We start from the raw sequence: 140,457 nt of genomic DNA on the forward strand, positions 1-140,457 counted from the left end.
AGAACCCATAACAGACACACAGCCTTAGTTACGGGCCCTACTGTACAGGCAACAGGGTGTCAGAGGTGGCATCCAGCCTCCCCGATAACAGATTCCCAGGCATGGCTGAGCCGGTATCAATTGCTTTAGTGCACCTGTGGACCAAGAGCACCTGTCCGTTCAAGTCGGACAGATCCCCCTTTGCTGCTGAGTTGGCAGAGGCGGTGGCTGGAGGAGCTTGAGTCACCCAGAATATAGCTCCACCATGTCCCCCCCTAGCCCGACTTGCAGGCACTGCCCTGCACCCAAGTGCACTCTCCGCCCCACGCCAAAGTACAAGGACACGCAGGTTTGAAGTATAAAAAGGGATTTTATTCACGTTTATGTACAAATTTACAAAGCCAAAAACTGGAGAAATACAAACGGCTGGAAACCCGAGCTACCTTCCCTTCTGTAGGAAGAAAGTGACTTTTACCTGATTCTGAGCCAAAGAAGGGGGGTGAGGGGGAGGCGCTTAACAGGGACAAAAGCTACTTTCGCTGAAATCAGGGGACTGATGGGGAGCGAAAGGAGGTGGGGCCTAGAACAGGGTAGAACTAGAGAGCAAACAACAATGCTTTTCTGCGAGTGGCTCCTGACACATGGCCTTCCACCACCTCTCAGCTGGTCCGCAAATATGTCCAAGGGCAGACCAAAGGTCCAGGCAATGCGGACTTGTTTAGTCTCTGCACTAGGGCCTGCACAGACAGCCCTGGAATCGAGTGAAGGGCTCGTCTGGGCCACTGGCTGGCTCTGACGGAGGAAGTGCACGCGCAGGTTCCTACTCGGCACGGGACAAAGCTGCTGCACCTTCGGGCCAGAGATGCTGGGAATGGCAATGCCAGGAGGCGTCCGAGAGAGCGAGGTCTGAAAGCCAAGGAAAAGCCGCCTTCTCCTTAAAGCGCAAGGGGAAGGGCAGGGTTCTGAGCTAGGCTCAGCTCCACCAGCCAGGCCAAGCGTGGTGTGGGGGGCAGGTCCACCTGGTGCAGTCACTGCCAGAGCCCAACCCCAAAACGGACGATTATGCCCAGCACACCCCCGCTGTGCCAGGAGGAACCGAACAGCGAGCACAAAGCCCGTCAAGGCCGCCCATTACCTAACAAGCCTTTCACATCCCGGCTCCCACCCTGTGAGGTCCCAGTCTAGGGGATCGCTGCATCAGCCCATTCAACTGAAACCGGATGCCCCAAACAGTTACAATTTATTAACAGTTGTATCTGTAAGAGGCCCTAAACTGTACATGTGGTAAAAAAAAAACAAAAGAAAAAAAAAAAAACCAACAGTGCCGATGCCTCATGTGCTTGAAGTGGTTTTCCTCCGCTTCAGCCGTGCTCGCCAGTCTTCCGGCAGGGCCTCGAAATTGGCGTTCCTCTCCGCCATGCCACTGTGGGGACAAAGGGCACCTCAGAGCCTCCGGGCACAGCTTGTGCAGCCCACCCTCAGGGGCCTGATCTTCCCCTGGCAGGGGGTGGGGTGGGCTCTGCGCAGAGGGGATGTGCACACAATACAAAGTTCACAGAGCTGCCTCTGACGCAGAATGGCCAAAATCAACCCTCCAGAGAGCATCAGGAGTGTGTCGGCAGGACGCTGGCCATATGCCTAAGATCTCCTGGAGCCGCTAGGAGGTGCTGTGCCAGGGAGCAGTTCTGGGGGCTGGGAAGGATTCAGTCAAGCGCTGTCCCCTTGCTGCTGGGAATCCCCACCCCTCTCACTCAATGCATGACAGGTCAGGCTTCCCCAGTCCCAGATCTGATGGGAGGATCCAGCTTCCCCTCCCTTCCCCCTGCACACATACCTCTGCCCCCCTCACCGGGATGGGCAGAGGGGAGAAGTTTCTTATACACATCTTCAGAATGGGGCGTTCAGGCTCAGGCAGCCACTGGAAAGACCCCAGGGGAGGAGCGGGAGTGACCACGAAACTCAACTCATGGGAGTTTTGTAAATGCAGCAGTGGGAGGGACTTAGCCTGTACCACCCAGCTCACTTCAGGGTGGCTGCAGGCTGCAAATCCAGCAGGGTCTTCTCCCTCCTCATGCCCTCTCACCCTGCCTTCGTGCTTCCTAGGCCCCACTGCTTTACACTGAGAGCCCAAAGGTGCTGGCCAAGGACCCTGCCCAGCTTGGGGCTATGGGACAGCTGGTCCTACACACTGGAAGGGGAGCTGAGGGCTGCAGTTAAGTAGGTGACATCATGAGTCAGCCGCCACGCTGTGACAGGCGGAGAACTCCGGCTCGCCACAACGTGGGGTAAGTGGCCCAGCAAGGCAGTGCTGTCCCCGAGAGGAGGGGCCAAGGGCAGTGGGCTCTCCACTGGCCTGGCCTGGCAAAGGGGGATCTGCTAGAGGAGCTAGATTTCCAATGAACGGGGCAGTCACCCGGGTCGAGAGCACTGCTCGCGCGGGCAGGCTGATCCGAGGGGGAGTGCTTGAGGGTGCCCTGGAGATAGGTGAAGGGCACCAGGAACTGCCTCACTAAGGCATGAGCAATAACCATTCACAGCTATTGGGATAGCCACAGAAAAAGAACCACACCCATAATAACGGCAATTGAGAGGCCAGGCCAGCGAGAGGCTCTCCTGGGGACTGTGGCACAGAGAAAGGCGGCGAGGACCCCAGAGCACAGCCATGCTGCCCTGTCCCGGGGAAGCTGGCTCTGAGGGGACGAACACTCCCTCCTCAGACCTCTCTGCTGACGCTGCCACCTGGGGGGGCTGGCTGGTGCCCTGGCTGGGGGTGTAGCAGGGACTGGATTACGAGCAGGTGCAGAGGGCTCCCGAGGAGCAGGCTCCTGGCCCCTCCCGGTCACCCCCAGCCCCTCCCGCCCGGCATACCTCACTAGCTGCTGCTGCTTCCACTCCTCGATGCGCTTCTGAGAGGTGAGCTCCCGGTCCTCCTCGCTGGAGCTGGAGTTCTCTTCCTCATCCAGCTCCCGCTGGATACTCTGCCACTTCTTCACCAGCGACGGCATCTTCGCTTTCCCCTTCTTGCCCTGCGCACGAAGAAGGGGAAGGGTTGGGACCACGCAGGTGGCACTGTGGGCACAGGGGAGTGCCCATCCCCCACAGAGCCAGGGCAGGAGGGAGGAAGGCAACATGGACCCAGCCACAAGGACGGAGGCAGAGTGTGTGGGGAACAACGGCCAATGCTTGCAGGGGGGCACGTTACTCTGCTCCAGTGGCTGGCTGGGAGAGAAGGGGGAATGATCAGCGAGAGTCAGGGGCGGGCACAGGCCCTGCCACACACTACTATATTACCGTAGTGCCTGCAAATCGCAGGTCAGGGCCCTGCTGTGCTAGGAGATGGACATTTATTAGGTGTATTACAGCAGCACCCACAGTCCCAGTCAGGGACAGGGACACAGTCCCCCCTTCATGCTGGAGGAGCCCCAAGAACTCTGGGGAAGCGGTGTGTCTAGCTACCGCCAGCGAGAGAATGAGCTTCCCTCAGTCACTTCAATGCTGACCAGCAGCAGGCCCTGCTAACCCAGCGCTGGCCCCACGCAGCCCCGGGGGCCGACCTGCCGCACACTAGGGGAGCCACTGCCCAGGAACAGGGGCAAGCTGCCTGCAGCATCGGCCCTTCACTCAGGGACTCCAAGGTTCTCCACACATCAGCCAGCCTCCCTTTACAGACAGACAATCAGAGGGAAGCGACTTGTCTCCCAAGGCCACAAGGTCCTGACTCTTCTCTCACTGCCCGCACCCACCTGGCAGGCACAGCTTCCCCACAGGCCCGGCCTGCCCAGGGCAGCAGTGAGCCCACTCCTACCTTGTCCCTCCTCCCCTTGCGAGGTTTCTCAGGAGGCGGTGCTTTGGTGGTTGGGGGAGGTGGAGGTGGCGGCTGCGGCGGTGGAGGGGGAGGCGGCTGCTCCGTGGCCCCCTTGGCAGGCAGGGCTCCTCGTGCAGGGGCTGGCTGTGCCATGGTGGCTGCGAGCCCAGTGGGCACGGCACACTCCGAATAGCTCATGATGGCTGGCGTGGTCACGCCCAGGTAACTCGGTTGGAGACTCAGCCCCATGGGCTGAGGGCCTGCGGACACAGCAGAGAGATGGAGGTTGGCACATCCCTGGCAGCCCCCGCTACAGACGCTGCTCTAGCCTTGGGGAGGCCACTCCGGGGCTGGTACTCACTGGCTGCCATGACGGGCTGACTGTAGAGAACAGGACAGCTGCCGATGGTCGCTGCTCGCTGCATCAGCCCCGTGCTCATCTCACCGGCTTTCCTCTTCTGCGGTTTAGTGGTGAGGGCGGCGGAGGCGCTGCCTTCGGAGTTACTCTGCAGGCAGAGGGGGCGGGCAGTCAGGGGGCTGGACTGACTCCTGACCAGAGACCACATCTCCACAGCCCCTCTGCTGAGCCAGCCAAACCCAGTGTCCCTCGGACAGGGGCTCTCTCTGGCAAGAGGATGTGCCCACTTGAGACAGCCCCAGGCAGTGCTGAGCCTAGGCCTGGGTGACCCAGTGATGGGCGGGTCCCACCACTCTGTTGGCTGCCGCACTGACCTGGCTTGGGGGCCGCACTGCCCCCCATCACCCTGATGCAGCTGGCACCCACTGCCCCCTCCAAATTCCTAGCCACCGGCAGCTCCTGCAGAGTTAGGTCCTGCTTCAACTGCTGCCCCCACCCAGCCCTCCTGTCCCTTGCACGGCCACTCCCGAGAGCAGCCGAGTGGGCTACTAGCACAGAAGGGCCTTGGAACTTGCACGCCTTTGGTCTGCGGTTTAACATGCCCCTGCCCCAGGAGACCAATGGATTCTCTGCCTCGTGTGGGGGAAACATGTTGAACTCCTGGAAGAGGAACCATTTCACAAGGGTGAAATCTCCCCGCAGAAAATACGAGGTTTAGGCTGTTCTAGAGCAGCATGGCCTTGGGAAGGAGCCGGACAACTCACTATGGAACGCTTTGCCCCTTATCCATTGCAACTCCACTGGGCTCCCCTTCGCCGGTTCACAGCACAGAACCATGACACGCCCAATGACCTCTCTGCCCACTAAAACTTGACCTTTGCTCCCCCCAAGATCCAGGGCTGAGCAGCATCCCAGGACCAACTCCTTTCTACCGCGTCTTGGGAGGGACCTTGGCAATGGCTTTTGGAGCAGGTATATCATTCATGTCAACCTTCTCTCCCAGGACTGGGAGGGGGGGAATGCAGAGTTGCTAGGCAGCTAGCCCTTACCCATGGGGTGACAGAGGCTTGCCGCAGGAGGATACAAAGCAGAGCCACTAGGAAACACGCCCAGCCGAGCGATGCCAAGCTACCTGTCACACAGCACACCCGATCCTATGCCCGCCCCGGGCAGCAGTCACTCCCCGCCCTCACCTGGCTGCTGGTGACAGCTGGGCGGAGAAGCGGTTTCAGAGGAGCATCCTCCTCTGTTCCTGGGGCTGGTGGTTCTTCGCTTTCCTCATCCTCCATCTCCACCTCCTGGATCTCTCCGTCCTCTCCAGGAGGCGGTGGTGGCGGCGGGGGTGGCGGTGGTGACTCTGGTGGAGGTGGGGGAGGCGGAGGCACCTCCAAAGGCAGAGGGGGTTGGAGCACGGGGACAGAAGACTGAAGAAGAGTCCAAAATGGAGTGAGCGGCACAAGGGATGTGGCAGGAACTTGGCCGGAGAAGGTCTCTTTGCTGAGAGGGCCTGAGGAGACACATTGGTGCATGCCGGACAACCCACCCTGGAACTGCGCCTGCCACAACCCACCCATTCCTCTGCTCAGCTGCGCTGATCCCCTCCCCCAAGGGGTAGCCTGCTTCTTGGCAACTTCAGTGGCAGGGATGCGCAGTGCCCGTGTACGGCGCACCACGGGCTCACTGCCCAAGCTGTAGGGCAAGGGACTGCGTGCCCTGAGGCTCTTGGGAAAGCGAGTGGCAGTGCAACTCCAGCTGCCCCGGGCACAGTGCCTCCCTTCTGGGTTAACTCCATCCACAGCTCAGCCACTCTCCTCGGCTAACGGAAACCTGGTGGCGCGTCAAGCCACCGCTCACTGGCGGCAGAGGGACCCTCTTCTCTTTCTCTGGCTCACAGAAGCTTGTTCTGGCCCTATCAACCACCATCGGGACCCCTCATCACCTTGCAGACTGGCCCTCGCACCTCGTTACAGACAGCAAGGGACTGGCCAATGGTCAGACAGCAAATCCAGGGAACTGAAGCCAGGTCTTGTTAGTGGTAGTGCTCTAACCACTGCACCATCCTCGGTACCAGCAGCTCTCCACCATCTGCTAGCCACGCTCACCCTCCCTCTAGCCAGTCCACAGTGCTTCCTCCTCCCTCATCTCACAGCCCGGGGCCCCCCAGTACCTGTGGAGTTCTCCACCGTGGAGTCACCACCGGACTCAGCTTTCTCCTTCGGAGCTGGTTTGGGAACAGCTTCAGCTTTACTGTCCGGGGCCTGCCCATCCTCTTCCTCCTCGCCATCCGGAAACTCCCACTGAGACTCTCCTGTCTGCTCGTTAACATAGAAATAGCGCCTATGGTCCCTAGATCACAAGAAAGAACAGACGGCTTTACGTTCCCTCCCCTGCAGCGACACGCAGACATGGGCCTTTCCCGCGACAGCGCTGGGCTCTCACCGGGAAGCCCCTTTTCTACCGGGGCTGCCATTCACAAAGGCAACAAACAACTTTGAGGAGGGAGGCAGGAGGTCAGAGCTAGCTCACTCAAAGCTGTTTGCATTGCTGGCTCTGTGAATCCAGCCCCGAGCCCTCCCCTCCAAGAGAGAAGGGCTGGGAAAGCAGGCTAATGTTCACCGGGAGGGAGGAGGGGGGAGGGCGAGCTCTCTCTAGGAACAGGACTGTTAGGAACTGCCTCCGGAGTACAAAACAGGGAGCAGCCCAATTTAAGCAAGGCGGCTGCTCCCGCCATGGGCTGTCGAGGTCCCATGCATAATACTCTTGGTGTCAAACATACAGTGAACGCTAGAGAGAGGGAGAGGCTCTGGGAGCTGAAAAACAAAAGAGCAAACATTTCAAACAATGAACAAACAATCCAGAAAAGCCAAATAGAAAAAGAAATGTTTGGGTCTGACCTGCCAGTAGGAGACAGTAATCTTGTGCTTGGTTCCCATCCGCAGCCAGGGGGGCTCTCCTGAGGGTCAGCGCTGTTAGCCGGAGTAGAGATCCAGAGGTCCTGTAAAGTGCACAGAGCTCTCGCATGCGCGACCCCCCGAGCCCGCCCTCCTCAGCGCAGCTACACTCGGGAGAGTAAAAACCAGCTCTGTCCAATCACCGACCCAAAGCCATTCCAAACACTTTTTTAACAGGGATTTTTTTGGTCTCCAATTTGGTGGCTGGCCCAAACTCTGTGAGTGCCAGAGGTTCTCTGCCTGCCCAGCACCGCTAACTGCAGCTGCTCTCAGTCTCCGGATAGATGTCGCCAACGTCGTCAGGTGGTGATGGTCACAAATCATGTCTGAGAGGTCAAAGGTCAAAGGTGAAAAGGGGAGAAGAGTGCGTACCTGTCCCAGTGGCAGGACCAGCCTTTAGGGGTGGCGTTTATTTCATACTGTTTTAGCTGTTCGGCTGCATCTTGCAGTTTGCGTTTGAGGTAGTTTCCATTGAGAGCTCCTTCGCGCCAGTCTGCAATCCGGGTCTAGAGCCAGCAAGCGGAGAAGCTGTCACACTTCAGGGTCCATTTTGGTCAATTTCAGTCAGGATTTTAAAAATTGTAAATTTCACGATATATTGAAATCTGAAGCGTCATTTGGTGTAACTGTAGGGGTTGACCCAGCTCTGAAGGCAGCAGCGCAGAAGTAAGGGACGCATGGTATGGTATTGCCACCACTACTTCTGCACTGCTGCTGGCGGCAGCACCACCTTCAGAGCTGGGTGCCCGGCCAGCAGCCTCTGCTCTCTGGGACACCCAGCTCTGAAAGCAGCACAGGCAATATCAGGACATCCTGACAATAACCTTGTGATCCCCCTCAAAAAACCCTCTTTTGGTTCGGGACCCCCAGTTTGAGAAACGCTGGTCTCCCCCATTAAATCCATATAGTATAGAGTAGAAGTACACATAAGACCATATTTCACAGGGGGAGACAAGATTTCATGGTCTGTGATGCATTTTCATGGCCGTGAATTTGGTAGGACCCTACCTATGGATGGTGTTGGGCAAGGACACGGACCAGTCCTGTCTGGGTGGGCTGGGGGAAGGACTCAGACAATGAAGAGGGACATTGGTTAGCTGCCTGGGGCTTCCAGCACTCAGGAAATAGAAGGATGTTTGATTCCCGGGGATGCACACAGGCTTCCATTACCTCAGTCTGCAACAGCAGCATGTGGAAGTTGGACATGGATTGTCTGTTGATGCCCAGGAACTCCAGTTTACTAGTCAGGGTATTTGCCAGCTCTCCAATCTGAAACTGTCGAGAGACAGGGCACACAAGGGGTGAGGATCGGCTCACAGGTCCCAGAGGCGGACTGCCAGCGCTCACGCAGCTATGCCCCTGCTCCACTGAGTGGCTAAGTGCAGGCGGGGGAGGTAGAGAGACGGTGCCTGTGGGCTGTACAGAGTGCCTGGCTCAGAACCTGCCTCCCCCAATCCCAGCATTCTGCAAGTGGAGCCATTTCATTCTACTCAACAGGGAACAAGCCTGCCCTGTGATGAGCTAAGAAGCCTCCTCCATCTCTGACCTGGAGGAGTTACACTGGAATGGTGGGGAAAACACCACCACCACCCAGCCACTGCCTTCTCCACACCCGCTACACTGCTTGTCAGGAGCAGAGAGACGAGCAACACTCTCATACCCAAACCCAGCTCCACTGTTGTCCCCAAACCTCCAAATTCCCACTTTCACCTGGGGCCGACGCCAGAGGGCCACCCAATGGAGGGCTCCAGGGCTCCACGGCCATGCTCCAACCCCGACATGGCTCCCTCAAGAGGATGGGAGGGAATCCGGGGTCACCCTGCTTTCCCCCAGACAGAGACACAGCTGTGACCCAAACACTAGTCAATACCAAATTCTTCCTTCCCCTGCTGCCCACTCACCTTTATGTCCTGCTCCTCTTCTTCTGCTCTGGGCGCTCCCTGCGCTTTCACTTTGTCCTGGACCTCCTCTGGCTCCAGCTCTTTGTCTGATGTCTCCTCAGCTGCTTCTGCACTCGCTGCTGAGGGAGAGAAAACACAAGACCTTCCTAACTAACCGTTCCCACAGGGCAGTGCAATCGCCACCCACTGCATGGCCCCCCCATCAGTGGGCAGCCGTGGGAGGGAGTCAATTCAAAAAGCTCGGCCCTATATGGTCCTATTTTAAAAGTTCAGGTCTGGCCTGGGCTTCCCAGGCAGACTCTGGCCTCAGAAGGGACTGGGAGCAGGCAGAGATTTAATCCTTGCATTTGAAGAGGAGCAGTAGGCGGCACCCTCGTCTGTTCCTTTATCATTTGCAAAGTAGGGCTTTTTTCCCCATTAAGAATCCAGGTCCTGGCTAGGCCAGAAAACTAAGTCCATGTCTACACTACAAACTATGTCAAACTAACTTGCATCGGAACATAACCACTGTTAAATCGCGTGTGAGCGCATACTTGGCTCCTTGTGTTGGTGGTGCGCATCCTCACCAGGAGTGCTTGTACTGATTGTGTTGTTGGTGTGCGGCACTGTGGGACAGTTCCTGAAAGCCAGTTACAGTCGACGTAAGCAATGCAGTATCTACACTGATGCTGCGTTGACCTAGTCACATTGACCGTGACTCAGCACCGCTCGGAGCGGTGGTGTTACTAAATCGGCGTAGAGACGCACTGACGTCGGCGGGAGCCAAATTTAAGTAAAGACACTTCCACAGCTAGGTTGACACGAGGCAGGTTACATCGACCTAACCCTGTAGTGTAGGCCCAGTCTAAGACAGCCAGCAAGCTAGTTCACACCTATTTCACTGCAGTCACCGATTAATAGGGAATACAGGACAACTTTGCAGGAGTCATACAGAGCTGAGCTCCCGATACACATCCCACCCACAGCCCTGCTCCGGGCCCACTGCAGCCAGGCAGACAAAGCTCCCAAAATCCCTAAGGGTGCGTCGACCCAACAAGCAAACCTGTGGTGGCAGCGAGCCTCAGACTCTGGGCTGATGACTTGGGTTCATGCTACGGGGTTAAGAACAGCTGCACAGACATTCCCATAGAGGATGAAGGCCAGCCTCCGGGACCCTACCCTGTGGCCAGCTTCAGCCTCAGTGGGAATGTCTACACAGTTATTTTTAGCACCATAGTGAGAGCCCAAGTCATTGACCCGGGATGAGACTCTCAGAGCATGTTTTTTGTTGGGTAGACATACCACGTTCACCAAGCCAGAAGGCAAACCTCACGCAGCCCTTCCAGTTCATCAACAGGAGTTTAACTCCGGTGACTAATTAATGGGGAAAGGGCACTGTCGTTAAAGATTCAACCTCAACCTCCTTCCATCAGAGTGCGAGACCTGCCCGAGGAACCCTCCAGCCCAGGCAGCAAAGGCCTGCAAGAGAGCAGGGGACGCCCCCAAAGGGAGAACGAAATCTCAGTCAAATCATCTCTAATCTGTCTCTTACTCTGTGCAGTACCAGTCACAAGGCCGGATACTGGCTGGAGCTTTTGGGTGTTTGTGTAATACAGACACCAGTCACCTCTTAGGATGGCACGGCTGGAACCTGTTCTCACCCGAGGATGGCTTTACAGCACCACGCAGGCCCAACCCTCCCCACCAGCAGGGCCAGGCAGCTAGGAGAGGGGCCGCTCCCCTTAGGAAGGGAGAAGGGCTGTTTCTGGGGCTGGACAAACCCGCAGCTCAGCTATTGCACAATCTCAGTTCGCACTATGAAGCCTCCCTGGCCTGAGCTGTTCAGCAACGCTCAGGCCCCTGCAGGGTTGTTTCCATTCAGAGGAGAAATCGAGAACACCAACCAGGTCTGTGCTTTGGTGCAACCCTGTTTACCTGCAAGGAATGGACACGGAGTCCTGTTCCCTGAACACAGAGCTCACAGCTTCCTCGCTGCCCAAAGAGCATCTGTGCTCCTGTCCAGGGCCTTAGTCTCTAGGCGATGAGGTGGGTTTTTCCAGCTATGACCATCACCACTGTCAGAGCTGAGGGTCCGGGTGTGGGGATCTGGGAGTCCCCTGGACCCTCATGGAATGCGCTCTCAAGCCAAGGCAATGAGCGGAGGCCTGACAAGGCCTGCTCTAGCGCACAGTCAGCCACAAACTCTCCTCCGTCAGCCCATCTCATTCCACCATGAGCCTGAGACCCTCCTACTCCAATCCCCTCTCACCCCACTCCATGTGAAGGCCCCACAGCAGCCAATGGCTCTGCTTTCCTCCACTGCCTCATGTCCCTAGACCCAGCCAATAGGACATTTATCCCCTATTGTAGAAGATGGTCCCTAGACCCTCCAGAACAGCTCTCCGCCCTTCCATGGCTTGGGAGGCAGAGTCGGACTGACCAAGGGGTGACGGTGGGGGAGGGAGGCCCAGCCAGTCAGCGACAGAACGCACGTGCTGCTCTGCCACAGGATAGCAGGACAACCCTGGACAGGGCTCGTACTTCCCTTAGTCATTATGGTAAGGCCTAGGAACCAGCTGAGATCATGGGACCCCCGGGCTAGACACTGTACATTCACAGTAACAGACTGTCCCTGCCACAAAGACCTTGTCAGCCACATTGAGAGAATCCGTAAGGGTGCTCTGGACCTGAAGCCAAAAGTCCTTAGGGGCATGGTAGGGAATTGGTGGTCCAGTCAGTGGGGAACAAACCAGATGCCTGATCCATGGGGTGCAGCTGCCCATGACAGGTGCTGGGGGGAAGGATGACAACAATCTGTGGGGAGCCGCTGTCCATTGCTGGGGGAGGGGGGGGGAGAAGAGGAGGGGCGAGATCCACTGGCCATAGCTGTCCATGGCAGGGGCCATGGGGGCCGATCTGTGGGGTGCAGCTGCCCAGCATGCTGGGAGCTGTGAAGCCAGCGGTCTCCATGACAGAAAAGGGGCTCTGCGGAACTCAAGGCCAAATTGCCCAGGAAGAAGTTAGAATCCCAGCCAGACAGCAGGAAAGCAGCCCGCCCCATTCAGAGGTGGGACAGACAACAGATTTGAGACATATGCTGATGATCCTATAGCCCCCAGATTTTTTCCAAAGGCCTTGGACCCATCACACAGAACAGAGCCTTGAAGCACCCCACAGGACTGCTGGAGGCAGATGGGACATACCCCCAAGCACCGTCAGGAACAGATGCTTGGTGGCAAGGCCGTCCACAGCTGCCAGGCTCTGCGGTGCAGTGCGAACCCTGTATGGCTAGTGCTGATCAGAGCTCAGTGCAGACCCTTCACAACCACCCAGCTCTACGAACCGATACAGCGAAGGCAACCTCCGTCCCAAGAGCCAGTTCTGAACTGCTCCCATCACCCCGTGTGCTCCTCGAGAGCAGAGCCCAGCGCGAATACAAAATTTGTATCCACACCTGATCCGTGGGCTGCAAAAGTGGTCCACAAATATCCGCATCCGTGGATATGAAACAGTTATCTCCAGATTTTCTGGGCTCAAAGTGCCAAGAGTGCTCCTCCCTGTAGAGGACATATGCAGAGCCCCCCAAGACGACATTCATTGCTAATAACCCAAGCATTACCACTGCTGGGCTGCAGGGAGAGGAAAGAGCGCAGCCCGTGCCCTGCCTCCTCCAGACAAACCCTCGAGCTGACAACCCCTGCGATATGAAGGAGGAGCCTGTGCTGAACACTGCGACTCGGTGCACGAGGGTGCAGGTCTCCCTGCAGTCACTGGCTGGGAAGCAAGGGCCTTGGCCCAGGAGGCGTCTCTCAAATTACCTGCTTCCTTGATTTCTGGAGTCTCTCGGCCAGTCTTGCTAGAGCTGCGGCTGGTGGACTCTGGGCTGGCAACCCCAACAAAAAGCTTCCACTTCCCTTGCATGGAGGCCGGCTTGGGCGCTGTGTCAAGAGATGCTGACTGGCTCCCGTCTGAGAGCGGGCTGGAACCCGAGACACTGCCATCTCCCTCCTCCAAGGCTCGCAGCTCCGCCTGCCACAAGACCAGAGGGTGAGCACTCACAGAAGGGGAGGGGAGGAGGGCAAAGCCTTAGGCGGAGCTGCACCCTGCTGACACACAAGGAGGTGACCTCACGACAGAGGAAGGCCAGGCCAAACCTGAGTGGGGCTGCGACCCCCTGCGCCAGGTCACCATGCCCAGAGCAGGAAGCCAGGCCCAGTGGGTCACCAAAAAACAGAAAAGGTGCAGTTGGTGGGTTGCCCTGGTGAAAAGTCTAGGAACCACTAGCCTAGGTTGTCATGAGCCCCACTGGCGGATGTCACATCAGCCTGGCACAAGTGTGCCCCTGGCGAAGGGGGGTGGTAATAATGGAAACCCTGAGATTGGTCCCCCGGATTAGGGACCAATCCCTTTCCCAGAGAGACTCTTTTCAGAGCCTTCCATCCATTGGCAATTCTCTCCGACTGGGGAATTGAAAACAGTGTCAGCTAAAGAGACAGGGGCTCACGAATCACCTCCCCCCGGATTTCTACATGAAATGCTCAAGCCAATGCTGCTCCCTGGGACTCCAGTCCTGCTTCCTGCTGCAGGGGAGCACAGCACTACACTTCAAATTGAGATCAACCTAGCTACGGTGGCCGGAGGTGTGAAAACCACCTGCCCCCTAAGCGCTGTGGGTATGCCAACCTACCCCTGGGTGTAGACATGACAAGGTCAGCAGAACAACACTTCCGACAACCTAGCAACCACCGCGGGAGGGGGGAGGGGGGCGGAGAGAGTTCCTCCAGTAATGGAAAAACCCCTTCCATTGCTGTACAATGCGTCCACGCTACAGCGGCACAGCTGCAGCAGCACCGCAGGGCCTGCAGTGTAGACATGGCCATGCGGTCATTCTGCCGGAGAGAAGAGCGTCCTGTGTGGTGTCTCCCTGGACACTCTGCCCCATAGGTGATGGGAGGCAGCCCCTGAATCCCCACCCAGTCCCTGGCACAGACCACACAGGGGCTGGGTGGCGATTGCGACTAGGTTTTCTCTCGGCCCGCCTGGACTGTTAATGGCACAAGGGTTCCCTCCAACAGCAGCCCAGCAGCACCTGCCCCCTTTTCCCCCAGCTGCCACTTACCTTCTTCCTCTCCAACACCATCTCCAACTCCAGTGTGTCCTGCTCCTCCTCGCTGCTCTCCCCTGACTGCACCACGCTGCACAGACCCTCCTGGGAAGGGTCTTCCAGAGCATCCCTGCAAGGGTCCTGCTCGTCAGCAGCCACCGACGCTTCCCCCGCAGCCATCTCCTCCGCTAGCACCGGCTCCACCTCCTCCTTACAGATCACCTTCCTCCTCCAGCGCTCCTCTTCCTCCTTCACCACCTCAGGGACCAGCGGAGCCAGCAGGGACGCCGCCACCCCCTTCTTCTCCTCTTCGCTGCTCGAGAGGGCCTGGACGCCTTCATTCACCTCCTGCAGGACAGACAAGAGTCACGGGCTCTCCCCAGCTCCAGAACTGCCTCTGCCTGACAGCCCGAGGGACTCTCAGACAGCAGCAGGGGGAGGAACAAGATTCCCCTGTAGAGATCCCTGCAGCGAGGGCCTTTTCCCAGCCAGTGATTTGCAGCAATCCAGGAACGGCCAGTCTCCAGCCTCTGATACCAGCCAGTGCCAGGGGCTTAGGAGGAAGGTGCAAGAACCCTGCAGTGGACAATTCTGGAGTAATGAGCCTCTAGGGAAAGTATCTCCCTAGCCCTGTCAGTGAGAGATTCGGTACTTAACCGTTGTCACGGAGTGTGGGGGAGTCAGGGCCCTGCACTCCCCATTTCCTGCGGTTCACCGTGACTCTCAGCCAGTCAGAAAGTTTATTAGATGACAGGAACACAGTCCCAAGCAGGGCTTGTAGGTACAACCAGGTCCCTTTGGGGGGCAAGGATCATAGACCCCAGACTTAGGGTTCCCTGCCTCTTCCCAGCCAGTCCAAAACTGAAACCAAAAACCTCTCCAGCAGGCTCTCTTCCTTAGTCCAGTTTCCCGGGTAAAGGTGTTGACTTCCCCCACCCCCCTTCCTGGCTCAGGTTACAGGCTCAGGTACTGTCCCTCACCTAAAGTCATCCCCTGCTTGCCCACCCCCATGCAGACAGTTCCTACTGCATCACAACCCGCTGTATCCCACACAGCAAACACCCGAGTTATGGTCCATCCCTTCTGAGACCCTAGGAGCTGCTGGCGTCCGGGGTGCGTTGCGGGCCTGCAAGACCCAAACATCAATGGGACCTGGTGTACGGAGACTTCTTCTTAGCAAGGGACTCCTGAGTGTGGCCTGGGAGAAGGGGCTACTGGGATCATCTGGCCCTCCTCCTCTTCCTCACCCCCCACAACGTCCTCTCTAAGCTGGACAGCTGCAGCCCTTGCAGACCCTTCCCACGGATGTTTTTCCAGACTCTGATCACTCTCATCGCCTGCCTCTGACCCGTCTCCTTCATGAGGCGGGGGACCCAGAACTGAACACAGGCCTCCTGGGGAAAGCGTTGATCCAGAGGGGCACTAGAAGATGGCCAGTAGTTTTTATTCTCTTACCATGCAGCCAGATACTCTACGTGGCCCCCTAGGCACGGCACGCCCTCCCTGAACTCCTCCATAAAACAGCAAGCCTGTCCTCCTCCAAACTCCGCCTCCCACCAGGGATGTTATACAGGGGGGACAGTGCAGACGGAACACTTCCCAGCCACAAAACCAGGGGCACAGTCAGGGACTCCCCCGGGCAGCGCACTCAGAAAGAGAATACACGCTTCTCTGCATGATCAACCTGGGACACTCAGTGCCACAAACTACCTGTCAGGCCAAGAGTCTGGAAGGGTTGGAAAGAGGAGCAGGGGTTTCTCTGGAGGGCAACAACCAGCCTCCAGTTATTGGAAGACACTGTCTCTGTGGGCAGATTGGCCCATCACTGCCTCGTGCAGGGCTCCTTGCACCTTCATCAAAGCAGAGGCTCCTAGGCTTTGTCCGTCCAATCCGGCACAGCAAACCCTGAGCTCCTCCTCTCAAAGTGACTCCTTGGCCTGGCATCATCGTAGTCACCGGGGCAGCTCTCAGGGTGCGTGCAGAGCGAAGGCCGCCCACATGGCTCCCGATAGCCTCGCTGACTCGACGCAGCTCCGGCAGAGGAAGCGGGAGTCTCTCTGTGCTGCTAGCCAGGTATCACATACTGCCCACTGCTGCACTGTGCCAGCCCCACAGAGGGAATCGGCGCCCAGGTGAAGCAGAAGTTCCCAGTGCTCAGTACTGCAGGATGCACCCAGCAAGGCAGCCCTTGCTTCGGAGCCTGAACAGCCCCTCTACCCGATCCAGTTTTCATTCCCACACCCCCAGGCCCCTCCAGCAGGTGCCCATACAAGAGCAGAGAATGCCCAGCTGGCATGTTGAGCTTCCCTTCTGCAGGGGTAAGAGGAGCACCAAGTGAACACAGGACCCATCGGGGCCTTTCCTAGGCAGAATGGCACTTGGAGCACGCATCCCACCACTAGAGCAGGATTTCCACCCAGGGAGGCGGGGGTGGGGAGCCTGGCCTCAGAGACGCCCAGCTGTCCAAACTCTGGCTAGCTGAGGCTCCTCTGGGCTCTCTAGCTCCTTCCTGGCCCCTCTGTTCCCTGGGAGCCTAGGGCGAGACCAGCCTGCAGCGTGGGAGAGCGTCTCATTGAGATGTTCTGCAGGAATGAGGCAAGGGGTGACTCCCACTGACCTTCTTCACCTCTCGCTTGGGGAGGATGGTCCCACGGCTAATGCTGGCAACAGCGACCCCTTTCTCCTGAGGATAGACGTCTGCAGCCACCAGGAAACTCCCATCGACACCTGCCACAGAGCTGGGGAGGGAAAGCAGAGGCTGTGATGGGCACATACCAACAGGCCGCGCCACACTCCCATGCTCCAAAGGTGGCCGGGCCTCACCTGGGCTGATAGCGCTGCAGCCCCTGGACCTGGGTGGCGAGGTACTGTGGCAGCTCCCAGGTCACCTCGTTGGTCCGCGTGTTCCAGTAATAGTAGCAGCCAGTGTTCTCATCCCAGACCTCCTGCCAGTCTCCCATCTCCACGCCCACTGAGGGAAGAAAACCAAAGGCTGTGAGTGAGCAGGATGCCCCTAAGCCCGCCGCCCGCCGCCAGGCACCATGGCCCTCTCCACGTGCCTCAGGAGACAGAGACCCCACCGTCTGTCCCTGCACTCACCCCACGCGCCAGCCACTCACCAACAGCCCTTGGAAGACACAAACCTGTGTGTGTTGGCCACTAAGTGTTTCATTCTTGGGGCTACAGCACAACATTCATCTTCTGACATCACAGCTAGAGAGAACGCGGCTGTTTCCAGGCAATGAAAGGGACACGGGGGCTGGCGTGCTGCCAGGGATGGAGGCCCCCCCTAGCGACCCGGCTGGAATGGCTGCCTGCACGCCCTGGGGCAGACGAACCCGGCAACAGAGCTCACCTCCTGCCAACGAGCACTGGGTGTCATACTGCCACTCCGCCGGCTGGGCAGAGCCCGTCCCATTCGCCGTAGCAGAGGGATGGCTCGAGGCAGACTCCTTGGGCTCTGGGCGCGGCGGAGTCGGCGGGGGCGCGGCAGAGGCACCAGTGGATCCAGCAGGCTGGGGCAGAGCTGTAATGGCATCAATCTCCTTTGAAAGCACAAAACATTTACAAATTAATTGAAGCCCCAGATTTGGGGCAATCTGCGTACTCCCCTACACATAGAGAGCAGTCGCTACCCCAGGTGAGTCCTTCAAACTCAGCAGCCCTGGAACCCTGACCCCGCCCACCAGCTTCATCCTCCACCCCCCTGCCTTCCACCCCAGCAAAAGCACGTTTGCCCACTTTTCTCCACAAGCATGGCTCAGGTTGTCAGAAGGTGGTGACCCTGGAGCCCTGCCTGAGACCCAAGGCAGGTTTTCTACTCACTGCCAGGAAGTTTGCCAGCGTGCTGTCAATGTCTGTTGAACTGTTGCCATTTGCATCTTTGGACAGCACTGACTTCTCAGGTGCCTCTCCCTCCTCGTCATCACTGTCTGCGTATGCACCGAGCAAACATAAGCCACCTAGGCAGAGGAGAGTTACCAGTGAGAGTTTCCCTCCACCCTCGGCTGCCTGGGTTTAGAGCAGAGGACAGAGAAAATATTTCAAATGCAATCTGTGAAACAGCCATCTGCCAGGATTCACTGAGCAAACTCAGAATGCCACGCAACACACACGCAGCTGTTCTGGAGGCGCAGAAGAGAGCAGAAATTGCTCACTGGTTTTGGGCAACTGAACACCACACATACTCTGCTTCCAAGCTACAGCTCTCTTGCCAGTTCTCACCTCTCACACCATGTGCACAGGGAGAGGCAACAATCCCAACGTATGCAGGAAGCATCACTGAGCCATCGACACAGCCTGCTCCTCTGAGACGATGATCATTACTCATACTGTGGTACAACACACTGAAGACGTGGTCTCTGCCCCAAAGGGCTTACAATCTCATTTAAAACAAGACGCAACTTTGCAACCATGGAGGCTAGAAACTTGCTATCCTGAATGTGCCACGTGGATCCCACACACCCCTACCAGACCTCTGCTTTGGAGACTGAAAGGTCACCGGGAACGCCCTCCTAAGTACTTATTTGGGGCAGTCCAGAATGTGCCAGCACTGTACGATTTAAAGCTTATCAAGATGATTGTTGTGAGCAGGATTACAAATCAGGAAAGCCAGTTGCCTATCCCAGAGTTGTAGGTGTTTCAACTATTTAACTACTGACTAAATCTGAAAAGTAGCAAAACAGATTTAACGCTCCACAGGTTGCTGGAGCTCAGTGAGCTAAATCAGGCATAAGCATGGGACTGCTGTAAATGAAAAAAGCTCTCTGCCAGCAACCTTTCCACTGAGATGGAGCCATTCCCTCCAGGTGCCATCAGAGCACATGGCTCCGGATTCCAACCTGGGGTGTTTAGCTCAATGATGCGCACAAATTCCAAAAGCCGGCTCCCTGATGGGCCCTACAGGTGAGCACAGAGAGGGGGGGAAAACAATTGTATCTGCCCCTTATTTTGTTTCATAATGGTCACTAACGAGGGGCCTGAAGAGTTTCTTCCACTCGCTCTTCATGTTACAAGTCCAGGTCCCTGGAAAAACCAGCTAGACAGAAGAGTCTACGGAGGATTAGTGGGTTTGACACTTGAACCTAACTGAGGCCTGGTCTGCACAAGGATTGTATATCAGTAAAGGTTATGTCTCAGGGGTGAGAAAAATTCACACCCCTGAGACGTATCTATACTGACCTAATTCCTGGTGTAAGCGGAGTTAGGACGATGGAAGAGTTTTTCCACTGACCTAGCTATGGTGACGGGAAACCAATCTCTTCCCCCCCCTTCGCCCCAATCGCTGTAGTTAATGTCTACACTGCAGTGCCATTTTAAGCACAGACATACCCTGATTGAGGTGGGAAGGGATTTTTATTCAAGCTGCATGAGACTCTGAGTGACCATAACAAAGCCAAAGAGTTGGAATAAATATCTGGCTAAAGACTCAGCACCTCCATATCATCAATTTAGAGCTGAGGAAGATCACAATCTGCTGAGTCATCTGTGAAATCCTTCAGTGCAAACCGGAAAACAAGACCTGACATCCCTGAGCCTTCCACGGCAAAGCACAAGCAAGAGGCATTTGCTCTGAATGATCTGGTAACGCCTCCTTCACACACAAACGGACCAGGGCCCAAACACCATGTCTGCCTTTGCCAGCTGCCTTCCAACGACAACACGCTGCGCTTAGCGCGTCCGGCGCCAGACAGACACAGACTTGGCTGCTTGCCCTTAGTAACTGCAGGCTGAGCTAAAACCTAGGGAGAGCGAAGGGAGGAGAAATGCCCCACCTACCTGTTGGCTTGACAGCTGCCGGTCCAGCAGATGCAGTCATTTGGGGCGGGTTTGGAGCTGTTCTGGGAACCTCCCCAGCCACCTCGAGTTCATCTGGGCGAAGGAAGGAAAAGTGACAGTCACTTCAGTAACTCGCATCCAGGGAAGAGCCTCTGCCACCAAAGGAAGCTGGGGAGGGGAACTCCTGACTCCGGTTTCTCAGTAAGCACTGCGGGGGGGTAATACACCTCCCCCACCACAAACAGCAGCTCCATACGCTCCCCTGGGATGGTCACTGCAACTTGTCCTGGGGAGGCACCCGCAGACTCTGCTCACAGTCCTAGGGTACCACCCAGACAGCACAGCCCCAGCCCCCAAACGATTACAACCGAACCTCACATGACTCAAGTGACCGAACCAAGCACAGGGGAGGGAGGAGGAGGGTAATAAAAAAAACCAGCAGCTACGCATGGCAGCAACGGGCCGTGTGCACAACGGAGCAGCTCAGACTCACTGCCAAGTTTTCTCTTTCACAAATAAAAATCAGCTCTCTCCAAGACTCGTGGGCCGGCCAATTGCTTGTAGGCAGTAAGTCTTAAGGAGGTAAGTGGAGGCAGAGCAGGTGCACGACAGCCAGTCGTGGGAATGACCCAAAGCAGGAAAAGGGACAGCCTGTGCCCCAGGTGGAGCCAAGAAGCTGCAGGCTGTTCTGGGGGCAGACAGCACAGCAGCCTCCCCATCCTGTGCCCCTGAGCAGCTCCAGCACTACCACTGCCCAGCTGCTAATCTCTCCAAGGAAATTCCCCAGAGACCATTCTGCTCAGTCACCTGCTACACAGGAAGCCCCCAGTTTAGCTGAGACCAGACTACTGCTGGGCAGGAGCCCGGAGCCCTGAGCACCACTCCCGCCATGGAAACTCCCAGAATGCTGTGCCACTGAGTCCTGGCTCCTGCCCAAACCAGGCAGGAAGCCCAGGCCTCAAGCTCTGCACTCGGTCCCTTGCGTCACTGCGCTGAACGCGTGGAGGCCATTGGCACAGAATTCGTTTTAACAACTGTATTTTAAGATCTTTAATTTCCTCTTAAAGCTTCTTTTAGAACAGGGGTGGGCAAACTACAGCCCGTCAGCCACATTCAGCCCATCAGATCATTTAATCTGGTCCTCAGCTCCCGCTAGGGAACAGGCTTGGGGGTTTGCCCTGCTCCGGTGCTCCAGCCGGGGAGCGGGGTCTGGAACTTACCCTGCTCCGTGCGGCTCCCAGGAAGTAGCCAGCATGACCCCCGCCCCCCAGGCTCCTACGGAGTACAAGGAGGTGTGGCCAGGCAGCTCTGTGTGCTGCCCCAGCTCTGCCCTCCAAACCCCTCGGTCCTAGCCCAGAGCTCCCTGCCACAGCCTGTACTCCTCGTTTCTGGTCCCACCCCGGAGCCCACACCCCCAGCAGAGCCCTCACCCCTCCTGCACATCTATCCCCAATTTTGTGAGCATTCATGGCCCGCCATACAATTTCCATACCCCGATGTGGCCCCCAGGCCAAAAAGTTTGCCCACCCGTTTTAGAACCTGAGATTCAGGAAACTGGCAGGGTGGCCCACTGCACAGCTGGACAAGGATCTTTGCTTCCCTTCTGCCAGATACCGACAGGCATTCCAGCGAGGCACCAACTGGGCACTGAGGGAACTAGGAGCTGGGGCTGCCAATGGTGAAATTATCACATTATTAAGGCAAACAGGGCAGAAGACTGTCAGTGGACTCGGTAAGGGAAACCATGGGGTCTGTGGGGAGGGAGGCTGTGAAGTGCAAGAGAAGACATTAGCCTCCACCATGAGAATGGCAGAATGGTCTCCTGGGAACACTCAGTGGGGCTAGATACTGCTTTGCCAGTGACGAGTAGGGTCTGGCCCAGCTGTTCACATGTGTCCAATTCTCCAAGACCTGGTACATCCACTGAGAGCGACTGAGTCAATCTGTTGTTACCCAAGACTGAGCCTTCTGCTCCAAAGTAGAACATGCTGTAATTAAATCTGTGCAGGGCTGCATCCAAGGTCAGATGCCAGTAACACACCAAGCACAAAAAGGGAATAAACCCCAGAGTATAACATCATTGCTATCCTTTCCTGCACCTACCTCCACCATCTACAGACCCTTTGCTCCCAAACTATAACTGCCACTACACAACTCCAAGATGCCATGTCTGCAACAGGTGAAGAATCCAGTCACTCACAGCAGGAGCAAAGGACACAGGGGCTGAGCAACTGGAAAGAGATGAACACAACTAACCACCACAACAGCTTCCACTCCTACTTTTGAAAGGCAGAAACAGCCCACACTGATCAGACAGACATAGGCCAAACAATAAACAAAAGCATCAGAGAGCTGTGAGGACGTAAGAAAAAGCCCTGCAGGCCTGCAATCCAATAAAGAAACCCCTAAATAAATATGATGCACCAACAGGCTACCAGAGATAACCTGACCCATTAGACCAGCGGTTCTCAAACTTTTGTACTGGTGACCCCTTTCACATAGCAAGCCTCAGAGTGCAACCTCCCCCCATATAAATTTAAAACACTTTTTTATATATTTGACACCATTATAAATGCTGAAGGCAAAGTAGGCTTTGGGATGGAGGCCGACAGCTCGCAACCCCCCATGGAATAACCTCACAACCCTCTGAGGGGTCCCGACCTCCAGTTTGAGAAACTCTGCATTACTGTATGGCAGCACCCCACTATTCAGGCTGAGATCAGCAGCCCTGTGTCCATCACCCTGCCAGCCAGGGCTATGACACACACATAGACACCCACCTAATGACCCCATACCTACCGCCCTGCCAGTGACAGTTACAACACACACAGAAACCCACCAAGCAACCCCGCACCCTGCCAGCGAGGGCCACAACACACACTTAGCGAACTGCTCAGAGACCCTGCATCACAGCCAGCAAGGGCTAGAATACACACGTAGAAATCCAGCCAGCAGCTCTGTGTCCACTGCCCTGCCAGCGAGAGACAGAATGCAATATAGAAACTTGACCAACCATGGGGCAGAGACGATTAACAATCACCTTCTGGGGCCATTCCTACCAGCAGTGTAATAGACAGGAAACATTATTAGCTCTTTTGGGAGCTACGCATTTCAGTTTCAGTTAGTTTCCCCAAACCATTTTTTTTTTTTAACCATTACAGCACTGACTTAACCAAACACCCATTGCCCCCAGTGCCACGAAGCACTAAACCACACACGCCTCATGTAACCCCTGGTGCTGGCTGGATGAGATTGAATTTCCAGCATCTAAGGCCAAACTGACAGCCTGAGGGGACTTGGGGTGATCCCCACCAATCCCCATACCCTGAGCCCTGCTGGCAGGGCAGGTCCTGTCCCTCCAGGGCCAGCCACCCCTGAGTGGTCAGGACAGATACAGCATCAGGTGGGGTCCGGGCCGGGCCCACACTGCACAGCGCTGGCACCAGAGGTGGACAGGCCCTGCCGGGGAGGGGGCTGCAGGCTAGGATGGACAAAAACACCCAGGGCATCACCCCCCACCCCTCTGGGACCCCCACCCTGGCCCTACCCCCCTCGGAGAACCCATCGCAGGCCTGCCTCCCTTCCCCAGACACCCCCCGGACCCTGCCTCCCTATACACCCCCTGGCCCTCGGCCCCTCCAGGTCACCCCCCCCGCCCCTGGGCCCCTCCCCCAGACACCCCCCGACCCTGCCTCCCTATACACCCCCTGGTCCCTCTGGGATACCCCTCCTGCCCTAGGCCTCTCCCCCCAACACCCCCACCCCAGCCCTACCCCCCTCGGAGAACCCATCGCAGGCCTGCCTCCCTTCCCCAGACACCCCCCGACCCTGCCTCCCTATACACCCCCTGGTCCCTCTGGGATACCCCTCCTGCCCTAGGCCCCTCCCCCCAACACCGCCACCCCAGCCCTGCCTCCCTTACCCCCGGCCGTGCCTCGGGACCCTCTTCCGCCCCCGGGCCCCTCCCCCAGACACCCCCCGACCCTGCCTCCCTATACACCCCCCGGCCCCTCCAGGTCACCCCTGGGCCCCTCCCCCAGACACCCCCCAGCCCGCGCCCGCCGGCCAGGCCGCAGGCCCCAGGCTCCCGCAGCCGGCGCCGCCCCCGTGGCCCGCCCGCTCCCTACCGGCTTCCGAGCCCGAGCTGACGTCGGGCGGGGCCGGCCCGTCGCGGGCGGCGCGGGGCCCGGGCGGGGAGAGCTGCAGGATGGGCCGGCGGCCCGGCGCCGCGCGACCCTTCTTCCCCATGGCGCGCGGGGCGGCCTGGGCCGGGGGCGGGGCGGCGCGCGATGGCGCGCGGGGCGTGTGACGACGCGGCGGGGCGGGGCTGGGAGTGTGTGACGACACGGCAGGGCGGGGCTGGGGTGTGACGACACGGCGGGGCGGGGCTGGGAGTGTGCGGCGACAGGGCAGGGCGGGGCCGGGGTGTGACGACACGGTGGGGCGGGGCTGGGAGTGTGTGACGACACGGCGGGGCGGGGCTGGGAGTGTGTGACGACACGGCGGGGCGGGGCTGGGAGTGTGTGACGACACGGCAGGGCGGGGCTGAGGTGTGACGACACGGCGGGGCGGGGCTGGGAGTGTGCGGCGACAGGGCAGGGCGGGGCTGGGGTGTGACGACACGGAGGGGCGGGGCTTGGCCAGAGCCGGGTGGCCATTGGCGGGGGTAGGATCTGTCACTGCTCTGACCTAGAGCCTGAGGCTGCAGGGGACCTGCCCTGGCTGGGACCAGCCCTGCGCTGCCCAGGTCCTGTCCCGGTTTTACAGGGACAGTCCCGATTTTTGGGTCTTTCTCTTATATAGGCTCCTATTACCCCCCACCCCCGTCCCGATTTCTCACTCTCGCTGTCTGGGCGGCCCGGAGCCCGCACCCCGCGCTGGGGGGCTGCAGGCAGCTGCTGGTGCAGGCTGAGACGGGGGCTTTGGGCTTCTGGGACCCTGCAATACAGCCCAGGCCATTGCCCAGTTTGCTGCCGGTTGGCCCCTGGCAGGTTGGTGGGTCTCCTTGCCTCTCCCTGTGGCAGGTTAGCAGGATTCCAGTCTACTCTGCCCAGCCCTGGTGCAAGGACCCAGGCAGCGGCCGGCCTGGAAGCCAGAGCTGGAATCTGCCTTGCAGCCAGGGAGTAGGGGAAGCCGGAGGCCTAGGCAGGTGAGCTGGGCTACCTAGAGAAAAGCCCAGGGACATGAGCTGATGAAGCTAGGTACCAGCAGTCACAGATCCCCAGTCCCGTGCTCTGGTACAGCTCTGTAACAGTCCCTGGGAGGAGCCCTTCAGTGCATCAGCCCCCCTATGGTCACACTCTCTCAATGGGATAAGCCCCTTGGCTTCACTGCCTCCTGGGACTGGACCTCTAAGCCTGCAGCACCCCTGCTTCACATCCTGAGGTCCCATCAGTGAGTCCACCTGAGATGGGCACCTGAGGAAGACTTGCACACCCAAAAGGAGCAAATGGATCCCCCCCACCTTCCTTAAACCTGAGTGACTCTCAGCCAGTGCTGTAAAAGCAGAAGAGTTTATTAAATGTCTGGAACACAGCATAGAAAATCCTTATTTAACAACGGAAAGTTACAGCAAAGTCCATCTGGGCCAGTCGAGACCTCTGAGCCCGTTAGGCCCAGTTCAGGAGCATTCCTCTGCCTTGAGCAGCCCACACTTAACATCACTTGGCCCCTCCTGTAATTTGTCCTCCAGCCGGTCACACCTGGCTAGCTTCCTAAGGAGGTGGGGCTGTCCATGGTCATTTGTTGCTAGGTGCCAAATGTCCAGGCAATTGGAGTGGCTATTGTCTTCTGGGACTCTCCTTGGGCAGGGGGGCAGACAGGCAACTAAGTGTCAGGCACACCTATATCTCTGGGCTTCTGCAACAAGCATACAACCCTTTCCCACCACCTAACCATGTATCGCATAGGGGAAACTGAGGCACAATATAAAAAATATTACAAAAAATTTTCACTCTGTCACACAAACTCCCCCACTTCCTTGGTTGAAGAAGTGTTTGAGCCCAGCTGCCTAGAGAACATGAGCACCAGGGAGATGGTTTGTCTTGAAAGCAGAGTCCTTGACTCATTGTAAGTCAGTGAGGATCTTCAGCTGAGCCAGAGCTGCAAGGGGAGGTGGGAAGGAAGGGAATGCACCAGGGTAGCACAAATTAACACTGCTGGGATGGGGTGGGGTTCTCACTGGGGAACAGAGGGGTGACTGGCAGTTGGTTGAATGTCCTGCCACCGGGTCATGAAGTACACAGGACCTCAGCACTTCTGTCTTCAGGAGATGAAGCAGAGGAGTCAGACCCTGGAGTGGTGATATGAAGTGGTTACCTGCTGATCTTTATTCAGCCACTAACTGCCTGCCTGAGCTGAAGTTGGATGAATGCTTGAGGGGGCCATTTAGGGAAGTGAGGATTGGTCCTGCTTTGAGCAGGGGGTTAGACTAGATCTCCTGATGTCCCTTCCAACCCTAATAATCTGTGATTCTGTGATTCTGAATGGTGCACATTGCTGAGCAGCAAGTGACCCTGCTTAACGGACTCGAGTGATGGGAAAGTCTAGCCCCACCCCCCTTAACTTAAGTTATATAGACTAGTTCAACCGTGAGTGACCACACTGGATGCAGCCCTGAGTGGGTGAGGTTACTTGGCAGGTCAGAGTTGATGACCAGAACGGGCCCTTATCTTGCATAGAATATCAGGGTTGGAAGGGACCTCAGGAGGTCATCTAATCCAACTCCCTGCTCAAAGCAGGACCAATCCCCAACTAAATCATCCCAGGCAGGGCTTTGTCAAGCCTGACTTTAAAAACCTCTAAGGAAGATTTCACCACCACCCTCGGTAACCCATTCCAGTGCTTCACCACTCTGAGTGAAAGTTTTTCCTAATATCCAACCTAGACCTCCCCCACTGCAACTTGAGACCATTACTCCTTGTTCTGTCATCTGCTACCACTGAGAACAGCCTATCTCCATCCTCTTTTGAACTCCCTTTCAGGAAAGCAGCTATCAAATCCCGTGCCTCCCCCTCATTCTTCTCTTCTGCAGACTAAATAATCCCAGTTCTCCTCAGCCTCTCCTCATAAGTCATGTGCTCCAGCCCCCTAACCATTTTTGTTGCCCTCCATTGTACTTTCCAATTTTTCCACATCCTTCTTGTAGTGTGGGGCCCAAAACTGGACACAGTACTCCAGATAAGACCTCACCAATGTCGAATAGAGGGGAATGATCACATCCCTCAATCTGCTGGCGATGCTCCTACTTATACAGCCCCAAATGCCGTTAGCCTTCTTGGCAACAAGGGCACACTGTTGACTCTCATCCAGCTTCTCGTGCACTGTAACCCGCAGGTCCTTTACTGCAGAACTGCTGCCTAGCCACTCGGTCCCTAGTCTGTAGCAATGCATGCGATTCTTCCATCCTAAGTGCAGGACTCTGCACTTGTCCTTGTTGAACCTCATCAGCCTCATACATGTGGCTAGGAACAATACACTTGGCTTGGGAATAAATTCTCCAGCAGGGCACATGGGAGGAGGCAGATGTCAGCTCAGAACTCTCTATTTCAAATCCTTTTGTGCTACAAATCCCAGCTGCCCACAGCCTTGCTTTGGAGACTGGCATTGCCCTTGAGTTGGGCAGGCAATGAGCCATTTCTTCTGAAGCAGTGGCTGCTGCCTAGGACAGAAGAGCTGGACATGACTCGGCCGTGCCTTTAGTGCTTGCAGGGGGAAGAGTCTAGGAACTGGTGCCCCGCATTCAGCACCTGCACCATCCAATGGGGGAAATATTCCCCTTTATGGGCACCTCTGTGCCCTTGGTTTCCTCCTTCCATCTCCAGCCTCCTTTGTGCTTCTCTGCCTTATGTGATCTCACCTAGCCCCTCTGCACTTTCCAATTCCCACCTCCCCTGGGCTCACAGCTAAGAACCTCAGCAATGGACTAGCTAATGCTGACCCTTAACGTGCTGTCATCTGACTTTAGAGCACATGCTCCACTGGGACAGAGGGGCTAAGAGAGAGTTTGTTCCCCCAAGCTTCTGCCTATCTGCAGACTCAGGCAGAGACGGCAGCAACGAGACGCTGTTCACGTTTGGAAGGTTTTCTTCATGGCCATGAGGATTAGTAAATATTTTTATTGCTGCAGCGCCTACGAGTCACAGATCATGTCCACGAGGTGCTGGGTAGACAGAACAAAGGGACAATCCCTGCCCCAAGTGCTTACAATCTGAACAGAAACTGGTTTTCAAGGCAAGTTGAGATTCTGTCTCAGATTCTGAGTCTGCCTGTCAAGCAGGTTGAGTCTGCGATGCCCCCAAGTTAAGGAGTTTTCTTCTGCCGCTTAAGTGTTTATGGCTGAATGTGCAAAAGTTGTCAGCCGGCCCAAAACGCCACAGGCCAGAGCAATATCTTTGGTCGTCAGTTGTTACTCAGTCACCTGAGTGCTCGCACAGATGCCAAGCCAGTGCTCCTTGGCTGCAGCTTTGGGACACGTTCCTTTCAATGGCTTAACACAGCAATCTAAAAACTCAGGCTTGTAACAAAGTTTCATTTTATTAAAGAACATTCAAAAACACCACAATAAATAAAGATGACAAACCCTTTCATTCCCATTTATAATACAGGCTAAGAACGACAAGACCTCCCGGCCACAGGCATTCGGTAAAAACAGAAATGGAGGGAACTTGAGGTTTACGGAGTGTGGGAATTACAGCGCAATAAACTAACCCACCATCTTCTTGACTGAAAGAGGTTACATCAAAGCGATACAGAATGGGTCTCCAACGCATTAAAAATAGAAGCTTTCCGATCCCCTAACTCGGGCAGGGAATTCTGTTTTAGGACCATTATGGAAAAATAGACTTTGTATTTTAGCACCACCAGCCGCACACGGGGCAGGTGTGTGACCCCGACCTTCCCACTCACGGCGACAGCCCCATGCATAAGGCCCAGTCACTGCAGAACATTGCAAGCTCTCCCTGGGGCTGGCTCTCCAGCCCCGTCAGGTCACGCAGACTGCTAGTTCCGGCGATACAAGAGATCTCGGGTTGCTGTGTCGACCTTTTGTTGGTAGTCCTCCAGTTTGTCCTGCACCTTCTGGTACAGCTAGGAGAGAAGAGCGAGGGCAGCCATAAGAGGAGATAGAGCAGCACCGGGAACAGAATAGAACAGTCACTCCCCCCCCTCAAGTCTCCACTTCGACCATCTTTATCACACTCCCTTCCCAAGACCTGGCTCCTGCTGGTGGGAAAGCTGCTCTGCTGCACCTGCTGTCAGCTCTGCTTTAGCCACCTCCACACCTTTTCCTCCATTTCCCCTTCCCCTGGCCTCCATCACCAGAAGCGTTTCGGGACACAGATTACACAGGACACACCACGCAGGGTGGAATGACAGTACCTGTGGCTTGTGAGGAGCCACATGGGTTAGCGAATGGGGCAGCCTAGCTGCAGCCTCTGCTGAGAGGCCCTCTCAGCCCTGGAGGATGCAGAGAGCCTGTAGCAGGGTGCTAGGGCACAGTGCTCCCTCATGATTAGGGGGCTGGAGCACATGACTTATGAGGAGAGGCTGAGGGAACTGGGATTGTTTAGTCTGCAGAAGAGAAGAATTGGGGGGGCGGATTTGATAGCTGCTTTCAACTATCTGAGGGGGGGTTCCAAAGGGAATGGAGATAGGCTGTTTTCAGTGGTAGCAGATGACAGAACAAGGAGCAATGATTGAATATTAGGAAAAACATTTTCACTAGGAGGGTGGTGAAGCACTGGAATGGGTTACCTAGGGAGGTGGTGGAATATCCTTCCTTAGAGGTTTTTAAGGTCAGGCTTGACAAAGCCCTGGCTGAGATGATTTAGTTGGGGGTTGGTCCTGCTTTGAGCAGAGGGTTGGACTACATGACCTCCTGAGGTCCCTTCCAACCCTGATATTCTATGATTCTATGTAAGATAAGGGCCCGTTCTGGTCATCAACTCTGACCTGCCACGGAACCTCACCCAATCAGGGCTGCATCCAGCTTGGTCACTCACAGTTGAACTAGTCTATATAACTTAGATTAAGAAGAGATTGGAGGGGGTGGAGCGGGGGAGGGGGTGGATTTTCCCATCACTCAGTCTGTTAATCAGGATCATTTGCTGCTCAGTAATGTGCACCATTCATCCACCTTCAGTTCAGGCAGACAGTCAATCAGCGGCCTCCCACCTGTTCTCTTCCTCCCCAGTGCACCTTGGTATTGCTCCCATCCCCTTAGGCAGAGCCACCTGGCTCGGGACTTTGGGTGGCAGCACCGTGGAGATGTACTCACAGAGCAGTGATGGGTTGCCGTGTTCTCTCCCAAGGCCTGAAGCAGCTGATCAATGGCTGAGTATGGCAGCCACACCATTGGTGCTATAGCAGACAACGGACGCTAAAGGGAAGAGCAGCCGTTAGTACTAATTAAGACACTAAGCACTTATCTAGCACTTTTAATCCATAGACCTCAATTATCCCCATTGTACAGATAGGGAAGCCAAGGCACAGGGGAAAAGTGACTTGCCTTTGGTCACCCAACAGGCCAGTGGCAGAGCCAGTAGCAGAACCCACGTCTGCAGAGTCCCCATCCAGTGCTCTAGCCACTGGGACACACTGTCTCTCCTTTAAACTGGTTTATGGTCACTGCAGAGATGCTTAGCAGTGTTACGGGCAAGGAGGAAGTGATACGGCAGCCAGACGTTGGCTTCGGAGGAGCTCTGAACCCAGTTATGTTCCCCAGGAGGCACGCTGTGTCGCAATAACCCAGTCAGGAAGGTGCCATGGGTTAGTTCTCTGAAGAGCCTCACCCTCCTTCCAGGAGTGTTACACAGAACCAGGATCAGTAACAGCACAGACGAACTGACCCTCCAACACATGCTTGAGCAGCACAGCAGAATGGGCTGGGCAGGGCTCCTCCGCATGGGCCTCACTCCTGCTTCGGCCAGCAGCTCCACTACTGCCATGGGCACCACTTCCCCTTCTGCCATCCTTCATCCAAGTGGGGCAAGGGAGGCGCTACCCTAGAGGCCCAGCCAGAAGGGCTCTGCAGTGCAGAGCTGGGAGCCCCTCTTTGCAGGCAGGGCTCTCTGGAGGAGCTGTCCTGAACCTTGGCTCAGAGCTGGCTGCCACCAGCTGCTATGGCAATGGGGAATGGTCACAGGAGCGGGACCGGGGGTGTGTTTCAGCCCTCGCCTACCTCAATCCCAAAGTGCTCATGGCCCTTCCCCAATAAGGCGTCCATGTACTCCAACACCAAGTCCACGGCTTCCTCCAGGAGAGCGTAATTCAAGTAGAGGCGAAGGAGCTCAGCAGCATCCACCTTCTGCGAGAAACAGAGTTAGTGACAGCCTGATCACATGCTGCAGCCAGGACTCTCCAAGCTCTGTTGCCTGAGCCACTCAAAACCGCCAGACGGGCTGGGGTCTGCCCTCAGCACAGGGCAGGGTTTCACCTAAACCAGACTGATCACACTCAGGGTTACATTTCCCATGGCACCAGCCTCTCACAGGCATGCACAGGGCCACACAACAGCCTGGGATTTGCTCAGGCCGAAGAACAAACTACTCCCCTCGCTCCTGTGTTCTTTGCCCAGGCTCACCCCAAAAGCACCTGATTCTACTGTTACTCCCCTTTTTAACAGCCCTGGGGATCTTGCACCAGCTGGCTCTTGCCTCTCCAGGCTTCTGAATCTTCCTGCAATCACACCCCCCAAGCAGCCCCCTTTCCAGCTCACTTGCCCCCCAGCGAAACCTTCCCACTACACTCACCCCACAAGCACCTTGCCCTAGTCCAGCCCCACCCTCTGGTGCCCCTAACACCTCTCAGCCCTTAGAATACACCCAATTTACAAGCACGGATAGTGGCTCATTCTCAGTTACAAAACTTGCCTTACAATCTCACTGGATGAGCCAGGATAGAAAGAAGCGCTGTCCCTCTCCATTATACCGTGATGGGCAAGGGACGACCACACGCCCAGCACTTTACAAATGGGTCTGTTACTCAGACTGTATATGGCACACACGGGAACGAAGTTATGTCTACCATGGAAAGCTTTTCTGGTTCCTGAGTGTACAGTTTCAGAAGTTTCTTTGCATTTCCCTTCCAAAGGACCAAACATTTAGATGAGGCTACAGTGGCTTCACTGGAGAGGGATGAGTATAAGATTTAGCAGAGAATACAGCTGCTCTCTGAAAATGGGGTTAGCCACACTTCAAAGCTGACTAGAGTCATCTCCCCAGGAGCCAGAGAAATCCAAGTTTCAGACTTCTTGGTTTCAGAAAGGGACACTGCAACCTCTGCAGAAGGTTAAAGCCAGTTAGTCCACTGGCAACCCTTTCATTCCCTCAAGTATCTTCCTTTTGGGTTGAAATTTAAACCAACCAACCAAGTCTGCTTAGTTGAGTTCATAGTAAGAATGAGTAATGTTTTCCCAATCAGCTGGACCATTTTAACTTCAACCGATCTGAACAGATTTGGTGCACAAAGTATCAGCAGCACAGGTAGCACCACCAGTGATGAAGATTGCCCAACGCTTCCCATTGTAAGGCCCTGCTTTTAGTTGCTTATCACTTTGTCTAACTATTCGTGCTGAAGTTTCCCATGCTGAATGTTACTGGAAAGTTTCACTTCTCAGAACAAGAGCAGCAATAACACACTTTTTTGCCCCATGATAAAAGATTCTTCCAACTCTTTTACAGATAAGTTCTACTGCCTCCATGCTTTGGACCAGGAGCTTGAAATTTGCCAGAGTGGGGGAGCCACCATGGTATCATGGATGTGCCTTTTGCGCTCCCATAAACATCTGCCCAAATCATCAGAAAGTCTCAGTTTGCACCGGGTCAGTAGAAGCTTGTTAAAAGTTTAACAGCTTCACTATTCAAAGATTCCATTAGCACTGAGCATGCTCCATCCCGGGACTGTTTGACATTCCCTGCCTAGTCCAGGCAACCAGGTGCTGTGGCCCTGTCTCTGCTGTGCTATCACAGTGCCTACGCCCCCAGTGAAGGGGAGAAGGAAGAAGCTACCCATCTAGAATATAGAGGTGTGAAGATCTGGAGAGAAGAGGCACGAGACTGGGACAAGGACAGCTGTGAAACTCACTGGCAGGATGTGGACCTCATCCCCCTTTAGTGTCTGGCCCACACAAAGGATGAGAACCTACTACTGCTACTAGGTCAGCATGATCCAACATGATGGAATAGCTGAATTTTCAGTTTGCTTTTACAAAACTTAGAAAACTACATAAAAATGTTAAAAGAATAGTAAAACTGCAAAACAGAGCATGTGAGAGAGTTTCCAGGGGCCTGAGCAAGCTTAATTCAGCCTCCTTGTAATTACAGCATCACATACTATTTTCGTCACAGACCCTGCCTCATTCAGTGCACCCTCCACTCGTGAAGAGCCCCTACCCTCTCCAGGAGACCCCTGACCCCCCAACATGCTCTACCCCCTTGAAAGAACCCTCAAGAGCCACTGACCATGCACCCTCTTTACTTCAACCCCATACAAGAGTCCTGGTATCCACATGCACCCCCCCACTCCCAGCAACCATCTAAGTTCCTTATCCAGAAGCCCTATCCTCAACCCACACAGCAGCCTCTCCCCCCACCCCCTACTGTCCTCCTGCCCTTCCACACCCCCAAATACAGCAGCCTCCTAAACAGTGACAGTTACTCCTCCCAGATCCTAACTTCTGATGCCTCCCCACACCCTCAGCAGCCTGGCCAAACCCAAGATGTAGCCAAGATGCCCTGTTCATCTGGCTTTGTAGCAGCTAAGGAAGTTGCCTGTTTCCAAGGCTGGAGAAGGAGAAATCTAGTCTGGAGATCAGACTCTTTGGCCCTTGAAATTATTTTAGTTTGGTTTGGCTTCTGAACTACAAGGGGTGCACAATAAACTGCATGAGCACAAAATTCCTGACCAACAGATGTACTGGAAACAATCACACAGCCACACAATTGTCTCTCTCCCTTCTCTGTAGGGACAGGGTACGTCCAGATTACCCGCCAAATCGGCAGGTAGCGATTGATATATCGTGTCTCGTCTAGACACGATATATTGATCCCCACCACCCTCCCCATTGACTCCAGAACTCCACCAGGGTGAGAGGTGGAAGCGGAGTCGACGGGGGAGCCACGGCATCGATCCCACGCTGTGAAGACAAGAGGTAAGTTGAAATAAGATACATCGACTTCAGCTATGCTATTCCCGTAGCTAAAGTTGTGTATCTTACATTGACCCCTGCCAGTGCAGACCAGGCCACAGAAACATTTACCTTGTAACTGTTGATAAGCCAGTTGGGCAGCGGCACCCCATGAGAGAGGAGCTTGTTGATTACACAGTGATGATACAGATGGTTCTGGGATTTGTATCTGTCCAGATAGGAAGCTAACAGCCGCCAGGCTTCATCTGTTGCACTAGAAGACAGGACAGAGTACATCATAGAGAATAAAGTCTGAGAATATATTATTGCCCTTATATAAATCCATGGTATGCCCACATCTCAAATACTGCATACAGATGTGGTCTCCTCACCTCAAAAAAGATATTTGAGCACTGGATAAATTCATGGTGGCTAAGTCCATAAATGGCTATTAGCCAGGAAGGGTAAAGAATGGTGTCCCTGGCCTCTGTTCATCAGAGGATGGAGATGGATGGCAGGAGAGAGATCACTTGATCATTGCCTGTTAGGTTCACTCCCTCTGGGGCACCTGGCATTGGCCACTGTCAGTAGACAGATACTGGCTAGATGGACCTTCGGTCTGACCCGGTACGGCCGTTCTTATGTTCATTTGCTATTCCTGCACATAGACTGCGATAGGGTAGCTTGTGCATTACCAGCTGTGCTTTAGTCCCCAATAGATACATAGATGGGTGGGATCCACATGGAAAAAAGCAACCACAGGGACCTGGAGCCGAGAGGGGGAAGCCAACTGGAAATAAGCTTGTAGCAAGATTTAGAAGAAAGCAAATGCAATGTTGTCAAGTACCAGCAGTCCTAGTGCCGGTTTTACCTGAGGTGTGACCAGGCCAACAGCATGTGCTTAATGCCTGCATTTAAAACAGTGCATTTATAAGTACACCTAAGTGAGGTATAGAGGAAAGGCAAACATGCTTTGCTGCTGCTTGTGTGTGGCTAGAGCCTTGGGGCATGTTTGGATTAGATTGCCAGAGGGCCGTCCTCTTCCCCAAAAGCTTGGATGCTACAGGCCCCTCTGAAGCAGCTGCAATCCTGGGATTTTTATGAACCCCCAAATCTTGGTTTTGGTAAGAGATTTTTACCACAAGAAGCTGCAGCAACGTCTACCTTTGAAGAGCGGCCCCGAACAGTCTCCTCCAGGAAGAACAAGCACCTTTACCTGGACTCCTTGGTGGTAATGACAGAGGAGAGCTGGTTTGCCGCTAGCCAATCCCAGGCCTCTGCCTGAGTCGCTTCCCCGCCGAACTGCAGTTTGATGCATCTGGAACACACAACATCCTACATCATACACTGCACACAAAGCTGGGGTCCCCATGCCCTCCCCTCCCACAGCTACACCATGGAACTGCTAAGTCAGGTTGGTCCTCCTCGAGGCAGTTATACTCCCAGCAGTTCCTGGCATTGTGGTATAACAGGAGATGCAGGGGTAACCACTTGGTTGAAGTTAAACTCTTCAGATAGGAGCTAGGGTGTGATTATGTTTTTTTAAATAGACCTAAGTGATAAGAGCCCCTCAATAACCAACCTGACCCAAACAAACGTGACCTGTTCTGTGGGCACTAGGAAAAGCCAGGACACTAAGCATGGGAGTGTAGTCTGCACATGCCAACAAGCAGGAATGGCCTCTCAAGCACTCCTAGCATGGCCCCCATGTGATTCCAATACACCCCTGCGGAATCACAGCATTTGCCGGTGTGAAAAGAAACGCTGCAGAAGTACTCCAGGTGTATTCCAGTATCTCTCTCTCCAATGTAGGAGAAGCCAGACCCACCCATGCTCCAGCGGGCACAGTTTGAGAACATGAGCTACCCAGTGAGGAAAGCCTCTATGCACTCAGTGAAAATCAATGCTGTCAGCCCTAGAGTCCAGACACCCCGTGTCAGAGCCACGATGCCAGGAAGGATTTAACACACTCCTGTTTCAATGTTTTCCAATTTTTAGATCTTAGGGGGCAGCCTCTCACTCCTGGTGTGTGTTGAAGATCACTTAAGGTTGAAAATTCAAGCTTAGATGCACACACAAGTGTGGGACTCCCCCACAGTGGCTCGAAGGGGTGGCTCTTAGACCTCCCCACCCCAGGAGTTAGGAGGAGATCAGTAACCATCTCCTTCCCTTTTGCTGATCCCTGCCCTCCTCAGTTAAACCCAGCTGTTTCCAAGAGCATAACACACACATCCCTAAAATCTGCAGGCTTCTGAGACAGCTGAGAGTTGACAGGCCAGGTCATAATTCCACAAAGCTTATGCTATACAAGTTCTTCAGTATTTGTGTTATACAACCTTAAAAAAAGCATTGTAACGTGTCACATACTTGAAAGCCAGCCCCTCAAAGACAGGTGTCAGGGGGAGTTTGAAGGTCTGGCAGAGCGAGACGGCTGTGTCAAAGAGGCCAGCCTGAACCAAGAGGGTGACCATTTCCTCTGGCGAAGAGCTTCCTGCGCAAACAGAACACCCAGTCAGCGTATGCCGCGAACTGACCATTCACACATACCTTCTTCAAATGCAGCACTGCAGCATGGAACAATGTCTTACTGAGGGATTCGCTGGGAAAGCTACACAGGGGTAATACCTTAGAAGTCAGGAAATTCTCCACAAGGCAACATTGGACTGTGCGAAGTGGCAGGGTTATAAACAGTGTAAATAAAAAAGTGTTAGGAGACTCTGGGAATGACAGAAAAACAAGTCTGACTTTGGTGCCAGGTAAACTGGCTGAAACTAACTCAAAGACTAGGAAAGTCTGACGACTCTTTAACCTCATTCTCCTAAACTGCTGGACTTTATATATATTAAAAAAAAAAAAACAGTCCGAGGCACAGTGCAAGCATAGAAAACTACAGCCTAATTGGTTAAAGTTTGGCAAAATTATAACTAATCAAAACAGATTATAACCAAAAAGGTGTTCAGCAAATTTATCCATAGGCGTCGTTCGGCTGTAAACCAAAACCCGTTTGCTTCTTGGTAGCAGGGAAGCAGCTCGATGGGAATATTCTTACTCTTAGGTAGTGTTTGTACTATGCTGACAGCCATCAGTATTATAGGCTAACGAGTGACCCTGCCTCTGAGGTGGAACACAGCAGTGTTTAACAGCACAAAGAAACACAAGTGTATTGGTTCTGGACAAGCAGTGAAAAATACTGTATCCAATTAAAACTGCAGGAGACTTAAGGAGGCAGAAGGTAATTACTTGAGCTGGAATTTATCTAGCAGAAGAGCCACCTACTCTTGAGAAATTTAACCTCCCCCTACCCCCAATTTGCCTAGACTTCTGCATGACAACAGCAAAGAATGTGACTAACAGCAGCAATGCCCCAGACATTCTGCAAGTGCACTGGTTAAAGAATAGACAGAAGAGATGCTCACCGTTCAAACTTCTTGTAGCAGCCTAGAAGGGACCCCTGTGATCACCTAGTCTGACCTCCTAACACAGAACCAGAGACCTGCCCCCAAACAATCCCTAGAGCAGAGCTTGTAGAAAAACATCCAGTCTGGACTTAAATTGTCAGTGATGGAGACTCCACCATTGTTTCAATGGTTAATTACTCTCATTGTTAAAATGTAACTTATTTCCAGCCTGCATTTGTCTAGATTCCACCTCCAGTCTTTGGATTGTGTTAGCCATTTCTCTGCTAGACTGAAGAGCTCAATATTAACGATCTGTTCCCAGTGCAGGTACTTAGAGACCAATCAAGTCACCCCCTAACCTTCGCTTTGTTAAGCTAACTAGACTGAGCTCTTTGGGTAAGTCTATACTGCAATTAGACACCGATGGCCCAGGCTTGTGAGGCTCAGGCCATGGGGCTGTTTAATTGCGGTGTAGATATTGGGGCCTGGGCTGCACCTAGGGTCGCCAACTTTGGTTGGACATATTTCTGGAGGTTTCATCAAATGACATCTTTAATTCCTGGAGACTCCAGGACAATCCTAGAGGGTTGGCAACCCTAGCTGCAGCCCAGGCTTTGGCACTCTGCAAGGCGGGAGGATCCCAGAACTCCAGCTTCTGCCTGAGCTAAAACACCACAAGTAAACAGCCCCGTAAGCCTGAACCCTGCAAGCCCAAGTCAGCAGTGGGTTTTTAATTGCAGTGTAGACATACCCTTTGAGTCTCTCACAGTAAAGCAAATTTTCTAATCCTGTAACCATTCTCCTGACTCTTCTCTGAACCCTCTCCCATTTATAAACACCCCTTGTAGGTTTCCCATTCCAGTATAGCCAGGTCCATCCCAGGTTTGCTTGTGAGATCTGATGAGATCACAAGACAATGTGGCTGCAGATGCAAAAGTTTCACATCACCACACCATCTGTACGAACTACACCCTGACTCTCTAAAAGCAGCTCGGAGCTGCTGTTCTGAGCCCTGAGGGCCAATACCCCATCCCTACCTGCAACAGCAGCTGTCGATGGGTCATGTTGCGCAAGAGTTAGTCGGATGTGAGCCAACATGCACTCCTTCTCCAAATCCTCCAGCTCCAAGATTTCTATCTGGCGTGCTGCTGTAAAAAACAGATGTTTATTTAGAGAAGCCCAGTGAAGGCCAGATGTTTTACAGACAATGGGGATGGGAAAGGCCCTGCTTTATAGAGCTTATGGTCTAAACAGTCAATAGATAAAGGAAAATTGAGATGTAAACTACCAGTGTCTGAAGAGTGCACATGTCGTCATTTAGGATATATGTCTACCCTGTAATCTGGTGGGGTGATTACAGCACGCACAGACAGCTCTGACCTAGCATGAGACTCCATTACCTAGTTAAATCAAAACTATCTCGGATATATTGCTATACGCTGCAAGCACTTCTCAGGACTGCAGCGCAGGCCTACCCTAAGTTAACCCTTCCACAAGAGGATGACTAGTCTTTCAGGGACTTGGTAAAACCCCTTTTTGTAAGGAAGGACTTGCAGGAGAGTGTGGAGGCATGGCAGACGAGGCCAGAAAGGGAGCTCCAACCTCAGAGCACCCTAGGAAAGAAGTTGTAGCATCTGCAATTACGTATAAAAACAAACCAAGTTTAAAACACCCTCAGCCGTGGTAACTAATGGAACCCTCTATCCATCAAGATGCACACATTAGGTACTTGAGTAGCCACCTGACCTTTGCCTGTAGCCCTTACTCTACCTCCCCCAGTGCTCACATCACGGCTGAAGTACACTGCAGGATATTCAGGGCAGTGGTCACGTCTTCTATGGTTGGATGGCACCTAGCACACACCGCAGCACTCAATGAACATGCAAGTTACACACATGCTCAGTCAGTGAAGCTAAGGGTGAAGAAGCCCTGGGGAATGGCTTTATGAAGGCTGCAGAAAAACTGATCTTCTGGAGATGCCATGTGCTGTGCTCTCCCTTAATCAAAGATGTATCTGAGGCACTTGATAAAGCAGATCTAGACTCCAGGACACACTCACTCTCATTTTAGCCGGCAACAACTAGAATTTGCTCTCCATGTTTTAAACAAGTGAAGGACTTTTAGATTATAGGTCTTCAAAATGGCTCCTCTGGACATTATGCAGAGCAGCTAGCATGCCTATGTGTCCCTCTTACCAACCTATGGAGTCATATTACAGCAAACAATTGAATTCACTTTGACTGACTTCTCCTTGCTAGTTTTTAACTCCTATGCAGCATTTAGACAGATCCAGTTAAGAACATTACAAATGCCACACTCTGGTTAACACAACAGGTAGTTTTTATTAATGTTCCTGTCTTTTGAAATGTTAAAAAAACTAGACATGGTGACCAAGGCAGACCCTTTGTGGTGCCCATTTCCCACTAAATCACATGCCTTCAGAAAATATTTAGATACTGAAATGAAAATAAATACACATGCAAAACAAGGCAGGGTTAAGTTTGTTGTGCTGAAATATGCCCTTCCCTGAACTTGCTAGGAATATGTTTGTTATGCAGACAGTGTAATACAAAATGAAAGGCCATTGTTGTCATAACTCTGATGTTTTTGTATTCTTTACAAATCAGTCTGCTGGAATTTTAAGAATGTGAACACCAAGGCCATGGATGGGGATTAGAGAAAGGCAGCACATTTTTCGAGTGCTATTTCAAGTGGTACAGAGGCTGTGGAAGGAGGGGAGCCCTCTCTCAGGTTACTAGCAAGCGGCACAACTTTTGAATCAAAAGCAGAGTGCTGGAATACAAGAATTACAGGAGGCGCTAGTGACTTACTTGGGACAGCTGGGCACTCCCCATCATGGCTTCTCTTTGGGGACGCTCCTGGGCGTTCATACTGCCAGGAAAAAAAAGGTTTAGTTGAAGTTGGATTTCAAAGGGTAGGCTGCTTCCCCTTCCCCATCTAATGCTCCATCTCAGACGCTCACACTGGGAGAGCTGTAGGCTATATAGCAATTCCAAAGGCTACATCTGTATGGATCTGGCTGCAGAAAGCAGCGCAAGTCACACGTAGTCTCTGCCACCCCGAACCAAACTTCTGCAGTAAGATCTCAGATGTTGGATGCAAAATGAAGCATTCGCAGTTATGTAAAAAACAAAACCTATCAAAATTCAGGAGAACCAAGGAAACAAGGCACAGAATTCGTAGCTTGGTCCTTGATTATAGCGAACTCCTCCCCTTTGTGAAATGAAGTGGATAGAATGCCTTTTGGAGGACTAGACCTAATAAGAACACCATACAGCTAAAACAAGCACAGCGCACCCTGAATGGAAGGTGAACTTCAAGGCAGTTACCATAGCTACAGGGCTCAGATAATTACAGCATTGGCACGTTACACGATGGCTTCCATTCTAAACCAGATTTTACACACTAAACATGCTCAAAAAGTTCTCCTTTGGGGCTACAATGCTGCCTCTTTGGTCTCAGCCAAAAACGGATTTCTCTTTTTTCCCCACCCTCACGTACAAAGAAAATCCATCCATCTGCATGTGTTATAAGGCTGGGGGGGAAAGAGGATGCGTAACTATATTTTTCCCTTTTTTGCTTCCCAAACAGCTGACCAAAAAAAAGCAACCGGGTCATGTCTAGGCCTCAGCCAACATGGAGAAAACTGGGAAAGTTCGGAGTTTTCAAGTTTTCGGCTGCACATGGTTAGCAAGTATAGGAACATTTTAACCAGCTGGAATTAGTTCTCCTTGCCCCTTGCGCAACATGGGCCTTGTCTAGACAAACGGGTTTGCTGGCATAGCCGTTTATTAGAACTATACCAGCCAAAGAGCTCTTCTGCCAGTACAGCTTAGCCCAGTTCCCCAAATGGAATCATTAGTACTGGTGTGAGGACTCTTGTCTCCACACTGGGGCTTTGGCAGCAGAGCTACATTAGTCGGCTTGCAATTCTCTCACCCCCCACCAACTGACAGCTATATGCCGATCAATTTCTCTAGGGTAGACCACACCCTAGAGATGTTAGGGAACACAAAAGTTGCCAGCTTAATCCCGGCTGAGTATGATCGAAAGGGGGCTGAGAGCAGCAGGCTAGACGCTCCTCCACCTCCACCCCCAGTCGGAGCCCTGGCCCAATGGCTGGTGCTGGCTCCTTCCTCCAGTTTCCCAATACACACGGTCAGTCCTGTCTGGGGAGAGCAGCAATAGTAGGAATTTGAGATTGGCAGTCACCAGCCTGTAATGCCTATGGCTAAGGCCCTACCCAATTCACCGTTCATTTTGATCAATTTCATGGCCAGAGGGTTTTTTAAGTGGTCAGTTTAATGTTCGCAGATCTTTACATCTGAAATTTCATGTTGGTAACTGTGGGGTCCCAACACAAAAGGAACCAGGAGGTGGGTCTGATCTCCTCCCCCACCCTCCCAGAGGAGCTGTGCAGGTGAAGAGGAAGTCCTGTTCCTCCCTAGCCCAGCTGGGACATGCAGCCAGGAGCCCCCGCCTGGGGCACACCCAGCAGCACAGGGGAGATCAAACCCACCTCCACAAGCCTCCTCCAGCTGCAGGAACCTCCGGGGCTGCTGCCCAGCCCCAGAGCTTCCTACAGGGGCGGCACATGCAGGTGGATCTGATCTCCCCCCAAGAGTGGCAGTGCAGGAGAAGGACAAGTCCTGTCCCTCCCCAGCCCAGCCAGGACTCACAGCTAAGAGTCCCCAGCTGGGGTGCTCCCAGCAGAATGGGAGATATCAGATTTCATGAGGAAGGGCTTATTTCATGGTTCACGACACGTTTTTCATGGCCATGAAATTGGTAGGGCCCTACCTATGGACACTCTCATGTACTCTACGGTAGCAGGAATGATAGGTGAACCCCATTGGTGACATCAGAACGGCTTTACAGTGGAAGCACCTTTACAACGAAAGGGATCACTGCTAAAAAACCAGGCCCACAGCCACCACTTTGACAGACAGTTTTAAAATAAGCCGAAGGTTCAAGATTTCATACCACTGCTCCGGAAGCCGGCTGCACTATCCATGCATATTCTGGGCGGATGAGCCGTAAGCAGTTAATGGCAGCAAGATAGCAGTTCCCTTGTTTCTGAAGCCCACGGAGCGTCCGTACCTCCCTGCCCAGGCGCATGCCATATTCAAACATCACCGTCCCAGCTGGGGAAGAAGAAATGAACGTTTCAGCGCACAGCAGAATTCTCTTTCCATTGGACTGACACCTCTGGGGATTTGCTGGTTATACACAGGAGGCACTGGCTAGGCCAGAGAGACAGGCAACAGTGCTACGCCTAAGAAAGCCAATGACATCTGGACAGATAAACAGCATCCATCATGGAGAGAACCACATGACAGACTGTGCGGACACAAGATTTACTAGTACAGCTATACTAAGCAAGGAGAGCCCAGTGCCAAGATACAAGGGACTAGCGATGTCAGGCAGCCTTACCCTTGCGATAGTTGTGACGGTAGATGTGGAAAGCATAGAGCAGCTCATAGTAATTGTGAGTCATCAGGTCCACAGCACGAGCTCGAGACTCGATTATCCCCACAACCTAAGACACAGGAGATACATGAGTTTTTCAGCTGCCTTCCACTATACCAGTTCTCCCCCCCTGGCCCAAGGCCAGTGAATTACCTCATTATGGAGGTTCACGTAGGGGAACTCCACCAGGTCCTGCAGCTGGGAGCGTTCACACAGAACCACCACCAGCTGGCGCAAACAGTCCAGCTGCCTAGGAAGAGACAAAGGCAAAGCTATTCTAATGAACTTGGATAGGCAGGCAGGCAAGATGCACAACTGCTAGCAGAGTTCACAAGCCATGAGAGGTTCATACTTGTGATGGGGGGTGAACACTCCCCATCCCCTCTGGACCCCAGGAGGAATGCCTGCGTTTGGCTTCTGGTCGGCAAACGGGGGTGGCGGTGGAGAAATTTGCAGGAGGCTTGGCTGGAAGCAGGGAACCTGGACAGGGGAGCTGTTCTCTTCAAGTGTCCTAAGTAACAGAGTTCCTCCTTCCTTCCTCACCAGAAGGTGAGCGATTCAGGCAGAACCCTCACGCTACCGAGTCCCGTACATACACTCTCCGCTCAGGCTTATGAATCTGATTGGGGTGGAAAAGCCTCTCCCTGACTGGCTGGCCAGTCTCTGCCCCTCTTGGTCCTGTGTTCTTCTCCTGCCAGGAAGGGGCTTCTCGGATAACGGAAAGTCTATTAGGACCTATTTAGTGTGGGCTTATGGGGGGTGGGGGGTGTTCTCAAACTATTTTTGCTGGGAACCCCTTTAAAAATATTTCAGACTCTGATGATCAGCCCACCCCCCAATACCCTGCCACCCAGCTCTGAAGACAGCACCATCATCAGCGACAGCGCAGAAGGGTGGTAATACCATAGCATGCAACCCTTACTTCTGCACAGAAGTAAGGGTGGCAATACCACAACCCCTCTACAATAGGCTTGCAACCCCCGTTTTGAGAAATGCTGGCTCATAGCATACTGGGTTTTGGCTTTCAGGGTGAGAAGGAGCTGTGGCACCCAGGGAGACCCTCGGGTTAACCATAGCCAGGGTACAGAGTCTTAAACACTACAGTCTGTCCACACTAAGTGCTAGATGGGGTTTAACCAAGTTAGGCAACCTGTTCACATGATTTAACTAACACCTTACTCACTCAGTGCAGACAATGCCTGTGCTTGGGAATCTCCGGGGCCCCAGGATGTGACGGCCTGCAGCTGGGCAACGAGCCCCAAGACAGTGGGGGCATTTCCTGCTGCAGGGGCTGGCCAAGGGCTCTATATAAAAAGCTGCTTGCTCTTGCACACTTGGCCGGGGCCGTGCTCGCTCCAAGACGCTTGTTGCTGCCGCCCTGGACACCATCTTACTGGGTACCAGCAGTACCTAAAAAGCAGCTGGATGGATGAATTGGGGCTATGGTTTCATTGGGTTATACAGACAGGCCTGGCTCCATAAAGCCTCTATTCAGGATTCACAGTCGAGTTCCCATCTAGCACAGTGCCATGGTGAAAGGATTCACATTTGAACCCGACAGGCATGAAGCATCCCAATCAGTTTCTTACACTGCACTGAACTAAGTGCAAATATCACATGATGGTAATGTTCTGTACTAACAGCTTTCCGAATGGGCGAGAGGTTGCGAGACAGACGCTAAGCGCAGCCCACAGCTCAAACAGCAGAGCAGCAGAGTTGAAGGACACAAGGATGTTACCTGCTGGAATCTGGATTCTGGGTTAAGGCCTCATACGCTTGGCTATTGTGCCCTAAATCCAAGTGATGTTTGAAAATGCACGTCCTCAAAGTAGCCTAAAACATCAGAGAGCGTAACTCAGTTCAGTCATTATTATCTGTACCAATTAAGATAAGTTCTTGGTGCCAGCAATAGTTGCTGCATGGAAAAAACCCAATGTCTCTGCACAAAAGAATTAATGCCTACCTGGCTTCTCCAGTCGTCAGCTGCTTCTGTGATTGCTAGCGTTGCTAACTGGATGACCAGTTCAGGTAAACCAACAACATCCAGCAATCGCAGGACCTAGAGAGGAAACAGACTGGTTTGGGATGTTGTGGTGTCTAAGAACGTGGAGAATTTTGTTTTCTTTACCAAGAGGAAGCTATTTCCACGCTAACTGAATTCAGAAACAGCCAAAAAGATTTTGGCGATGTTTGCAAAACAACATTCATTTTCCAGCAGATGCCAAGAATTTCAAACCCAAAGAGGGATACTTTGGTACGTTATAAACAGGGGGATCAAATCGTGTTTTTCATGGCTAGGGATTTTCCTGCAGAATCCAACCCACAGAACTGTGATCCACAACTAAAACTTCTCTCTCAATGTTTATATGCCCTTATGGTTGCAATCTCAACATGGCTAACCATTTGATTCTAAAAGAAATGTAGCTAACACACTCATCCATCAATCCTGAGCTCCGGTTTACATCTCTCCAGGTGCCAAAAGCACCAACTGTCCCCTACTCAGCTGCCACAACCTCCAACCTCCCTCCCACCCCCACGGATAACTTATTTATTCTGTAGTAGCAACCAGGAGCCTGAGTCATTGAACAGGCCCCGCAAGGCACTGTACAGACAGAACAAAGTCTCTAACCTACAACCACAATCTAAGTAGTTACCACAATGTGGTCAGGCACTCTCAGCAGAATTCACAGATTAAGGCCAGAGACTCTCACCTAGTGATTCCTGCATCAAGCCACAACTGCTTGAACTAGATAGAGTACATCTTTCGGAAAGATGCACTGAGTCTTGACAAAAGACACCAAGTGAGAGAATCTATCACATCCCTAGGTCAGTTACTCCAAGAGTTAATCACCCTCATTGTTAAACACTGGCACTTTACCCTTAATCTGTATTAGTTTGGGTTCAGTTTCCACCCAATGGCTCCCATCCTGCTTCTGTCTGATGGATTAGAGCCCTCTACCGGCAGAAGTCTCTTCCCCACATAGATCAGTCTCCGAGAACCTAGCCTTTTCTCGGATAATCTAAATAGACCGAGCTTCTGAAGTCTCCCTATAAGGCAGTTTCTCCAGACCACAAACCATTCTTGCAGTTTACTGGAAGTTGAGGGGTAGACTAATAAATTGTACTTAATACGAGACACACTACGAGAGATACTGTACTGACTTTTTCACTTCCAGGTTTTAGCCAATAACAATCCCCATTTTGTATTTACCTAGCAGCAGCCAGAGATTTAGCTTACTTTTATTCTGGCTTGTGATTTTCTCTGTGCTGAGAGGGAGGCGTATTCCTGGTTTTCTTTTTGTAACTTTAAAGTTCTGCCCAGAGGGAAATCCTCTGGGTTTTGAATCTGATTGCCTTGTGATATTATCTTCCATTCTAATTTTACAGAGGTGCTTCTTTTACTCTTTTTCTAACAAAGTTCCGTGTTGTTTTATTTTAAGAATCCAATTTTTTTTTTAAAGTGTCCTAAAAAACCCCAAGGCTGGTCTGTGCTCATCTTGTTTATTCTCAAGCCTCCCCAGGAAAGGGGGTGTAGGGCTTGGGGGGATATTAGGGGGAAGATAGGGCTCCAAGTGGCCCTCCCTAAATGTTTGTTTAAATCACTTGGTTGTGGCAGCATTTATCTAATCCAAGGTACAAGGAAAAATGTGTGCCTTTGGGGAAGTTTTCATTTAAGCTGGTAGAAATAAGCTTAGGGGGTCTTTCATGTGGGTCCCCATATCTGTACCCTCAAGTTCAGAGTGAGGAGGGAACCCTGCCATGGTGGCAGCGGTGGGAAGGACTGCCATGAAGCATGAAGACTAGCTGCCTTGGCAGCATCTGAAACCTGACTTTCATAGCAAGCACCAAGTTTCTGTACTATCATGGCAGCAATACCTTGTCATAATACTGCAGGCGCGGAGTGGAAGCCATCTCGCCGTCCTCAGCTCGGATCAGCCTGTCCAAGAACTCCTCTTTTCCAACTTCAGACGCAGCCTGACAGAAACACTCCAGAGCCTGGAAGAAAAATAAAGTTACTACGTACTCCCTTTCTCAGGCGACTGACTCAATCCAAAATACAGGTAAACAGGGCAGCTTGTTCTGCGCCAGGCTACGCAGGATCACCATGAGCCAGTCCATTAAGCCCTAGCTAGCTATGTGTTTCCACAAGTGTCTCAAAGCCTCCACAGGTATTTAAAAACAATTTTCCCTTGCCCCTTCCCCATCTGAAGGATGTACACGTGCTTGCTCATTTACACGTGTGTATATGAGTGAGCGGGTGGAGAAAATCCAAGGAAAAGCTACACTAAAGAAATGAGCTTTGCATTTTGTCTGAGTAACACATCTTCTAGCCCTAGGAACAGAATGTAACCCGCGGTCAGGTAAGTGTGACTGTGCGGATCAACATAGCCACCACTGAACCCTACACATGAAGCAATGCTCCACTCTGGGAAGCAGTGAAGCAGTTTTGTACCTTGTGTCCCTCGCCCATGACAAGGTAACATCTTCCCATTAAGAAGCGACAGGAGCCCACGTTCACGTGACACCAGGGCTGCAGCAGGCGAATGTATTCCTAAGAGACAAAGGGCATCCTCTGATGAGAGAGGAAAAAGCTTTAACATTCCGTTAATGCTGATTTTGAACCAACAAGCCCCTGTATTCAGCTAAGATAGTCCCTGTTTTACCAGAGAAACAAACTGAGGATTTCAGCTTTGGATTCCTGCAATGCTACTTTAGTGGCACGCTGTAACTATAGGGCACCAGGGTGACTATGTTCTGCTGATCCTATTTCCAGATGTCATTTGCAAAGGAGGAATCTTAATGGAAAGTGGGAGGTGTGTTATCAGCAGAGCGCCTAGCAAAAACTCTAGTTAATGGCACCTACGTGTTTCCGTTCCAAGGGCCTTTTTCAGGTGCCTGTAACAGTCTCACACCTTTTGGACAGATCTTCTGGGCTGGGAATCTCCACAGGAAAAATCCACATGAACAAAAGTGGTTCGGCTGCTTTCAGCCCAAAGGTGGTGGGGGAAACTCCCCCACACACTTGCCATCGGTAAATGGCCTCATCTGAACAGCTCCAGCTTCTCAGTGGGAGGTGAGAGGAATTGGAAGTTTAGCATTTGAACATGCCCCGCATCAGATGGGTGTCTTTGGAGAGGGGCATGAAAAGCCATTTCGATTTGGCTGAGTTAAAAAGGGTCAAATATTTGATGCAAGCTCACTCCTAATAAGGGTTTAACAATCTCCCTCCACCCCACCAGCACCATGTACATCTACAGAAAACCCCGTCACGTTCACTGTCCAGGAGGGCTTAGAATGAGGTATCTGGCACACAGCATACAGGTGGGTCACAGCAGGAGCCCTACTTCAGTGCACATGGACACAAGGCCGGCAGCCTAGCACAGTATTCCCTACCCTTTTCAGGCTGGCAAGCCTTTCGTCACAAATTTTCGCATTACATTTGTTACAAAAGAGTTTAAAAAAGTATCAGTGATAGTAACAGGTCTATGTAATGTAATGTATTGGTGTGCATGTTTCAAGACGTCGGCAGAGGACATTTGACCTTGAGGGGTCAGGGTGTGCGGCGAGTGAGGGAACCAGATCTTTGCTTCAGATTGGTATGCAAAGTCTCATGGCCTTCCCCCACAGCCTGCTTTGTGGCATCCCCAGGGCTCATGACACAACAGCTGAGAAACACTCCTTTAGCAAACAGTGCCAGCTCTCGCTCTCTTTTCTGTTTCCCCTTTCCACAAGACAAGATTACATTTGACAACTGTGCTGAAAGAACGTACATTTGAGGCAAAGGTAAGGTGATGCTGGGAGGCTTCACTCTTAACCTTTGTTCATAAGCATCGAAAGCATGTAGCTACATAGTCGCCTGTGTTCTACCTACCTATGGTACTTATCCTGCCCCACGATTCTAGTATCAGACTGTCCCACATCGAATGTGTTCATCTCGTTCCAGATGGGAACAGAGGCAAAGACATACTAAGGGACTTGAACCTCCACCTCCCGATTCCAAACTAGCTCCCTAACCACTAAGCCATCGTTCCTGTCTACATGTTGGTCCCACCCTTCCCTCATTCAGTAGTGGGGTCAGGGAATCTGTGTCTCATTTTGGATAACAATCTATTTGTGACGGCCAGGATGTAAATCTGGAGTAAATTCATTGAGATTGCTCCAAATTTACATCCATATAAACCAAGATTATATGTAGGTCTTCAGGGGATGGAGCAGAAGGTTGCAGGGGGTAAGGAACAGTCCACTTTTAAACAGGGGACAAAAATAAACGTTGAACATCTTCCTGTTGCCCTTTCTGGGACATGACTAAGGTAGCAGCCCTGCAAGAAAAGTGTGCGTGATCATGCAATCAAAGACCGTACCATTACACAAACACAAGTAGGCAGAAATCAGGTGGCACAAACAACCTTGCCATTTCCTGAACTGAATGCTTTGCAATTCTGACATTCTTTTAGACAGTTTGAATACATGGGGTTTTGTACATGAACTGCAGCAGACCGATCCGTGCCCCAGGTGCAATCCATTTTGTGCACACACTGCAACACGCTGATCCCTGTCCCCAGAAGTAATCCATTTCGGTGACAAAGCCTGTTTAAGTCCTACTAAAATGTACAAGAGAAAATGTGTGCATGAATAATTCAGTAGCGACTGGCCTCCAAGCTAACTACACTTTTAACATTTTCCATCTGTGTGCGGTGAAAGAAACAGGCTGTTTTTCAGTGTAGGAGAGTAAAAAAATTCAGATTTGTAGCACCAAAAGCAACAACTGGGGGAAAAAAATCCCTTTGGCTAAAGAGCATGAAGCTATAGTTCAGAAGGTAATCCTGAGAACTGAGTAATGCACAGAAAACACACCTGGAAATAATAGCTTGTATTGAAAACAATTTCTCATTCACATTGCTACCAACCCACTGAGAGAAGCAGATGGTGGAAAGTTTGTTTATCTGACATATTCTGGAGGCTGTGTTTGGCTAACGGGTGTGTTCAGTACACCACTCACTGACTGAGACTGCAGTTCTCCAAATGGGCTCACAGAAGTAGTCTTTGTTTGCTCTTGAAGTTAACCTGTTTACATTGTTGCATTACAGACAACAGTGAGGACCATGATGTAATAGCCAACAGGTGTCTGGGGGTTCAGATTCCTGAGTTTTAGTCACACCGCCCCACAGTCACTTATCAAGCTCTAGAAAAGGGAAATGCTACACATCTACAGCATCTCACCTTAGAACGGGACCTGAGACGCAGAACTCCCCACCAACAAACTGTACAGATACAGCTTAGGGCCTCCTTTCTGGGCTTTGCTGAAAATAACTAGAGTACTAAACTTCTGCGCAGATCAACTTCAAATACTTCCTGCACAGTCTGTGCTGTATAATCAATGAATTATCAGAGGGGTAACCGTGTTAGTCTGGATCTGTAAAAAGTGACCGTGTCCTGCGGCATCTTATAAACTAACAGACATATTGGAGCATAAGGTGCCACAGGACTCTTTGTCAATCAATTTATTGACATTTATTGAGGAGCTACTCCCAAATGACACTATATTCTTAACTTCTGGCTCTCTCAGGATTAGCATTTATGAGTGGCGGAAGAACATGGAAGATGCTTAATTTTTTTTAAGATTATATGTTCCACATGTGTCATAACTCTCCTACTCAGATCTGAACCTTAGAGTTCAGAACATGAGAAGCTAGCGTGAAACCTCCAAACTTAATTACCAGCTTGGATCTGATATCGCTGCCACCAGCCAGAATTCCAGTGTCTGGCTCACTCTGGTCTCCCCAAAACCTTCCCTGGGGAATCCCCAAGACTCAGATGCCCTGAGTCTCACCAAAGGGAAATAACCCACTTCCCTTCCCCCTCTTTACCTCCTCCCAGATTTCCCCGCCCTGGGTTCTCTAGGATATTTCCTGCTTCAAGTCCTTGAAACACGAGTACCGAGAGATCAATCTCTCTCTCCCCTCACCCAGAGGTTATGCAAAGTCAGGCTTAGTAAATCTAACACAAAGAGATTCTCTCTTCCCCCCCATCTTCTTCCTCCCACCAATCCCCTGGTGAACTGCAGACTCAATCCCCTTGAGCCCCCACAAAAAAAAAAATCCAACAGGTCTTAAAAAGAAAGCTTTATATAAAAAGAAAGAAAAAGACATAAAATGGTCTCTGTATCAAGGTGACAATATACAGGGTCAATTGTTTAAAAGAAAAAATGAATAAACAGCCTTATCCAAAAAGAATACAATTTAACACATTCCAGCAACTACACACATGTAAATATAAAAAAAAAACCAATATAAACCTATTGTCTTACTATCCTTGTACTTAAAACTTGGAAACAGAAGATAGAAAGCCTGGAGATTCCTGTGGTCACTCTGAGCCCAGAAAGAAAACAGACCAAGAACAAAGGACTCACACCCAAAACTTCCCTCCACTCAGATTTGAAAAAGTCTTGTGTCCTGATTGGTCCTCTGGTCAGGTGTTGTTTGTTACCCCTTTCCAGGTGAAAGAGACATTAACCCTTAGCTGACTGTTACTGTGTTTCCCCCATGGTTACCAGGTGTTAATTCCAGCAGGAGCAGACAAACATTTTTCAGAGTCTTCCAAGTACTTATACTTAAAAGAACAATGCGAATATCGATCCCTTTAACGTTTACATCTGTGCCTGGTCCTAGAGGGGACATCCCAGCCAGGATTTCATCCCAGGGCAGGTGAAGGCAAGAAGCCTGTAAACTGAAAGGGGTGAAAGGTGCTAACCCTGAACTGTGACAGCATGATCGAAAGATGCAAAAGGGGCCGAGAGAACATCCATGTGAGTCCATCCTTAATATACTTTCACATTAGGTGGTCTCAAACCCCATTAAGACTGTTAAGTTTTCTTACCCTATCTGGTTACAATAGGCTCCGTGATATGCAAGCCAGTTTCTGGTCTCCAGCTGTTCTCTCCCGCCACAGGGAATGCTTTGCTGGTTGCAAGAGTAAATGGATCAGACACACTGTTAAAGAGACAAAACCATTCGCCATGTGCCGAGAACACTTACCTGTAGCTGGGTGTACTGACAACTGCCCATCAAACATTCTGGGAAGAGGAAGCCAGGATTACTGGGCCATCTGAACATTAGATAAGGAACAGAGCAATTCCTCCATTGTCAGGGAAGAGCTTCAAGAACAGGCTTGAAACATGTAAGCCTCTGGTGCTCAGCATTCACACAAGTCATTCTGTAACAGGGTTTTCCCATCTTAGACAAAACGGGTAGTCCAGCGAAGTCCACCACCTCAGAGAACACCACTACACCCCCATCATGCATGTAAGCCAAATGTTTCAAACCTGGGGGCCTAAAGTTAAGGGTTTAGAACCCATGTGTGAGCACCGAAAAGGTGGCCCGATTTTGAGAAGTTCTGAACACACACAAATCTTACTGAAGTGAACTGGAATCAGGTCACTCTTATTTAGGGAGCTAAATATGGATTCAGGAGCCCAGGACTGACAGCTTTGGCCTCATTAATTGTGAGACATTCCCCATGCTCTCCAGGGAGACCTGCCTATTTCCAGCTTCCGGGTGCTGAGCAAGGTTGTTAGAAACACACCTTCACTCTGGCTTAATAATTCAAGGATACAAGAGTGATAGGAGATCAGCGGCAATTGCAGTGATCAGATGAGGCCAGTTCAAACTAGTTTCACTCAGAGAGGTATTAGGCTGGGAGAAGAGGTGCGATATTATATGTTTTCTGGACACTTCCTGAAAAAATAATTCCACGATTGTCTGAGGGCTGGACACTAAAAGACAAATGAAAGAAGGGTTGACAAGCTACATACACACAGCTTAGTAGACGTACCTTATATACTCGTTCATTAGCCCGTTCATTTATAAGCCAGCCCCCCAAGATGGTTAGGTAAAAACAGCAAAAACTGTATGACCCTTTCATAAGCCGACCCTATATTTCAGGGGTTGGCAAACTTTGGCTCCTGACCATCAGGATAAGCAGCTGGCAGGTCTGGATGTTTTCTTTACTTGGAGCATCTGCAGGCATGGAACCACTCAGCTCCCATTGGCTGGGAACAGCAAACCGCAGCCACAGGGAAATGAGGGGCTCCATGCCTGCAGATGCTCCAAGTAAACAAAACGAAAACGTATTAGATATTCAATTCAATGATTCCATAGAGTTTAAAATCATCAGATTTTGGTGTAGTCTCGTTTATAAGCCAACCCCCCACTCTTTGATGCGTCACTTTACCAAAAATATTCGGTTTATGAATGAGTATATAAGGTAATCTCTTCCTAACCAAATCTGTATACTGTGCTCATCACAAAGAGTCCACAGGCTACTTATACACCCAGCATTTAATACTCTAACACAATGGTTCTCAACCAGTGGTATGTGTAACTCTGGGGGTACACAGAGGTCTTCCCGGGGGTACATCAAGTCATCTTGATATTTGCCTAGTTTTATCACAGGCTACATAAAAGCACTAGCAAAGTCAGTACAAACTAAAATTTCATACAATGACTTGTTTATACTGGTCCATACACTATACACTGACATGTAAGTACAGTAACTCCTCACTTAAAGTTGTAATTATGTTCCTGAAAAATGCGACTTTATGCAAAATGATGTTAAATGAATCCAATTTCCCCATAAGAATTAATGTAAATGGGGGGGGGGAAGAGAGGAGGTTCCAGGGAAATTTTTTCCATCAGACAAAAGACATTATATACATATACAGTATAAGTTTTAAACAATTTTAAACAGTTTAATATTGTACACAGCAATGAATGATTATAAAGCTTGGTTGAGGTGGTCGAGTAAGAGGGTGGGAAATTTCCCAGGGAATGCCTTGCTACTAAATGATGAACTAGCACTTGGCTGAGCCCTCAAGGGTTAATCCGCTGTTAATGTAGCACAGGGGTCCATAACCTTTCAGAAGTGCTGTGCTGAGTCTTCATTTATTCACTCTAATTTAAGGTGTCGCGTGCCAGTAACACATTGTAACTTTTAGAAGGTCTCTTTCTATAAGTCTATAATATATAACTAAACTATTGTTGTATGGAAAGTAAATAAGGTTTTTAAAATGTTTAAGCAGCTTCATTTAAAAATAAATTAAAATGCAGAGCCTCCCCGCACTGGTGGCCAGGACCCAGGCGGTGTGAGTGCCACTGAAAATCAGCTCGCGTGCCATAGGTTGCCTACCCCTGATGTAGCATCACACTCTGCAAGGCAGCATGGACTGAGGCAGGAGGGAGGAAACACAATAGATGCAGGGGAGTAGTTGCAAACACTTCCCTGCAAAAACTGAACATGATGAGGAGCCCATGATATCCAGCTGGAGCGCAGCACTCCCTCCTCGTGACAGATCATGCACGGCTGCACAGGTGCTCACTTTCCAAAGTGCTGGGGGGCGCATGCATGAGTGAGAGAGGAAGATGTGCATTGCCCTTTTAAGTATGCTGACACCACTTCAAGTATGTTGCCCTTTTAAGCAGAGCAGCCAGTTTGGACAGGAAGCGACAGCTTCCTGCAAGCTCCCCCAGCCCCTTCTGTCCCAGAGCCCTGTGACTGTCCCCATCTCCACTTTGTGGAGAAGGTTACAGAGCAGGAGGAGGCAGGAACAGGGGGACAGCCTGACATCAGCACCCCTCTCCCCCCCTCCTCCAGCAAGCAGGAAGCTCCTGGGAGCAGCTCCAAGGCAGAGGGCAGGTCAGGAGCAGCACGGGGGGAGAAGGCCAACTGAACTGCTGCTGAGCCACATACCTTACAGGGAATTATGGGGAGCTGGTTCTAATCCCCACAGGGAGGGGCTGCTCTTCCAGAGAGACATTTTAAGGGAGCATTGTGCAACTTTAAACAAGCATGTTCCCTAACTGATCAGCAAAGAAACAACGTTAACCAGGACAACGTTAAGTGAAGTTTCTGTACAATTTTTATATTCCAATCAATTTATTTTATAATTATATAGTAAAAAATAAGAAAGTGAGTAATTTGTCAGTATTAGTGTGGCTGTGACACTTCTGATGGACAGTGTGGCTAATACAGAGCTGTGCTGTCTGCAGAATGGGGTTCTTCAAGCACAGTGTTTCAGTGTTATGCATGTTCCTCTAGACTAGAGGCTAGTCCACAAAGTGTAACAGCCCACTCCTGCTGCTAGTTATTGTAGTTAACTATGTGGCTTGAGTGGCAGAGGTAGAATGGTTGAACCTGCTGATAAGTGGAAGAGGCATTACAGACGCCCAAACCATTTCTCATTTTCTAAAAACAAAAACAAAAAAAACCCCACTACTTAGGAAATTACTTACAAAAAACTATATTAAAAAAAGAGTTAATAAAAAAGTGATAGGTTGCAAAGTCACGGGAAATGCCTGAGTGGAAGCTGGCTTTACTTTGGCCACACACAAGTTTTGTGGACTACAAGAGGGTGAGTGACGAACATATTGAAAGATAAGCCCCTTGAAACTGGGCACCCAAGAACTAAGGCCCCTCCAAATCACTAGTCATGTCTGAAAGTATGGGCTTAAAGTCAAAATTAAGAGCTGAAGACCTTATAGCACCGCTCTTACCCAGTTTATGTGGTGTTAAGGCTGTGGTGTCTGTTAACTCCAGTACAGATAAGTGCTGCAGGTTGGATTCCCTAGAGGAGAAAAATCTAGCTATAAAACGAGAGACAAGAACATCCTGTGTTACACATTCTAACACTGTTCACGCTGAACCCAACTATTCACTGAAATGACCAGGTACAGCAAAGGCAGATTCGGTACCCAAGGGAAAGTCAGAAATCTAAAATGCTTTGGATATTTTCACTGTCCATTTGCAATACTGAAAACAGAAATGATAATTTACAGTTGTCAAAGCCACTCTGCATCAGTCCAGATTCTCAATTATGACTGCTCCAGGCCAACAGATGGAAAGAGCAACTCACTTTTCAGTGAGTTTTTACTGACCAGTAAAAACCCATTTACTAACCATTATGCCAAAATTACAGTACAAAAATATAAAGAGTTGGGAATTGGGACAGGACGAGAACAAATCAAAGGTGTGAGGGAAAAATCAAACTCTCTCGTCAGTGTTTGATAACTATTTAGACACTTGGTATTTCACAAAGTTTTACTGATCAAACCTAATGTAGCCGCCTAAAAGTAGCTTCCAACAAGTCTCGCAGGATTTGTCTGTACAGTGTCCGGGGGGGGGGGGGGGGGGGGGAGGGAGAGGAGGAGCTTTTGTTTGTGTCTTTGTAGAATTCCTAAAAAGAAGCTTCCGGTCCATCCGCCCAAGAAGAACCATCTCTGACATAACAACATGGTAAACGGAAGCACTTCAGCTGTGGAGCATGAATCTTTCAGGGAGAACAGAAGTAGCGAAACACTAACAATGAAGTGACTCTCCCCCTTCCCGCAAGAAGAAAGTTAGACCAATGATCTGAGTTGACAACAGTCTCAAACTTACATTTAAGACTCTCTTATCACCCAAAGAGGTAATTTCTTTAAGATTCTTACAATTAGAACCCAAGATGCTCTCTCATCTGTCTAAAGGGCATTTCAGACATCTCAAAGAATGTATATGAAACCTAGAACCCACTTTGACTAGAGAGATTGAGAAAACAAGCACTTACAGCGTGTCGACTGGAACGTCCGAAGCCAAGCACTGACTCGCCCAGCTGATCAGGTAATAAGACAACAACAAGGGAGAGGTGCGATGCAGCAGGTCCTGCTGAGACTGGAACAGCTGGCCCCCTCCCAGAATCATCTGTAAGGAGACCAAAGCAGCTGGCATTGTAACTGAGGCCAGGGATAGCTAATGGCTTCAGCTGAGCCAGAAGACAAAAGTGACATCACAAAAAGAGTGTCAAAGGTCAGCATGGGGCCCAGCCTTGCTAGCCATTAGCGGGCAGGGAGCATACGCTAAACGGAAACAGGACACTTACATTCCAAAACATTAAACAGACCGGCACCAAAACAACAAAAAACTGCACATTCATTTTGTTTCATTAGTTCGGGTGCAAGCCAGCATGCAGCTCAGTCCTTACCCAGGGCCACACAGTGAAAGCTTAACACAGAGGTAAGGCTGGGAAGAGAAGCTGTTCTGAGTTCCACAAGGGAACAGGTAATTTTATTAATTATGAAAGGGAAAGTTGGGGCTGAAATTGGTCATTAAGAGGCAGCACCTCTCAGGCCCGGTCTATGTGTAAGTTTTATTGGTATATTTCATTTGGGGGGAGGGGAGGAGGTTAAAAAATAAGTTACATCTGTAAGAGCCTTAGAGTAGATAGTTATATTGGTGTGAAGACGCCTTATATGGATATAGTTATTCTCCTTTCTATGTGTGCATAGCTATAACAGTGTAATGCACCTTTATACTGCTATGAGAGTTTTCTTCATCAAATCATCACTGAACCAGATTTAGATTTGGTTTTGATAAGTCTGGTAAGCCGGTCGTAAGACTCAATCTTGGACTAAGCATTCACAAGTTGATTCAGGCTAAATTAAATGGAATGATAATCAAAACCAGGTCGTCAACTCTGGCTTTTGATTTCAAAAGGACAATGTGACGAATGGCTAGAAAGGCTTAAACATCCTGCAAAATAAATAACTCTCAAGAGACATGTGAGGAGATAATGTTTGTGTTTTTGTGTCTTTACATATGTATGAGCAAGATTGACAATGTAATCAACAGTCCCTGTCTATGCTGTATTCTGGGGAATTAGTTAAAGAAGTCAGCTGGACTGGATAGATCAAAGACTTACACGTGGAGGAGATCTGGAATTTCTTTAAGTCATCTACACAAAAACTATCTGCAATTCGCATCACGAGCAAGAGGGGAAAACTTGTAGTGAAAGCCTCCAGACCCAGCTGGATGAATAACCACCTTAAAGGTTTTTAAGAGTAGGCCAACAGCCTACAGGGAATGGAAAACGAGACTGATCAGCAAAGAAAGCCACATCATAGAGGTTAGAAAGTATAGGAATAAGGTAAGAATTGCTACAAATCAAGCTAAATTAGCTCTTGCCAAGGAAATTAAGATACATAAGATGTCTTAATTTATATAAAAAGAATAAGGAAGGATAAGTCTGGGCCACAGTGCAGTCTGGATGAGGAGATTAAAGGTAATCTAGGTATAGCCCAAAATCTACAACGAATACTTTGCCTTGGTTTTCAGTAAGGGGGATAATGTGGAACATGGGTATGAAGGCAGGATGGCTGATAGAAATGAGTGTCTAGAAATGGAAAAGGCCACAGCTGAAGTGGAAGAAAAACTTGAAGAGCTTAATGTGCTCAAATAAGGGCAACTGGATAATTTCCATCCCAGAATACTACACAAGATACTGCTAGTGTGGTAGCAAGGATTTGTACTACACCCATCTATTTGGGGATAGTACCATATGACTGGAGGATATGTAATATTGTACCTGTATTTATGAAATGGAAAAACTGATCCAGGCAATTACAGCCTGTTAGTCTGACTCTAGCAGAATACAAGACTTTAGAACAAATTGCAAAGGAACGAATAATTAAATTCATGGAGGTAAACTGAAAAAAGGAGACGTACTGCAACACAGGTAGATTGTGCCATGCTAACCTGATTTCTTTCTTTGAGAAAATAACTGAGGTTTTAGAGAAGAGAAATGCAGAAAATCTAATGTGCTTACACTTCAGTAAGGCACTTGAGTCAGCCCCATATGGGAAAGTATTAGTTAAATTCAAGAAGACGGGAATTAGTATAGGAACTGTAAGACGGAGAAGGAACTAGGGAAAGCAGTGGTTTTTGAACCGGTGTACACGTATCCCTAAGGGTACATGAGTTCTCATCATGGGGTACACGTGAAAAATCCTGCGATGGCAGACAACGCATTTTATTTAGTAAAACTTGGCAAACTAACCGTAAGTATATTATGACCCTATTTCAGACGGGGGTACATTGCAGACTACATTATTTGGAAAGGGTTACGCAGTCTAAAAAGTCTGAAAACAGGATGCACTGAAAGATGAACCATCGGACTGAAGGGAGTTCACTAGTGGAGTTCCTCAAGGATCGGTCATGGGGCCAGACTTATTGAATATTTTTACTAATGACTTTGGCACAAAAAGTTGGTGTGTGCTAATGAAATCTGCTGATGATACAAAACTGGGAAGCAGTATCAATATGGGGGTGGCTTGGAATATTATACAGGAAGATCTGGATGACCTTGAAGATTGAAGCAAGAGATGGGATGAAATGCAATAGTATAAAGTACAAGGTCATGCACTTAGGATCTAAGAAGAAGAATTTCTGCTACAAGCTGGGGGCTCCTCAGTTGGAAGTGACACAGGAGGAGAGACCCCTAGGTGTGTTGGTCAATCACAGGATGACTACCAGTAGGGCCCTGTAAATTCCTAGTCCATTTTGGTCAATTTCACAGTCATGGGATTTTAAAAATAGTTAATTTCACAGTTTCAGATGTTTACTTTTGACATATCATGGCATTGTAACGGGGGGGGGGGGGGTGTCCTGATCCAAAAGGGGATCAGGTGGGGCGAGAATCCCTCCCCGCGGGATTTCCACCCTCACTTCGGCACTGATGCTGGCAGGGATGCTGCCTTCAGAGCTGGGTGACCAGAGAGCAGCGGCTGCTGGCCTGGTGCCCAACTCTAAAGCTAGAAACCATGATGGTTGGAGTTTTTTCCACCTTCCTCTGCAGTGTGTGGGTGCAGGTCACTTGCCAGGATTAACTGGGTATATCTCAATCATTTCCTCGTCATTGTGGGGGTCTCTGGGTTGGTCCCTCCAATTCTCTGCCTGAGTCAACCAATAAGCCTAGTCTCCTGCAGGCTGTAATATTTGGGTCTGAGGTCAGTTGTTGGGTTTAGTGCGCATGCGCTGGGTGATGTTGGTGATTTGTGATACTGACGAAGTCAGACTAGATGATTCTGAGGTCCCTTCTGTCCTTAAACACTATGATACAACTACATCCACATGTACTGCTTTAGCTATCCCAGCATGGCTGAAGTGGTACAGCTTTCCAGTGCAGAAAAGGCTATAATCTTCAGTCTGCTCAGTTCAGTCTCTTCTACTGTGATGAAGAGCTGGGGAATAAATGCAAAGAGAGGAGAACCTGAAGGCAGTGCTTTTTGGGAACAAAGCACTGAAAATGCTGCTCCTCTACAGTAAAGAAAGGGATCTGCTTGCTGCCTTAGCGCACAGCACGTCAGCAAAAGAACAGGAAGAGAGCCAAAGCTCCAGCTTAAGGCACCGGGGCAGATCAAGATCCTGAAAGCCTAACAACTCAAGGATCCATCAATATCTAATGAGGTTCAACAAGGGCAAGTGCAGAGTTCTGCACTTAGGAAGGAAGAATCCCATGCACCGCTACAGACTGGGGACTGACTGGCTAAGCAGCAGTTCTGCGGAAAAGGACCTGGGGATTAGCGGATGAGAAGCTGGGTATGAGTCAGCAGTGTGCCCTTGTTGCCAAGAAGGCCAATGGCATATTGGGCTATATTAATACGAGCATTGTGAGCAGATCGAGGGAAGTGATTATTCCCCTCTGTTTGGCAATGGTGAGGCCACACCTGTAGTACTGCGTCCAGTTTTGGGCCTCCTGCTACAGAAAGGATGTGGACAAATTGGAGAGAGTCCAGTGGAGGACAACGAAAATGATTAGGGGGCTGTGGCATGACTTATGAGGAAAGGCTGAGGGAACTGGGCTTATTTAGTCTGCAGAAGAGAAGAGTGAGGGGAAATTTAATAGCAGCCTTCAATTACCTGAAGGGGGTTCCAAAGACAATGGAGCTTGGCTGTTCTCAGTGGTGGCAGATGACAGAACAAGGAGTAATGGTCTCAAGTTGCAGTGGGGGAGGTCTAGGTTAGATATTTGGAAACACTATTTCACTAGGAGGGTGGTGAGGCACTGGAATGGGTTACCTAGGGAGGTGGTGGAATCTCAATCCTTAAAGGTTTTTAAGGCCTGGCCTGAGAAAGCCCGGGCTGGGATGATTTAGTTGGGGATTGGTCCTGCTGTGAGCAGGGGTTTGGACTAGATGACCTCTTGAGGTCTCTTCCAACCCTACTATTCTATGAGAACAGGTTTCTGGGCCATACTCACAGCATCGCCTAGCCTCAGCAACAGCTGCTGTAAAATCAACAAGTCCCGGCAGATTAAGAAGCGGGTGGTGGCCATCTTGCACACACCCCGGCATACCACAGTCACTGCTGTGCCACTACCATAGAGCTGAGAGAGGTTCATTCGCACGTTGAGGGGCTGAGCTGAAAGACAGGATAAGAATGGAAGCTAGGTCAACTGCAATCCTCAAACCTCTACCACCTTACTAGCCGAACTTGAAAGGTTGTGTCGTATCACCTCTTTCCATTTCCAGTTCCACCTCATAGTCCATTTCCCGGATCAGCACCCCAATGGCATGGATAGGGTTTCTGATCTCCTGCAGCTTACTGTGAATATCTTCCATCACATTCTCTCTGCGAGGGCACACAAAATTCACTGGCATCAACGTATGTAATGTCAACAGACCCCCTCCATCAATGGCCCCCATAGTAAGAGACACAGAAGTGAAATTGGTCTGACCGCTGCTGATATCGTGGAAGGAGAATTCCCCTCCACTGTAATAAAAAACATCTTTTTGACCCATGAAGGCACCATACTCAGGGTGAATTCACTTGCTCCTCTCCTACTCACTCTGTAGAGGAATAACTTGTACTTGGCTGAGGATACTGATGTTCCATGAGATGGTGTGCGAGGATCATTCTAAACCCAGCTAGCTAGGGAGGTTCAGCTATTTGGATACACATGTTTTCATGTGAAGACGACTATCCAACTCAAAATTGAAGCTCTCGCTTCTGGATGCCATGGCTCAGAATTCCTCGCCACTTTAATCATTACTGGGGAGAGTTTCCAAGCATCTACAGGATTTAGGAGCACAAACTCCAGAAAGCCAATTGTGACAAATGCTCCCAAATCCTGTAGGTGCTTGGAAAATCTCCCACTATGGAGCTAGAATTCACACATCCTGAATCACACTTAGATTCAGGTAAAGGGCTATCTAAGGCAAACCCTGCACAGACAATTTGTGCATTCATCTTTTCACAAAGGATGTAAGGGAACTCTCTGTGTAACGTACGTGTCATTGGCTATCAAGTCTTCCAGGATCTGCTCTGCAGCCTTCTCTGGAGGCTGAAGGCGGGAGCAAGCCATTTCCATGATGAATGCCATTTCCATGGAAATAGATTCTCCAATCAGCCGAAGGCACTGGACAAGGCACACAACATCGTGAGACATCTCCAGATCTGCAGTGAAAGAACCTGACTGTACTCTCATGCAAATCGTTTCAAGACAAAACCAAGTTAGTTCAGCTCATTTCGTAGGAAAGCTTCTTGGTACAAATTTGCCCCTGCAACACAAGACTCCATCTGGCTCCATAACTAACTAATTAGATAATTACAGACTGACTACATTGAGGAGCTGAAGGTGGTAAGATCTCTGTGCAGTTTTGTTTGAAAACTGGTAATAGGAAATTTCCCTTCAGCCTTCTCCAGTTACAGGACCTGGATGAAAATAAACTGAACAACTGGAGAAAACATGCCTAGAAAATAAAAGTCACAGCCAGACTCGGCCTCTCATGCCTTGGCTCCATGCATTCAGAATGAGGATTCTGCATCCTTAAGCAATTTCCCAGCAGCTCGGAAGGACCAGAGATAGCCCATCCACAGACCCGTTTTGTCTAGAATACCAAGAACAACCGGGCAATTTCTAATCTAATGTATTTTTAAAGACTCTGAACTAAGGAACAGGTCTCTCGAATCCAGGCCCATAATACCTCCACTGGCCCAGCTGTCTGCACTTGGAAGGGTCCTATTGTACCTTCTATTAGGAAACACTTTTGTTATTGCAGTCACTTGCTAACAACTGCTATAGTTAAAATTGCAAGAGGGTTCCAGTCTAAATTCCCTCTAAGCTGCGCAACAGCCTATTTAGCACTGGCCCCAACCTAGCCCCCCCGAACTGGACGGGCGCCCCTCCCAGACCTGCTGGGACCGAGGGAGGGGCGCCCATCCTACAGCCCCAGCCCTGGAGCTGCCACGGTGGAGAGCGGCACCTCTCCCCCAAAGCCCAGGGGCTGCTGTGAGGAGACAGAGCTGGGGGGGGGGTCCTCCCTCTTCGCTGTAGCCCTGGAGCACCCTCCTGTACCCCAAACCCCTCATCCCCACCCGGAGTCCTCACCCCCCGCCCCAACCCTCTGCGCCAGCCCTGAGCCCCATCCCACACTCCAAACCCCTCAGCCTCGCCCTGCCACATTAATTTTGTTATGTGCACCGATATGAAGGGGATGTGTCACAGCCTCCATATTGGTGCACATAACAAAATTCATTCTACACATGGGTGGGAAAATTAGAGCGAACACTGGTTTCAGTTATAAACCACTGTTGTGCTTAAAAGCTTTCAGAAAAACATCACTACTGATAAAACTTTCATCCCTGATCTGTGTCCTAAAGGGGACTTTAAATATTTGCACAAAAAAATCTAACGTTAGCAGTTTGAAACAAGCAAGGGGTAAGACTACTAGGCTGGTGGGAATTCCTTGCATTTCTTGAGTGTCCAGCTTTTCTCCTCTGAATGCACTGAACCTTTAGTGTCTGGGAAATCTGAATTTGGGCAGCAGGCAAAAGAATTTAAGTTGAAGGCAAATGGATATGGATGTGTGGTAACACGTTATACTTTCCCAGTTTATCACCAGCACATGCATAAGCAGACAGTGAGCTGGAACTTTAGTGCGTCCAGGCTGCACATCATGGAATATTTTCTATTCCTGTTTTTCTGGTTAAATGGGTAGCTGGTGCATAGGTAAAATTACAATCAGAACAAGAGATTTTACATCCCAGAACTTTCAGGGGTTGTAGAGGTGAAACCTGAACATCACATAGGCACCGTTTCAATGTAAATACACATAATACAAAAAAACATGTTAAAAGAAATTAAGCCTACAACATCAGGCAATGTCAGAAGGAAAGTTGCCCACGTAGGTAAGGAGTAAACATTCATTCTGACCTGTGAACCCTATCAGTGAGGGCTCATAAAAGAAGGGAAAGCGAAGAGCCCAGTAGAGTGGTACAAACTAGATGTTTTAAAGTTGAATTTTGGGGAGAAGGGGTCTTCGACACTCTTGGTGGGATCAAAAACTGGCTAAGGCACAAGGCTAAGATGATGGTGATAATATGTGAATGCTTCCCTCTATTAAGTCACTATGTGTCTTGACTGGGTATTTTTTAAATGGGAAAAGGCTGCCACCTTTTCCTGGACATGGATTTCCTGGGCATCACTTGCCAACTTGCAGGAAAAAGAGCAGCTTAGAGGACAGGGCATGATCTACATAATCATGGCTGCCACCACTCCATCAAGAATTTAACACCACGCCATTAGGCCTTCCTTGCCCTAATCCTAGAAGACACAACCCAAACAGTTCAGGCTACTGAGAGGGACCCAGATGACATCTGAACCCTGACCACATCTGGGATGTGAATCCAACATTCAGGTATTGGAAACCAGTGAGAGGTGTTCATTCAAAGGGACTGCATCCCCAGAGATAGCAAAGCACACACCCCTCGCATGTTATGCACTGACTGAAGGTTAGAATTCCACTCTTTGATTTCCTTGAACTAAGTCACAGCAACATTTTATCCTTAACGCGCACACACGTGTTTTTCAAGTCTCCAGGCCTTCCAAAAGGGAATCTACCACTAGGTTCAGGCTAAGCAGGGGAAGTTTCAACCCAGACAACTTCAGAAAGTTCTGAGCATGTAAAAAAAGGGATTAGCATGGAAACTTCTATGTCCTTAACTACTGAGCTTGTGACACACATGCTGTAATTTCCTCTACAGTGGAACAGCTTCCCCCACCTCCCTCCCCTTTACCATCCAAGATGGTGCTGTCATCCTCAGTCAACAGATGCTCATCAGGCAAGAGATACAGATGATCCACCAGGGAACAGGGTACAAGGAAAGACAGGAATCCCTGGGAAAGTGAAAGATAACCCATCTTTTAAGTCTTGGTTAGGAAAATGCCCTGGAATCACTTAAAGGACTCCACTGGTAACTCACGACATTCAGACCAGACCAGGGGTGAGCAAACTTTTTGGCCCAAGGGCCACATCTCGGTGGGGCAGTTGTATGCAGAGCCATGAATGCAAGGCTGGGGTAGGGGTCTGGGGTGCGGCGTGCAGTGATGGGGTCAGGGCAAGGGGTCAGAATGCAGGATAGGTGCAGGGTGCAGGAGGGGGCTCAGGGCAAGGGGGTAGGGTGGACGGGTGTGGGGTGCAGGGGAGCTCAGGGCAAGGGGTGGGATGCAGAGTGCAGGCAGAGGGCTCGAGGCAGGGAGTTGGGGTGCAGGAGGGGTTCAGGATCCAGCCCAGCGCTGCATACTTGGAGTGGCAGTGGTGCACTGCGGGGCTTGCCTGCCCTGGCTCTGCACCGCTCCCGGAAGTGGCCAGCATGTCTGGCAGTGGTGGTGGGGGCAGGCAGCTCTGCTGCCCTCACCTGTGGGAACCACCCTCAAAGTTCCCATTAGCTGTGGTTCCCCATTCCCGGCCAATAGGAGTTGCAGGGGGCAGTGCATGCAGGCGAGGGCAGTGCACAGAGCCCTCTGCATTCCCCCTCCACCAGGGACCTAGGGACATGGTGCCAGCTGCTTCCAGGAGCTGCGCCACAGGACTGGCAATCCCAGGGGTTGACTGAAAGCCCTGATGGGTCGGATCCGGCCTGTGGCCTGTAGTTTGCCCTCCCCGGGACTAGACCAGTGCAAAGTGTCTACAGCATAAAGCAGCTCCTGCTTGGTGCCTCACCTTTTTTAGCAGGCACACCATGTTAGTATACGGATTCAGGTGGAGAGCAAGAGGGCATGAAAGTGCTTCTTGGTACTGAAGGCAGCAGGCATAGAACTTGGACCAGAACTCAACCTGTAACTGTCGAAACTCTTCCTGGGAGACTTCGTATTCTGTCACACTGCCCTGGAGCTGGGAGGAGAAAACAGTAGAACAGGTCAGCGTTTGACTCCCCAAAGACGGCAATTCGGCACTACAATAGTATTTTACAGCTCTGCCTCCCACTGAAGGAGGGTTTAATTTTTTATTTTTTTGTGGCTGGTACATTGACATTTTAAAAAGATTAATATAATTCAACAAAGGACCTGTGTCACAGAAAGCTTAGCATTGCACAGCTAGGCACTCACACCTCAGGAAAGGCCAGTTATAGCTATACATGCAACTCTGGTTCTGTCCTCTTCTGAGTACATATTACCTACACCAGCTAATTACATGGCTACATATTTTGAAAACACCATATACAATTTTTTCCCCATACTTTTAGATACAGATATGTTGCACCCTCTTCTGCTGAGTATTTTGGAGTGTGAGCCAGACGAGAGTCCATGAGAGCCACTTCTATAATCCTAGGTACAAAGCTATAAGGTGATGTTAACACTCAGGGTAAACATCAGCTACTTAAGGATAAAAATCCTTACAAGTAAGTGGTGGGTTAATAGACCACCATTAGACTGAGAGCAGGGAAACTCAGAGTTAAAAAGACAGCGTCTACTTGATTTTTCCTTTAACTAAACTACTTTTAAAAAGTTTCCAATAAGCACCTTTCCAACCAGATGCACTTTCTATAAAAAGCAGAGTGGTTTTATAAGGGTTTTGTTGTTTCCCTGATGATGCATAAGAGAAAGAAGATGGGCCGCAAAAGAGCAGCGAATGGACTTGCCAGCCCCCCACTTCCGACTTCCTGCCAGCTAGTCTCTCCTTCAGCAGCAGCACTGAAGTGAGGCCTCTCAATGTCTACACGCCTCCCTGAGGCGCACAGAGGAGCCGTGGTGGGTAAAGACCCATGCCCACTCCTACTGCACTCGGCCACCTACCCAGCAGGCTCTCACTGCTGCAGCATGGAGAAAACGAGCATGCGAGTGATGTGCACAAGACAGGAATTGCAATAAAGCAAAACCTGGCACCACTGTTACTATGCAAAGTGCTCTCTCACTTACAATGTAAACAGACGCTAAAGGAAAAAGGAAGTGCAACTCACTCTGGCACACCTACATCTAAAAGAACAAAGAACTGTACAGGGGGAAAGGAGGGAGAATGGTGAACCTCTGAAGAAAGAGGAATAGTTAAGAGATGGAGAAGGAATTTTTTTTTTTAAATCATGCAACTGCTTTGGGGGAAACAGGGAGGAAATTTAGGCCCTGGGTCATCTGTGGATTTAGTTTTTAACTTTACCTGAGATGTTAAGATACCAGTGATGATTGTCATCACAAAAAACACTCAATGGAATCCTCACCTCGTTTTCCACAGCTAAGGTCACCTCTTTTTTCAGCTCATCCCAGGTCAGATCCATGATTCTCTCTCCTCCTCGGGAAAAGATCTACAAAAATATTACAGGAAACTTCTGTTTTGAAGCACTAGATTTGCCACAAGCCTAAGTGACAGCACAACGTGAAGATGTCAAACAGATGAGTAACGTCACTCCCTGCAGGGAACTGTAGCTAGGCACATGCAGCCAAAATACACCAGAGCGAAGCAATAGCTGGCACTACTACAGGGTTACGCACTTCGCTGTTTACAGATGCTGGACTGTACGCTCATTCTGACCCTTTGCCCCCAATACGAGGGAGGGACTGGCTGTAGTGGGAGTCCAGGGGCTCGACAGAGGGGCTGGCCAGATTGGAGGAAAGGGCTTTCAGCAGCTTGACGTGTATTAAAATCAGGCTCGTACAATGCCCATTGGGTGCTGCAGGCACAGCAGACTTTCTGGTGCTCGAACCCCAAGGTCACTGCCTCCCTCAGATCCACAGCGACCCTGTTTCCCTGCAGTCACTGCTTCCCCCTGGATCCACAGCCTATAGACTCATACAATGAGGTTAGCGGAACCAGGCTTTTCCCATGTTCACCAAACCCACCAACGCCTGGAACGTTCCCAGATCTGGAATTGATCAGATGCCGTTTTCGTTACAGGCAGCGCATCCCCAGGGAAGTGAGCATAGGGCTTTGCTGAGCTCAGCCCATGAGCTCCATAACAGAAGACGCACTGAGTGAAGAGCAAGCCCAGTGGGCAGCTCACCAGGTCCTGCCCGAAGGGAGAAGCAGGGTGGTGTTCTCAGATGCGATAAGGTGCACACCAGGGACCTGATTCTCCACTGTCATACCAATGACTCAAATACAGTCATACCAGGATAAAACTGGGGAGACAGACGCAGAGCCCAGCGCTGCCCACCAGTGTCTCCATCAGAGAATTACGGAGCAGCAGCAACACTGCATTCCCTTCAACTCCTGGCCCTTTCTCCTCCTGCACCCTCCAATCCACGAGCCCACCAGCACTCGCTGCTGCCCAAACCCCTCCCCTCCTCCCCCAGCTCTGGGGTTAACACTCCCCGCCCCCGCACCACACAACGCCCACTCCACCAAGACTAGCTCAGCTCACACCTAGCATTTGTTTCTCCCACTGCTGGTCCTGAGCCACAGAAAGTTCAGCAGGAAACTCCCAGCCCACCTGGCTACCTTCTGTTATGGGTCTGATCTCATCGGTCACCTCTGCTACCTTGTCCACACACCCAGCCCTCCCTGACCGAGGCCAGCGAGCTGTCAATATCATTTCAGACCTCTGGCTGCTTCCTAAACCCTCCCCACACTCCCTTCCTTTCCACACCAGCTTCCTGGTAGTGAAGACCAGGTCCGGCATGATCTTCCACTGCCCCATTCTCCCCCTCACCATCCTCTGCTGCACCTCATACTTTGCCCTTGAAACCTCCTGCCTGCTCTCTTTCCCATTCCTCCATCATCCTCTGGCCATACTACCTGCTATCCTTGCCTTCTCCTCGGGCTCTTTTCTCTCCACATACAAGAACATGTAGGTATGCCCTCATCCACAGGACCCTAGCGTGGACCCTCCTTGCAACATGCTGGGCAGGCTGCATACAGCCACTGTATAAACATCCTCATCTCAGACTGTTCTTCAGTCACCATGCCCAGCCTTCACCCTTTCCAGCCCATAGAAACTGCTCTCGCCGCTCTTCCCACCTCAGCATCCTTGGGACCTTTCACTATTATAGCCGTCTTCCTCCTCCCACTGCCTGTACTTTGTGGTGCTATGCGCACGGAGAACTAAGCGCCTCAGGGCAGGGAGCCTTCATTGTTCTGTAGCCCATCAAGCACACCTACGACACTGTATAAACACAAATGCAGCTTTTGCAGGCCCAGATGTTCTCCTGTACCGAGAACTGGTCAGTTCAGATGACGTGAGGCTGTCAAGGAGCAAGTTACGCATCCCTTCCCAGACCATCAGCAAAAGTTAGACTCGTTTAAGGGCTGCTCTAATTTATGGTGACTGGTCTCTGTGGGGCCTTATGCCAACGGATAGCATGCAGGTCAGCTGAGAGTTCTCCTCGAGTGACCCCATGTCCACTTTGTGCAGCCACAAGTGGCACAACGTGGAACTGAGGGAGCACAAACGGATTGTTTGCTAACCTGTAGAGCTTTGAGTAGAGCAGCATTTGTGAACCGACCAGGCATGAAGAGAGACTCCAGATAAGTTTCCTGTGAAATAACAAAATGGTAATTCAGAGAAGCAAATTTATTCAAAGTGATGCAGGCTTCTAATTACAGTTCATCATTCCAGGCTCCTGGAATTCCACATCTCTTCTGCAGGAGCCTGCTAACAGGTGGCACTGTACACTACAGTATTACTGGCCTTGCAATGGTTTATTCTGCAAAAGGACTCTGACAATCTGAAACCCAGCATAGATGGTCTAGTCTCACACAATGAGGTAAGTCACCCACAGAATGCAAAGCAGCCAGACACACACTGCAGGGATGAACTCCGCAGCGAACAGCCTGAAAGGAGACTGCAAAGAAGAGGCTGTCTTTCCTGTTCGTGGGGGCAGAAGGCAGCACAGTTCCTTAGTGTTGGTAAAACTGAGGGTTTGGTTTCATAGCACCCCTTAGACTTCAGCATCCCCTAGAATTCAACACCCTCTCTTTCCGTCCCACCTGTATCGTATGCAATGAGGAGCAAGGAGCACCTTCAGGCTGCCATGTCTAAGTTCTACTCCCCTTCCCATGGCACTGGCAATTCCTGTGTTCCCTTCAGTCCCATAAATGTGTCTCCTCCTAGATCACCTTTTCAGGCCTGAGGAACTCACATCCTTCCTTTCAATCTCCAGCTGCCCTAATTCACACTAAAATCCCTAATTCACAGCAAAGTCCCTTGCTGTATCGAATTCCAACTCACTGTCCCCTCTTCAGAGTTTTATGCAACTCTGCCCTTGCCTATACCTCAGCCCTCTTTTCTACCTCTTCTGCGCCTCCTCAGACCTCATCACATCCACTAAGTAGCATAATGCTTCTGCTCCCTCACCCTCATCCTTAGACCACTCCATCACATTCTCATTCCTGCTCAAGCTGGAAATCCATGTTTGCTCTAGCCTCTCAATCTGCCTTCTTCACAGCTCCTGCCATCAGAGGCAGCTATCCTGGATCATTCTGCTCACTGATGTCAAGCTGTTTTACAAATCTCATCTTGAAAGACTTTCTCCCTTGCTTATAACAATTTCTGTTCCTCCTCAACTGCTGGCCTTATGGCCAGCTTAAGTGTTTCACACCACTGTCATGTATACTATGGGTCTGTTGTCTCATTCAGTTCTGTGAAGCTTTAAAGATACTGTTTGTATAAAAGGACAACATACAAAATAAAGTTATATCACATACACTGCTCTGTCCCAACCATCTTTCTACTTCTGTCCCCTGCAGCAAAAGACAGAAAGGAAGCTAGGGACACAGCCCAAGTTACTCCTGGTTGGTATTGTATTGTCCACTCACCCTAGGGTCTTGATCATCTCTAATAGTCACTTCTTCTTCCGGCAGAGGCTGCACAAAAACTTGGTTCCACTGGCCTGCAATATTTCTGAGGAGAAAAGAATTTCCATCCGTCATGTATGCTCAGTCGCAGTGAACACTAAACTCTCTGGTAATTCTAGTCTGAAGTGAGTTCAACTGTAGTAATCACAGATCTTAATTCAGTGCTGGTCCAGATGGGGCATATGGTAGGATAATCTTAACCAAGACGACTAATGACTTACATACAAGTGCTACATCCTGATTTCTGTTTACTCTGCTGTCCAGTTAACCCATGGCTATACCTAGCCAGCTATCTAGATTCTTATCCCAAGCTCATCATTATGATATCATGCTGTGGCCTCCCTTTGTTTTACTGACGTGTATGTAGAAATGGCTGGATTCTGAAACTCTGCCCAGTTAGAATTAATGGCAGATTCATGTGCCTAAAGTGAAGCGGAACACTTGTAACTCATTCTACCTCTACCCAGGCATTTCAGTCAGTCAGTCCAAGGGCCCAGATACAGTGTCTACTTGCCCACCTTCACAAGGCCAATGAATAAACTAATATCTTTACTCACTGGTCCTCCAAACAATTCCTACTTGCCCCAGATGAATATGTAAAAGTTGGCAAAAAAGTGTGAGGAAGAAGCTGGGAGTGGCACGGATGTTCCCTGTGATCATCTAATCATGCCAGACTCTGAGTTCTTAACCCTGCTTACTTTCTATCACAGCTTTAGCTACTATAATAAAGAAGGGTTAAAAACCTAAATAACCTATGTTACAAGGAGAAAGGAGTGGACAGACACCACACGCCCTGGGATATTAAGGAAATTAGCCAACAGACAATGAACTATTTCTGAAAAACTGAGCACAAGTGGATAGGAAAGGAAGCAAGTGGAGGGAAGCAAATGTAGGAATGATTTTAGCAAACAGTAATAGTGACCGTTGCAATTGCTACCCCAAAAGGTTAATCAGTAAAACGGGAGGGAGACTCACTGCTCGAAGTTGATGTATTTCACAATAGTCTGATTCTCATCATCGTGCCAGAGCGCCCAGATCTCAGCTGGTGTTAAGGCAAAATCAACAAGCGTCTCCTAGGAGAAAAAGATAGCATGGAGACTTGATTAACACACCAAAAATGCAAGTGACGTTTAAACTTAGCTCTCAGTGGGTACAAGTGCATAAGCCAGAGAAACATGTAATGTTATTTTGTCACATTTATAGGAGCAAACCCAGATCCTGTTTATTCTTACTAGAAGTCCCCAAGCTTATATTCGATTTATGGATCTGTACACTTCTTCCAGCGAGACTCTGCCCACTACTCATTTTATACCCCACCCCACCTCCCCAAGGAGTGTAGCACTGGCACTCACCTGAGAGGTGAATAGCGAGGATATGTAGTCAAGACTATAGCGGTTACTCTCAGTGCTCACCAGCTGGAAGACACAGAACTGTACACATGCACAAGGTAAATCAATGGCTGGAAAAGAGCCATCCTAACTAAAATAAAGATGCTATCAAAGTGACACAGTAAAACTGTTCTATTCAGGTTCTTATCCCACACCCATCACGGCGTTATCCAAGCATCTGATATTGAAGTACTTTGTTTTGAATCTTATGATTGAAAGAACTAGTGCCAAGTAGTGCAAGGCAGCGCATATGATACTAAAATGCAATTGCCTCGCCCAGAGATGCTGCGCGCACACACAAACAGCTGTACCACTTCATTCTGAAACCCTAAGTACTCGGACTGGCTAAGAGAGTCCAATCCAAGCAATGACTATTCATTCTAAACTGTGTAGTGAAGATGTAAACTCTCTGAGGCCGGGACCACCTGTTTGTTCCATGTCTGTACAGCGCCTAGCACAATGGGCCCGGGTACAGGAGTGCAACGCCTCCATGCCAGTACAATGGATATTAATGCAAAATATAGCACTCAACCCAGGTGCTGCCAAAGTTAAAGTGACACATTCAACTAAAGGCACTTTGTGCAGGCGGTAAGGGACCTACCGATCCATACTCACCGAGGGCCATACTCATAGCAGTGAATGAGTGTGCGATGTAACCAGTGAGCACACAAATAATTTAAAATATACTCATCCTTAATTTAAAATACTGACTGTAACCATAGTTCTAGAGTGTTCCCAAAAGGAAACTGGTTGACAGATTGCAGGCGCATTCTGTATATATCTGTCCTCTTCATTTCGGTTCTAGCAAGATATTTAAAAATAAATGCTGCATCCCTGCCTCATTCACCGTGAACTGAATAAGGCAGGGCTCCTACAGAGATTATTGTATAGGAACATAAGTAAAGACTATCAAGATGCACACACCCCCAAGGCCCAGAGTTAATGCTGTTGGATCATTTACACACTTTTGGCAGCTTTACTTTACAGCCTTAAGGTTTTCCTCCTGGGTACCTGGTTGCTGGGAATCTCCTAGATGCCTTTTTGTCACAAAGCACCTCCCCAGCCCCACCAGAACACCCAATGTGAAACCAGTTTGTGCATCGTTTTATGCACCCTGAGCATGCCGTTTACAATGGTGCTTGGCTCTAAGCACTTAATATGCACATTCTGCACTCTTTCAATAGTTAAACATGGAGTGAAGGAAGTAGGGCTCCCTGATTACCTTAGTTACGCATGCCTGCGCAGCCCTGATTTACACAGCTGGAAAGTAGATTCCCCACACACAACAGCAGCTCACTAAAACTCCTATCTTGAATCATTTGAAAACCTCCATAACTGGACTAAATCAAAACCAGCCTCCACACGACCGTTTGCCCCACGGTTTATCACCACATCAAACCTCAAATCTCTGCTCCCAACTCACTACAGCTGTTTAAAAAGCAGTGCAAGAATTTGTTATAAGGGTAATGTCACTCCACTCTACCCATTCTCAAAAGTGAATCCCTTTCCCTCCTCCTCCGTTTCCCGAACAGCAGACCCACTGGCAGACACCAAACATGGAAAGTTCTACTCCCAAAGACTCATGAGCATCTTGCAAAATGTTTTGGGATGAGAAACGCTATTCAGAAGCTACTATTCCATGCAGTGCATGTTAGCAAATGCTCTCTTTGCTATTATGTACCACCCTATATGCAAGCTCAGAAACCTGGGTGCATCCCAATAATTCACTGTCTTTGCCTAGAATGGCAGCTCTTGAAGGTTCCAGTCATTTTGTACCTGTCCTCGCTTGGGTGCATGCATATAAACACCAAGGTAGAGCCCCAGTGACTGCGAATAGGCCAGCTGCAATCGGTGTCCCGTTCCAGCAGCGAGCCTCAGGTCCTTATTCACAGGCACGAACTCCAGCAGATCGGCTACCATTAGACACATTTGGTCCTGCCCAGAACAAAGACAGCAGACAAGCAACACAAAGGAAGGTTAGGGGTGGAGCTTTTCCACCTCCTGTCCTTTAATATGCAAGTCCAGCAGCAGTTCCGCACCTTCTCTCGTAGCTCACCTTATCTTGGACTAGCCCCAGGTCCATTTTTCCCCTTTATTCTCCTCCCTATTTCTTCATGTTCCCTGAAATCCTGCTACTCAACAAACTCACGGCCAGTTCATAGAGTACCACTTTAGCCAAGTCTCAGAATCACTGCTGGATCAACAGCCCATCCTCTGTCTCACAGCACCTCGATATCATCCATGTGGTGTAACTAGCCCTGAATCATCCCCATCTGCAAAGCAAATCACAACCCAAAACACTCACTCACTTTGTAAGACCACATCCTGAGTTTGTGATCCTGGCAGAGTGCGAAAAGGAAGGCATCATGCTCAAGGCAGTGAACGGAGAGGCTGACAGGAAGGTCTGAAGGGCCTTGGTCACCTCTGAAAACACAAGTAGTAATTCAGAATGATTTCATTGAGTATTCACTGCACTGAGGGGAGGAAATCTCTGCACACACAAGACAGTGAGCTCCCTGTCACAAGGGGCTTACAGCGTAATAAGTGAATAATTACTCAGATTCAAATGTCAGAAGGGATAGTTGTGATCATCTAGTCTGACCTCTTGGATAACACAGGACAGAGAACTTCCCTGAAATAATGCCTGGAGCAGAGCTTTCAGAAATGCATCCAACCTTGATTTAAAAATTGTCAGTGATGGAGAATCCACCACAACCGTTGGTAAATTGTTCCAATGGTTAACTACTCTCACTGTTCAACATCTACATCTTATTTCCAGTCTGAATGTATCTAGCGTCAACTTCCAGTCACTGCATGGTGTTAGGCCTTTCCCTGCTAGACTGAATAACCCACTATTAAATATTTGTTCCCTACATAGGTACTTAGGCTGTGATCAACTCACCTCTTAACCTTCTCTTTGGTAGGCTAATAGGTTGAGCTCCTTGGGCCTATCGCTATAAGGCAGGTTTTCCAATCACTTAATCATTCTCATGGCTCTTCTCTGTCCCTCTCCAATGTATCAACATCCTTCTTGAAGTGCTGGACACAGGATTCTAGCAGCAGTCACACCAGTGTCAAACACAGAGGTAAATAACCTCTCTACTCCTATGCGAGATTCCCCTAATTATGTATCCAAGGATCACATTGGGCCTTTTGGCCACAGAGTTGCACTGAGCGCTCATGCTCAGCTGATTATCAATCCCTCCAAGAAAAAATATCTATCCTGGGAAGCAATGACTGAAAGAGAGTCCCTCATCCTAAGTGTGGCCTACATTCTTTGTTCCTAGGTGTATATGTTTACATTTAGCCATATTAAAACACGTATTATTTGCTTGTACCAGTTTACCAAGAGATCCAGTTTGCTCTGTATCAGTGACCTGTCCTCTTCAAATTTGTGTGTCACTTGAAAACTTTCAGTGATGATTTTACATTTTCTTCCAGTGTTATGGGGTAAAGCCAAGAAGTGATCCCTGCAGGACTCCATCAGAAACACACCCTGTTTCATGATTCCCTATCAGCTAGCTAGCTTTTAATCCATTTAATTGTGCCATGTTAATTTTATATTACTGTAGCTTTTTAATCAAAATGTCATGTAATGCTGTCAGACCACAGGGGGAGAGAGTGCAAACTGAGGACAGTAACAAGTTACTTAAAACATTTAAACACCTCTATCCTCAAAAAGTCATCTGAACTTGCCGATTACCATCCAGTCACTAACTGTCCCCCCTTTGGTGACGCGCACAAGGATGCATGCAGGCTAACTAGCAGCATTTTAACACAACATACGTTTCAGGAATCCTTGACATGGGAACGCTTTACTAGTTGTACTGACAATCTCCCCATGCGGGGAAACACTTATTCTGACATCTTACCAGTTTAGCTTAAACCTCTTCCTCAAGAAACAAGCTAAACGGAAAAGAGGCATTCTTATGTCAGAAGGAGACTGTCCTGATCGGGGATTATGTCGGGATAATGGTATCATTTCAACTCACGCATAAGGCTATACCGCCAAAGAACTTGCCCTTGTAGACCAGGCCGTGGATCCATTCAATTTGGCTTCATGGCACAGAGACAGCACTGACGGCAATAGACAGGTCACAGATCTAGTACTTACAGATCTAACAGATGCCTTTGACACTATTTAACATGAGGTGCTGCAGACTGGACTGCGAGAGCAGGCAGGAATAGGTGTGGCCACAATAGAGCCTTTGTGAGAGAACCCAAAGGACTGGAAGATGCAATCTCTCTTCCAGCACAATAACTCTCACTTGTGATCCCATAGAGCTTATGACACTCCTCTTGTTCAAAAGAATGCAGGCAGAAGCCAGCAGCAGAGTGGGGAATATCCGGTTTATTGCACTGAATGCAACATGTAGGATTACCTGCCCTGCGGCCAGGTGGCGTACGTGTGCATCAGTGTAAGGAACTCATGGCCCTAAGAGATCGATTATGGTCTCCTGAGACCAGAGTGGCTGAACTGGAGATAAGAGAGAGACAGAGGTACATAGATGAGACTTTGCAAAACACAGCAAGGTAGTCCCACCCCCTGTGACAGTTTCTGCACTGTTGAGGAGGATGAAAGTCTCGGGGGAGGAGATCAAACTAGAGAGGGAAACCATACCACAGTTGGGACCCTCCCTCCAGATGATGTCATGGTACCCTCTCACACTGAAGATACCTCTCCAGAGGACAAGATCCCAGTTATTAGGGAGAGACACATAATAGTAATGGGGGACTTGATCATTAGAAATATAGGCCGGGTCTACACTGGACTAGACACGATAAATGGACCTTCGATGGATCGATCTCTGCTCGCCAATTTCCGGTAGTGAAAACATACCCATAGATAGCCAGGTCTGTGATGATCAGGAGACTCTCATGGTGAATTATCTGCCAGGTGCAAAGGCTGTGGATTTTTCAAGACATTTAGATAGATGTATGTACAGTGCTTGAGGGGAGCTGATGGTCATGCTACATGTAGGTACCAATGACATAAGAAAAGGTAGGCGAGAGGTCCTGGAGGTGAAATTTAGTCTGGAAGGTAAGAGATAAAAGTTCAGTACCTCCATGGTGCTTTATCTGAAATGCTTCCAGTTCCACATGCAGGGCCAATTAGACAGGCAGAACTGTAGAGTCTCAGTGCATGGATGAGATGATGGTGTAGGGAGGAGAGTTTAGGTTTATTAGGAACTGGGGAACCTTTGGGGAAAGGAGGTTATACATGAAGGATGGGTTCCAGCTTAACCAAAATGGAACCAGATTGTTGGCATGTAAAATTTAAAAGGTCATAGAGGAGTTTTTAAACTAAGGAGTGGGAGAAAGCAGATGGGTGCAGAGGAGCACATGCTTCTGACAGACACATCCCTTAGGGGAGGATCTATTAACAGGGATTCTCTATATCCTACAAAAGAGGAAAGGATAGAAGCCGATACAGTACAGGTAGGAACTAAAGAGAAACAGTCAAATAAAAAGGAATCCCATTTAAGTACATCACATGAAGGCAAACAACTAAAAAGTGACAAATTTTATAAGCACTTCTATACAAATGTTAGAAGTCTAAATACGAAGATTGGTGAATTTGAGTGCCTGGTATTAAATGAGGATATTGACATAAGAGGATAATCAATGGGACACATTAATACCTGGGTACAAAATATATAAGAATGATAGAGTAGGTTCTGCTGGTGGGGGAGGGGGGGAAGGCACCGAACAAAAGCATAGGTCAAATATAGTAAAAAACTTAAATGACTCAAACTGTATCACAGAATCTCTACGGATAGAAATTCCATGCTTGAATAATAAGAGTGTAGCAGTACGGATATACCATGGACTACCTGATTAGGATGGTGATTGTGAAATACTCAGGGAGATGAGAGAGGTTATAAGAATAGAAAACTAAATAATGTGTATATGGTATGCCCACACCTTGAATACTGCATGCAGTTCTGGTTGTCCCATCTCAGAGAAGGGCAACAGAAATGATTAAGGGCATGGAACAGCTTCCGTACCAGAAGAGATTAAAAAGACTGGAAAAGAGATGACTGGGGGTGGGGAGGAATATGATAAAGATCTATAAAATGACTGATGTGGAGAAAGTGAATAAGAAAGTGTTATTTACTCCTTCATATAACACAAGAACTAGGGATCACCCAGTGAAATTAATAGGCAGCAGGTTTAAAACGTAAGGAAGTATTTCTTCACACAACACACAGTTCAATCTGTGGAACTTGTTGCCAGGGGATGTTGTGGAGGCCAAAACTATAACTGGATCTAAAAAGGATCAGAAGTTCATGAAGAATAGGTCCATCAATAGCTAGTGCATGTCCCTAAGCCTCTGACTGCCAGAAGCTGAGACTGGACAACGGGGGATGGGGATCACTTAACTGCCCTGTTCTGTTCGTGCCCTTTGAAGCATCTGCCAGTGGCCACTGTTGGAAGACAGGATACTGGGCTAGATGGACCTTTGGTCTGACCCAGTATGGAGAGTCTTATGTTCTTATGAAAGTCAAGGCAAGAGGAAGTATTTTGAAGTGGTCAGATCCATATTGGCTCCTTAAATTATGGGGAGCTTCCCAATGGTTGTCAAAGTAATCTGAGGTCTTACTGAACTTGTCCCCCCTTTCAGATGCCCATAGAGTAGCAGTGGCTAGGAACACCTTGTCCTGTCTTCAGTTACCCAAGAGATTTCACCTATTACACACAAATATGGACCACGGTGATCCATGCATCTGTCACCATTAGATTTCTGGAAAGAGAGCATATTTGTCATCCTTAATCTGCACTGGCTGCCAACTCACTCCTGGGTAAAAGTCCAGGGGCCAGTTACTAAAGCAACGTGTTCATGGAGATCTCAGCCACGCAGATCCAGAGGCAGCACAGTAAAATGGACTAATCCAGCTCCTCACTCCTGATCCCAATTTTGTCACTGTGACTCACTGTGTGGCCTACAGCAAGTTCCTAACCTCTTTTTAAAAGTGCTATTTCAATGCTGAGCATTACCAGTGCAGTGTGTTTGTCTACCTTTGAATTTACCTGAATACAATCCACGGGCTTCCATGCAGGGCGTTAAAAGAGAGAGTCCTGTGTGTTACATGACATCACTAACCTGATAGCAGTTGGCATCCAACCTGTAAGCAAACGTTGCATCACAGAGCTCTGCTTCAGCTCCACAACTGAAACTATCCCTGAAAAAAATGCAAATGAAACTGCTCAGCAATGTGCAGAACATCATTTGCTGCTTCAACAAGCATGAATTATCAAGCATTTTGGGAGTCAGGTTACAATAAGCACTCAAGACAAAAGTCAAAATCAAATGAAGCCCAAAACTGAAATAGGAAGGGATGCTGCAGGTCAGGACTGAGAGGCACTGACAAAGACACGAGGGGGAGTGTGAAGTCTGTACACCAGTGGCTCTCAAACCTTTTTTTTTTTTTTTTTTTTTAGCTGGTGACCCCTTTCACATAGCAAGTCTCTGAGTGCGACCCCCCATATAAATTTAAAACTTTTTTATATATTTAACACCATTATAAATGTTGGAGGCTGACAGCTCATGACCCCCCAAGTAATAACCTCGCGACCCCCTGAGAACCCCTGCTGTACACTATATCCACTATATCCAGATCAGTATTAATCTAATCATGGTCATCCTTCACTACGTGTCACCTTCTATACCAGCATGAAATGGCTGTTTTTGCATAGGCAGGACAATCGGTGAAGGTGTGAGAAACACTAACACACGCTCTATAAATACATACTTATGACTCTATACTCTACTCTCAACTCTTACCGTGCCCATCATGAGGGGGTAGCTTGAGGACAAATATTCCTCCTGAAGCAGACGGCAGAGCAAAGAGAGCCTCCCCATCACTGCTAAGCCAAGCTGCTGAAGCAGTGGAATTAGAGGCCAGTCCAGGAATGGAGGGGATCATGTGGTAGTTTGAAGGGTCCCTAAAATTAACTTTTCCAATATCTGTAAATACAGACTGCATCTGGCCCTCTGTTATCAGCTCCTGTTAGAGAGAGAGAGAGAGAGAAAAAAAAGAGTACAAGTCCCAAGAACACACAGAACTGTTAGACTAGAGATACAAGGAACTGCCAGAGGAATGACAAATGCATAATCTCCACTACTGGCTTTTACTTACTGAGAAAAGATCTTTTGATGCAAGTTCTCTGATCACCTAAATTTGGCTCTCTCATTTTTAGCTGGCAAGGGTTGACCATTTAAGAGTGGATCTCAAAGTGTAAGTAGATTAGATAACTCTGATTCATTGGTGGACCTACTCTCCCTCCCAGATACATGCCAGAATCTTGGTAACACCATCACAGTTCTGCACAAGTGCTTTGCATCCCACAAAATAATTGGAAGATCCCACACTTCATGGCTTATGTAGGCCCAGCTATACACTCAGCTGGGCCCCTCACCGCCCCCCTGGCCATGCCCAGCTGGAAGGACCTGTTCATGGCCAGAGTTGAGAGGCAAGGGACTCACTAACCCTAACCTAAATGTCATTAACTCTGCATCCAGAGTGACTCTGCTCCCCTCCCACAGGCCTCTGTGAAGTGACTCTCTCACCTCTGCATCATGAGTGATCAAATGGGGATTTTAGTGAAAATTGGGCTTTTCCAGTTTTCCATTTTCACCTAAATTAATAAGGTTCTGCCCTTTGATGTCTAGAATACCCCCAGCATTTTTGGAATTGATCATGTGCAGTTTTCAAAAATTATCAAATTTCAGACTAAAATAAGGCAGACATTTTTATCAGGGAGAGTAAATAACCATTGCAACAATTTATCAAGCTCATGGTTGATTCTCCATCACTGGCAATTTTTAAATCAAGATTGGATGTTTTTCTAAAAGCTCTGCTCTAGGAATTATTTTGGGGAAGTTCTCTGACCCATGTTATCCAGGAGGTCAGACAAGATGACTATAATGATCCCTTCTGGTCTTAGAATCAGAGGCATTTCTGTCTCTGAGTATAGCACAAGGCTTCACTTGGCCAATGATTTGGGATCGTTTGGTTTGGGAACTAAGAATGTGTGTCATATCTCTAAAGGAGTCTCAACCAGAAAAAATTGGGAATCACAGATGCATAGGTGACTACATACATGGAGTCTTTGGGATTTAAAGAAACACCCCGAGCTTGCACTCCTGCTCTACAGCTCTTGAAATGGCAACGGTCACAGATTTCAAACAACTTAGGCCCCAGAGTTCAAGTTCCCATGGATTTGGGTGCCTAGCTCCCTAGGATCCTCTGAAAATCCTAATTTTAGTATTCAAAAAGCAAATTAGCACAGACATGTATTTCACATGTACATGCAATATTTAGTGTAGTATATGTACCACTATTTCAGCAGGTTTGTATACTAAAAAATGCTCTAAACTAGTTTTTAAAAATACAAAAAATGCTAGGTGGAGAAACTACAGGTTTCAGATCACTTTCCATCAAAGCTTATTCCAATAAGTCATACCACAGATATGTTTATGCCAACACCAATCTTTGATTCTAAAAGGTAATTTGTAGCTAGTTTATTAGAATTATTTTCTTGAAACAATCTCAAAGTACAGTTATTTCCACCCAGACTACTTACACTCCTGTACATGCGAGCAGGGTGTGGCAGTACCAGACGGTGCACCGTTTGATTGGTCACAATCAAGATGATGATGAGATTCTGTGTCTCACACACATGCACTCCTCCAGGTAAGAGGCTACAGTTCTGGATTTTGAGCCGAATGGCATTATTCAGGAGGTTTATATCCAGAGACTCCTCCACCAACTCCAAAGTGTCTCCAGAAGTGGTCCTGAAAAAAAATAAAAAAGCTTTTTACGTTGATGATTGTGAGGCCTCTCAGGTCGGCAGTGATCAACACAACACAGGTTTAGACTCACAGGGCAGGTCTACACTGGAGTGGCACCACTGTAGCGCTTCAGTAAAGACGCTACCTACCCAACAGGAGGGCTTCTCCAATTCATGTAGGTACTCCACCTCCCAGGGAGGCGGTAGCTAGGTGGATGGGACCTAGTGCTGTCTACACCAGGGTAGTGTCAGTTTAATTGCATTGCTATGGGGTACGGATCTGTCACACCCCTGAGCAACATAGTTATACTGACCTAGTTTCCTAGCGTCAAAGTGGCCATAGACTCTGCAGCAGGCAGACAAAAGTATCCTGCTACAGGGAGCTATGGGCTTGTTCCCACTATGACTCAGGATCGCCACGCAGCTGTTCATCCCATTCAGCAAAGCACTTGGGCACATCCTCAAATCCGATCCATTGACTTTAAAGGGACCCCTTGCACTGAACTGGCATCACTATTGCCCCCCACCACGCAGGGAAAGAGCAGACCGAGACACTTGCCTCCCCCTAGCCCAGGGGGCAATACCTGCTCAACGGCAATACTCGCCATGGGGCAGGCAATATGCACCCCAGGGCAGGAGCAACATGGGGGTGCCTGGCAGGGTCCCTGATACCCATGAGCCCTCCCCCAGCACTTACCAGTGGATGAAGCGGTTCCTGGTGACTGACACCAGCTGGGCGCTCTCCTGGTAGCAGAACCCGCCAGCACTGTCTGCGTAGCGCCCGGATCCGGGGCCCACGCTGGCACCTGCGGGGAAGGGAAGGGGCAAGTGTGGGCAAGGCGGGGATCTGGGAGGGGAGACTGGGGCCCTCAGGGTGGGCTGGTGGCAGGGGCAACCCGGGCGGGGGGAGGGTGTCGTGGGAGCTTTGGAGGAGAGGCCGGAGGGCGTCCCAGGGACAGGCGGGCAGGGGGTGTCCAGGGACAGAGAGACTAGGCGGGGAGGGGGGTGTCCCTGGGGCAGGGAGGCCAGAGGGGGTGTCCAGGGACAGAGAGGATGGGTGGGGAGGGGGGTGTCCCTGGGGCAGGGAGGCGGGGGGGGGTGTCACGGGGACAGGCGGGCAGGGGGTGTCCAGGGACAGAGAGGCTGGGCGGGGAGGGGGGTGTCCCTGGGGCAGAGAAGGGCGGGGCCGGAACGGCCAGGTGGAGAGAGAAGCCCCATGGGCGGGGAGTCCGGGGGGGGGGGTCCCGGGGACGGACAGGGCGGGGGGGTGTCCAGGGGCAGGGAGTCCGGGGGGGGTCCCGGGGACGGACAGGGCGGGGGGGTGTCTAGGGGCAGGGAGTCCGGGGGGGGGGGGGTCCCTGAGACGAGGAGGGGCGGGGCCGGCCAGGCGGGGAGAGGAGTCCCGGGGGGGGCGGGGATCCCGGTACCTGGCGGGCTCAGCGCGAGCTCCCGGACCCGGCGGCGCGGGCCGCGCTCGGCCCCGCTCAGCTCCAGACAGCTCCGCTCGGCCAGCGCCGCCGCCATTTTCCCTTCCCGCGCGCCGCGCGGCCCCACGGGAAGCCGGGGCCGGGACGGAGGCGCGAGGGGGCGGAGCTACGAGCCCCGCGCGGAAGCGGCGCAAGGACGCGCCCGGTGCCGCTGGGGTGTCCGCTCCGCCCAATGGCGCGGGGCGCCCCGTGACCCCCACGTGGGTGCGCCAGAGTCACCACCCGCCGGGCTAGTTCCCGGCCCGGCCTGGGCGCGCGGCAGCCCTGGCGCCGGGGCCGGGAGAGTCCAGGGTTAACCCAGGGCCAGACGCCAGAGACACCCCCCCCCCCCCGCAGGCCCCGCTGGGCAGCACGTGACAAGCTGGCGGGGGCTGCTCAGAAGGCACGTGGGGCTCTGGCTCTGGCCTGCGGTCGCCTAGTGACCACCCCTGCCTTGCACGGGGGGGGGCGGGGGTGACTTGCGGAGGCACGATGGGTCAAGTGCCCCCCCCCGGGCCAGCAGCCAGCCTGGGCGGGGTGAAGAAGGCCTGGGCCAGAGTCTTTTCCAGCCCCGCGGCCGGGGCTCCCCTCCGCCCAGGCTCAGCGTCTGAGGGCAGCTGGCTGCTGCCGCCGCCCCTCCCAGCCAGGCTGCGCCTGCAGGCTCTCCGGCAGCTGGGCGTTCGGGGGGGCTCCGACTTGCTCAGCCGCTGGCCTGGAAGCCAAGCCCTGGGTGGGAGGTAGCCCACTCCTGATGCAGCCGGACACGCTCCCAGGGAGCTGCTGCCGTGCACCAGGCAACATCCTGGTGTGGCTCTGTCCTGCTCCCTGCCCAGCTCTGGCTGCCAGAGACCCCCCCTCCCCCGTACACAGGTGAGGTGGGGAGAGCACAGCCCAGCTTGGGGGGGCGGAGACACGTGGGGAGGTCACATAATGTCCTACCCATCACCTAATATGGGGGGACACCAGTCATTTATTGTGCAAAATAACTGGCTGACGCACAATTAGGTTTGCCAACTTTAATTACACAAAACCGAACACCTTTGCCCCATCTCTTCTCCAAAACACCCCCCACTCATAGGTGACCCCAACCTGACTCCACCCTTGCCCCACCCCCATTCCAATCCCCTTCTCAAAGTCCCTGCCCCAACTCCGCCTCCTCCCTGCCTCTATTGGACCCCTCCCCATATCCCTGCTCCAGCCCCGCCTCTTCTCCCAAGTGCTCTGTGTTCCCCCTTCTCCCTCCTCCTTTCCAGCACTTGCTGTGAAACAGCTGTTTCGTGGTGCAAGTGCTGGGCGCCATGGGGAAAAAGTGGGTACGCAAGGCACTCAGGGGAGGAGGCCGGAGTGGAGGCGGAGATGAGCTGGGGTTGGGGAGTGGCGTGGGGAGCTGCCGGTGGATGCAGAGCTTCCACCAATTTTTCCCCATGGGTGCTCTGCACTCACTCCCCTATACCCGCACTCACTCCATCCCTCCGTCACTTGCTCTTCCCCACTCTCACTCACTTTCACTGGGGATGAGAGGTTTGGGGTGCAGGAGGGGGCTCAGGCCTCAGGCAGGGGGTTGGGGTGTGGGAGAGGTTGTGAGGTCCAAGCTCCAGGAGGGAGTTTGGATGTGGGAGAGGCCTCAGGCCTAGGGTTGGGGTACAGGAGGGGATGCGCGCTTCAGGAGGGAGGTTGAATGCAGGAGGGGACTCAGCGCTGGGGCAGGGCATTGGGATGCAGGCTCTGGGAGGGAGTTAGGGTGTGGGAGAGGGTTCCAACTTGCATCTGGGGTGCAGGCTCCAGCCAGCTGGCGCTTACTTCAGGCAGCTCCTGGTCAGCAGCACAGTGGGGCTAAGGCAGGCTCCTTGCCTGCCTTGGCTCTGTGCAGCTCCCAGAAGCGGCAGGCATGTCCAGCCCAGCTCCAAGGTTCAGGGGTGGCAGGTGGCTCCATGCCCACAGGCTCCACCACCACAGCTCCCATTAGCCCCGGTTCCTAGCCAATGGGAGCTGCGGAGCCGGCGTTCGGGGCAGGGTCAGCACACAGAGCTTTCCTGATCGCCCCTGCACCTAGTAGCTGCAGGGACATGCCGGCAGCTTTCGGGGAGTGTGCAGAGCCACAGCAGGCTGGGAGCCTGCCTTAGCCCGGCTTCACCGCTGACCGGACTTTTAACAGCCCAGTCAGCAGTGCTGACCAGAGCCGCCAGGGTCCCTTTTCAACCGGGCGTTCCCCAAGCACAATCAAGTGTTCTCTCCTGGGCAGCCAAGGTCTCTAACTGAAGTAATGCAGGGTGTTCCCCAGACACCTCAATACTATGTGTTTAAGCCCCTTTGTTTTCAGTTTAAACTGATTTTTACCAAACAATTCGCAGGTTTTACAAAAAGTATTATTCATTTTTTTCCTGATTTTCACCCTGCTTTTGTATCATTCAAATATATAAAAAATAACTTGTTTGATTAGGAAAATACAATATATGGCATAAGCTATATGTATTATGCTAATACATTAGTCTGTGTGTGTATGCAAAGCTGCCTGCTGCAGTAAGGCTGTGTATTGGTCTAGAAGATACAATAAACAAAGAGACGCACACGCAAGCTCTGAAGTGCGTGCACATCTGAATGTATCGATGAATCTCATGTCCACCACGTACACATTTCAGACTGTTAGCAGATAACGGTTTAAAGAATTGACACACTAAAATGAGAAGAAAACGAAGATCTGTATCAGAACATGTTTCAGAACACAAGCAATTATTCAAACTTTTAAAAAAAAAACAGGAGAAAAAGATGAAGTTGAGTGTATGCGCTGCAAATAGTGTGGCCCAATTATTAGATGTATTTAGAGGCTGATAGTTCTAAGTCTACAGCAGTAAACTTTTTATTCAAATAAAAAGTTTTATTTGGGGATTAAAGGTATATTGTTTTCCTAAACTCCGAGGAGGCATTGTGTTTTGAGTTCTGTTTTAATTCTGCAGCAAACCACACTGATGAACAGAATTCAAAGCATTAAACTATGACGTTGCACTCTATATGATTTTATGAAAATATGCTAATAAGTTTAAATATAATGTAACTGAAATATGCTTCATGCAAAAGGTCTCTTGTAAGGTATCATTACAAAACTTTTAATCTACTGAGTGTGGTCATCCTATTTGTATAAAGTACCACTCTTGTATCTGAAACTAGAAATATAAAATATAACTCTGAGGGCTTATTGTAATTATACAAAGTGTGGGCCATTAATGGTGGTTTGGAATCTTGATGGCTCCCATTCACCAGGACAATTGTCTGTAGATGGCTCTGTTTTATCTGTAAATCTTCCTGTATACCTGTGTGCTGGCAAGTGGGTAATGAAATCTTACAATGACATGTGATCATGTCACTTGAACCGGAATCCATCTTTAACCTGGTGCTTTTCCATTGAGAAGGAGGGAGTGGGAACCCAGAAAGGGACAAAGGATTCCCACCTTATGCAAAAGATGTATGAGTGGGTGGAACAGAACAAGGGGCAGCCATCATGAGGAATCCCCTAGCTACCACCTGGCCTGGGACAAGGGCTGTACCAGGGGAAAGGATTGTGCCCAGACTAGGAAGGCGTCCAGTCTGTAAAAGAAACTTATACTTATTGAAACATCTCTGAGGGTGAAATTTTATCTATATTCAGTTTTATTACTGTATTAGGTTTAGATTTGCATGTTTTATTTTATTTTACTTAGTAATTCACTTTGTTCTGTCTGTTACTACTTGGAACCACTAAAACCCTCCTTTCTGTACTTAATAAAATCACTTTTTATTTATTAATTAACCCATAGTATGTATTAATACCTGGGTGGAGGGGGCAAACAGCTGTGCATATCTCTCTATCAGTGTTATCTAGGGTGAACAATTTATGAGTTTACTCTATATAAGCCTTATACAGGGTAAAACAAGTTTATTTGGGGTTTAGACCCCATTGGGAGTTGGGCATCTGAGTGTAAAACAGGAACACTTCTGTAAGTTGCTTTCAGTTAAGTCTGCAGCTTTGGGCAGGGCTGCCCGGGGTGGGGCAAGTGGAGCAATTTGCCCCAGGCCCTGCAGGGGCCCCCATGAGAATGTCGGAGGCTCCCCCTGGCCCCACTCTGACCTCCACCTCCGCCTTCCCCCAGCACCTTAGCGTGCCATGTCCAGGAGCAGCCCTGGACAGCGCCAAAGCAGCGTGGCTCAGGCGGGGCCTGAGCTCCTCCCGCTCAGAGCTGCGTGGTAATGGGGCGGGGCTGCGAGCTCAGGTCCCACCGGAACCAGGCTGCTGCAGCGTTGTCCAGGGCTGCTCCTGGATGCGGCACACTGAGGCTCCAGTCGAGGCGGGGCCGGGGGGTTGGATAAGTCCCAGATAAGTTCGGGCCAGAGAGAAGCCGCGGCCCCGCACCTGCCGGGGACAGAGAGCACCGGCGCCCGCAGCCTTGGAGTTCTCTCTCCCCTGCTGGGCATTAGGCAGCGCACATCAATGCACCACGTTGCGGACCACTGACTTAAACTGACCGGCTTGAAGCCCCGCTATACCGTGACCCCGCATTTATCACGATGGAATTTTTTGGACCCCAAACATCACATTATAGTGGGGTTTCACTGTATTCCTGTAACACCAGCAGGTGGGATTGAACCTGGGCCTTCTGGAGCTTAGTACATGAGCCTCTACCGCATGACCTAAAAGCCAACTCCTTAGTAGCTCAGGCTATCGAGCAGACTCATTTTATCTCTCTCTCTAAATGGTCTTGATGCCACTAGATGGGACACAGCACCACACCACACCCAGAAGGTGTGTGGGTTACATTTACACTGTAAAAAAAAAAAAAAAGAAATAGTATTTTTCAATTCACTGAAAACCAGTACTGTAGTGCAATCTCTTTATCATGAAAGTTGAACTTACAAATGTAGAATTATGTACAAAAAAACCTGCATCAAAAATAAAACAGTGTAAAATTTTAGAGCCTGCAAGTCCACTCAATCCTACTTCTTGTTCAGCCAATCACTCAGACAAACAAGTTTGTTTATATTTACAGGAGATAATGCTGCCCGCTTCTTGTTTACAATGTCACCTGAAAGGGAGAACAGGTGTTCGCATGGCACTGTTGTAGCCGGCATCGCAAGATATTTATGTGCGAGGTGCGCTAAATAGTCATATGTCCCTTCATGCTTCAACCACCATTCCAGAGGACATGCGTCCACGCTAATGACAGGTTCTGCTCGATAATAATCCAAACCAGTGCAGACCGATGCATGTTCATTTTCATTATCTGAGTCAGATGCCACCAGCAGAAGGTTGATTTTTTTTTTTTTTTTTTTTTGGTGGTTTGGATTCTGTTGTTTCTGCATTGGAGAGTTGTCCTTTTAAGACTTCTGAAAGCATGCTCCATGCATTGGAAGGCTCTTCAGATTCTTAAACCTTGGGTTGAGTGCTGTAGCTATCTTTAGAAATCTCACATTGGTACTTTCTTTGCGTTTTGTGACATCTGCAGTGCAAGTGTTCTTAAAATGAACATGTGCTGGGTCATCATCCAAGACTGACATAACATGAAATATATGGCAGAATGCAGGTAAAACAGAGCAGGGGACATACAATTCTCCTCTAAAGAGTTCAGTCACAAATTTAATTAACGCATTATTTTTTAACAAGTGTCATCAGCATGGAATCGTGTCCTCTGGAATGGTGGTCGAAGCATGAAGGGGCATACGAATGTTTAGCATATCTGGCACGTGAATACCTTGCAATGCCAGCTACACAAGTGCCATACAAATGCCTGTTCTCACTTTCTGGTGACATTGTAGATAAGAAGAGGACAGCATTATCTCCTGTAAAAGTAAACAAAACTTGCTTGTCTTAGGAATTGACTGAACAAGAAGCAGGACTGAGTGGACTCCTAAGCTCTGAAGTTTTATATTGTTTTGTTTTTGAGTGCAGTTATGTAACAAAAAAAATCTACATTTGTGAGTTGCGCTTTCATGACAAAGAGATTGCACTACAGCACTTGTATGAGGTGAACAGAAAAATACTATTTCTTTTGTTTATAATTTGTGCAGTGCAAATATTTGTAATGAAAAATAATATACACTTTGATTTCAGTTACAATACAGAATACAATATGTATGAAGATGTAGAAAAACATGCAAAATATTTAATAAATATCAATTGGTATTCTATTGTTTAACAGTGTGATTAAAACTGCGATTAATTGTTTTAATCGTGATTAATTTTTTTTAGTTAATCATGTGAGTTAACTGTGATTAATCAACAGCCCTAAAAATAAACATTGAAAACAAAGGGCACTATCTGTGGTCTACAGCAGTGGTCTTCAAAGTGGGGTGCGCGCACTCCAGGGGGTGCGCAGGAGGATCCTTCAGGGTGCATGGCAGGAGGAGCGCCACCCACCAGAGAAGCATCGCTTTTTTTTTTCCCCTCCCTCAGCAGTTCAGCTGGGAGTCCGAGTGGTTTTTTTTTTTTTTTTGCTTCGACAGTTCAGCTGAAAGCTGAGAGGGGGTGCGTGCTCAAAATTTTTTTACTGATAGGGTGCGCGATCAAAAATGTTTGGAGACCACTGGTCTACAGAGAAAGGAGAGCTGTAACTGCCACTGCATCACTGCCCCAGTTCTGAGAGCCTCTCAACTCTTGCATGGAGCTCTGACACTTCACTCGTGAAGCTGTGACTCTTCTGAAATAGAAAAGGGGACAAGAGAAAATCTAGCTTGTGGTGCTGGTACAGTAGTACAGATCATGGGAATAAAGTGAGAGAAGCGCCTGGATCCCCTTTCTAAAGATAGCTGAAGAGCAGCAAATGGGCTGAATGTGGAGGGAAAGCTAATGATTTGAGTTGGGTTGGAAGAAAACTACAAGTGAAGCCTTCAGCCAACCTAGGGTTGTGATCTTCAGAAGCTCTGCAAGGTTGGGTGGGCATGCTCAGTGCAAGGGCAAGCCCCCTGTAGAGCAAACAGTGTGCTGCCAGACTTCCTAGGTAGCACTTACTCTGGAGCATTAATACTAAAGAGTCCAGAGGTAAATTTACTAAAACAATAATGGCTTTATTCAGCAGCTGATTTCCATTAGCTGGTGGAAGTGGTGTGCCCTGCATACTGGGTGTCAGGAAAATCAGCCAATGAATACGGAAAGAGGAACATGACCTTATCAGAATGACACTTTGTTGGGTAATCAATCTTACCAAGGGGAGGACAATTATCTATTAGCAGGGCTTCCTGCAACTTCTGTGACTTCCTGCAACCACCGCTGTGGCTGACCCAGGGCCGCCCGAGCAGCTGGCCCCCTGCCCCCGTGGCAGCTACACATTAGCTTTTCTGGAGGCTTCTTGTTCTGTTTAGACCTTGTTTACTCTTTAGGCCTAAAATCTGGCTCTGAGCCCAATATAAAATCGCATGCTGTCCTGGTTTGTTTCTGAATCAATAACATTTGCATTAATGTCACCACTGGCCTGGGCTGTATTTTCCCAAGCATATCTGGTCCCATCAGACTTTGCAGAAGACTTCATTTGTGTCCCACTGGTAGGTGGTATCTGCCTGGCATTGGATGCATCTCCCATCATGTTACTAGACCAAACCATGCCCTTTCCTTCCCTCGTAAAGGATTTCCTCTGTTTTAAGGAGCAGTTTACCAGGATTGAACCCACAACCTGTGAAACTGAAAGCCTCAGCTCTGTTAGCTCACAAGGAACAGACTCATAAATCTCTTTGTGGTGAAGGGACTAGAAGGGGCCAGACAGCCACCCTGTATAAGATGGGTTACATGTTCATTACCACACAGCTGTTCTGACAATATCAAATGGCCATGGCCCAGCTGGTGTCAATTAGCAGCGCATCAGGATCCTTTGCTCCATAGCTACATCTGGTAGATACCAGACAAAGTCACCATTCTCAGAGTTTAAAATCTTAACTCTGGGTCGATGGTCAATTATCAATGTATGTTTTCCCCCATACACGTATTTGTGAAACGTTAATAACCCAGATGTTAGAACTAAGGCTAAAACTGGGCAGAATTCCCCTCTGTCTTTGTCAGGACACGTGAAACAGACTTTACAGGGAGGCACACTGGGGTGCAGATCCACAAAGACCCTGCAATGGAAGTTAGGAGCCTAAATACCTCTGTGGATCTGGGCCTGAAACAGGGATGGATAATGGTACAAAGCCCAAAGATAGACAGACTGGCTTTCTCCCTGCCACCTGGAATCAGCATGGGTTCCACCTGCCACTGTCACAGGGCAGATATCACCAGCCAAATTACAAACACAGCAGGGTCAAAATGCACCTCTCATTCTTTGTTAGCTGCATCCAAAGTTTTTTGGTGTTCCTGTTTCCATTAGCATTTTATGGCAGTTCACTCAGGGGTTAGAGCAGACAAGCGTGACATGAATTTTCCATTGTAGTTTACTGTGGCCAGGCAAGGTCACAGATCGGTGACTCTGAATGGATTGATAGTTCTCGTTTTACCTGTTTAGCTGGGTAAATTCCTCCAGCAACATTGCAGTGACTGTCCTGGGGAAAAAAAGAACATTCACACCTATGCTTGATTCTCTTGCGGGGAGCCTCTGAGCTGTTCCTGGAGCTATTGCTCCAGCATGGTGCTAGCAGGAGCTGTGACCCCAGAGGCGTTGCCTTGTGAAGGGGAGATAGGGCCGAGGGGGGCCCTTGTTTTGTAGCAGTTATTACAGAGCGCCACATTTAGAGTTTTACAGGTCACATTTTTCAACTAGCGTAGGAGCATTAAGCCAGATGTCTTGGACAGATCCTAAACGTGGGTCATGATTTATAGTCTGGCTCCCTAGGCTCCCTGTGCAATTTCAGTTTGATAGCGTTCATGTCCCATCTGAAACTGCTGAACACTGTCAGGACTGTTCTGCTCCAGAGATGGCTGCATTCTTGGGCAAGTCTTTTCCTATTTGTGTGTCTCTCTTTCCCCTCCCCCTGTGTCTTGTCTATTGAGCTTGTAAGGTGGCTGGTGCCAGGGCTGTCTCCCACTGTGTCTGTGCAGCGCCTAGCACAGTTGAGGCCTCTAGGAGCAATAAGAGTAGTTGAAGGGGTTCAGAGCTGGCACATCCATTCTAACCTGCTGCTCAATCACTGATCGCTCTCTGCATGTTTTCCTTTTCCTCTGAAACTAGCCATATCTGTTCTCAGCCCAGAAGCCTTTCCACTGAGTCCTGAGGCCACAAGCCAGCAGCTAGGCTCTGGGGGTTCCCGCTGGGATGAGCAGGGTTGTACTATGGGCAGGAACTCTCCTAGCAGAGGGAAAGGAGAGGACCAGCAGGAGTTGAGGCAGAAGGCCCTGGCCAGTGAGGCATCACATTATGGGATTTTAAGGGTTACATATGCTGGGGAGATCAGTGGGCTGGGTATGGACAGTGTAACAAGCCAGGCCTTCTCTCTCCCCCATAGGCAGTTTTATCATCCAAACTTACACAAAAAGTTCCTTGGCTCCCCCAGGACTGCAGTCACCAGGAGATTTTTCCCATTTACCTCTCAGGCTCTCACTTCCTCCCCCAGGAGAGTCTGGCAATCCAGCAGCTTCCTAACCCTGGCACCAACTCCCTCCCATCCCCAGGCCCAGCAAGGTGCCCCCCTTTTGGAGTCTCACTGGGGTCAGCTGACTCCATGTTAAAGGGCCAGTGTCCTCCTGTAAGAGACTCATTTGTGCTTTTGATAATAAAGCTGCCCCAAGGAAGGGAGTTATTGAAGAAAGAGAGCCTGAAATGGAGGCCTTGGGTTACCTGGGAGAGGAAACTGAGACAGGTGTGCCAGATGTGTCACAGCCTGCTGCAGGAAGGCATGCCAGTGGTGATACCCTGCTTATGAAGCCTAGGGTGGTGGCCAATGATCTGTTATGGTTGGCAGCCTTAGGTTGTGCAGTTACTGGCTTTGTAGTGAGCTGACTCTGCCCACTGCCCAGGAGAGCTTGAGTCTTGGCTGCAGAATGGATGGGGGGAAGGCCCAGGGCTTTGCCCCTTGAATGTTTTGCACAACTCCCCCTTCCTCTTCTCCTGTCCCCACCTTGTTCCTCTCTCTCACGCCCCACCCCCATTCCCTGCCCTTGGACCTTCCCCAGAATTGAAAGGAACTTGGCCCTGGTTTCACCCTGCTAGTCCTTGGGAGGAGCCGGAGTTCCTGTCTGGAGGAGATGCAGCCGCCAGCACAGCACTCCTGATCTTGGGCCATGCCCTGCATGCAGCTGAGTGCCTGGAGTCTCTGCTGGAGGGGCATGACAGTGCTGTGCAGCACAGCCTAGGAGGTGGCGTGTTCCTTGGTGCCAGGAATCCCCCGGCTGAGCCCTCACTGGCTCTTGAGAAGGGCACTTCCACTGGATGGCTCTGCCACCGGCGGCACACTGGATGGGCCCAATGCAAGAGGGCCCTGATCTCGGGAACGAGGGCACAGCTGTAGGGATGGGGTCAGGGCCCAGGTGCATGGCGTGACACCCTCCTGGCTGGTCCAAGGCAGCTGATCTCGGGAACGAGGGCACAGCTGTAGGGACGGGTCAGGACCCGGGTGCAGGGCATGGCCTGCTCCTGGCTGGTCCAGGAGCCTGGTTCCTCTCTGTGCTGACAAGCTGGCCAGTAAAGTCTCCTCTGGTAAAGATAAGATGTGCTGTTCTGGCCCCTCTCTAGAGGGCAGCAGGACCCTGGGCATCCATGGTCCCTGCCTGTGCCCAGAGCTGATGCCTCCGTGCAGAGCTGGTGCCCGCCGTGCCAGGCCTTCCTCATGCCTGTGCTGGCCTCGCGCAGGCAACAGCACGAGCAGCACTGACCCTGCGTCCAGCCACGACTCCCTCAGTCTCATCCCTTCATCCAGATCATTTATGAATATGTTGAACAGCCCTGGCTCCAATACAGACCACTGGGGGACACCACTATTTACCTCTTTCCATTCTTACCACTTATTCCTATCTTGTAACTGGAGTGCCCGGCAATGCTTTCGGGATCGTGTGAGGATCCTTAATTTAATTGACTGACAAGCCTTTTGTTATCTTAATTACCCCGCCTCTGTTTATAAACAAACTCCCTGGCCCAAGGGTGGAAGCTGGGAGCAGCACAGAACTCATCACATATCACACTTAAGCTGTGTTGCACTCAGGAGCTCCATCCGGGGCTATGGCATGTGCTGTGAGCAGACCTCAGGTACGAAACTCAGGGGAGGGAGAATAGAACCCCCCCCCAATACCTTCTAAGTGGTGCCCCTGCCCCCAGGGAGTCTGTGCCACAGCGGCTGGATGTGCTGGAATCCACCGTCGGCGGGTGGGGGTGGGTGGCAGGCTGCCGGCCCTGAACAATGGTCCCTTTGAGCCTGGAGCCCAAGGGCCGGCACAAAGCGCTCTGTGCCTGCAGAATAGGCCATTCTTGTGTGCCCAGGTGCCAGCCAGCTGGGCACAGTGGGCCAGCACATGGTGTGGGGGGCTCTGGATGCTGACCCCCATTCCCATCTTCTCTCCCCACCCTCTAGTCTCCCCCATTACCATCCTATGGGCACCCCATTCTCACCCCTAGGCCCCCTCCCCCTCCTCCACTCCCATCTCATGGGTCCCCCGCCCTGGCATCCCCTGGACCAACCCTCTCCCTTCTCCCTCCTCACTGCCTCCCACTGGCCACCCACTTCTTCCCTTTCACCCCCATCTCCCCAGTTCCCCATGAGGCTCCTTCTCCGCCCCTTCCATCCCATGCCCACCTCCACTCCTCATGGCCCCCCGGTTCCTCCTTCCCCATGGGCCACCCGCCCTCCCTCACTGCTCCCCCTTGGCTGCCTGCCCCTTCCCCCGATTCCATGTGGGTTCACCCCCACTGCCTGTGGCACCAAGGGACCCGCTGAGCCACATACACCAGCTGTCACTGCATGGCACCACTGAGCCTTGTACAGCACCTTGGGCACCACATGGTGCCACGGGCCTGTCCCCAGGGCCTAGAGCTGCTCTCCCTCACAGGATAGTGGTTGGGGCTCCCATAACCCCTGGTCTGGCCAGGACCCCTGTGGAAAGGGGCCCTGCCATGGGCTAATCACTTGTTACCAGCTGTTAAGCCACCCCCATGGGCCCTGGGCAGGGCACACGTCACAGTCTGGGTGTTCTGTGGGAGGAGGGGCTGGGGCACCAGCAGGCAGGGCCCTGGGCAGGGACAGGTTCATGGCTCAAACACAGCAAACTGCATCCCCCAGCCCCTCCCAGCCTGCCCTAAATCAGATTGCACCCACCCCCGGCACTGCCCGCCCCCAGTGCACAGGCTGCCACTGTGGGGCAGGGACTCATCATGGCCCATCCTGCCCCACCTAGCTCCTCTGTGGCCTCTGCTCCTGCCCCACTCCCATAACCCTCCACAGCCTCTATAGAGGGAAGTGTCGGGCAATCTGAACAACAGGTGCCTGTCCTGAAGCGTGAGCTGGGGCCGGTGGCGTCCCCGGCATTGAGGTTGTCAGACACTTCCCATGATAAGATCCTGTTTTCGTGTGCTTCTGACTTTGCCATCCTGTAACTGGTCAGGGCAGACGCTCCCCGACCTGGCGTCTCCCTCTGGTGGAGTTTGGGGGTTAGGTTTCAAGGGAAGGGGGAAAATATATTGTTTTGCCATGTTAAAAAAAACCCGTACACCTGCTTTATTGAGCTCTAGCGCCCCCGTGCTCTAAAGCAGGGACTGGACATTTGGCCCTGGAATCAGGGATGTGCCTTTTGCTGTTCCCACAATAATTCACCCAAATATGTCCAAGTTACGGCCCTCGGAATAGCTCAGTTTGCACCTGCTCAGTAGCTATTTGGTAGCATTGGAGTGCCAAACTCTCCAAAGATTCTGACCTCAGTGAACATGCTCCAGCCCCTCAGCACCTAGAGCACCCACAGAGCAACTCAGCATGATCCATCCTGGGGCGATGGGGGCTGAGCAGGACAATCCTTGCAGTTGCTGCTCCTGGGTACCATCAGAACTGAGAGCAGGGAGCCTGTTTCTCTGGGCTCTCAATGCCCCTGCCGCTGGCATCTGGACAGCATGGAGGGGATGGAAAAAATGGTCTGTCTGGGTCGCAGAGGGGCGAGGAATGCCCCCACACCCACAATCCTGCTGCCTCCTAGTGACAGAGGCGGATTATGGATTTGTGGGGCTCTGGGTCAGAGCAAGTGGGGACCTCTCCTCATCCCTTCTGCCTGCAGTCCCCTCCCCCTTCCCATCCTGTGCTCCTGCCAGGGAGTGGGGTCGGGGCGTGGGGGATTTACAGAAGCGCTGAGCACTCCCAGGCGTGACTGCAGTCAATGGGAGCTGGGGCTTTGAACATGCCAAGTGCTGCATAATACCACGTACTATGGAAGGCCCTCAGTGTCTCCATTCGGGCAGCCAAAGTTAGTGGGCACTTGGCAACGGTGGCCTTAATCTCGCTGAGCCAGTCTCCTGCATGCATAGTGGGGATAACATCACTCCCACTGCTGGGATGATAACGAATTCACGTTTGGAAAGCTCTCCGACACTATGCTGAGAGCGCCATAGGAATGCCCAGGAGGCAATGGCCAGTTCTGCACCGGGTGGGCGAGGTAGATGGCACAGCCAGTGCAGGGGCCATGCACTTGACGAGGAAGATAAAAAGAAATATTGAACAGCTGTCCATTCACCAAATGAGGCTGGGTCCTGTGGAAACAATAGCATGTGATCATATCCTTAAAGACTGGAGCAGAATGACTGTGTCGTCTTGGAACGCCGGGGACAGAGGACTGGAAGAAAGCTAATGCTAAGCCAGTATTTTAAAAAGGGCAAATGGGATGTCCCAGGTAATTACAGACCTGTCAGCCTGACATCAGTCCAGGGGAAGATAATGGAGTGGCTGATATGGAACTCAATTAATGAAGAATTAAAGGGAGGTAATGGAATTAATGCCATTCCACACGGCTTTATGGAAAATAGATACTGTCAGACCAACTTGATCTTGTTTTTTGATGAGATGACAAGTTTGGTTGATAAAGGTAATGATGCTGACATAATCTACTTAGACTCCTGTCAGGTGTATGACTTGGTACCTCACAACATTTTGATTAAAAGAACTAGAGCGATAGAAAATGAACATGGTCCACATTAAATTGATTAAAAATGGCTAACGGATGGGTCTCAAAATGTCATTGTAAATGGGGGATCACATCGAATGGGTGCGTTTCCGCTGGGGGTTCTTCAAGGGTCAGGGCTTGACTCTACTCTAACATTTTTATTCGTGACCTGGAAGAAAACATAAAGTCATCACTGATAAAGTTTCCAGACAACACAACAATTGGGGGAGGGGTAAATAATGAAGAGGACGGGTTAGTGATACACAGCGGACTTGGTAAACTGGGCATAAGCAAACAATGTGGCTAGATGGAAATGAAATGGAAATGTGTACACCTCGGAGCGGAGAATGTCGGATGCATTGAGGATGAGGGGCTCTACCCTGGGAAGCAGCAACTCTGGAAAGGATTTGGGGGTTGTGGTGGATAATCAGCTGAACGTGAGCTCCCAGTGTGACATTGTGGCCAAAAAGGCTAACACGATCCTGGAATGCATAAACACGGGAATCTCGAGCAGGCAGTACTGAGTTAATGGGGGAGGGATAGTTCAGTGGTTTAGGTATGAGCCTGCTAAACCCAGCGTTATGAGTTCAGTCCTTAAGGGGGTTGCTTAGGGATGTCGGGCAAAAATCAGTACTTGGTCTTACTAGTGAAGGCAGGGGACTGGACTCAATAACCTTTCAGGGTCCCTTCCAGCTCTAGGAGATAGGTATATCTCTCTATATACAACAGCACCAGGCCCCTCCCAGCACCTGGGCCATGGGCTTGTCCCTAGGGTGACCAGATGTCCCAACTTTATAGGGACAGTCCCAATATTTGGGCTTTTTTCTTATACAGGCTCTTATTACCCCTCATTCCCATCCAGATTTTTCACACTTGTTATCTTGTCACCTTACCTGCCCCTGCCCCGACTCCAGAGTCACCCCCGCTCGGCCTCTTCCCTTAGAGTGAGAGACCCAAGGAGCTCAATTTATTTAGCTTAACAAACAGAAGGTTAAGGGGTGACTTGATCACAGTCTATAAGTACCTACATAGGGAACAAATATTTCATAAGGAACTCATCAAACTAGCAGAGAAAGGTCTAACATGATCCAATGGCTGGAAGTTGAAACTAGACAAATTCAGACTGGAAATAAGGTGTACGTTTTTAATTCTGAGAGTAATTAACCATTGGAACAACTTACCAAGCACCATGGTGGATTCTCCATCACCGACGATTTTTAAATCTAGACTGGATGTTTTTCTCACAGCTCTGAAGCAGGAATGATTTGGGGGCAGTTCTTGGGCCTGAGTTATGCAGGACGTCAGACCTGATGATCAAAATCGGCCCTTCTGACATTGGTATTTATAATTAGGGCTTCGTGTTTGCAGGGAGGTTGCAGAAGTCACGGATTCCTTGACTTTCCACTGCCTCCGTGACTTCTGCACTGGCCAGTGTGGCTGACTCCAGGGCTGCCCAAGCAGCTGGTTCTGGGGTCAGCTGTTCAGGTGGCTCCGGGGTCAGCCACACCGGCCGCTGGAGCTGGTCCCAGCCTGCCCCCACCCCGCAACAGGCCCCCAGAGCACCTCCCCCAGCAGCAGTCCCCTCCAGATATCCCCCTCAGCAGCAGCCCCCCAGGGTACCCCCCACAACAGTGACTCTTCCCCAAGATTTAGTCAGGGGTATTTATAGTGTAAGTCCTGGATAAGTCATGGGCCATGAATTTTTGTTTATTGCCCGTCACCTGTCCAGGACTTTTACTAAAAATACCGATGACTAAATCGTAGCTTTATTTATAATGCATATGCTTGAGGGGCAAAGTTAAGGCCACATGGGCATCGTGAAATTCCAGGGGACTGTTCACCCCCGCTCCCTATTAAGCAGTTAGGGGGGGGGGGCAAAGGGGCCGTTGTGTGGCTGAGAATGAGTCTCAGAGTTGAGGGAGAAGGAGCTGGGAACATCTGCCCCATGATGCCAGGAGGAAATGACTGATGCAGACCTCGTTGAGATAGGGGGTGGAGCTGAGTTTGAGGACCATTGCTGTGCCATGGAAGGACATATCTTACTATCCTGCTCCCTCTCCTGACTCTGCTCTTTCTCCACGTTAAGGAGCCTCGCACTGGCTGCAAGGAAGACAGGGAGCAGGGTGTGTGACTGGGGAGCTGGGGGGATGTCAGAAGTGTCTGTATCACACGGAGCGGGCCAGAGGCTGTTGGGAAGGCTGCAAGTGACTGCCCTGGGAGGGGGAACAGCCCAGCTCATGAGCTTCAGCCCTGCTGCTGAGAGCAGCTGATGATGCAGAAAGGCAGCAGGGTCTAGTGACTGGAACATGGATCTTGAAAGCCCCTCTCATCTGCCCCCTCTCAGTTAGCAAGCAGGGTGCTGCTAGGACCGGCTTTCAGAAGTGCTGTCCCACGGTGTTCCTTGGAGCAGGTTTCTCCACTGGACTCAGCATTAGATAATGGTGAAGACCACATCTGTAAGTCTGCCCCCCGACCCCTTCTAGCAGTGCAGATTCACTGGGTGACCTTGGGCAGTCACTTAAAGGTGACCTGCAAAGGAAAAACATCTGTTTGCCTTGCTTTGCATAGAGAAAACCTGAACCTTTGTTTGTCTATTAAACATAAGGGTGTGTTTCTACCTTTTTCACACTAGAAATTCAGGTCTTGGTTACTGTGATTTTCTGGGATGACAGGAGAGCTGGGCTGGCTGGGACAGCACAGACACAAAGTGAGTGAAAGCTGGTTAATGATGGGGGAAGGTATACATTCATTGCTTCAAACTGTATGTGGTGAGGTGCTACCACTTATATAACTCAAATGCCAGAGACACACTCGGGGAAAAACAGTTCTTGTGAAATCTTCAACTGCCCTCACTCTTCAAATGCCAAACCGTCCAGAATCTGTCTCACAGAGTCCTCAGAGGAGATCAGACCTGCCATGACTGGTATTTCTGAGATAAAAAACAAGCAGAGAAAAGACCTTATAAAAACCATCAGGCCCCTTCATCCATCACAGAAGAGCAAAAGCCAGAACACAACTCTCTTCCTAGATTTGCAATGGGCCCTTCTGGCCTTGGATCAGATAGTCTGACCTCCTGGATGTCACAGGCCAGAGAACTGCCCCCAAATAATTCTCAGAATATCAGGGGTGGAAGGGACCTCAGGTCATCTAGTCCAACCCCATCCTCAAAGCAAGACCAATCCCCAGACAGATTTTCACCCCAGTTCCCTAAATGGCTCCTTCAAGGATTGAATTCACAAGCCTGGGTTTAGCAGGCCAATACACAAGTCACTGAGCTCTCCCTCCCCCCTATAATTATAACTCTAATCAAGTCTCCCCTTAAACTTCTCTTTGTTAAGCTAAATAGGCTGAGTTCTTTGAGTCTATGGCAGGTTCATTCTCACAGCTCTTCTCTGAGCCACCTCCAATTTATCAACACCCTTCCTGAATCGTGGCCATGAAAACTGGACACAGGATTCCTGCAGTGGTTGCCCCAGTGCCAAATAAAATAACCTCTCTACCCCTACCTGAGATTCCTGCATACGCATCCGAGGATCAGATTCACTCTTTTGGCCACAGCGTCGTACTAGGAGCTCATGCTCAACTGATTATGCACCGTGACCCACAAATCTTTTTCAGAGTCACTTAGATTTGTAGTTGTCAAGGCCAGAAGGGGCCCATCTGATCAGATCCAGCCTGTTCTACGCTGGGCTCAGGCAAGGCTCTCTCGCAGCCAGGCCTGCAGCCAGCCATATCTTTAGAAAAGAGACTGGTTGTGGATGTAGACTCCAGATGATGGCAAATCCCCCATGCACAGGGAATCTGTTGAGGGCAGGAGGGACAGGTAATCCATCTTGCTGTTAAAAATATGCATCTTATTTCCAGTTTCATTTTTTCTAAGATGGGTCTCCAGAGTCTGGTGCAAGAGCCTTCTCCTCTGCAACCTCTGCCTCCTGGAGCAGCATTGCTGTACCTCTCCTCCTCAGTTGGGGCACAACCCCTAGGGGGAACACCCCTGGGACAAGATGGTGGTGGCAGGGTGCGTGTGTGTTGGGGAAAGAGATATTCCAGGACAAGCTGGGGCAGTGGCTGTGACTCTTCCCAGGCCAGGCTCTTGGGCCCTGTACCCTCAGCAGCCCTTGGCTAGGAACCAACCCTACCCTAGCCCATGCAGCAGAGTGAGAGTCCTCCACCCCACTCCCTTGCCTCAGTTTCCCCGCCTTCCCCGGGTGGCTTGTGGCAGGACAGGGAGGGTCTCCCTCTGACCCAGCAGGGCTCTGTTCCCTAAATCCCAGGCCGAAGGCCCCCGGCAGAGGAGCGCGCTCCGGACGGCGCAGCTGCGCGTTAATCGCGGGCCTCCGGCGGCGGCCGGCCCCTCCGGGCTGGGGTGGGGCCGAGCCTGGCTGCTCCCCGCCTCCTCCCGCCTGCCAGAGCCCGCGCCGCACTTCCCGCGGGGCTGGGCTGGCCAGGGCGAGGAGCCGGGACCTCCGCGGCGCCGCGCTGCAGCGGGGACCTGGTGAGTGCCGGGGCCGGGGCCGCTCCGGAGCGCAGCTGTGCCCAGCAGGGTCCGCGCCCCCGGGGAGGTGCCCCGGGGTGGGGCAGGTGGACGCGGTGCGGCAGGACCCTGTCCCCCGCCTGCTGCCTTTGGAGCCAGGGACTCTCGCGCGGCCTCTCCCGGGGCCTCCAGCCCGTGCAGGTGTCGGGGACCGGCAGGGCGGCCGCTGCGCTGCCCAGGGCGTGTGGGATGCTGCTGCGTGCCCCGCCGGCGGCTGTAAGAGGCGTTCTCAGCCCACGCGGGATTGGCCTGGGCACTAGCTTATCACGTTGTGCTGCCCGGGTGGCACAGACCCCCCCGCGCCCACCGGAGAGCCAGCTGGGGGCCCTTCTGTCGGGCTGGCTCCCCCCCCGCGCCCACCGGAGAGCCAGCTGGGGGCCCTTGTGTCGGGCTGGCTCCCCCCCCGCGCCCACCGGAGAGCCAGCTGGGGGCCCTTGTGTCGGGCTGGCTCCCCCCCCGCGCCCACCGGAGAGCCAGCTGGGGGCCCTTGTGTCGGGCTGGCTCCCCCCCCGCGCCCACCGGAGAGCCAGCTGGGGGCCCTTGTGTCGGGCTGGCTCCCCCCCCGCGCCCACCGGAGAGCCAGCTGGGGGCCCTTGTGTCGGGCTGGCTCCCCCCACGCGCCCACCGGAGAGCCAGCTGGGGGCCCTTGTGTCGGGCTGGCTCCCCCCACGCGCCCACCGGAGAGCCAGCTGGGGGCCCTTGTGTCGGGCTGGCTCCCCCCACGCGCCCACCGGAGAGCCAGCTGGGGGCCCTTGTGTCGGGCTGGCTTCCCCTCCCTGCACTCACTGGGGGCCCTTCTGTCGGGCTGGCTCCCCCCCCCCTTGCGCCCACCAGGGAGCCGGCTGGGGGCCCTTCTGTCGGGCTGGCTTCCCCCCCTGTACCCACCAGCAACCGGGCCCCATCTATAAGCCTCTCTCCTTGTCCTCGCTCAGATCTCTGAAATGCTGCAGCCAGCAGTTAGCTCCCCTCTCCCGGGGGGGGTGACAGAACCTGGAAAGTTGTCCTGTCAGGGGCTTTTGTCTTGGGGGAGAAGTCCAGGATTCTCCCAGGAAGGGCTGTGGCTGCTGTGTCCCAGCCCTGCCCCATGGATAATGCAGAGGTGGGGCTGGGCCGCAGCTCTGGGGGCTTCAGGGTGCAGCTGACGGGGCTAGGCATGAACAGCAGCCTCCCTGTGGGCATCGGGGGTTCAAAGAGTGCGGGACAGGGGGGATTGGAGCTGTTGACTATTCAGAGGTGGATGTGGGGGGTTTGCAGGGCCTCCATCCCTTGCTGCTCAGGAATGTAGTAGTGCCAGGAGAGCGGAGCCCCCCTCCCCAGCCCCTTTGTGATGGGGGGGATTCTGGGAAACCCAGAGGGTGAACTTCAGAAACATAACAAGCCCAGAAACATTCGTCCATCCAGCCCCCTGGATCACCTGCTGCTGGTCCGGTTCCAGCCTGTGTGTCGGCTGGGAGCTGGCAGCTCCGGCCAGCTGCTGTGCTGCTCAGTGGTGAGATCTGAGGTGCTGGCGCTCTGGGCCCTGTTGCTGCCTGGGGATTCTGGAAGTGTGGAAGGGGGTGGACTAGGGCTGTGCTCTGAGGAATGATCCTGGGCACCCCGGGAAGAGAGGTGTTCTCCTCTTCGCTTGCAGGAGGCCTGTGAGAGCCCAAGTCCTGAGGAGTAACCAGCCAGCCAGCTCTCTTGGTCTGATGGGGAATGATTAGATCCCACTGTACCTGTGGCTGGAGGTCTGCTTCCCTGCTATCCCCCCTAAGCCCATGTGGTGCTGCTCGCAGGCTCCACACCCAGCCTTAGGGCCAGACCCTGGCTTTGAGGTGGACCCAGGGCAGCCTGGACGCTTGGCGCACTGCTAAGGTGGCAATGGCGTGATTGGCACGGACCGTCATGCTCGGCTGTGGGTTCTGAGCCCCTCTGGGTTGGAGAGGCCGGCGCTCGGCTCTCAGTGCTGTAAATCCGGGGCAGGTTGCAGGGATTGCCCTGGGAGACTGAGCACCCTCTGTCCCTGCTGTGCCACTCCTGGAACAGGCTGGCTCTGGCCGCGGAGCCCTGGTAGGAGCCTGCCCAGCAGCACCTGCATTTTGACTGTGTCCATAAGGCCAGGAAATGGGAGTTGAGGGGGGTTTTCTCCCTCGATCAGCTCCATATTCATATTCCGCTTGCCTTCTGACCTCTGACTACACTAACAGTCCCGACTTTGCCCTGTTGACCCCACAGAGCGGCCGGGGCTGTGGAAGTGGCAGTCAGATGGGACGGCCTGCGGTGGTACCTGTCTGCAGAACTTGGGCGCAGAGCGGTCGCTGCAGCTGGTATTTCCAGAAGGGCTCACTGTGCACCAATGGGCCAGATCTGCAGATGGGTTTGGTGCTCGGGCTCTGAGCCCACCTGGGAACCTGGCACTGCTGGCTCGGGGCTGCTGTGTGAATCTGGCTCGGTCTGGCACAGCCTGTGTTGGTGGGGCTGATGGGCGAGGGGCCAGCAGGACTCTCTGAGCCCTGGCGTGTGTGCAGGGCTGGCGGCTAGGAAAAGCTCCGTTGTTTTGCTTGTGAACGGAACCCATTGGACCCGGGGTTGCTGGGAGACGCTAACCCAGAGCCCCCTTCTGGAGTAGAGCTGGCTGGGTGTAGCAGGGGTATAGATGAGCCCCTTCCCCTGCCCTCATGGCTCAGGTCTGCCCTTGGCACAGGGCCCTCCAGCACCTCGGAGCAGTGGAGGATGGAGCGCCTTCCCTTATATGGCTTTCCCCAGCGCTGGGTTTGTGCCTGTAATCGCATGACCCACGCGGGCTCCAGCTCTCATGCCGCTCGCGCGTAGGCCGGCAGGGCTAGAATCCCAGGCGCAGGGGAGTTGCCGTTGCAGCTGTGGGGATGGCTCCCCCTCCAGTCCCAGACCCTCTGCTCCCTGGCTGGGCTCCCGGAGACAGCTGCTTTCCCAAATGCCGGCCACCCCTCCCCCACAGCAGACCAGCCATGGGAAAGCACCTTGGGCGGGCAGCGCCTTGCTCAGAGTTTCCTGTGCAGAACGTGTGATGGGCCGGCGGGAGAGGCTCCTTCCTGCAGGCCAGAGAGCTGAGGGCTGGGCCTGCTCCCGCTTGGCTCTGCTCCCTGCCTGCCCTGGGCCCCCTTCCCCGCCCAATGTCCCAGCCTGGCTACTCCCAGGTGTTTGTGCTTGCAGCCTGGGAATGGATCCTAGGGCGGATCCCAGCACGTGTAGCCGACAGGCAGCCTCTGCGCCCACCAGCGCACCCTCCCCTGGGCAAGTTGCCGTACTGGGGAAGCACCGCTCCTGGCGAAGGCCAAATTGGGCCCTGGCTCTGAAGCCCGTGGGGCAGCAGAGTCCCAGCAGCAGTGGGGCTGGCAGGGGCTAGGGCTCTCTGGCCCTGTGGTACTTGGGCACATCGTCTCATTCCCCAGCTGCTGGCCTCTCCTCTGCCTCTGGCTGAGCAGTGACAAATCAGCCCCCGGCCAGCTCCGCAGCTGGGAGACACACACGCAGGCTCAGCCCCTCGCAGAGACAGCAGGCTGCCCATGAGCTCATCCCGCTGCATGAAAATACCAGCTGTTCCCTCTGTGGGAGTAGCTCCCCCACTGCAAAGCCAGTCACTGGGGGTTAACCCGCTGCCACCCCACTACACGCTCCCCCTTGGGTCTTTCTGAGCCCCAGAGCTGTGGGCTCCCCCGGCCACTATGCCCCGCCTTAGCACCCTTTCCTCTTTAGCTGAGCCGGCTTGCTGCTGTTTGTTGAAAGTGGCATGTGCGGGATGGGCTGGCTCGGGGCTGTAGTGTTGATGGGATTCTTTCCATGTCCAGAACGTCCCTGTGTTCAGGATGCTTGTGTTTGGGTCATTCAGGGGATCAGGGTGCTTGTGTTTGGGTCATTCAGGGGATCAGGGGTTCTGGTGCCAGCAGTAGCAGACTCTCCCTGGCTGCTATCTGGTAGGGTTTATTTACTGGCGATATGCATTGGAGCCTGCAGGGCCTAGTGAGCTAGGCTCCGTGTCTGAGGTGGGGTCTGTTCCCGCCTTGCTGCTGGCCTGCAGGGTGACCTTGGGCAGCCATTTCCCCTCCTGCCCTCTGTCTGTCTAGCTGTTCAGGGCAGGGACTGTCACTGTGTGTCTGTGCAGCGTCTGGCACAACGGGGCTCTGATCTCAGCTGGGGTCAGGGAGTTTCTCACTGCAGTGCCTGACACAACAGGGCCCTGACCTCAGCTGAGGTTTCTAAGCGTTAACCCATGTAACTACTACTAATTATGACTGTAAGATTATTGACTGAAATTTCGCAGGGCTATGGGGAGTTGGGTGCCCAGCTCAATGGGTGATGAAAAGGATCTGGATCTGGGTGCTTGATTCCCTGAGGCCCCTGTGCCCAGCCTGCCTGTGGCTCCCCCATTAGACCCAAGGTGCCAAAAGGCAGGGGCCAGGTGCTGCGATATGTGATGTGCAGATGAAGGGACTAGTGTTGCTGAGCTGGCGCCAGAGTGCTACGTGTTGGGGCTTGGAGCTGGGTATTGTGGGAGGGGCAAGTGCCGCCTTTAACGGGGCTTAGCTCAAAGTGCAGGGAGTTTTGGTGTCTGGCTGTATAATATCAGAGCGTGTCCCTTTAAGTTCTTCAGCAGGTGCCAGGTTTCTCTGGTAATGTTTTCCCATGGCGAGCACAGGAAGTGGGAGAGGCAGGGCTGAGGGCTGTGCCGTTGGTGCTGCCAGGCAAAGGGCTGCAGAGCCACAGCTGGCTTCCCTCTTGCACCACTGGCTCATACACCCTCGCCTTGCTTCCCTGTCACTGGTCCTCGGCTTCCTGCTCCAGCCACGTGCCCAGCGCCAGGGCGAGTGTGCCTCGGCAGGACGCTGGGCATAGGTCTTCGTCTGGGACAGAGTGCTGCCAGCTGTGCTCCACCTCCTGTGTGGGGTCCTGGATCTCAGCCTGGTCTCTGAGGCTGCCCCATGTTCTGAGGGTCTGGGCTGCCAGGGCCGGACCTGGGGGAAATGCACATCCCGGGGTCAACGTGAGCCCTGCACCAGGCCCGGCTGTGATTGGAAAGCTGATGTGAGCTGCGGGGTGCTGTTGGGGAGGGCTGGGTTCCAGAGGGGTCACAGGGAGCTGGGTGGCCAATTCCCACCCCCCCCTTTCTGCCCATTCTCCAGCCCTAGGATGGGCTCAGGTTGCCCAATCCCAGCAAGGCTCTCCTGCCCCTGCAGAGGGACCCAGCAGCAATGGGCCTGCAGGGCTGTTCCCACGGTGACTGGGGGGTCTTGCAGCTGAGAGCTGGCAGAGCCTCCTTGCTACCTCGGCGTTCCCCTGGCACCGGGCAGGTGAAGGGACTTGCCCCAGGTTGATGGCAGGGCTGGGAATTGAACTCGGGCATCCTGCATGCCAGTCCACTGCCCCAGTCTCCCTACTTAATAACCCCCCTGGGCTGGTGGGTTGGCTTTTGCTCTCTGCCCCACTGTGACAGCCTGAAGGAGACGTGGGCAGGCAGCTGTGTTCATTGAATATATGGAATGTGCCAGGCCTAGCTGCATCTGCACACTGCTAGGTTCTACAACACAGAGCCCAGTGAGCGCTGCTAGTGAGCTCCCAGAGTAAAGGGGTACTACCCAGTTCCTCTTCACTCCCAGCAATCTGGGAGCAGAACATAGTGAAATCTCATTCCATGGGCGAGTCAGTGCTAGAAAGGTGAGATAGGAGTCCACTGAGTCAAAAAAATCTACAGAATCGTGGTTTCAATGGCACCATCCGTGGCATGGCGGGGGTGGGGGGAAACTTGGTTCCTCCCCGCACTCAGCTCCCAGCTCCTCTGGTTGGTGAAATGTTGCTGATCCAGTGTCGTCGAAAATGGGTCAAGCTGGGGATCGTTCGAAAGCCCTTTCTCTCATGAACATGTGGTACCAAACCTGACAAACCCAGGACAATGATGTTGATCTGCAGTCGAGAGAAGGGTTAATGATCAATGTTGTTTTTAATTATACTTGAACTCAGGAGTGCCTTGATGGTACATAAAAAAGGCGTTGATCTTTGGTCATTCTAAGGGAGTTAGCCTTGACATAGACTCGTAGGACTGGAGGAGACCTCAAGAGGTCATCTAGTCCAGTCCCCTGCACTCAGAGCAGGACTATGTATAGACATGTAGGACTGCAAACATTTATTCTCCCAAGTCCTCATCAGTGTCGTCTCCGTCCAGCACCCTGCTGCTAGACACATTGTCACGCTGATCCTCGTCCGTGACACACGCGCACGGCTCCATACGAGGCAGGCTACTGGCCAGACATCTGCCGGGTGGTATGCATCTGGTCTTTGCACCTGATATTTGGTTGGCTGAAGGATTGATTTTGCAGCACACGTAAGTGGTGCGATCAATCCATCCTCCAAAACCCGTCCGTGCCCGATAGGGGAGGGTAGTTTTGGATGTGCTTGGCCATCCTGGAGTCATTCTCTGCTTGATCATTGCCCTCTTGATAAATAAATACACCCTCTATTGGTGGTGATTTTTCTCTGCTTCTTGATAAACATCCATCAATAGCTCTGTAAGCACCGTAATGTTGGTCTTCAAATGATGAAGTTGACATACGAACCTCCCCTGTGCACTTATGATTTCATCAGTGTTTCTCAGCCATTCTGAACACCTCCAGAGCAAGGAGAGAGTCTTTGGAGGCTGAATCAAATGCCTTCCAGGAAGATAATTTGGTCTTTCCAGGCAGCCTTCCAGTAGTGTCACATCCTGGAAGGGTGTGGAAGCCTGGCTGTGGGTGGTATTAATGGTCCGAGTGATAGGAGTGTATCTCTGAGAGAGATCCAGTGATTCTGTTCCCCAGTAACAGGCACAAGATCAGCATCTTGCAGATGTTTTGAGTAGCATCTCTCTGAGAGCACTGGAACATCTGTGTCCTGTGCAAAAATTGGGAGTTTAGTAGGACCTTTCTCCATGGCATGGATGGCAGGCAAGGTATTTGAGCGTCCGCTGCCTCATGAGAACTACTGCCTCTGAGTAGTGCAAGAGCGCAGCTTTATTTCACCAGGCAATGGCAAAATTCTTCCAGCAGTTCTTTGTACGCTGAAGCATTTTCCCTGCAAGGTGTGCAGTTAACTCATCCTTCGTGCTGGTGCAGCACAGTAGCTTCTGCATTGTGATGTTGGAGATGTTTGTGGAGTCAGTGATTTTTGTATGGGACAGGTGCAGTGCCATGGAGTTTCTCCTTTCTCGTAATATTTCTAATTGATTCCTCTGCGTATATGTCGAACATGAGGTGGACTTTGTCATAGATCCAGTATTTTCCTGGTAGCCTCCTAATGAAGTGTACCTCTGGTATGCCACCTGCGATTGCTGCGCTGGAAGTCCTCTGTTGGCACAAGGTACAAGGTGTGTGTGTTTGCTTTTTGCCTGGCACGTATGCTTTGTTTCATCACATTCAAACATTGATCATGGTACCATGGAGAACTCTTACTTTCCAAAGTCTCACGTAGATCAACATCATGCCGAGATCCAGACATGACCAAGAGACGAACAAACAGCAACCTCTCTGTGGTTAGACCTTTAACAGTTCCTGCCACCTTCACTCTGACTTCTTTCTTTGAATTCAAGCACAGCTTTAGGCTTCTTGACTGGAGCCTGTAGATTGACACAGCCTTGGATAATTCTTCGGGTTTTGAAAGCTTCATACAAGTTGTGACCCAAAGTATCCACTCTGGCATCTGTAGCTACCTCATGGCTGAAGTCTGCTTTCGTTGTGATATTAGTGCGCTTCAGTCTATCAGACTCGAATAGGTTGGCAGGGCATGTAAGTTCATCCTGTAGCTTTAAAATTACCCCTTGTGGCATCTAATAATCTAGCTGGCACTTGGCTACTTGTGGGGAAGCTATTCCAGCAGTTCTTAATGTTTTGTTCCAAATTCGATGGAGTTCTAGGGTTGTCAGAAAAAACCGGGAAAGATCATTTGGCTGCTGCGTTATGCCCACCGACCTCCTAGTGATTTCCATTGCTCTGTTTTCATATTCTAGGGCTTTGTCTGAACCAAGTGCCCGGAAGGGATCTGGTGACCTTTTACAGCCCAATTTTCCTTGCTGAAATTCCTCCCCTATGTCACAGTCAGACTTTTGTATACCTCTTACCTCAGCAAGGAACCACGCGATCATCGCAGAATAGATGGTTACACCTAAAGCAAAAAAGTGTTTCACACAGTCTTCCAGTGCTTTGAGGTGCAAATTGCAATGAGCAATCCTGACAGGTTGAATAAAGCGCAGCAAAGAATCAACCCTCTTCGCGTGTTGCGACGCGATCCTGAAAGTTGGCTTTGTCGTTGATTTGGCCTCCTGGAATTGCTTGATCCATTCTGTGCTATGGTAGCTTTCCGTTGTGTGCGATAGGTCATTGAGTGCCAAACGCACCCTGGATGTGGGGAACTGGTCTTGCAAGTCCTGTCCCCTTTGAGGAGTGACTTCAAACACATCAGATTGCTTTCCAGAGAAGACAATCTAGGTAGCATTTTTGAAGGGCAGTGGATGTTCGGGTGCATGCTTCTATAGCACGTCACAACTTTGTCCCTGCAAGAATTTGGTTCGCAGTACTGTCACTGTACCGAATCCCCCAGATCTCAGGGCTACCAGTGTCACTGTGAGTGATATGTATGGTTCGCCAGGACATAGAATCCACTGTCAGTGAAGACCATGGGGGCATTAGTAGCTGTTGGACAGGCCTGTAAAGGCCCATGTCTAGTGTCACACCACGTTTTAATGCAGTTCCACAGATATTCGTTCCCGCGTTCCAGCTGCATCGGAAACATGCGCTTCTTATAGCACGTAAGGTGCCGCTGAGCGTTGTGTTTAACCAGGTCCCTCCATGGTGGTGTTCTCTACGAGTTCAGTGACTAGTCAGTGTTGTTTGTCTCCCCGTTGGTAACTAAAAGTGATCAAGACCAAAGTAAAACCAAGGATTTTGTAATACGTTACCTTGGGACTGTAATTAATTCGTGGTCTGGAGCTGTGGGCGTACCATTTGTGGATGGAGTCCAGTAATTTCTATCTGGATGCTGACATCTTAACCAGCGCCTCATTACAACTCTTTCAGCATAATAAACAAAGGTGGATAATCAATATCACTGCTTCGCCGTCACTGGCAAAAAAGAAGCCATTCAACTTGAAACTTAGGGTGAGCAGATGTCCCGATTTTATAGAGACAGTCCCGATTTTGGGGTCTTTTTCTTATATAGGCTCCTATTACCCCGTCCTGATTTTTCACATTTGCTATCTGGTCACCCTATTGAAGCCCCCCCCCCTCCACTACTCTGTAATGTTAAAAAAATTAACCGGGTCTCATGTTCTATGCATTAACTGATCATGCAGGACTGTCGGTCAGGGACCACCATTTACCTTCACGAGGGCTGCGGGTTTGATGGGCCAGTGCTAAAGCGTAATTTTAAAACATCTTGATTTTTTAAAAATCTTTTCTGGAATCCAGAGCTGCATCATTGTTCTAGGCTTGTCAGGTTTCGTACCATTGGGGGTCATAGGAGAAGGGGCTTTCGAATGATCCCCAACTCAACCCATTTCCGATGACATTGTGTCATCAAAATTTCCACCAACCAGAGGACCTGGAGCTGCAAGAGGGGACAGCGAGTCACCTCGCTGCCCCCTGCCATGCCACAGAGGGTGACACCATTGAAATTATTCTGTAGGTTTTTTTAAAAATTAAATCCGATAACGCCTCTCTTACCTTTCTATCATGAACTTGCCCATGGAATTACGCATGCCCCTGCCTAAGGGGCATTCCCCTGGGTGTGGTGGGAGGAAGCAGAGATCTGTGGCTGTATTACCCAGCATCTGTCCTTGGTTCTGTCTGAGGCCTGGGCTGGGGAGAGCTGTCTTGGAATGGGGCAGGGGCGGCTCTATGGGGTGTATTTGCATATTAAGAAAACTTTTTCACTAGGAGGGTGGTGAAGCACTGGAATGGGTTACCTAGGGAGGTGGTGGAATCTCCTTCCTTAGAGGTTTTTAAGGTCAGGCTTGACAAAGCCCTGGCTGGGATGATTTAGTTGGGGATTGGTCCTGCTTTGAGCAGGGGGTTGGAGACTAGATGACCTCCTGAGGTCCCTTCCAACCCTGATATTCTATGATTCTATTCCTCTGGCTCCCTGCTTTGGAAGGGGAGGCCAGTCTGTGCGTTTGTTTCTGCTGCTCTTTCCAGGCTGGGCTGCGTTTCGAAGTGGTGCCTCCTGGGTTTAAAGTTAGATCTAATCTGGTGGTTGAGGAGGTTGCAGGGAGCAAATCTTCCACGTGCCTGCTGGGGGAGCGGGGGTGGGGGTTAGAGTAAGAGGATAAAGGCTCTCACTGCCCTGCTGACAGGGAGGGGCGCTCAGGGATGGCAGCAGGGACAGCGCCAGTGGGGCTGTACGTAGCCAGGGAGGCACGGTTCCTCCGGCGAGTCACCGTTGGCTGTGGCGACATTCCCCCTGGCAGTACCATAATCCCAGGCCGTTGTGCTGAGCAGATTAGTGCATCTTGGAAGGACAGCAGGGGTGGGGTGGACCTAGCACTTCGTGGGTGGCATTTAGAGGCGAGCCGCAAAGACTGCTAAAGCACAAATCCCCCCAGATGAGAACGGTCCCAGCCCCACTGTGCCGGGTCAGGTGTCAGTAATGGTAATCCCTTGTGCTGTTCAGCCGTTGATCTCAAAACACTTCACAGAGCAGATAAGTATCTTTATCCCCATTTTACAGATGGGGAAACTGAGGGGAGCAGGGACTTGCCAAGGGTCACCCAGCAGGTTGGTTGCAGAGTCAGGAATAGAACCCAAGTCTCCCGAGGCCTAGTCCAGGGCTATAGCCACTGAGCCGCAGAGATATGCTTTGAATTCTGGTTCTAGCTCTGGTCTGCCTATCCCCTTCCCTCTGCCGCATCCTCTCTGCAAACCCTGGGGCTGTTGCCTGTGACTCATCAGACAGCGTTAGACGCAGGGCTCGGATTTAAGGCAGGGGGGTGAGACAGGTGCATGGCAAAGGCCATGGCTTTGTTTGGAGAGATCCACAGTGTCTATTAAGTGCAGGAGCGATCGGGGTCTGAAGCTGGATTCCAACATGCTACCTCTCCGAGGAGCGTATCCCGGCACTCCCACTCAGGGGGGTTCAACCCGCTCCCTCATATCCAGGTGTTTGGTTCAGGGGCAGAGTCAAGCTGGGGTGGAGCCGGAGCCAGCTGGGGCAGGGTTGGTTTGGGCGCTGTCCCAGGGGAAGTGGAATTAGCAGGAGGCTGCTGGCACAAAAGTGGAGGCTCACAGAGTGGGTTGTCAGAGGGTGACTGGCAGCATCGGCAGCTGCAGAGATTGGGCCAGAGTCGGCCTCTGCCCTTTGTTTATGGTCTCTCGCTCCGGCCCTGTCACTAGAGCCTCTCGGAAGCTTTTCCAGGCGCTGCCCTGCTGAGGGGAACAATGGTGAGAGCGCTCGTGGTGCGAAAGTATCCCGTGCCCGCTCCCCACTCAGAGCAGTGTGACATCCTGTGGCTTGCGCCTGCCAACTCCCTAGCACTGCTGCCTCCTCTGGGCCATGTAGCCCAGGTCCGGAGGCGAAGGGCCCTTCTACCCCTGCCTTGGCTGGGAAGAGTGGTACAACCCCGGCCCGCTGCCAGCATCCCTAGCTCCTAATAGACAGGGACCCTCGTGGCTGTTGCCTGTGGCAGTCTCCCCCCCACCCCAATGGCCCGCAGTGAAATCTCACTGGACCACCAAACGCCAGCTGGCGGCTGTGGGCGTCCCCCTACAGGCAGAGACTCTGGCAGATAGAGGCTTTCCAGATCATGCTCTGTGTGGTGATGGGCTGGCACGGGGAGAGGAATCTGGGTGCTTGGGGGCCAGTGGCTTCAGCTGCTGCTCGAGAGGGGAAACCTCTGTTTGTGACGGCCAGAGGAGTGACTGAAATAGCTGAGGGCTGGCAGCGGGAGAGGGTAGTCCAGAGTTCAGTAGGGATTTGGCTAACTGATCGGGGAAAGGATATTGGACCTCCCGCTTTGGGGCTTTAGTGGATCGCTGGCTGTGAGACCAGACTGAGAGCTGTGTGGGAAGCAGATTATCCCGCAGTGACCACTGTGCGGGTCCCACGCCTCCCTGCTGCTGCCGGGACGCTGGGCTGAATGGACCTTGGCCCGGTCTGGCGATTCCCTTGTTCCCAGCTGTCTCCATTTTGGGGTGTCCAATGACCCTTTACATGGATCTGATTTTTTTTGAGGGGTGGGTGCTCAGCCCAGTCTGAGAATCAGCCCCCCCCCCCAATCGCTGGCCTGCGCTTCCTGCTGTGCCAATCAGTGAGTAATGCAGAGAATGTGACGTGCCAGCAGAACTTCCTTCTGAATAACACTTTTATCAGCCTCTTCTCCAGGAGGCGTGTGCTGTTCTTTAGCTTCAAAGCCTCCTCCTAGCCGCTCGCATGCTGGCTGTGTTAACCGCTTCCCTGCTGAATTGCAATGGGCAGCCGTGGCCACTGGGCTGGGACCCAGGCGGGCTGGGTGTGCTAAGCAAGGTCAGGTTAGCATGCAGCTTGGATAGGTGACCTCCCAGTGTTCTGCAGGCATTGTCCGTAGGGGCCATTCCTCCTCCTGGACCAGTGGCTTAGCATGATGGGAGGCAGTGGGGTGGAATGGATGGGTGGGAAGCCACAACTTGGCTCTGCCAGTGACCTTGGGCAAGTCCTTTGATCTCCCCGTGCCTCGGTTTCCGCCTTCTACCCTTTGTCTGTTTAGCTCTTCACCCAGCTCTGGGCTGAGGTGGATACATGCTGTGATGTCTGGAGGTGCTGTGCTGCAGGTGAGCTGTAAATACGTTCATTAAAGATCCCACATCACTTCTCACAAGTACAGGGCGCAGGCTTCAGTGTCCCACATGCTTACATTCCACCAGCCTGAGTTTTGAGCCCGTTGGTGGGTTCACACAGTTTCTTTGCTCTTTATAAGCAGCACCTAGTTGCTATGGCTAGAGGTGCTAAATAATTTTCCAAGCCATTCCCATTGGAACATCCTCTGCTCCTTTACTGTAGCATTGCTCTGTGTTAAGCAGCTGCCACATTCCACCCCAGAAGTGGCCGCATGTCAGTGACAGAGACAGTGCTCCCCAAGTGCAGCTTGTCTGCCGGGTGGCTCTATTTGCAAAGCATGCTGGAATGATAGAGCCATGCACCTGGGGGTTTTTTATGTTGGGGGCTGCATCTCCGAGGGTACATCTTTGCCGCAGAGGTAGCGGAAGGCCGCTTAGCTGGAGTGAGAGTGGCCGCACTGCGCAGTAACAGTGGGCCCCCCTGAGCCAGCAAGTGAGAGTCCTATCAAATGTAAGTGTAGACAAGCCCTGACACTCGTGTTGGGCGGAAGGCTCTCTGGGGTTGTATCTGTGGCTCTTTGTGCTGCAGGAAGCTGAGCCGCTCTGTGCATTCTTCCCCAGTGAATTGTCCTTTCCGGGCACACGTGGAGGAATTGTGGAATAGCTTTGGAGGACTAGCCTGGGTTGCAGTGTGGTCATGTTGGCAGCGGATGCGCTGTGTTCTCGAATGTTCCCTCGTGCCTGGGAGGGACCGGCTGGTGTGGGGTAACAGTACCAGGCGCTGGAGGGTTGGGGGTTAGTGTGTGGACGGGACTCGAGCTTAGGGCAGTGCTTGTGTGAACTCTGCAGGGATGACAAGCCCCAAGACCGATCTTCTCAGAGGCTACTTCCTTCCTCTGGTGGCTCCTTTGCTTGGCCACATGAGTGAGAAGCAATATTAGTGAACTGGTTGTGGAGGTGTGGGGCAGTTGTTAGATGCAGGAGGGTGGCTGGCTGCTTGCTGTGCTCCAGGAGGTGGGTTATCCAATGCAGAGGTACTCTCCTCCCCTCCTCTTGAATCTCCACTTCTCTGCAGTTTTTAGGCAGCTCCCTGAGTCCCCAGCTGAGATCAGGGCCCTGTCACTGCATGGACACCACCTCTGCTTCCAAGAGTTCCCAGTCCGGCTAGACCAAGGGTGGGAGGGGAAACTGAGGCACGGAGAGGGGCCGGGACGTGTCCAGGGCCACCCGGCAGAATGTCAGGAACAGAACTCAGGTGTCCTGGGGCAGTGACCTAACTGCTGGGCCAGGCTGCCACCTCTGACCAGGCTGAGCACTCGTGCCGTGGGCCTTTGCTGCTTTGCTTTGCGCCAGGGTCATTGTGGGGAAGCTGCTTCTCCTTTGGGCTCTCTGGAGCAGATGAGGTTAAAGACGTTGTTTCCAGTCAGGATCCCTGGTTCTGGGAAATCCCCTCCCCTGCCGGGCAAAGCGGCTTAGGTGTCTCTGCTGGGCATTGATTAGTGCCAGGCGGATGCTCCGGACGGATGGCTCCCTTGGCCGAGGGCCCGGCTGGACTGGGGCCTGCTCCCACTGGAGCCAAGGCCACAGCCATGAGCAGCCATGTGACTGCTCTGTGACCACTTGTCCTTAGGGAGTAGGAGGAGCATTCCCCAGCCCCAGCTGATCTGACCGGTTCCTTTGCCCCAGGGATCTCCTTCCCCACTGGAGAACTCTGCACGCTCCAATGCCCAGGGCCCACACCCTACATCCAGGCTCTGACCTCTCACACATGACATCCCCCCACCAGGCTGCAGGGGCTCTGCTTATCGACCTCTGGCATGAGCACTTGTTGTCCTTCCTGGCTGGCACCTGGAGCTCCCTGGCTATGTCCATATTGAGCCCTGCCATGCATGTGAAGGGATGAGCCTAGCTAATGGTCTCCAGGTCCCTAGGAGGGGAGGTGATTTCTGCTAGCTGGGTTTTTCTCTAGCAGCCTGGGGCTGGGAGCTGAAGTGACAAATCCAGACCGGAGATAAGGGGCCCATGTTTAACAGGGAGGGAAATTAGCCATCAGAACAGCTGACCCAGGCATAGGAGAGTCTCCAGCACTTGGCGCCTGTAAATTCAAGTGGGATTGTCTCTCTACAGCTCTGCTCTGGCTCAGCCCGGAGTTCTGTGCTGGCCGCAGGGATCACAGGGGAATGCTGGCTGGTTCTACGGCAGGGCAGGCTGGATGGTCAGATGGAGCCTGCTGGTTTACAAAGGCTCAGATTCTCCCCTCTGCTTTAGAGCTGCTGAAAAATGTAGCTGGTTGTTTTACTGCCCCTTTGAGAGGATTTCCCCTCCCCCAGTATCCCCAGCCTCGGGCATTCAGAAACCAGGAGCCTGGCTTTAAAATCAGGAGATCCTTAGAAATGGGGGGGGTTCTTGTTCTGCTGTGTGGAGCTTTTCTGGGTCACATTTTCAAATAGAAATCCAAGTTTCTCACAGCCTCCCCTGACTCCGGGAGATTTAAGGAAGGCACCATGGAGGTGCCACCACATAGTGCCAGGCTTGGGATACAATCATGGGAGCTGGCAGACTCCCAAATGTTGCTGTTCCACAGTGTGGCTGTGACACTGTAGCTGTGACATCCCCTTTCCTGGAGAGGGGGTCCCCTCGGAGCTGAGAAGGGCTTCTGTTTGCTTGGGAAGGCTTTGCCAAATGTCACCCCTGCCTCTGTCCCTGGCAGTGCACCAGGTGGCTGGGGCACATGGGGAGCCCCCCAGCTGTGTTCTGCTGTGGGTGGCCCTATTGTAGCTGCACCCGCCCCCAGTTCCAAAGGGTCACCAGGCTCTGGTCTGGCACAGCTCACCTTGAAGAGTCCCCTCTGCGCAGCAGCTCCGAGTCCTTGGTCCATTTGAGGGTGGTGGGGCCGTGTGCAGGGGACCCCGCTGCAGCGGGTGTTGACTGCCTGTGACGGGCGTGCTGTGCGCTGGGTCCTCGGGGGGTGTGTGTGGGCTGCAGGCTGCCTTGCTTTGCACAGGGGGAGCGGAGGTCGGGACCCCCTGGCTGGGTGAGCAGCCTGGCTGGCGCATGTGGTAGCCCTGAGGGTTGCGAGTCTGGGCTGCACCTGGCACGACACGTGGGAGCAGGCCCCTTCTTGGCTAGTTCTGCAGGTGTGACTGTAATACTGTTCTGGAGCTGCTGGGCTATTGCAGACCATGGCCTGAGAGTGACACCCCCGCCCCCCCGCGGGGAAGTTAACATGCTCCCTATAAGCCTCTCGGATCCTGAAATGGGTCGGAAACAGGCCCCCAGATCCCGAACCTCCAACTTTCCTCCTATACGCTTGCAGGGTCAGTGCAGCCCTTCCCGCTCCTGGAGGGGTCAATGGGTGTCCGGTGCCTCTTTGTGGTCTGAGCGCAGGTGGGCAAAGCTAGTGGGCTCTGGCTCAGCCCCAGCCCCCACTCCGCTCGGCTGGTGGCCCTAGTGGGTGAGTTCCCCATGGGCGTGGCGCAGATGTGCCGCTCCTTCCTGTGGAGGAGTGGCTCCAGGTGAGGTCTGACGACAGCCACCTCCACACCCGGCCCCGCTCACTCTCAGGTCGCTCCCAGGAAGGCAGCGTGGACTCCCCCCCGGCTGGTTCCTTGGCCCAACCCCACATGCTGGGACAGGGCATGTTCATCTGGGAGGAGGAGATCAGCCTGCCCTGGCTGCCTGGCTGCATCTCCAAGCTCTGGGGTAAGGGAGGGGAGACCGAGACCCTGTGTCTGGACCTGGGGCTGAGCCCTGGGGGTGCGGCCCTCGGGGAGGGAAGCTGTGGGGGAGATAGCAGGCACAGCAGGGGGTCGTCACTGGCTGCCAAAGGGAGCCTGAATGTTGCAGGCCTGCAGCCACACGCCTGCCTGTCTGCCCTGCCCTGCCCAGCGGTTGCGGGGTGGAGGGGAGGGAAGGGAGGGTGTGATCCTGGTTACACATGCTGCAAAGAATGCAGAGCCCTGCTGCTGGGTGGGGGGAGGGAATGGCTAAGTGCTTGGGGGGCTGCTGAGGGGGCTGGGCAGAGTCCCACAGCCTGGGCCTGAGAGCAGCAAGTCCCCTTCAGCCAAGCTGCAATTATAAATCGACCCCATGCGTCTCCCTGATCTTCAGATTAGGGGGTGATGGGGGGGGGACCCTCCTCCTCTCCCCACCTCAAGACTTGGTGCGGGATCCCTGGCTGGTCTGTTCTAGTGCTGCAGGCCTGGCGCTCTGGTGATGGGCTGGAAGGCATTTCCGGTGCTGAGCCCCAGTTCTCGGAGGAGTCTAATCCTTTGGGCGGGTGTTTCTCAGCCTGCAGGCAGCTTGGCGTTCTTCTGGGGCAGCTGGGTAATTGTCTGTCCAGCTGGCATGCACACCTAGCAGATGCCATCTCTGTGTGCTGTGAGAGCACCTGTGTGTGAGACTGTCTGTGAGAACGCCTGTGGGGCTGTGTGTGATTGTGTGTTTGTGTGTGAGACTGTGTATCTGTGAGAGCACCTCTAGCTGTGTGAGACTCTGCGAGTGCCGGTGACTGTCTGTGTGCAGACCTGTGTGACTGTGTGTGTGTGAGACTCTGCCTCTGCGTGTGTCTGTGTGTGAGCGTGCCTGAGGGGCTGTGTGAGCGCAGGTGGGGCTGTGGGGGACTCTGCATGGGGCTGTGAGCATGCACGTGGGGCTGTGGGGGACGCTGCACGTGTCTCGGGGAGGGAAAAGCCCTTTTGCAGTATCAGAAATTGCTGGGATTCTTTGCTGCTTGCACGTGAGAAATGATTTGTTGTTTTCAGGCTGGCAGCGCTGTTGGAGATCTCTTGGCCTGGTCTACGCAGCCCAGGCTGGGGGATCTCTTGGCCTGGTCTATGCAGCCCAGGCTGGGAGATCTGGCCCAGTGAGGACGGACCTGCCCACCAGTGCAGCTGCCCTCTGCCCCTGCTTGCTCCAAGGGCGCTTCCTGGGAGGAAGGGCGGATGGTGGCATGGTTGTCACTCTGTGGCTGTGTGTAGAAGTTGGCTGGCCTTGCGGCTAAGTCCTGGGACTTGGAAGGTCTGTGTCCTGCTCTGCCCCTGGCTCCGTTCATGACCTTGGTGTCACTTAGACCAGAGGTTTTACACTGATCTGGGTACCCCAAGTTTTCTGACGAGTGGTGCTGGGGACCCTGCTTTTGAGGAGAGTTGGGCACCCTCCTGTTGGAGTCACTAGGCACGACAGGGGCTCTGCATTTCCGATGTCCAGCCCCAGGTGTCACTAGAACTGCTCAGCCTGAATCTCTGTGTCACATTCCGCATGTGGAAAATGGGGATCACTCCCCCGTGAGCCTATCTGCCTCCCCCGGCAGCCTGGCAGAGCCAGCTTAGCTGAGGGAGGGTGGATCCCAGTCCTGCTAGCACACTGCCAGTGGTTCCCATCCTGGGTTCCCTGTTCACCCCTCTCTGCAGTCGGTGAGGTACACAGGGATTGCTCAGGCTGCAGAGGGGTCACCGAGGGCAGATCTGACCTGCAGACCCTTCCTTGGAGGTATTTAAACCATGTGGGCCAGAGGACCTTTTGGCTGCAATTTTCCATGCCCCGAAGCCAGGCAGTGCTGCCCCCCGCTACCCCCCCAGTTGCGAGCGGGGATCTGAGCCTTGCTTGGCTAGCCCCATAACAGGTGCTTTCCAAGTTGGAGCTGCCTTCTCCATCGAGGGAGCGTTGAGTCCCATGGCCCCGCCATGTGGAATTCAAGCACCGCCCGCCCGTGCCAGTGAGATCTCCTAGTATCTCCCCATGTGCCCCAACAGGCTGGGAGCCATGGTGCCAGCCCCTCTCCTCTAGGGCCTGGCCAGTCTCTCAGGCAGGAAGGGGGCAGTGGATGGCAGCAGGGTCCGGGTATCCTCATCCACTGTCGTTTTCTAACCCAGAAGCCTCCCTGCCCCTCTCCTGCCATGCTGCCATGTGCAGTGAAAGAGTTCACAATGTGAGCATCAGGCTTCTATCACTGCCATCTCCATCAGCTCCCAGCGAACTGAACAGGACACGGCACAGCTCAGAGAGACTCAGGCCCATCTCTTCCACCCCTGCCCAGCATGGGCTCAGGCTCCCTGCAGACTCAAGCAGCGTCGCTGGACTGGTCACACCTGGGGTAGCTCCCCTCCCCGCCCAGCGATGGGCTCAGGCTCTCTGTGTTGGGCACGTTTTGGAGGTTTTCTTGACAACCCGAGTAGCTGGAGACTGGTTTGATTCTCTTTCAGTGAAAGCAGGGACCCCTGAGAGTGCTGGCAAGGCCAGTCGTGCCTCTCCTGGCCGGGGGAACACAGAGCCAGGGGCTGTGACTGGAGCCGGGGCTCACCCAGGCTGTGGTAGGGAGGGAGTGGCCTGGCCCCAGCCACTGGGGAGTTAGGGGCCCTGTCCGTGTCTGGCAGCTGCCATGCATTTGTAGAACAAAGGGCCTGTGTCCCCAGGCAAATGCATCTGGGCAGTTCCGGCCTCCGGGGTGGCGGGGGGAGAAACCTGCCCCTACTGACCCAGCCCTTCCCCTTCTGTGGGGAGCAGGGGCCTCGCTCCGTGCTAGCCACTGGCCACCTGGAGGGATTGGATTCCCGGGATCCTGCGTGTGGGGCTCCCGGAGGTAGTTACCTGCCACGGAGTTCAGTTACCAGCGCTGAGCTGTCTGACGCACACAACACATAGCCTGGTGCTGTGAGCCCTGCCCCCGTCCCCTCAGTGCCCCATCCTGGCTGCAGTGCCACAGCCTGGCATGGGCGGCTGTGGGCGTGACCCACGAACTGTGTCCAGTGGTCACTAGAGCTGGCCCAGGGTCTGCAGTATTGGGCTGCCTGGCAGCTGTGTCTGACAGCCCAGCTGTGGGGAGCATTGGTCAGACCAGCTCCTGGGCCTCGAGCAGCGCCCTGAGGTAGCCTGACCCTGGGCTGCTCTGGCACCGCCTGGCTGTGGGGGGCTGGGACCAGGTGGGCGCGGGGTCGAAGCATGCTCTAAGTGTTTGCTCCTGCCCCAGCCACCTGGGTCCAGCCACTCCCCAGCCAAGCTCCCCCCACAGCCATTCCTCAGGCCGAGTCTGCAGCTGTGGCGATGGCATGGGATCGGGAGCAGGAAGGGGTGCGGCTGGGGCCTGGCGTGTGGGGCCCTGCCCTCTCTAACTATGCTGCCTCTCCCCTCACCAGAATCCCCCCGGCTGCCAGCACTGCCCTGCCCCAGCAGCTATGACAGGATGCCCGTCTGCGCTGTCTCCCCGGAGTGCCCAGTGAGCCAGATGCCCATGGAGGGGCGGGACAAGGCCCCCGGCCATGCGCCGGCCCGGGAAGGTGATGCCCTTCGAGTCAACCAGCTGCACAACAGCAACAACAACGCCTCGCTGGGGGGCTGGCTGGGCCGCAGGGGCTCCCGCTCCCTCTCGCCCTTCGGCCCCCGGGCCTCTGTTGGTGCCAACCATAAGCTGAGCTACCTGGAGCGCGTCGTGCTGGAGCTCGTGGAGTCGGAGCGCACGTATGTGCAGGACCTGCGCAGCATTGTGGAGGTGAGCCGGCCCCCTCCACGCCCCCCCTCCGCTGAGCGTGAGCCACAGGCTGGCCCCCTCGTTGTCCCTGTGTGGTGCCGCATGGCTCCCCGACCCCATTGTCCCTGGAGCTAGGGGTGCTCCTCTGTGCTGTCAGCCCCACTGGTACTAACAGCTGAGAGGGGCATGGCACCGTGCCAGGCTGGCTGGGTCTGTACCCCTAAACGTCCCATGGGGTGGAGGTCAGGGGGCATCTTTCATCCCCATATTGCTGGTCTGGCCCCTCCAGAGAGGGGTCTGCTAGTGGGGTGAGCTCCCAGCATGCACCTGGGGCAGGGCCGCCCAGAGGATTCCTGGGGCAATCGGCGGCAGGCGGCTTCGGTGGACCTCCTGCAGGCGTGCCTGCGGAGGGTCTGCTGGTCCCGCGGCTCCACCAAAGCCGCGGGACCAGCGGACCCTATGCCTGTGGGAGGTCCACCGGAGCTGTGGGACCAGCAAGCGGCAGGGGCCCCCCGCTCGGCAAAATGTCTAGAGCCGGCCCTATTCGGCGGCGGGGGGCCCTTCCGTTCTGGGACCCGCTGCTGAAGTGCCCCGAAGACCCGCGGCGGGGGCCCCCTGCCGGCGAATTACCGCTGAAGCGGGACCTGCCTCCGAAGTGCAGCCCGCTCTTCGGCGGTAATTCGGCGGCGGGGGGCCCCGCCGCGGGTCTTCGGGGCACTTCGGCGGCAGGTCCCTGAACGGAAGGGCCCCCCGCCGCCAAATTACCGCCGAAGACCGGGTTGCACTTCGGCGGCAGGTCCCGCTTCGGCGGTAATATGATGGCGGGGGATCCTTCCCCCCGGAGCGGAAGGACTCCCCTGCCAGCGAAGACTGGGAGCAGAAGAAGCTCCGGAGCCCGGCCCCGCAAGAGTTTTCTGGGGCCCCCGAGCGAGTGAAGGACCCTGCTCCAGGGGCCCCGAAAAACTCTTGTGGGGGCCCCTGCGGAGCCCGGGGCCTGGGGCAAATTGCCCCTCTTCCCCCCCACTCCCCCCCCCGGGCGGCCCTGACCTGGGGTGATGGAAGTGGGGGAGTGGGGGGTTGCTGTCAGGGTCAATGGGCTCTGTGGGGATAAAGCCGCCTGCAGGGACCCTGGCCCATTGGCTCTGCCCTGGCAGGCTCCAGGGTGGCTGGGCTGACATGGGGAATGGCGCTTCCTGTGGCAGCAGGACAGGGATGGGAGACCTGAGCCCTGCTCCCACCACCTAATGGAGCCAGCTTGGCCTGGGGGAAGCTCCTCTTGATGGCTCAGACGGGAAGAGGGGGCTGGGGGGCCCTTGGCCGCATCACAGCACCTTCCTGCTTGCTGACCCGCGCCGTGGCTCACTCTGTGCCTGGCAGGACTACCTGGGGAAGATCATTGACACCGAGGAGCTGCTGCTGCGGCCGGAGCAGGTCTGCGCGCTCTTTGGGAACATCGAGGATATCTACGAACTCAACAGGTGAGCCAGGCCCAGAACCGCCCGCTCTGTCCCCCTTGCCCCCGGTAATCCTGCCACCTCTGTCCTTGCCCCCCACCTGCTCTGACCCAGCCCCTGTAAGCCCAGCCCTTGCTTTCCCTGCCCTACATCTGCTCCGGCCTGATCCCCTTCATTCCTGCTCTGGCCTGACCCCCTCCAGCCCCCGACCTGCTCTGGCCTGACCCCTGTAACCCCTGCCCCGCCTGCTCCATCCTGACCCTTGTAACCCTTGTAACCCCAGCCCCCTCCATTCTGTCTCTGCCCTCCTACCTGACCCCCTTCATTCCTGTCCCTGCCTGCTCCGGCCTGACCCCCTCTAGCCCCTGACCCGCTCCAGCCTGAGCCCCATAACAACTGCCCTCTCTGTCCCTGCCCCCTTTGCCCCTGCCCCCCTCTAACCTCCAACCTGCTCCAGCCTAGTCCCCCTGGCCCCCTCCATTAACACCTCCACCTCCTCCACTCCCCCAGTCTCCAAAGGGGATGAGGCATAAATGCCCCAAGATGGGCTTCCCCCTAGAATTGGAGAAGTCGGTGTTAGTGCTCAGTAGAAAGCACCCAGGGAGCCTCCTGGGCTCCCCACCCCAGCTCTGCCGGTGCCCGTCAATCCCAGCCCGTAGCCCCTGTTCTCCCAGCCCTGGGCTCTTCCCCGCCCCCTCCCCTCCCTCCTAGCTCTGCCTGTTCCCCTCAGCCCCCACCTGCAGGTTTGTAACTTATGGGCCGGGGATCCCATTGCCCAGCCCTAGGACAGCAGTGTCAGAGGGAGCTGCCCTAGTGGCCCTGGACTGCCCTGCCTGAGGGTGGAGGAGCGGCTCCAGCCCGTATCCCTCCCCATCTCCCTTGGCTTGGCACTGAGGCTGCCTCAGCCAAGAGCCCTTGGGCAGAACTCGGGCGGGTGTGGGTGTCATGTCCATCAAGCTCTTTGCAGTCTCGGGTTGGGGCCCACGTGGAACAACTGTAACACCGGCGGCTTGGCTGAGAGGCGGCCAGGCCAGGGTCCCGGGGAGAGGGGGCAGCCAGTGCGTGCGTCTCCTCTCATAACGCTTGCTTTGTTTTCAAACCCTGCCGGCACTGGAAGGGGCCCTGCCCTGCAGGTGGGTACCACGCTGGGCGCACTGCATGCTCCACTGCCTGCCCTCTGCTTGGGGGTTTGTGTGCTGGGAGTGGCGGGGGGCATGCCTTGCATGCATGCAGCACATACTTGGCCCATGTGTCCCCCGGAGAACACGTGTGCTTGGCAGGCCCGGCCCATGGGTCGCCCAGAGCATGTGTGCTCTTGGCAGGCCCTGCATGACTGACAGTCTCTTTCTGCCCAGCGAGCTGCTGCAGGACCTGGACAGCTGTGACAGCAACCCCGTGGCTGTGGCCAGATGCTTTGTGGACAGGGTAAGGGGGGCTCTGGAGGTGGCACGCAGTGGGGAGTGGCTGGCGAGATGATCCCATGGCATCGTCATGCGCCAGGCCAACTGGTGTACTCAGGGCTTAGTGCTAGCGCCCGTCACCTTGACATGTGAATGTCTCCCAGCTCACACGCCTGGCACAGCACATGGCCCTGATGGATTTCATGGGACGGCCCCAGCTTGGCAACGGTGGGGATGGGGGAGCTTGTGGTGCCAACGGAGCTGGGGGAGGAGGACTGGCTGGGGCACTCGGGGGACGCTTGCAGCACTGAGGCACTTCTGCGGGATGCTGATGGCCAGGCAGGTGGAGTACTGGGAGGGCAGTGCCCAGCGTAAGCACTCGCAGCTGCGGCTGAGCACAGGGAGGGGTGCAGCTAGGGGTGCAAACTGTCTAATCGCACAGACCCCAAACCCTTGCCCCGCCCCCTGCTCCCACCCCCTCCATCCCCCCTCCCTCCATCGCTCACTGTCCCTTACCCTCGCTCACTTTCACTGGCCTGGGGCAGGAGGTTGGGGTGGGAGTTTGGGTACAGGAGGATGCTCAGGGTTGGGGCAGGGGCTTAGGGAGTGGGTGCAAGATCCGGCTGGCACTTACCTCGGGAAGCTCCTGGGGAGCAACCAGCATGTTCCTCCTGTTTCTAGGCTCAGGGGCAGCCAGGCGGCTCTGTGCGCTGCCCCTGCCTGCAGACACTGCCCCGGCAGCTCCCATTGGCCACAGTTCCCGGCCAATAGGAGCTGCGGAGTCAACGCTTGGGACAGGGGCAGCGTGTGGAGACCCCCTGGCTGCCCCTGTGCCTAGGGACTTCCAGGAGCTGTGTGGAGCCAGGACAGGTTGGGAACCTGCCTTAGCCCCACTGTGCCGCCAACCGGACTTTGGCCTATTAAAATCTCCCAAATTGGTTTCAGAAGCCATCGGGAGATCGATTCCGGGAGACTCCCGGCCAATCTGGGAGAATTGGCAACCCTAGGTGCAGCTCCTGGGGCTAGAGTGCGGGCAGAGCTCTGGGGGATAGTGGCTCCCCCTGTAGACCTCACTCATGGTCTTTCTCTTCTCCCCTCTGCAGAGCCAGGATTTCGATATCTACACCCAGTACTGCAACAACTACCCCAGGTGAGTGAGCAGGGGGCGGGGGATCCCTGCTGGCCCTGCGCACAGGGGTACTCCTTAGGGCGGGGGACCCCTGCCTGTGGGGGCATTGCACCCCTTGCTGGGGTGGCCTGGCTCTGGCAGCAGATGATGGTATCTTACCCGATTTTGGGGGGGTGCGGGGGCGCAGTTGAACTGGGAGGGGCCAGCGTCCCAGTGGGAGGAGAAGGGGCCGTGTCCCAGCTCCCTGTTTCACCACGCAAGCCGCACACAGGAGCAGGTGGGGGCTTGTTTCTGCCCCTGGGTCTATATGTGCCATGTATATGTACTTTGCATCCCTCACTGTGATGTACAGGTGCTGTGCCCGGTGCCTGCCTCGTGTGGGTGGGCATCTCCCATCATTGTGGTGTCTGGGCACCGTGCCAGGTCCCTGCCCTGTGTGGGTGGGCATCTCCCATCACCGTGGTGTCTGGGCACCGTGCCAGGCCCCTGTCCCATGTGAGTGGGCATCTCCCATCACCGTGGTGTCTGGGTGCCATGCCAGGCCCCTGCCCCATGTGAGTGGGTATCTCCCATCACCGTGGTGTCTGGGTGCCATGCCAGGCCCCTCTCCCATCTGAGTAGGCATCTCCCATCACCGTGGTGTCTGGGCGCCATGCCAGGCCCCTCTCCCATGTGAGTGGGCATCTCCCATCACCGTGGTGTCTGGGCGCCGTGCCAGGCCCCTGCCCCATGTGAGTGGGCATCTCCCATCGCCGTGGTGTCTGGGCACCGTGCCAGGCCCCTCTCCCATGTGAGTGGGCATCTCCCATCACCGTGGTGTCTGGGCGCCGTGCCAGGCCCCTCTCCCACGTGCGTCTCCCCTCACTGCAGTGTCTGGTCCCTGCAGCTCGGTGGCGGCTCTGACCGAGTGCATGAGGAACAAGCACCAGGCTAAGTTCTTCCGCGAGCGCCAGGAGCAGATCGGCCACGCGCTGCCCCTGGGCTCCTACCTGCTCAAGCCGGTCCAGAGGATTCTCAAATACCACCTGCTGCTCCAGGTAAACGGGGGGTGCGTGCCCTCCCCCACTACACGGGCATTGTGGTGCCTCCCACCCCAACCCCCGCACAGGCTTTGTGGCATGGCACCCCATCTCCCACGCGGTACCCCTCTTCTACTGTGCACATCCCGACCACTGCCTCAGCACCTCCTCCCTCACCCGCCACAGGGTGCCCCCTGCCTCCCCCCCATCCCCACCTCTGCAGTGTCACAGGCTGGCCCCCTGTCCAGGGACACTGCAATCCCCTTCCTTCCTTCCGCCCCGCGCTGCATCCCCTCCAGCCGCAGTGCCACGCTCTGAGCCCTAAAGGAGCCCAGTGAGCAGCCCTGCGGCTGTGTCCCCCAGCTCAGCCCTGCCCATGCCCTGGGTGCCGTGCCCTGGGGAGGGCAAAGGGCGCGGAACAGCGAGCCCTCACGCCGGGTGGTGCCCCCAGGAGATCGCGAAGCACTTTGACCTGGAGGAGGCCGGCTACGAGGTGGTGGAGGAGGCCATCGACACCATGACCTGTGTGGCCTGGTACATCAACGACATGAAGCGCAGACACGAGCACGCCGTGCGGCTGCAGGTGAGCGCTGGTGTGGGTGTGTCCTGCCCCCGGCTGCGTGAATGCAGCGATCCGGGGAGCGGCTCCATGGGACTGGCTGGGAGGCTGAGCGCCTTGTGCGCTTCCTGAAGCCCCTCGTGGGAGGTGGAAGCGAGCCCCTCCCAGCTGCTGCCTCTGGCCTGGCCACATCTGGGGACCCTTTGCTCCTGGCCACATGTCCCTGCACTCAGAGAAATGGCCTCCTGGGGCCCTGGAGCTAGGATGTGGCCCGGCTGGGTGCTAGCAGGGGCCCAAGCCAGCGGCGGTGCCAAGATTGGGGGCAGCAGGGCTGAGACACACCCCCCCTCCCCGTGGATCTGTGAGGGCATGTGGCTGGTTTGAGAGAAGCCACTTGAGGCCACCTCCCCCCAATCCCCCCCCAGGAGATCCAGTCCCTGCTGCTGCACTGGAAGGGGCCGGATCTGACGACCTTCGGGGAGCTGGTGCTGGAGGGCACCTTCCGGGTGCACCGCGTGCGCAACGAGCGCACCTTCTTCCTCTTCGACCGCACCCTGCTCATCACCAAGAGACGGGGCGACCACTTTGTCTGCAAGAATGACATTCCGGTAAACCCCTCACCCCCAGCAATGGCTCCATCGTTCCCCCCACGCTCCGTGGCGCCCTACACTGTTGGCAGCCGATTGAACTAGTTGGGTGGCATGGCCTCCTGGCCATTCCCTGGCGGCAGCGGTGCTGGGGGAGCCCCAGGGGGAGAGGGGGGTTGGCAGCAGCGGTGCTGGAGCCGAGAGGGGGAGCCCCGGGGAGGAGGGGGCTGGCGGCAGCAGTGCTGGGGCAGGGAGGGGGAGCCCTGGAGGGGGTGGGGCTGATGGCAGCGGTTGTGGGGTGGGGGAGCCCTGGGGGGTGGGAAGGGGGAGTCCGGGGGGGGGGGCGGCGCTGGCAGCAGCAGTGCTGAGGCGGGGAGGGGAAGCCCCCAGGGGTGGTTGGCTGCAGTGGTGCTGGGGCGGGGAGGGGGAGCCCCGGGGGGGCCGGCGGCAGCGGTGCTGGCGTGGGGAGGGGGAGCTCCGGGGGAGCTGGCAGCAGCGGGGCTGGCGCGGGGAGGGGGAGCCCCGAAGGGGTTCGCGTGGCCCCTGGGAGCGGATTCCTACCTGGGTTGCTGATGCCACTCTCTCCCCCAGTGCTCCTCCTTGATGCTGATCGAGAGCACCAGGGACTCGCTGTGCTTCAGCGTAACCCACTACAAGCACAGCAAGCAGCAGTACAACATCCAGGTGAGGATGGGTGGGGCACCGTGCGGGGCACGGAGGGGCTGGCTGGGAACTGGGGGAGGAGTGCTGGGCACGGGGCCAGCCAGTGGTGGTGCAGGGGCTGGGTTCTCAGGGGTGATGTGCGGTGCATTGCCCCTTGTCATCACGCGTCCTTTTGCCTCAGGCCAAGAGCGTGGAGGAGAAGCGGGTCTGGACCCACCACATCAAGAGGCTCATCCTGGAGAACCACCACGCCATCATCCCCCAGAAGGTGAAGAGCCCCGGTGCCCCCGGCCCAACCCCCCGGTCAGAGCCCCCATCCCCCTGTTGAGTCGAGCGCTCGGACCTGGGGCCCACGCAGACAGGGCCTGGAGCCGAGCCACAGCAGCTGGCTTCCGAGGGCGTGTGGTCTGGGCTTGGGGTCAGCCCAGGCTGTGTCAGAGCGCAGGGAACAGCAACTACTCGGTGTGGGGCAGAGGGATGGGGAACGCAGCCCCCTGGCACACCGGCGGCTGTGTGTCACAGAGCCACAGGTCCAGTGCTCTTGTCCAGCTCTGGAACAGTCCCTGGGAGGAGCCCTTCAGTGCGTCAGCCCCGATAGGGTCACACTCACTCGCTGGTGTGAGCCCTTGGCTTCACCACCTCCTGGGGCCGAACCTTGGAGCCTGCAGCATCCTGCTTCCTACCATGAGCTCCCTGCAGCGAGCCCACCTGGACTGGACACTTGGGGAAGACTTGTACCCCCCAAGGGAGCGATGCACCCCCAAGAGGGACTCTCAGCCAGCGCTGTAACAGCAGGAGGGTTTCTAAGATGTCTGGACCACAGCCTAGAAAGTCCTTCGGTTAGCACAGAGAATGGAAAGTTACAGCAGAGTCCGTCTGGGTCAGTCCCGAGCCCTCTGATCCCTCCTCAGTCCCAGTACCCCGGTTTCTCCTTCCAGCAGCCCACACTGAACAACCCTCAGTCCTTTGTTCGTCTTCCCAGGCAAACGTTGTCCCCCTGGTCTTCCCCCCTAGCCCTTTGTTCCCTCGCTGCTCACACCCAGCTGGCGTCCGTGGAGGCTGGGCCCTCCATGGTCATGGTTGGTGCTAAATGTCCGGGCAATTGGAGTGGCCATTATCTTCTGGGACTCTCCATGGGCATGGGGGTCCAGGCCCCCGACAGCCAGTTGTAAGTCTCACCTGGAGCTCTGCAGAGAGCAAACAACCTCCCCACCCCCACCTAATTATCCATGCAGCACATAGGGGAAACTGAGGCACACCCAGTACTCATACAAAACATTACGAAAAATTCTGACTTCTTTCCCCCTCCCTGTTCGCTAACCGACTGATCTCCGCACCCCTAGGCTAAGGAAGCGATCCTGGAAATGGACTCCTCCCGTAAGTGCTCCCTCCAGCTCTGTCTTCAGGGCTGGAGGTGGGGTGTCTGTCTCTGTTCCTCTGTCTGGGGTGGGTCCCGTGGCTGTATGCATCTCTCCTGCACTGCTGGGCCAGGCCGGTGCCTCACAGAACGATGACCCTGGCAGAGGCGCTGCAGGGATCAAACTGGAGGCTTTTGGGTCTAATGGCACCAGTCCCTAGTGCCTGAGCCGTGGGACCTGGCTGTGTGAGCACACAGGCTGCGGCAGGCTCGTAAGCCAGTCCCTGGGGTAGCCACCAGGGTAGGACTGCATCAGTCTGAGGGCCGCGTGCCAGGGCCAGGCTAAGCTCGTGGGGCCCATCACACCCTGCACTCGCTCTGGCACGCTGCAGAGGAGTGGGACACATCCGCCCCCATCCCACCCCGCTCGCTCTGGCACGCTGCAGAGTGGGACACGTCCGCTCCCATCCCGCCCCGCTCACTCTGGCACGCTGCAGAGGAGTGGGACGCGTCCGCCCCCATCCCACCCCGCTCACTCTGGCACGCTGCAGAGTGGGACACGTCCACTCCCATCCCGCCCTGCTCACTCTGGTGCGCTGCAGAGGAGTGGGACACGTCCGCCCCCATCCCACCCCGCTCACTCTGGCACGCTGCAGAGTGGGACACGTCTGCTCCCATCCCGCCCCGCTCACTCTGGTGCGCTGCAGAGGGGTGGGACACATCCCCCCCATCCTCCCCGCTCGCTCTGGCACGCTGCAGAGGGACGGGACTCGTGCTCCTTACCGCCCTTCTCACTATGACATGCTGCAGGGGATGGGACTCATGCCCCCTATCCCCCTACTCATTCTGGCGCACTGCAGAAGCACTAACCCGCATTTCTCTGCTCCTTTCAGACCCCGCTCGCTACAGATACAGCCCGGAGCGGCTGAAGAAAGCGAAGTCGTGCCAGCCCATGGATGAGGTGCCCCCGCAGGCACGGCAGGGGCGCCGGCAGTCGGGTAAGAGAGGAGGGTGTGCCGAGGGAGGATTCAGCCAGACGGGGCCTTGGCAGGCCCGGCTTAGAGAGCTCAGTGACTAACGCCCATGTGGCTGTCTCTCCTGGCACAGCCCAGGATTCCCAGGGCGTGCATGGCACCACTGCAGGTGGCGGGTGGCGTTACCCAACGGCTGGTCGCCCTGGGGATCAGGAGCATGGGACAGGATGGCCGCTCACTGCCTGAGCCCGTCGCTGCCTCCTGCATGGGGCAGTTGGCAGGGCAAGGAGGGGCCTGTTCAGTGGTCTGCCCCTGGAGGCTGATGGCAGCAGGGGTCTCTGGCAGGCCCTGAGCTAGAGGGGCCTGGCTGAGGAGCAGTGGGCGCTGATGGCTTGGAGGGATGGTGTCACAAGCACCTGTCCTCCGCCACTGGGGAAGCAGCCGTGTAGGTGGTTAGATCCACCTTCCCAGGTCGGCCTGGCCGGTGAGTGCACGTGCCACCCTCCCTGCCAAGCCCAAAGGGGAGCACCATGCCTGGCACAAACCCCGGGATGCTAGTTATACAGGAACTCAAGCTGCTGCCAGATTCCTTCCTCCCCTGCCGGGACCCAGCCCCGTCTGCTCCCTGATCCGTGAATCTCTCTGATGTGAAAACCTTTAGGCAGCGATGGTGAAGGGGCACCGGATCGGCGTGTCACATGACTCCCCCTGGCGCTGGCTGGAGTGATGGCCCACAAGCCGGGCTGGCTGAGGGAGTGTATGGCTGGGCTGGGCCCGCACAGAGTGGGCAGGTGGCTGACTCGCTCCCTGCTGCTCTGCGGGTCTGAGGGTGGGACTGGATTGTCTGGGTGCAGGCAAGTGCTGGACAGTTTGCAGTCGAGTCCCCTCCAGCTGGCTCATGCCAGCACCCATGGGGGCACCGGACACGTGGGGGTCCTTGTGTCCCAACCTGCAGCTGGCCCCTGCCCATCCTTCCCCCTGGGGTTGCTGTCGGGCTGTCAGTGCTGGCTGTGATGGGGGCTGTTGCGTGGCCTTGCCTGGTGGTAGCTGATCCCTGCGGATCCAGCCTGGGTATCTGTCCAGGATCTGCCCTATACCCACCTGTCCTTCTCCGGGTCAGATCACGGAGGTGACTGTCCTGCTCTGGCCTCAGCATCCTCCTAGCACAGAGCCTGTGTGGCTGGTCAGGAAATGCGCTCAGATTGGTCAGCTGTCTCTACCGGTGCGGCTGGACCCCCGGCCACCTTGGCTGCTGTCAGGCCCAGGGCAGTCCTGCTTCCTCTGCCAGGCTGGGTGGACAGGCCGGGCTGCCCTTCGGCAGCTTCCCGTGTCTTGGAGGGGCCTGCAGCTCGGCCCTGAGCGCCTGCCACTCTCCTGGGGGCTCTGGCCTTCTAGCAGGCCAGGAGAGAGCCTAGGCTGCCAGCACTACTGTGCCTATGGCTACATCTCCTCCTCTTCCTCGCACCTCACGTATGGTGGAGGCGTGGGCATGGCTGGCTAGCTCAGGCCAGACAGAGGTGATGCTGGGGGAGGGGAAGCAACCCCTAGGTACGCTCTCTTCTCCTCGTGTTCAGGGTGACAGGGGTTGTGTGTCTGGGAGGCCCCTGGCTGAGCCGCAGGGACCAGGGTCGCCTTTCCCCACCTGTTCCAGCCAGGGGTGTGTGTCCCTGCATCAGAGAGTAGCTGTCCCCTCTACTGCCATTGACTGGCTTGAATGGAACCCAGGAGTCCTGACCCCAGCATTCCAAGGCTGTCAGCCCATAGCTGTGAACCGCCCCCAGCAAAGCGTCTGTCCTCCCCACCATCTGTGCTGCTCTGGGATTCCCACCCACTGGGTTGGGGTCGCCTGGGCCTTTCTCTTCAGAGTCCCCTGCACAGCAGCAGGTGTGACGGGTTCCCCCACATGCCACCTGGAACTGGGGTACCACTGAGCCCACCTGACCCACCAGCCTGGGCTCCCTTTACACTCTGCTGTAACAACCTACAGAGCCTCCAGACGTCACTTTCCCAGCACACACACAAGTGGGGACGCACCCAGCTGCAGTCACATGCAGACACTGTGACCAGCCCTGCATGGGAAGGCTCCAGCTTAGGAACTTCCCAGGCACTCCCCCCTCTCTGGAGTGTAAACCCAAAATTATACCGTCTTGTGCTGCACAGGGAACTGTACAGTATAAGCTCATGAAATTCTCCCCCTCCCTCAATGTGGAGAAGAATATACAACAGCTTTCTGCCCCGAGTTATGACTCCCACATGCTGGTTTTAGACAAAGCAGAAACAAGTTTATTAACTACAAAAGAGGGATTGTAAGTGATTATAAGTGATGGCAAACAGATCAAAGCAGATTACCTAGCAAATGAACAAAACACGCAAACTAAGCTTAATATACTAAAGAGATTGGATCTGAATAGCAGATCCTCATCTTAAGGGATGATACCATCAGGCTGCAGATTCTTAAGGCACAAACTGCACTTGCTTTACAGCTTGGAATCCCCAGGTCCTTCATGCACAGGCTAGAAATCCCTTTAGCCTGGGTCCAGCACTTTCCCCAGTTCAGTCTTTGTTCCTCAGGTGTTTCCAGGAGTCCTCTTGGGTGGGGAGTCAGTGAAGAACCACGATGATGTCACTTCCCTGCCTTAAATAGCTTTTGCATATGGCGGGAACCCTTTGTTTCAATGCTTAGTTCCCATGCCAGACAGTGGAAAAATACTGATATCCCAAGATGGAGTCCAGCACCAGGTAACCTGGTCACATGTCCCTATAGTGTCACAGTAGCCGTAACTCGGAGGCTGTCTGTAGCATCCTCAGGAAGGCACTCAGGTGGGAGATAAGCTTCTCCTAAGCCCTGTTGTTTTCCATAACGGCCCTTCCCCACCCAGCTTTACAGAATGAAAGTACCTTTGTCTAGTGGGTGTTCCCCAGTTGTAAACACGTTTTGAAATATGGATACATAGTCAATATTCCTAACTTCAGATTCAAAACTGATACATGCGTACAAATAGGATAATCGTATTCAGCAAATCCTAACCTTTCTGATGACACCTCACATGACTTATCTTGCATAAAATACATTATGATTATGTCATCATCACATCCTCATCATATCACTGTGAAGAATATGGGGTGCCGTGTCCCAGCGGGCTGTTCCCAGGCTCTGGAGGGCGGAGGGGTGACTGCACCTGGCCCCCCTCCTCAGCCCTTTGTTCTCCAGCTGGTCACACCTGGCTGGCTTCCTGCACGGGGGGGACCTTCCATGATCGCTAGGTGCTAAAATCCGGGCAATTGTCTCTGGGACTCTCCATGGTATGGCCCCCAGGCCCAGACAGCTGGGTGTCAGTCACACCTGGATCTCTGCAAAGAGTAAACAACCTTCCTAGTCAATCATGCAGCACATAAGGGAAACGGAGAGACCCACTCAATTCATACAAATTATGATGAAAAAATGCTCACTTCGTCACAGGAACACACTATGAGAGATCACCTGGGAAAATGCTGTTTTTGAAGTGTTTTGCCCAGCATCACACAGGACCTCTGAACAATTCTCTAGGGCAACATTCAGCTGCCTAAACCAAGAGACCCTTTTGTCTCTTCCTGCCATCTCCTGCCTCATTCATTGTGCCCCTTGCAGCTTCTGCAACCAATGAGGCAGGGTCCTACAGACAACAGCCTCCTGCACTTCCCCAGAGCAGTGCACTGATGCGGCAGGAAAAGCATAGTATATTTTGACTGTCGTAATGCATACTTGTGCGAGAGAGAGAGTTAAGGTGATACAGGCAGCCTTAGTTCTGGCATTTCCTAACATGAGTGTTTGACTCTGCAGCTGCAACGTTCCTTTAACATAGCTCTTTGCTTGTAATTCCTTAGTTTGCACAAAAGCAAACTGAAAAAAACAGCAGTTCCATCCTGCGGCATCATCAAATTGACCCCCAGGGTTCATCAGCAGGGTTGGAACCTTTAGATCCACCCCACAGAACTCTGCTGCTTGAGCTCACAGAGTAACTTGCAGCAGTAGAAGGTTGTCATCCTCTGTGTGGACCAGCATGAGGGAGAGACCCTCTGCCGGTGGGTTTCACAGCTATTTGCTGGCAGCCGAAGGGTGAGACTCAGGACTCCTGGGTTCTGTTCCCAGTGCTGGAGAGCAGATTGCCCGGCTCTCTGAGCCGTGTACTCTCTGTGCCGGCTCTGTGGTGCCGTTCCCAGCGGTGGGATTTCCCCATCGGGGCGGAGCTAGCCAGGCTGGCCCCAGACAAACTGAAGCTTGGCCCCACGCACATCCGCCTTGCATGCAATCAGACTGCTGCCTGCCTGCCTGCCCGGCCAGGAGGGCAAAGTTCAAGGCCCTAGCCCAACTGTTAGAGCCTTGGGCAAACAGGGGCGGGTCCATCGGCAAACCATCAGCCGCTTCCACCCGCCAGCCAATCGGATTGGCTGGCCAAAGGCTGGTGCGGTGCCCTGCCTGCCATGGGTCGGCGGAGCTGTGCGTCCGTAGGGACCAAGGCTCCCTCATCCCCATGTGTCTCCCGTTCTGGGATCGAAGCTGGTACCAGCCACCCTCTGACTGCTGGCTCTGTGCAGACTAGCCAGGCCCAGGATCCCATGAAAGCACCACCTCCCTGTGGCTGCCAGGAGAGCAGGCATGGTCCCTCCCCCGTGGGGTCGCTGGCTCTGGAGGGGTTCCCCCCACTTCCCTGCGGAGGGAGAGAAATGGCCCCATTCTGCTTGTCCCCGCACCAGAGCTGCCCAGCCAGGTCTCTCTCCCCTGCTGTGCTGCGACAGAGTCGCTGCCAAGCAACAGGGAGGGGGGCGCTGCCTGGCTGGCTCCCAGGCCCTGCCCCTCTCACTGGGTTATCACAGCAGGACTGTTTGGGGCTAGCCGTGGGGCAGGCATAGCACGTGGCCTGCTATAGAACATCCTGGGGGGACATGATCAGTGCCCTGCATCCAGTGCCATGCCAGGTACACAGGTGGCAGGGCTAGCGCGGCAGTGGGTAGGACAGCTGTGTCTCGGGGCGGAGGGCAGTGCCAGGCCGGGAGGTGCAGGGTATAGAGGTGGCAGGGCTAGGACAGCCGTGTCTCAGGGGGCCGTGGGCGCTGCCATATCTTGGGACAGAGGGCAGTGCCAGGCCGGGGAGGTACAGGGTACACAGCCAGTTGGACAGCTGCACTGGCTCTAACAGCTGCATCTGTCCTGTCCTCAGAGCCCTTCCACCTCTGGCGCCGCAGGGAGAAGCTCCCGGACGGACTGCATGGCGGCGTGGGGTCAGGGTGCGCAGGCCGCAGGAGGTCTGGTGCGAGCTCCCCTCTACAGCCTGGGGCACGGGGCTGGAGCATGGGGCGGGGGGTGGGAGCTGCGGTGCTCTGGGCTTGGTGATTCCTGGCACATGGTATTCTTGGGGCCAATCACAGGGGTGCGGTGAGGGGGCCTGGCGAACGCACCTCTCCAGCCCCCCGCGGCGTGCGTGAGCGGCTGTCGGGTGGCAGATGGGCTGCCCTGGGGCCCCACTTTCCAGGAGCAGGAGGCGGTGGCGGAGGAGCCGCGGCTTTGGAGAAGTGCGTTCCCAGGGGGCCCTGAGGCAGCGCTGGGCTTGGGTGGTGCCCGTGCCCCTCGTGCTCCGGGGCTGGGCAGAAAGAATACGTCTCCCAGCTGCGACCCCAGTCGCATCGCTGTGGGGGCAGGGTACAACTGGCAGGCCTCTCACTTGCTGTTTTCCCCACAGAGCCTGCCAAGCAGATTGTCAAGCAGCTGAGTGAGAAAGGTGAGTGAGTCCTCAGGATGGACACACGCGCCCCCCCCACCCCGCACCCACTTTGGGCTGGGCAGAGCTCGGAGCCTTCCCTGCTTGGCCGGCTGGCTGGGGCCCAGCCTGACCAGACAAACTGTCCCATCTGCCTTTATATCAGTGGTCCTCAAACTTCTGGACTGGGGACCCCTTTCACGTAGGAAGCCTCTGAGTGCGACCCCCCCCATATAAATTAAAAACACTTTTTGATTTATTTTACACCATTATAAATGCTGGATGCAAAGTGGGGTTTGGGGTGGAGGCTGACAGCTCGTGACCCCCCCCCCATAATAACCTTGTGACTCCCTGAGGGGTCCTGACTCCCAGTTTGAGAACCCCTGCTTTGTGTGGTCATTACAATGGAGCCCCAGCCCCCCCCACCCCCGGCCACTTGTGGCACTGCCAAGCCATTCCTGTGGCACCGCTTAGCTCACCCTGTGCGGTGCCCTGGGGGAGCAGGACTCCATGCCCTCACCCCAGCGTGCTGGCCACTCCCTGGCTGTATGGGGGGCTCCCCACCACTCCCTGGTGTTGAGGAGCCTGCAGGTGCCACACTCTGCCCCGGAGGCTGAATCTCTGGTGGCACAAAGGGACCAGCCCCCCAGTGCACTAGGGCAGCCCCAGTCCACCCCCTGCAGGCAGCTGCTCTAACCTTCCCTGCTCACATGTCAGCTCCCAACACCACAGTCCAGGTGTTCAGCAGTCAGCCCAGCCTCACCGCCCTCGGCCCCCTGCAGCTCATTGTGCCAGGGAAGGGGGGGCATCGGGGTGATGCGCCATCCGCCTACTCCCCTCCCGTCGCTGTGGCCACGGTGCACAGTGACACCTTTGCTAATCGCCTGTCTTCTCTCTTCCATGCGCTGGGAATGCGGCAGCAGGACTGAAGGTAAGATCACAGAGCCTCAAGGTGAGATGGGACTGCAAGGGTCAGCTAGGCTAGCCCCTGCCAAGGTGCAGGATTTGTTGGTTATCCAGCCTCCTTTTGAAAACCTCCAGTGAAGGTGCTTCCTCGCCCTCCCTAGGCAATTTGTTCCATTGTCCTCCTGTTCTTACCATTAGGAAGCTTTCCCTGAGATTTCATCTAAATCTGCTGTGTTGTAGTTTGAACCCATTGCCTCTTGTCCTGCCTCTGTGGCAAGAGAGGGAAACTTTTCTCCATCTTTTTTATGGCAACCTTTCAGGTATTTGAAGACCACTGTGATGTCCCCTCTTCATCTCCTCTTTTCTGAACTACACATACCCAGTTCCTTCAGCCTTTGCTCGTATGACTTGCATTCCATCCCATTGATCATCTTTGTCGCTTGCTTCTGGGTCCTTTCCTGTTTCTCTACATCCTTTCTGTACATTGGTGACCAACACTGGACACAGAACTCCAGCTGAGGTCTAACCAGCGCTGAGTAGAGCGGTACTGTTGCCTCCCATGACTTGCCTGCTGTGCCTCTGTCAAAGCAACCAAAAATTGCGTTTGTTTTTTTCCAACAGCATCGCATTGCTGGCTTATGTTGTGGTTGTGATCCACCACAACTCGCAGATCCTTCTCAGCAGTGCTGCTGCCAGGACAGTTTTCCTCCATTCTGTGTTTGTGCATTTGGTTTTTCTTCCCTAAGTGCAACACCTCATATTTGTCTTTGTTGAATTTCATTTTGTTGGCTACAGCCCAGTTCTCCGATTTATCGAGATCCCTCTGAATTTAGCTCTATCTTCCCAAGTGTTGGTAACCTCCCCAGCGTTGTGTCATCTGCAGCCTTGGTCAGTGTTCTCTCTATACCTACATCCAGGTCAAAAACTACACCGGACCCAGAACAGAGCCCCGTGGAACCCCACTGAAGACCTCCCTCCAGCCTGACCTCATTCCATTAAGAGTCACATTTTGTCTGCCGTTGTTTAACCAATTTTGTATCCACTTCATGGTAGTTCTGCCAAGCCCACATTTCTCCAGCTTTCCTAGCAGAAGGTCATGTCGACCGTGTCAAAGATCTGGAAGCCGCCTGAGCCTGGGGGCAGTGGGAGGGCATGAGGGGCTGAAGATGCCGGCTGAGTAGCAGTGGGCATTAGGGGGTCTTGCCGTGAGGTTCCTGTGCACGCTGGATGTGCATCGCATGCATGCAGCTCCCCTTTGCCGGTTGCACGCACATTCACACCCACGTGCTTGTGCCCCAGAACACACGGCCTAGTGGCCCCCAGCTTTTTGCAGACACGTGGAATCGGGATGGGCTGGTGCGGGGACACACCACGACTGGCCCTGTCAGGTCCCCACCAGCAGCTCCGGCGCCCAGGGATGAGGTGGCCCTAAAGGGAGCCCTTGTTTGTCCCTTGAACAGCACGCCGACAGCGCCGGAGCCCTCCTGGAGACCGGGGCACCCTTGCAGCTCCCTGGCAGCGCTTGGCAGCTGGCTGAGGGCGAGGGGGGCACGGAGGAGGAGGAGGAGGAAGCAGCCATGGGGAAGGAAGAAGAGCAGGCCCTGGGGCAGGGATCACTGGAGGAGCTTCCTGTGAGTGACAGCAGCGAGAAGGAAGCCGGGCCAGAGGAGGAGGAGGAGGAGGAGGAGGAGGAGGGCGGCGGCCCAGTGGGCGAGGAGCAGGTAGCTGACTTTGCGAGCTTCCTGCTGGCGGCGCTGCACGGCTGGCACTGTCGGGCCAACTCTTTGCTTTTCTCCTGGGGCCGCACGGTGAGGTGTCTCTCCAACCCCCTCTTGCATGCTGGCCTGGCGCATGGCTCAGGACTACCTGTCCTCCCCCCCCCCGCCGCTCTCCTCTGTCTCCCACCTGCTGCCCTGCTTGGGGCAGGCTGATCAGCACCCCCGGCTGGATCAGAGCTGGAGCCCGTCTCTGCTATTAACCCTTCACTGACCTGACGGAGTGGCCGCTGTGACTCCCAGCATGCTTTGCACTTGCCCCATCTAACCCCACTCACGGCTGGCTGGCGTGCCAGAGACGGTGCTCTTGGTCGGCCTGTCTCTCCCAAGGGGAAGCTGGTCCGGTTCCCTTGGAGCAGGAAGGCGATGTGCATCCGATCTGAACAGTGCCAGGTCTCCACTGGGAGCTCTGACATCGGAACCTGTCGGGGGCTGGCCGGCGGATCTCACTCCACAGCTCTGGTGTCGGAACGAAGACCTCTAGGACGCTGCGCTGGAGGTCACTGGCGCTTGACCGGGTCGGAATTGGGTTGCTGCTTTGGGGCTCTGAGGTTCTCATCCCTCAGGCTGGCATGGTGCCACCGAGGCTGTCTGAGCCGTGGCCCAGCAGCGTAACCTGTCCCCTTTGCTGTGTTTCAGGGCAAGGGGCGCAAGGGAAGCCAGGAGCCAGGGGGCCCTGAGAACCGTTGCAGTGCAGAGACAGCCTCGG

The 140,457-nt window shown here is 53.1% G+C and overlaps 3 protein-coding genes across 7 annotated transcripts in view; 1 reads left to right on the forward strand and 2 right to left on the reverse strand.

Moving 5' to 3' along the window:
- Positions 1-329: 329 nt before the first annotated feature.
- Positions 330-24,123, reverse strand: FNBP4 (formin binding protein 4). Of its 4 annotated transcripts, none has more exons than XM_050956711.1 (17): positions 23,983-24,123; positions 19,856-19,948; positions 17,903-18,039; positions 17,433-17,622; positions 16,901-17,048; positions 16,695-16,815; positions 14,093-14,425; positions 12,792-13,002; positions 8,995-9,110; positions 8,264-8,368; positions 7,466-7,599; positions 6,310-6,488; positions 5,336-5,649; positions 4,146-4,290; positions 3,785-4,044; positions 2,848-3,005; positions 330-1,402 (listed from the first exon to the last, which is right to left on the reverse strand). In XM_050956711.1, exons 1-17 carry the CDS (start codon positions 24,101-24,103, stop codon positions 1,312-1,314), a joined length of 2,856 nt encoding a protein of 951 aa, XP_050812668.1. In that variant the 5' UTR covers positions 24,104-24,123; the 3' UTR covers positions 330-1,311. The 4 variants fall into 4 exon arrangements, with proteins under 4 accessions (XP_050812668.1, XP_050812667.1, XP_050812669.1 ...); XM_050956710.1 differs by having other exon boundaries at positions 8,995-9,113; XM_050956712.1 differs by lacking the exon at positions 23,983-24,123 and adding an exon at positions 20,663-20,770 and having other exon boundaries at positions 8,995-9,113.
- A 4,248-nt stretch (positions 24,124-28,371) lies between these two features.
- NUP160 (nucleoporin 160) lies at positions 28,372-83,447 on the reverse strand. Of its 2 annotated transcripts, none has more exons than XM_050956671.1 (36): positions 83,351-83,447; positions 82,621-82,729; positions 81,717-81,927; positions 79,915-80,137; positions 79,234-79,312; positions 74,438-74,552; positions 73,905-74,063; positions 72,093-72,170; positions 71,716-71,813; positions 70,702-70,786; positions 69,352-69,420; positions 67,169-67,252; positions 65,677-65,847; positions 64,751-64,850; positions 61,963-62,128; positions 61,188-61,303; positions 60,933-61,093; positions 56,466-56,599; positions 55,417-55,487; positions 52,481-52,640; positions 51,904-51,973; positions 47,322-47,420; positions 46,745-46,864; positions 44,832-44,927; positions 44,607-44,701; positions 43,022-43,118; positions 42,833-42,938; positions 42,383-42,543; positions 40,210-40,270; positions 38,416-38,523; positions 36,348-36,471; positions 35,197-35,298; positions 34,113-34,254; positions 31,035-31,160; positions 30,132-30,233; positions 28,372-28,942 (listed from the first exon to the last, which is right to left on the reverse strand). In XM_050956671.1, exons 1-36 carry the CDS (start codon positions 83,445-83,447, stop codon positions 28,856-28,858), a joined length of 4,182 nt encoding a protein of 1,393 aa, XP_050812628.1. In that variant the 3' UTR covers positions 28,372-28,855. The 2 variants fall into 2 exon arrangements, with proteins under 2 accessions (XP_050812628.1, XP_050812627.1); XM_050956670.1 differs by having other exon boundaries at positions 38,416-38,526.
- Positions 83,448-118,265: 34,818 nt separating this feature from the next.
- Positions 118,266-140,457, forward strand: part of PLEKHG3 (pleckstrin homology and RhoGEF domain containing G3) — a 26,167-nt gene continuing 3,975 nt past the window's right edge. The window contains exons 1-17 of the mRNA XM_050957056.1: positions 118,266-118,427; positions 121,859-122,211; positions 123,568-123,668; positions 125,000-125,069; positions 126,148-126,194; positions 127,060-127,210; positions 127,644-127,775; positions 128,177-128,359; positions 128,930-129,022; positions 129,183-129,269; positions 130,345-130,378; positions 131,252-131,356; positions 136,531-136,620; positions 137,050-137,088; positions 137,988-137,998; positions 139,434-139,781; positions 140,388-140,457. The exon at positions 140,388-140,457 is cut by the window's right edge and continues 11 nt beyond it. Of these exons, the coding sequence (XP_050813013.1) occupies positions 118,349-118,427; positions 121,859-122,211; positions 123,568-123,668; positions 125,000-125,069; positions 126,148-126,194; positions 127,060-127,210; positions 127,644-127,775; positions 128,177-128,359; positions 128,930-129,022; positions 129,183-129,269; positions 130,345-130,378; positions 131,252-131,356; positions 136,531-136,620; positions 137,050-137,088; positions 137,988-137,998; positions 139,434-139,781; positions 140,388-140,457 (1,993 nt within the window). The 5' untranslated portion in view covers positions 118,266-118,348. The remainder of the gene's footprint in view (positions 118,428-121,858; positions 122,212-123,567; positions 123,669-124,999; positions 125,070-126,147; positions 126,195-127,059; positions 127,211-127,643; positions 127,776-128,176; positions 128,360-128,929; positions 129,023-129,182; positions 129,270-130,344; positions 130,379-131,251; positions 131,357-136,530; positions 136,621-137,049; positions 137,089-137,987; positions 137,999-139,433; positions 139,782-140,387) is intronic.

This window comes from Gopherus flavomarginatus, chromosome 5, assembly GCF_025201925.1.
Source record: "Gopherus flavomarginatus isolate rGopFla2 chromosome 5, rGopFla2.mat.asm, whole genome shotgun sequence".
Taxonomy (NCBI): domain Eukaryota; kingdom Metazoa; phylum Chordata; order Testudines; family Testudinidae; genus Gopherus; species Gopherus flavomarginatus.

Excerpts from the sequence above, each read along its gene's own strand:
- NUP160 (XM_050956670.1), bottom strand. The coding sequence starts at position 83,447 with ATGGCGGCGGCGCTGGCCGAGCGGAGCTGTCTGGAGCTGAGCGGGGCC. Across the intron at positions 67,253-69,351 it reads CTCTACTCAAAGCTCTACAG|ATCTTTTCCCGAGGAGGAGA; the intron begins GTTAGCAAACAA and ends ATATTTTTGTAG. Across the intron at positions 61,304-61,962 it reads GACTTGATAGCCAATGACAC|AGAGAATGTGATGGAAGATA; the intron begins GTACGTTACACA and ends GTGCCCTCGCAG.
- FNBP4 (XM_050956710.1), bottom strand. The coding sequence starts at position 24,103 with ATGGGGAAGAAGGGTCGCGCGGCGCCGGGCCGCCGGCCCATCCTGCAG. Across the intron at positions 18,040-19,855 it reads GGCAGCTGTCAAGCCAACAG|GTGGCTTATGTTTGCTCGGT; the intron begins GTAGGTGGGGCA and ends TCCTCTGCCTAG. Across the intron at positions 17,623-17,902 it reads CGCTGGCAAACTTCCTGGCA|GAGATTGATGCCATTACAGC; the intron begins GTGAGTAGAAAA and ends GTGCTTTCAAAG.